Source organism: Pararge aegeria, chromosome 7 (genome assembly GCF_905163445.1).
Source record: "Pararge aegeria chromosome 7, ilParAegt1.1, whole genome shotgun sequence".
NCBI classification, from domain to species: domain Eukaryota; kingdom Metazoa; phylum Arthropoda; class Insecta; order Lepidoptera; family Nymphalidae; genus Pararge; species Pararge aegeria.
In genome coordinates this window covers 15666505-15810683 of record NC_053186.1, presented here as the reverse complement: position 1 = coordinate 15810683, position 144179 = coordinate 15666505, and the positions used below count along the sequence as shown (strand labels likewise).

Genomic DNA, 144179 nt, shown 5'->3' with positions numbered 1-144179 from the left:
CAAACTGTAATATTAATGGCCATAAATGAAAAATAGTTTCATGTTATAATATTAGTGGTAAGCAATTAGAAAGGGCTTTTTAAATTAAAAAAATCATCAAATCAGCAATCGGTCATAGCCTAAATAAAAAGCGTATAGAATAAAATTCAAATCCCCAGCATTGCTATGGACAGACGTCATTTCCGCGTCGATGCTTCCAAAGCCGTCAGCCCCTTGTTTTTACGAGAGCCTCTATAAAATAAACATTGAAACGGTAATCTCGGTACCGGAGCACGCAGATACTTGCTCTAGGACCAACACGAGACTTATATTTTGTAAGTCTGTGTGTATCGTGATATTCATCATCATCATCATATCAACCCATTACCGGCCCACTTCAGGGCAAGGTTCTCCCACAATGACAAGGGGTTAAGGCTGTAGTCCACTACGCTGGCACAGTTTGGATTTGTGGACTTCACACACCTTTGGGAACATTATGGAGAACTCTCGAGTCTCAGGTTTCCTCACGATGTTTTCCTTCACCGTTGAAGTTAAAACGCACATAACTTAGAAAAGTTAGAGGTGCGTGCTGGGGTTCGAACTCGGTCCCCCGACAGTGAAGTCGAGGTCCTACCCACTGGGCTATCACCGTTTCTCGAAAATGCAATTAACATTATATGATAATAACATAAAACTGTGTTTATTAAAATTGGTAAAAAGTACTTGCCCTTCTTCCACTTGGTTCACGTATTTCATAATTTATTAAAAAGTCCCTGAAAGCCATTTGGTTTTCCGGGATAAAATAAAATAAAAATAAATAAATATACTACGACAATACACACATCGCCATCGCCATAGTCCCACAGTAAGCGTAGCTTGTGTTATGGGTACTAAGATAACTGATGAATAATTTTTTTATCAATAATATACAATATACATAAATACTTTTAATACATAGATAAACACCCAGACACTGAAAAACATTCATGTGCATCACACAAATATTGTCCAGTTGTGGGAATCGAACCCACGGCCTTGGACTCAGAAAGCAGGGTCGCTGCCCACTGCGCCAATCGGCCGTCATCATCGTCATCGGTCGTCAAAAGTGTCCTTTGTCAGTATCTAGGATACAAGGTATCTAAATTTCATCGAGATCGGTTTAAGTGTGCAGCCGGGTCTAGCGACAAAAGCTCTTTAGAATCCCCGGCAGGGCCCCGGCAACACTACCCTGGTGTTGTGCAAAATTTCGCAAAGACCATTTAAGCTGTTTATTATAGTATAAAGGACTACGTAATCGATACAAAAGGTTGGGTGTAAATTATTGCTCTAACCAGGTTGCTCTTCTAATAATTTAAAATGACATTGTTAGATGGTGATAACAAAAAAAAACACCCGGCTAAGTTTGTTGTGGGCTTCTTCTTAGACCAGGACGCGTTTGAAACCCTCGTAGCATTAGTTTTAAGTTTACGAATGTGGTTATCGCCATCGTCTCACTACCGTGTAATTCTTATGTATGCATCAAAAGTGCCACCTATGGGCCTACTTGAATAAAGATATTTTTGACTTTGACTTTGCTGAAATGACGTTTATAGGATATACAGGTTATTTTTGTGAATGCCCGGGAATGTTATTCTATTGCCGCTTCGGGATAAAAAGGATCCATCTCGAGGATACAGGCTAAACAAATGCCAATTTTTAATGAAAATCGGTTGAGCTGGACAAATAAATACACAAACAGACGTAAATTCAAATTTACACTATCAGATATTTTATGACGTTATTGATGTTTTTTTTTAAAAAGAAGGTTGTTTAGGAGCATCTGGCGTAGCTGTCATCTTTTAAAATTTAATTATTGATCTTGGAAAGAACAAGCGGTGTAAAATCACTACAAACAGTCAGACTTAAAGTTTTAAAAGCGCTTACAGAGTTATTTTAACCTAAAATTTAAACTAAAATAATTTATTTACGTTAAATGCTATCCTAAAATGTTAGTTACTCCACTTGTTAAATGGTTAATCAAAATTTCCGAACGTCACAGTACAGTTATTTACCGAGCGATCGATCTAACCGTTCGTTGGATAAATGCAGCGGAGGCTTTTAGACGGGTTCCGGTGGGGAGTGCATCCCGTGACGTCACTTCCGGCCCGGCGCGGCCGTTTCGGCATCTACACCGACCGTTTCTCATTACACCCTCCTGATAGCGGGTGGATATCTGGTCAGGTGAATTAAATTATTTGTTAGTAAAGTTTTTTTTTATATCACGCTGAAGGCAGTAATTTTCATAACAAATAAATAAAATCGAAGTAGCTTTTATTGTTAAGCTTGTGTTATTGTTTTTTGAACCTATTGCCTGCCCACTGTGTAAGCGGTGATAGCGCAGTGGGTAGGAGCTCGACTTCACTTTAGGGGGGTGAAGTTCGAATCCCAGCACGCACCTGTAACTTTTCTAAGTTACGTGCGTTTTAAGTAATAAAAAATATTACTTGCTTCGACGGTGAAGGAAAACATCGTGAGATACCCTGCATACCAGAGAGTTCTAAATAATCTACATTGGGCCAGCGTGGTGGACTAACCCCTTCTCATTGTGGGTGGCATGTAGGTTTCCTCACGATGTGTCCCTTCGCCGTTAAAGAAAGTTTTATTTTAAATTCCTAAAATTAAAAACGCAAATAACTCCGGAAAGTAAGATGTGCGTGCCGAGGATCGAACTCGGTCACCCCGAGAGGGAGGCCAAAGCTGTAACCACTAGGCTATCACCGATTTGAATGATAGCATTACTCAAACAATTTTTAAACTTTTTACGCCATAAGTGGCTGAATACATTAATATAATTTAACTAGCTGTTGCCAACGTTTATTGCGGTTAAAGAAGCATATGTTACTCTTCGTCCGTTTAACTAACTATATGCGAAAAATCAAGTTGACTTGTTCCTTAGTTTGGGCGTAAAAGAAGGACACACAAACAAACCCACTTTCGCTTTTACAATATAAGTAAGGATGAAATTAGCTATTGGTAATAATTTTTTAATTTTTTAATAGTGCAGATATTTTTACGCCCTCCCTGTACGGTGAGCGCTGTGAATGTAAATAGGAGGGCCCGAGTTCGGTTCCCGACAGGGGCAATTTGGGAATTTATAATTTAAAAAATAATAAATTTCTCTGGTCTAATCTGGTGGGAGGCATTGGCCGTGGCTAGTTACCACCCTACCAAAAGAGACGTTCCACTCAGCGATATAGTGTTTCGGTGCGAATTCGCGTAGATTTATATACATTATGGGTATGACTACCATAATCCCCAACAGGCCCGCTACCATCTTAAAATGCATCATCACTTCCCACCAGGTGAGATTGCAGTGAAGGTCTAACTTGTAGTGGAACAAAAAAATTTAGTCATCTACGTTTCTTTCTTTTTGTCACCACACTTTCTGTATATTCACTCCTCTAAATAAACCTTAAACGACGCGACGGTGATATATTTAGGAATACCGGGAGAAAAAAATGTCTTTGCCCAGTGAATAACGGCTGCGAAATGAAAAAATATCACCCTCGGGATCCGCAGACTTCCGACATTACTACTTTGAAAGTTTGCTGTTATTAAATCCTACGAAGGTCGTAGTAATTTATTGTGACGAGCATAAATTGCTTTTAAAAATATTGCATATACTATAAACGAAGTGCAAACCATGTTATGCTTGCATCAGTTTCCCTTGACCAAAGGGTGCTTTTCGAAAGAAAATGCAAAATTTACTTTAAAAACTATTCAAATATTAATATATCGATAAAGCGTTCCCTCGATATGTCCAGGATTAATTATTCCTGTTTGAAAACAAAAAATTATAATGACTTTAAAATACTATTATTTTAAATCAATGCTTTGCTTTGTAATAAGAATGTATAAAATAGTTTAAACTCCTTATTACGCACACAAAACAAAACAGTGTTTAAATAAAACTATTATGAAAGCGATGTCAAATATGCCCGAAGATGCTGTTATCGTTTAAAGTGATATTTATCAAAGAAGTGCAATTGGACAATTTTGGTAAAAAAGTAGGTACATTGTCTACTATATTATCTCTATTAGCAAAGAGTTAAGATAGGTAGTCATACATATCCGACGAAGCCGTCTAGACAGAGCAATTTTTTTAGTAGTAAGGGATATATACAGCCTCAAGACGCTTTTTGGATAACGTCGACATTTACCACGAGTTCAAGGACGTCTCTTCTTTATACTGTGGTATTAAGGTAAGTAAGTTTATCGCTGCGACTGTCTTGTCTGATGTATGCGTCCGCACTTAAATATCGTGACTTTCATACGAAAACCTTACAAATTCTCTAGGTCGTTGGATGGATGTAGCGCACTTGGCCCGCGGACTGCGTTATTTGTCATGGCTGATTTTTTGTATTTATAAGGTTCCAACCGAAAAATATAACACCGTATGATAAATATATTTATGTTCGACTACGAATCACAAGTCGCTCAATGAATTACTGGGATTGAAGAGGCAATATGTGGGCACACAGCTCGGAGAAACGATTGACGTTGGGCTCCCAAGGTGCTGAAATAGCGACCCCGCACTGGTAAACGCAATGTTGGTCGAATCAAGGTAGACAGATTACATCTTGTTAGCGAGACTGGGAGCCGCTGGAAACAAGAAGCCCAGGACCGTGATCCATAAGGTCCGGGGTCCGATTTCCGGTTCGCGCTAAGATTTGTAAGGCATGAATTTACCTTGAAAAAATTCTGAGTGGGTACTTATTCTGAGTGGGTGGCCGATAATATTGCCGATATTATTGAAACTTCGCTGTATTGTAAAATAAAACTTATCGTAATTTCATAGATACAGCAAAGTTATCGACATAGCTCAGTGAGTTTTGAAGCTGAAGAGGCGCTAGATGAGGTCCAAGTTCGTAAGACCGATGGATATTGGACTTCGAAGTTGCTGATGGAGACCCCGCACTGGATAGCACAACGTAGTACGGCGTTACAAGGCAGCGTACATTTGATACCCGTATTGTAAAAAATATGTAATGTTCCATTTTGTGAAGGCGGCAATCTTAGACCAATTTTCAACAAACATAGCTAAGAGCACTCTCGGGCGCTTTCAAACATAAAAAAAACTAAATCAAGACCGATCCGTTCGGTGTGTGACATGATGCCATATACACACACAGACACGTCAAACTTATGCACTCCGTCGTTTTTGTCTCGGGGGTTAAAAATACAAATACATATATATGTCCGAATTCCATCGGTTAACATAAATAAATTAATATCAAGTCATTAAAAGTCAACATTTTTGAAATAAGCCGTAATTTGAAATTAATTTTCGCCCATCAATTTTCAGATGTAATCCAGAATTATGTAAAGCCGTATCCACACGTGTGTTGCGGTTTAGATTGGTTTTCAAATTTGTATAAATATCACGCGTCAGTACACGCAGCACAATATGAGTGATTCGGGATAATAATATTGCTATTAATGCGTTTATCAGCACACTGTTATATTAAAACTTGTGTCTGTTTTCAAGCGATGAGCGAGTCGATACCATAATATTTTTTCTGAGAGAACAGAATAGCTATCAATTAATAATATTCATTGGAATTTACAACTTTCAGTTCAAAGGGGTAATGTGGTTATCTCTTTTTCATCACAAAGCCAGTCAGTCTCTTGGAGCGTTGGCATGATATAATTCTGAACCATAATAATAAAATAACAAGGCCGGAGGCCTTATCCGTTATAGTATTTTGTAAACAATTCAATGTCAATTCTTGAAACTGTTCTGGTTCCCCTTATGATGCATAAGCTACGGTATTTAGGGATAGCTACGCTCGTAGCATGCACCGTTTCTTTAAAGGGCTCCATTATTGATTTTGCGTGCATATAATAAATTTTCATCAAAACCAATAATATGATATAGAATGACTTTTGTCAGCTTTCATTTTAATTTAAGTCGTAGGTCTTACAACAAAAAAATGCGTTCGAGCTCCTAATTGATTATCTATCATTCTTTATTTTTCTATAAATTTCTTGGAAGGTTATTGAATAAAGTAGAAACAATCATTAAAATCGTTCGTTTAACTTTTTATTACATTTACAAGTTTTAAAAAATCATCTGGGGTTTTACTACCATCCCTTAAAATAGCATTATATTACAACGATAGTTTATTTGATATATATACGAGTACATTAACAACTTAAAAATAAGGATTTTAATTCTGGAACAGGGCCGGAATATTAAAATTATACTGCCAGATTAGTAATGAGCCCTTGAAATTCTCATTTATTTTCAATAGCTTAAAATCATTTGGTTTTTCGGTCTAGTCACAATTTAGACCATTAATAATATTAATTAATCTTTATTAAATGAAAAGCTTAGTTTTTATAGCTTTTAGTCGGACCGCACCTCTTAATGCTGTCAATCCACAGCTTTATAATTAAAACGTGAAATGAAATCCAAAAACGGTCTAATAATTTTGGAAGTTTATTTTGCTGCGATAATATGTTTTTATTGAAATCATAATATGGGATAAATTAAAACGTAAACATGCCATTTTAACCAACATCCAAAAGAGGTGTATATCTTTAATGTGATGCGTTTTGTGCCTAATAATTGTGTATTATGAAATATGAATGTTGCCAAGTAGTAAAAATCTTTTCTTTAAGAAACCCAAGGAGAGTTAGATTTCCCGAGTTAAAGTATCATATATCCGTTTCAAGCATGCAAGCTATCTCTTAACAAAATGTCACCAAGATGGATTTAGCTGTCCAGCCGTGCATGGGTAACAAAGGTAGTCCGGGAAAAAAAGTATCCTATGTCCTCTTGTATTGTGTGTATCTGTATACCTCTTGGTTATATATGTGCCAAACATCTGATGTTTTCAGGGTTTATGTGTGTATGTTTATATAAGGGTTTTATCGATCCACAATAACTTCAAAATGACTAAACAGATTTGGATGTATTGGGGATATAGAATCCTTATATCATCGGGAGTGACATTGGCTGTAACTTTTTGAAAATACAATCTATACTGCGCTTTTATGGCGCCATTACCAAATTTAAAAAATGTGTGGATTAAACGGCAATGGTGTTTTAAATATTTTTCTTTATTTACGCGCCTACTCGTTTTTGTGAGGAATCTATATTTTAAATTCGGCATAAAAATAAGGTAATACTCAATACCTTCGTTAATTATTTCTATTCCTCATTCTAAATTCGCTTCAAAAAACGTTGCGTTCTGGAGGCACTCGAATTTTAGCTCACAGGAAATAAGAAGTTATGTGAATGACATTTCTGTCTCTTGTTTACAAGTCGTTCGATTTGATGTTAGTGTGAAGTGTGATTTTACTCGGACGGCCTTTTTGCACACAATGCTACGCAAGTTTGCAGTTAGTACCTGTACTGCGCTGGAATATTCGTATTACACTGCACGCTCCGTCTCAAAGGGGATCCTGGAATACGAAATTTAATTATGCATTTCAAACTTGTCTAAGTCTGCGATACCTGTCCTACTGTTGTTACGTATTGCTGATTGTTTGAGTTAGCACTTTGTTCGCTAGAAGATGATATTGGAGTAGTTGCTGAACTACATATAAACGTCTATAATAATAAATTACGAACTAATTCTATAACTAGAACACTGAGCTGTGTTACAACTGAGTACCATCTAGGTGTTTATATAAAACGTAAGCTTACAGAAAAATCCTATTATAATATTAAGGATTACTTAAACGATAAAAAAGCTTGGGTGTGAATTGCTCTAGCTTCATAGCTTAATATAAATTTACTGCGAGATGGTGATAACAAAAAAACCCTCGTAGCTTTAGATTTAAGTTGGCGAACGAAGTTATCACCATCCCCTTACAATTAGGTAAACAAATATGTATTGCTGCTATAAGCTATATGCACTACTGGTTGCTAGATTTTACACGCCTTTGAGAACTTTATGGAGTACTATTAGGCATATATAGCCATCAAAGTAGACCGGCTCAGTTGAAAGAAGAAGGAAAATTTTACAGAATGTACTTCCTCAAAATAAGCTTAAGGTTCACTGTACTCTGTATATACAAAATAAACCTTCCTACAGCCAGAAATGTACAAAGCTTAGGCGGATATCTAAAACGTGATTGTCTAGAACTTTAGTATGTACGTACAGAGCTCCACAAAGACAGACAATAGACAGGGCTAGTGCTCAATGTGTCTAAACGTCTATAGCCCGATGGAGTCCCAGTGTCTTATACATCTACGAAGTTCACTGGGGGAACTTATTGGACTGTTTGCGGAAACGTGCACATTGAGGTCAAAACCGAGTAGAAGTGTCTCCAGAAATTGTATTTATTATCAGTAGATAATAAATAATAATATGCAGTATAAATATTATACATACTACTCTAATCCCTACTATACTACTAATATTATAAATGTGAATGTAAGTTTGTTTGTTACGCTTTCACGCAAAAACTACTAAACTGATCATCATGAAACTGTGTACACAAATTTCTGAAGGTATTAGAATTAATATAGGGTGCTTTTTATCCCGAAATTAAGGTCAGTTATTTTTGGAGAGGGGTAGAAGGTGTTTGACGATTTTACACCATAACGCCGTTTAATGATAACCGATTTAAATAATTACTTTTGTACTATAGAGGTTATAATATGTTTTTAATTATTCCCAAACTTTGTGTAGATCTGATGAATGTGGTTGGAGATAGAGCACAGAACTTCTCAGCGGACAGCAGCAACACCCTCATTTGAGGCTTAGCGATACTGAATACTTTAATTTTTTTTAGAACTCCATCTAAATTGAATGCCACATCAAAAAACAAAATCAAACGCAGATGAAGTCGCGGGCAACAGCTAGTATGATATAAATGTGAAAGTGTTTATGTTTGTTTGTCCATTCTTTACGCTCTAGGAGGCATGTACGAGTATATGTATATATTATTGTATTGATGAGATATCGGTATATATGCAAATATATATATATATATATGAATATTTTCATGCACCACCTCTTACTATTTATTGAGATGTTTTTTACGCCATTGGTTGCCTGGGCACAATACACACATCTAGCCTTGTGGTATGGGTATTAAGATGTCTGATGAATATTTTACCAGACACTGAAAAATATTCATGTTCATCACACCAACAATTTCCAGCTGTGGGAAACGAACCCACTTTTGACTCAGAAAGCAGGGTCGCTACCCACTGCGCCAGTCGGCCGTCTGTATATATATATTGCTAGTAAATGTCTCGACACGGAGAGGGTATCTCCGCGCGTCCCTCCGATGCGGAGCAGAGAGCGAAGCGGATGGATCCAGGGCTTGTATGGTTCCGGGAAGTCGATGGCCCATTAAGGAATTGGACTGACTGTGGCGGGAGTAAAGCGGATGGATGCTAAAGCGTTCCCGTGGTTTTGCCTTCAGGCGGTTAGAAGGAACAGCGTGGGGTGTAGACAGTAAGAGTCTGTAATATGCTATTCAGAGTTTTTAAACAACGACATTCATGACGTTGACACTACGGAGTACCAAATTGTAGAAGGTGCTTGCCAGCGTACACAACTGACACAAGACAATGGAATTTAAAAATACCTACATAAGGTATATTTCCAGCAGAGCACTTCCATCGGTTGATATAATGATAACGAAAAAAACAATTTAACAAAATTATTTTATTCATGTCATCTCTACACTTTCATAGGTTTAAAGGGTCAGGTTTAAAGTTTAATACAGATCTGTGAAACTTTGGAAACCATGTGACAAAAGTTTGTGGGACCTGATCGACGAATTGGGCTATTGTAACTAAAGTAAACTGCAATTATTATAAGCATATCGACCCACTACCGGGCCACCGGTTAAAGCCGTTGTCCACCACGCTGGCCCAGTGCAGATTGGTGGACTTCACATACCTTTGAGAACATTATGTAGAAAACTCAGGCATGCAGGTTTCCTCACGATATTTTCCTTTTACGTCGAAGCAAGTAATATTTTTAAATAAAAAATCACATAACTTCCAAAAGTTAGAGGTGCGTGCTGGGATTCGAACTCAGCAGAAAGTGAAGTCGAGCTAAACCCACTGCGCTATCACCGCTTCAAAAATTATTCTAAAACCCTTAAAATTATTACGTAAACTTTGAGATCCTTACTGTCGTATCCTTACAAAAACCTCTAAACCGCTTTGTGGCACATGTTTTTCGGTATGGTGGTATGGCTGCCACCCTAAACCAACCACGGCAAAGCCTTCCACCAGCAGGAACCAGAGAAAATTCAGAAAGTGTAAAATAAGGATCCGGGGATTGAACCCGGGACTTGCCACTAATAAACCAGTCAGTTTAGTGGCAAGTTTAAAGGTTGCCGAAAGGCGTATTGGGACCGAATAATAACTCTTGCCATGGTCCCCAAATTCCACCAAGGACATTGTGTCCGTAGTCAAAAAAGCCAACTTTTACATCACCGAGGCAGCAGAGTAGACACAAAGTAACATTAAATCAATGAGTACACACTTATCATAAAGCCCATCAAAGTTTCCATCTGGACTTTTTAGTTTACAGCATCTCGAATGACGTTTATTCCCACCTTTGTAAGAGTTCAAGCCAATTCAATTAGACGCCAAGTTGGCCCTACTCCGTGGAAATTAGCTCGTTTCATTTAAAACACTCCCTGGAAATGTTTTTGTTTGCAGCTTTAAAATGCTGCGAACGTTTCAATTATCTGTCTATTAAACATTAGCTTTTTGCCTGAGACTTTGCCGCGTGGATTGTTTTCTCGGGATAAATATTGGCTAAAGATATTATGAAAGATTATAATCAAATATATAGTATAAAATTTATGACATGTAGTTTAGTTATGGAGTTATAAATTTTTATTCCTTATTACAACTACTTTATCTTATCTATTGTGCTTCCTCTTTGTATTTTGTTTTTGTGTGTGCAATAAAGAATTTAATAATATAAATAATACTATTACAATTTACTGCGACGACCAATCTTTCTGCTCAGCGAGGTGATTGTGGGCAAACCCCAAATTGACCTTGTGTGGTGACGGGAAATCATATTACAGTTGTCACCAACCTTTTCCTTCCCGCGGGTGTACGAGGTGACTAAGGCAATATAACAGCCTTTAGCCCAGCAGTGCACTGTTATAGGCTATTGAAGATTACCTAAATAACTAATTCCGTGGGGGCTGGGAAGGTCACTTGTGTGAGATGCAACTTTACATGCGTCGATACCCTAGCTGCATCCCCACCAGGCCACCGCGTCAATGGTAGGTGCAGCTGTTACCTAAATCTTTGAGATGTCTCTCAATAAGTTCAAAGTTTATATCAAACGTAAGCTTACAGGAAAATCCTTTTATAATGAAAAAGATTGGTTATGAATTGCTCTAACTTTATATTAATTAACTTTGAGATACTGATAACCCGCTAAGTTTGTTGTGAAAAGAAGTAGTAAGAAGACCAGGGCGCGTTTTAAACCCTCGTAGCTTTAGTTTTAAGTTGGCAAACGAAGTTATCACCATCCTCTTACAATTATATAAACATATATGTATGAACGCTTTATAAGAGCCTGTGAAAGGGTACATGAAGAAAGTAATTTTGAATTTTGAATTAGATTTTTTTGTGTTTTTTTGGAGTGGAGACTTTGAGATCGCAGGAAACCCAGGAAACGGGAGTCAAGCTCTTTTTAAAGAATTGTCTAAGAGGGTTAACGAGTCTACTGGTGATCCTAGAGCTGGCAGCTAGTTACCTTGGTCAAAGGATTAGGCCAGCATCTTATGATAGATTTAATTCAGTTATATTTGGGACAATAGATGGTTTTTGGTTATTTCTGTTCATGAGTAAAATTGTATAAATTAAACCTAAAATAATGACTTCTATATGTCTATTTGACTTAGCTAGTTTGGATTTGACGTAGAGATTAGTTTAAATTATTTTTTTACATATTTAGTAACTAAATATGTGATAAAGTGTAGATATCACTAGAAATAAATTCCTACCAGGTATTTGCAATTGCTAACCTATGCATAAAATTTTGGGGCTTAAACCCGGTACCTCTTACGAATAAGACCACAGCGCTCACCATTTGGCACGGGAGGTCGTCAAAAACAAGGCACATTTGATTTAATACAAAATTCTAAGAATTAAAAAAAATTGCAAGTGCAAAGATACAAAGAAAAAACCGTCGTTTAAAATGAGTATCTACATGAATAGAGCATTTCTGTAGAACTTGTTATTTTTGAAGAAACGTGCGTATTTTCTCGGTGTACCAAGTTAACATAATTAAATTAGTGGAACTTTTCTAAAGTTATAAGAAAAGTCTTCCGAGGAACTAGAAACGTGAAAATTCTTTTGTGTTTTTGTATTTAACGAAATTTTGGCCAATGCCACGAAGAATTGCAATCTTTAAAGAATAGAATTAACGTTGGTTTGTAGGTGTGTAATGTATCAAATCCTACTGAAACGTTTGCGTATACAAAACTACATTTTTGTTTTTGCTTTTGTGGGATTTGCTAAAAACCATATCTGCCCATTCTAATAAATATGCCCATACATACAATATAAAAAATGTCTGTTTTGCAAGGGAGAATAAGCCCATGGAGATAACAGCATTACAGCATTCATAATAATGGAAAACATTGGTTCATCTATCACCTCTTTTCACAACACAATCATCATATCAACCCACGAGAAGGGGTTAAGGGTCCAACACGCTGGCCCGATGCGGATTGGTGTACACCTTTGAGAACATTTTGCAGGGCCCTCAGGCATGCAGGTTTTCTCACTCAAGCAAGTGATATTTGATAACTTGATACGCACATAACTTAGAAAAGTTAGAGCTGGAATTCTAACTCGGCCCCCGAAAGGTAAACCGAGGTCTTACCCACTGGGCTATCACCGCTTCACCCAATGGCAGACTTAAAATATTATGTATGTAAATGTATGGATGTAAAAGTATTGAGGAAAACAAGACAGTTAAAAATGTGACTACCGAACCACTCGTAAGTATTCCTTTGTAACGACTGTTAATACTAAAAGCAGATGAAAATGACATTCAAATCTCCCAACGAGAGGAAAATACCAACAAGAAAATGCACCATTAATTCCTTGCTTCTTTACGTAGACCATACAACACTTTGCTGCTGAAAAATGAACTTGATAGTTCCAAATTTAAGGTTCAAATTGCATTGGCTGTGGATGGACGAAAACATTTTTTCTTTAATTCGATGAAGTCAGAGTCACCGCATTAACGTTGCCACGTTTTAATCCGCTTTGCGTTTCTGAGAAAACAAACAAGGGGAAGTTTTTTGACTTCATAAACATCAATATTTATTCATTGGTTGTGCTAAACAGAATAAATTAAACACGAAGAATCTTTTAAAATGAAAAGCCTTCAGCGACCTTTCTACAATTTTTGAATTTAAGAAACCGCTTACACGACTAATATTGAAGCATCAAAAACCACTGCACTTTAGTAGTGTTTCTCGAACAGGCGGTTAGTTACTTCATACCCACTTTAGACGACCTATTGGCGCAGTGGGCAGCGACCCTGCTTACTGAGTCCAAGGCTGTGGGTTCGATTCTCGCAACTGGAAATTGAGCGATGAGCATGAATGTTTTTCACTGTCTGGGTGTTTATATGTATTTTATAAGTATTTATACAGACACTGAAAAACATTCATGCTCATCACACAAACATTTTCCAGTTGTGGGAATCGAACCCACGGCCTTGGACTCAGAAAGCAGGGTCGCTGCAAACAGCATCAATCGGCCATGAATTTAAGTAGGTGGTCTCGGGTTCGATTCCCAGCACAAGCAATTTGGGAATTTGGTCATAATTTCTGAATTTCCTCTAGTCTAGCTAGTTACCACTCTACCGACAAAGACGTGCCGCTAAGCAATTTAGTGTTCCAGTGCGATGTCGCGTAGAAAACGATTTAGGGTATGACCAGGTACCATACTCCCTAGCAGGTTAGCCCGCTACCATCTTAGACTGCATGATCACTTACCCTCAGGTGAGATTGCAGTCAAGGGCTATCTTGTAGTGGAATAACAAAAAAAACCTCATAGTTGTCACGCACGACATTTATGCGAAGAGGGGTGGTGACTACTGAATTTAGATCTGCCTACACCAGACGGCACGGAGAGATACAGTGTAAACTCTTTATAACGTTATCCTTTATAACGATAAACTCCCTATAACGTTGGAGTGAGCCCAAGTTGGTTGGTTTGCGTTAAAACTCACATATTGAAACACTCTTTATAGCGATACGCCATTCTCTATTACGAAGAAATATGTTCATATTTGTAGACAGTAAATATTTATTATCGGTATTATTGTTTATGTTATGTTATCAGGTAACAAAAGACTTTGAAGCTCCGAAACATCCGAGGTCGGTCTAGCTTTTGTTATCCTTAATTGCCTTGTACACGTGCAGTATGATGCATTGTTTTCTCGGAAGTGATGGTCTTCGACCAAGCATACTGGGTACCTATCGTATTATCAGTCGTAAACCTACTTTGAAACTGTTAACATGGCCAGTAAACGGAAAGCGATTAGTGTTGACGAAAAAATTTGATACGTGCGATTGAAAAGGGAGAAAAGAAAAGTGACGTTGGAAGGCGTTTTGAACTAAGTCAATCCACTGTTGCTACCATTTGGAAAAACCAAAAAACAATTCAACAGGCGGCGCTGGAAGGAAACTTGTCTAAAAAATTAAGAAAGCCAAAATTCGAAGACTTAGATCAGGCAATGTTGTCGTGGTTTAACAATCAGCGCCAGAATAATGTACCCATCTCGGGGCCAATTGTAAAAGCTAAGGCTGAAAAGTTTGCCAACCAACTTGGCATAATTGACTTTAAAGCATCTGAAGGTTGGCTCGGAAAATTTAAGCACCGTCATCAAATTACGTACGGTAAAATGAACGGAGAGGCGCGGGATGTCGATATGAATGTGACTAACAATTGGATTAGTACAGTGTGGCCTAATTTAAAGATGAAATACTCACCAGAAGACATTTTTAATGCAGATGAAACTGGCCTTTTTTTCAAGTTGACTCCCGACAAAACTTTAAAATTCAAAGGGGAAAAATGTGTTGGAGGAAAACTGTCTAAAGAGCGCATTACAGTTCTAATGGCTGCCAATATGAGTGGCACAGAAAAAAGAAAGCTTTTAGTTATAGGCAAATCGAAAAACCCTCGGTGTTTCAAGAACATAAAACAGTTGCCAGTTACGTACAAAGCAAACAACTCAGCTTGGATGACATCGCAGATTTTTGAAGAGGAAGTGAGAAAATGGGATGCTGAATTAAAATCACGGAAAATCTTGCTTCTAGTAGACAATTGTCCTGCTCACCCAATCATATCTAATCTTCGAAACATAGAGTTAGCATTTTTCCCAGCTAATACAACCAGTATTTTACAACCAATGGATCAGAGTGTAATTAAATCCCTAAAGGGCCACTATAGACGGAAAATGTTGATGGATATGATAGAAACTGACGGCAAGGTCTCGATCAACATGCTACAAGCAGTGAACTTCATATCAAAAGCCTGGCAAGAGGTAACAGCGGCCACTATTCAACATTCTTTTCGACATGCTGGATTATGTAGTAGCCAAGAAACGAACCAATTTAACAGTGAAGACAATCTACCACTGAGTGAATTGATAAGCCAGTTCAACGTACCAAACAATTTTAACGAAGATCTACAATCGTACGAAAATATAGATGAGGATGTAGCCACAACTGGTACACTTACAGATGAACAAATTGTTGATTTAGTGTCAAAAAGTCAGGAAACACCCGATAATCAAGATGAAGAAGACGATCAAGTGGACAAAGCCGAATCACCACCAACAATTCAACAAGCCCTAGATGCCGCTAAGTTGGTAGAAAATTTTTTGTTGTTTAATCAAGACGATTCCACCACATATCTAGATATGAATAGGATACATAAAATAATACAAAACAAGTACTGGCATAGCAAAAAACGTCAGACGAAATTATCAGACTATATGTGTAAACAATAATTTATATGTATAAGCATTTATTATCTAAGACATACATACAATTAAAAATTCTTGTATTAAAAATTCTTATTAATTTGGTTTTTTTTTGTTCACTCCATATAACGATAACTCTCTATAACGACAAAAAATGCTCAGTCCCTCGAGTTTCGTTATAAAGAGTTTACACTGTATATTATATTACACGGGAGAGAAATTGTACCCCCGAAAGACCCGCGCTACTTTTAACCCCAGAGAAGAACAGTCATAGTCCCCGCGCGATTTATGAAACACTGAACTTAACGTCGATGAGCTATAACTATACCAAAAGAGCAAACTTCCTCGAAATCAGATTTATTCTAGCTTGAGCCCGAGGTTTTCCCCACGTAAAGAGATTCTGTAAGCGTAATTGCATTAAAAAAAATACGTGTAGGTACAGATTTATTCTCCGCAGAATAAAACTCTTCGTGGGTAATAATTTCGCAGCTATGATCCATGTTGTACGTTACAGACCCCGTAATGAGCGTGCCGTTTACGAGATGACGAATTGTCCGCGCAATGCTACAACGTCATTATTCACATGTCGCCATTTGTGTGAGACCTCGTGGGTTAAAGCGTTTTCCTTTTAAGCGAGCTTACACAAGAATGGTGTCTTGCTTACCGCAAACTGTTTACGTTTACATGTAACATGTAGGCCACGGGACGTGCGACTCACCGGCGGAGCGTTCAGCGACTTAAACTAGTGCACCCATTAAATCATTCAACACATCGCGTTTAAACTCGCACGACTCGTTTTGTCCCGTGCTTACACAAAACAAGAATTGGCAGGGTTTGCGAAGAAACGTCCTACGGTCGCCCTGTGTCCGTCAACCTAAGGTGCAAAATTTAAGCCAAATTTGCCCGAAACTACACTCGCAACCACGCCCTTTAGACTGGAACACAGCAATCCCGGTACACAACAAATCCCATCATATCAACCCACTACCGACCCACTACAGGGCACGGGTCTCCTCCCACAATGAGAAGAGGTTAAGGCTGGCTCAGTGCGGATTGGTGGACTTCACACACCTTTGAGAAAATTATGGAGAACTCTGAAGTATGCAGGTTTCCTCACGATATTTTCCTTCACCGTTAGCACTTTCAGCGATATTTTAATTGTTTAAACGCACATAACTTAGAAAAGAGAGTGAACTTGCCCACCCGAAAGAGAAGTCGAAGTCCCCTCCACTGGGCTATCACCGCTTCTCAACACACAAAACTTTTCACAGCAAATCTACTTCATTATTAATATGAGACCTTATTTTTATCAGATGCCATAGCGAATAGTAATTGGTTTAGCTAGTACTAAATAAATATTAATATTACGAATAAATGTGAAAACTGCTATCAGTTTCTTTTTAAATTCGGTAAAAAGTGCCCAACGACCTCCTTAGCCTAGTGGTTAATATTTTCGACATAACAAGATTCCAGATTTGGTTCCCAAGCCGGGCCAAGGTCGGAAAATGGCGATGTCCAGGCATGGACTTCGTGATGGCAGAGCATTTTTAATTGTTGGTGAAAGTGATATTTAATTGCTTAAAACGCACATAGCTCCGAATAAATTGAGAGATTGCCGGGGATCATAGTCTTGTCTGGTACCAGAGAATTTCTAGATAGAAAACCCCAACACTATGCATGCCTCGGAGAGCACGTTAAGTAGTCGGTCCGGGACCTGATCTCTTTTCAGTCGCTCCTAAGCAGCAGAATATGAGAATCAGCTCACCTCACTCTCATACTCCGATGGGAAGTCATTGCATTCACTCAGTGCACCTATGGTTCCGCACACACACAAGAGGGAAACTCCCTCCAGATAATAACTATTGTTGCCTTGAGGGGTCAGGTACACTATTACATTTTTTATCACTTTTCAGGGTCGGACATCAAAAGGGCTTTTTAAGGAACAAGGTAACTTATAACCTTATATAAAGAGTTTAAATCTATTTTTGTAACCAACCAAGGCAAAATGACAGTTGAAATGCTTTTGTACGAGCTATCTAGGTATAGCCTACTTTTCCAACTAATCTAGGTCGATATTTGGCCGAGGGAACGAGGTCTTGAAGTTTACTTGGGCGAAATTGCACTTTGTCGGTCTGTCCGTCTATCAGAGCACCAAAACTTCTGAATAAAGGAATGTAGTTACTTGAAATTAACAAGTATTTTGTAAATATCAAATCTCAAATACTTAAACGAGACTCTCATACCAGTGAATGTGAAGTAAATTATTTTAAAATCTAAAACATAACATTTCTATAGCAAATAGAAAATAGGGTAAAACAGATTTTAGACAATTGAAAGGTAGCTATTTTTAAGGTAAAGCTCTGTTTTATAATAATTCCCGTTTACGTAGCAGTTTGGAATTGAAAAAGTATATAACACACTAAATAAAAATAAGAGAGTTAGTCTGACGATATTGTGAGTTTTTCGATCACAGGTTAACGAAAGCTGTACCTGTATGTAAGAAGATTATCACTAGGAGAGATGACATCATACGGGAAGATTTTTACATTATCTAGAATAAAAAACCAAGGAATTTTCAATTCCAGAACAAAAAAAAATTACCAGAAAAATAAACTACTTCTAGGTACATTTTTGTATTAATGGAGCTTGAATACTATGTGCTACAACTAGTTTTTAGTCGCGAAAAAATTTGCAACTACTGCATCTCCCTTTGAAAGAAAATTCGGGTGTATATAATATAATAAACCCGAAAAACTGAAAACGTCTGCGTAACCCTCGCGATTTTACAGGCATTTTGTTATGTTGTGTGATTGCATAAACAATGCATATTTATTCAATACCAACAATAATAGTTGATTTTCTGCCTGTTCTGTTTTTCGAAGAGTTTCGTTGTATGTCTCCAAAACTCTCCAACAGATTCTAGAACAGTCGCAGAAATGTAAATGGAACTATTTCAGAATAAATACCTCGCAAAGAATAATTCTAATCTTATATATAACCGAGTTATGTCCGAACACACATAAAAACCGAAAAGTTAACCTCCTCCGTTTTTTTCGAAGGAAGTCTGTAACTTAACTAACTAATAATAATAACTTGCGTGTTGTGTACTAAACTTTATATCAGAAAGGGGAACGTAAGAGAGAAGTCTGAGGTCAAATTACTCTGGGGCATCTTGGAAGAAATGTGCTGTGGGTAAATAATTTTTAACGAAAATTATACAGCCTCACACGTACTTACGCTTATATCATTTTAACGAGCGAGTTTCAGGTTGAAAAGTATTGATATTTTATGCATCGTTTTAAGGGTACATTGTGTCATTTCAGATCATTTTAGTATCATAAGGACTTAATGCCTCTCTTCTCTCTCTCTTACCATTTGGATTTGAAAATTTTGTTTACAGTAGTTTGTTGAAGTGGGTAAATAATTAAACTTTTGATAACTATAACTTGTCGACTTCACACGCCCTTTAGAACATTACGGATAACTCTCAGGCATGCAGGTTTCCTTCACCGTTAAAGCAAGTAATATTTTAATTGCTTAGATTAAAAACGTATATAGCTCCGAAAAGTTAAAGGTTTGTGCCGGGGATCGAACTTGTACCCTCTCTAAAGGGAGGTCGAAGCTTTAACTCACTAAAAAACATCATCATCATGTCAACCAATCGACGTCCACAGCTGGACATAGGTCTTTTGTAGGGAGTTCCACAATACACGGTCCTGGGCCGCTTGCCTCCAGCGGCTCCCAGCGACTCGCCTGATGTCATCCGTCCACCTCGTTGGGAGCCGACCTACGCTGCGTTTACCGGTGCGGGGTCGCTAATCGGTCCCAATCGCTAATCCCAAAACACAACGTCCATCGGTTCTCCGAGCTATGTGCCCTGCCCATTGCCACTTCAGCTTCACGACTCGCTGAGCTATGTCGGTAACTCTAGTTCCTCTACGGATCTCCTCATTAGCATAGCTTTCTCCATCGCCCGCTGAGTGACTCTGAGCCTTCTTATGAGGCCCATAGTTAGCGGCCATGTCTCAGTTCCGTAAGTCATCACTGGCAACACTTTTATTCAAATATGTCTACTTTGTATGTTTGTATACATTGATAAAACCTACCGATGCTGATTTCTTACAAAAGGTGTAGACAGCGAGAGCAGGTAATAAATGCTGATTATTTAAGTATTTCATGATAGAGAGTTTCATAAGGTTTTTATAGTTGTGTCCAGCTGCCGATTAGTACCTCAAGATATAGAAATAAATTATGTATCATCGACGTCATGCTTGCTAATTATAGACTCAGTAGCTAATGCAAAAAATAATAATATTGTTTGGAACATTAGCATTAAAATTAAAATCTTTACCGAAACGACTGTACCATCTGGCATTCATTCAAAACCCCATTGCTATGATAATTAAATGACAATCAAACCCTCTTAAAATTCACCTCAAACAGAAATTATGCAAACTCAAAATATCTCGTCTCGTTCGTCAATATATTTAGCATTTGGAATGGAGTTGTAACGGAATAAATGGTTAGCGCGGCACGTCCGCCTGCTTCTCACTCTACTCACGAACTGATTTGAATTTGGAATTTGCACGCTTGGGTTGCGCTGCTGGTGTATCTTACTTTTTTCCCCAACTAAGAAATGCAAACACCTAAATTTTGAATCGCAAAGGTAAATAAAATACCAACCTATTTATTAATAGTACTATAATAATACTATTAATTTAACTATCGCCAAAGCAGGATCATTAACTCAATATTTGTAGCTTATCATCATCGTAACCAACGTTATGAATGACCCACTAGGCTAACTGAGGGTAGAGAAATGTAGAGATTAGACCCATTATACTGCTCCAATGGGGGTTGTTGAGTTACGATTAGGTATATCAAAAACAAGGCGTTAAATGTTATTATCCGACCACTGAACCATCAGGAAAAAATGGTATTTATCTGCGAAAAACAAAAACAATTCTATCACATATTATGCTATACTAAAGTATAATCTATTATCAGTGCATATAAATTTCATCTTTATCCGTTCAGCTGGTCTAGCGAATTCAGGTAACAAACATCCATCCAAACTTTTGCGTATTTATGTAACAGATAAATAGATAATTCTTCACAAATAAAAAAAACATAGATATATTTGTTTGACGACCTCCCTTGTGCAAAGGTGAGCGCTGTGAATTTAAGTCGGAGGTTCCGGGTTCGATTGGTAATTTATAATTTCTGAATTTTCTCTGGTCTGGTCTGGTGAGAGGCTTTGGCCGTGGCTAGTTACCACTCAACCACTTCTTACAGAAATACATAGATAGAGGTGAAATATGAAAAGAAAGTGTTTATATATTATTTTAAATATGAAAAAACAAGGTTATGAAGAGAAAACAACGGAAAGGTAAGCTATGTAGTTGATTAAATTGCAATACGCTGGCCGGCGTCTTGAAACTTGATTCCAACTTCCACACAGTCTCTAGTTTTTATTGAGTTACTGTGAAACAAACTGGTAGAGAATTTTTCAAAGTTTTGCGTTCCGCGGGCGACGTTTCCTCCACCTTTAGGGAAGTTCAACTAATTCAATTACTCTAACTTGGCCTTTACTTAGCCTTGCCACAGAATAAGGTTGACTCATTGAAAACAATGGCTTTTTTTATTTATTCGCTCATCGACTGGTGTAGCGCCAAGTTATGTTACTTACTTTTTAAGATTTTAACTATCCATGTGTGGCCTGTATTTTCATTTCATTGGTAGGAGCACGCCGTGCGATGGTTTAACTATACCCCAAGAAGTTTTCTTTTGTCAAACACCTCCACTTATAGTTTTTTGGCAGACACAGTAATAATTATGCTTCTGAAACTTCTAAGGTATTTTATAATATATATATATATAAAAGCCCGCAAACGTCTTAATCGATTGCTTAATTTAAGTGACAGCGCTGCGTTCTAGTATTTTTTTGTGACTGTGGTGTTAAGTGGAAGTTAATAATTTCTGAATTTTCTCAGGTCTGGTCTGGTAGGAGGCTTTGGCCGTCGCTGGTTACCACCCTACTGACAAAGACGTGCCGTTAAGCGATTTAGCTTTGCGGTGCGATTTTGCGTAGAAATCGATTTGGGTTAATTTCACTGGCCTCTTAGGCCGTTACCATCTTAGACTGCATTATCACATACGACCATCAGGTGAAATTTAAATAAATAAAAATCATAGTCTATTTACATCAACTTATTCTATTATACTTTGTCGTGTGGTGACGGCAGATCCGAATACAGCAGTTACGACCCCTCCAATTACTTTGGGCGTCTACAAATTGTGGGATTTCTACAAAGAACGGGCAGCACCATCTGTGTGTGCTAAAGACGTCCGATCAACGTTACAAGTCAAGTTAATTCAATGAAAATTAATGTAAAATGAAAAAAAGTGTATTGCTAATTAATAAAGCAAACATATGAATTATTTAAAAATGAGACAAATTTTAAATTGTTCTTGGTTGTAGGTATTCCTTATAGTATTTTGTTCAAAGCATAATTTCAATACAATAGATTTGCGTAGTATCGCGGCCTAACTTTTCACTTAATACTGACTCCTCGGAGGCTCGTATTAAAACGGCGCTTTTATCTCTTTTTACAGCCTCGAGACAGGATGAATACATCAAAGAGAGCCACGGTTAATCGCTGCAAAACCGCAAAGCTCTTAGTAAGGGTTCTGATAGTTTTCAAGCAACGAAAAACGTGTAAAAGTGAGTGAGGTTATAAAATTAACTAAACTTTATTCGGTTTAAAATCATAAACTAAAGGTCCCTCGCAACTTCGTTCGCGTATAAATCAACCTTGAAAGACAGACAAATGCTTTTGTAGACTTTTTTTAGAAATTTTAAATGGAAACAACTTCGTCATGCATGATTTAAACGAAACTTTAACCGTTTGCGTAGCCAACGCAGCGGAAGCTCTCAAAAGGAAGAAAAACCCGACTTTGGAACAATCTTCATTTGTGCTATGCTCCTATTCACCTAAGCGTGATGATAAATAGTCTATGGCTTGCCTCGATAAATGAACCATCCAACATTAAAAAAAAAATCAAATCGCACCAGTAGTTCCTCAGATCATCACGTTCAAGTAAACAAACAAGTAAACTCTTTATTTATATAAATAAGCATAAATTTACAGACAACGCCTCTATCGAAAATGTGATAAAACTTTTAAGCTAGAGACTAAACTACGTATTTCAAATCTATTTCGATTTAGTAATATTATAGTATCTATCTAAGTTTTTTTAAATATATAGACTAGCCCTTTACTACGACCTCATCTCATATAGTTAAAAGTAGCTAACGACTATCGATGGCGCAGTCTAGGGGGAGGACAATTGCCCAGAAGAAGCTCATTCGCTCTTTATCTAAGGTTCTCATGTTGTAGTTGGAAAATAAACGAATCCAGAGGTTTTTTTTGGTAATTCACACTTAATAATAAGTTTTGGGTGTTATAAAATCTAAGTGATAGCCATATAAGACTGGATACAGCAGCCAATAAAAATACCCATTGCTATTTATTAACTAAAATACTCACCATTGCCGTTTTCGAGCTGTGCAATTTCGCACTAAGGGTATTGAACCCGAGGGAGTTATGAAATACTCCTCCAATACTTCAACTCTAGGCTAAAATGTCGAAAATATCAATGGTAAAATGGTTTTTGATTATTATAATCGAGAGCTATATTAACATTTTGTAGTATACTAAATTTCTGTATAAAAACTATAATATGACTAAGACCTTTTACTAATGAACATTTTATTTAAGCTTAAAATTTAGCTTTCCAACACTCTCTTTATTTACTTATCAAATAATAGTGACTGTAAATACCTAATTTTTTTTTTTGAAATTATACTTCTTTTGGCGCGTTGGGGATAAATAATGACAGTTAATTTTTACATGTCACAGAAAACCGACAACCTGAAGTTAGGTATAAGGTGTGACAGTGTTCACTTTCAGTTGTGAAAGTATTCGGGCTCATTTCGGTGATTTAATTGGTTCAATTGTACAAAAATCACTAATTTTAATGTTGAGCGAAAATTGGTTGTCCGATAATAAATCTATTAGTATTCCAAATTTAATTATGTCCATTTCTTTAAGTATGTAGAAATATTTTTTTTGTGATATTTAAAAAACCTTATTTAACTAGATAATGCGTTATAATAAAACTTTCAATGTATTAAATACTTGTTTCTATTGTTAGTGTAGTTTTTCTACAAACGTAGAATAAGGCGAAAGATTAAATTTTTGAAAAGATTTTTTATCTTGTTACGCCAAAGAAGTTTAACTTCCAACGTTTTTTTAATGTTATATTACCTTTTTGCAAAAATTTATTGAAAAAAAAAAGTACGTGAAATAAGGAGTGGGAAAGTTTAAATCTGAATCTAACTAAGACCAACGTTGCTAAGCAAACGCAATATTTATTACAGATAACACAACTTGGCCGCAACATCCAAACTAGCACCATCAAACTAAAATACAGTGTAGAACCAATTCAAATAAGCGAAGTGTTAATGTTATTTTTTTTCACAGCTTTTACCTTTGCTTTGAGGTACCTTGCATACATCAAAGAGGCTGCCTTTAATCGCTGTGAAACCACAGATCCCAGGAGAGGATAGCGTGAACGGTATTCGGAGTTTAGGTTGATTTTTTTGTGAAAAATATCCTGTACGGTATGGATATAGAATATAGATATCGGAGTTGTATGTAAATTTTATGTAGATAACATTTAATAGTATATAAAAATAAAAGTAAGGAATAGGTTTAGAGCGGTTTAAATTACAATCCCGGGGCTAGCTTTCCTACAGCCATCAATGAAAGCATTATCTTTATTATTCTGTATGTGAGGGCGAGTAAAGCTGAAAAACTACTGAACAGAGTGACACATTTTAGTGCATATTTTATAATGGTTTTCTGTAAATTGGCTGTAATATAACTTGGAGCTTTACTGGCGTATGCCACGAAAATAAAAGATACCACATGTTTAAAGTAAAATGATTACTTTAAACATGTGGTATCTTTTATTTTATCTACGAGTACGAAAAACTACGCGAGGTAACTACTAAAGCTTTAGTATAAGCGACTTAAGGAATAAAAAAATCTGACGAACAATTTAGTAGTAATAAAGTGTAAAAAAAAATTTGGGTACCTTTTTGTTTCTTTTTAATTGCATATTATTTTTAATATGCAAGTTTTTTTTACAAAATAAATATTACAAACAACTAAGAGTATGAAGGAAGTTTGTAATATCTAAAATTAAAAAAAAACTTAAAAGGTAAAAAATTCAACAACTGGTTTAATACAATCGAAGTAGAGCATGAAACAAGTTTATATTGTGGTTATTTTTAGAACCAAATTTAAGCTACAACTGAGAAATATAGTCCCACCTTGGGCGCCAAATTTCTAAACAGCACAAATTGACAGCGTCACCTAGCGTCGTGCGCCTCAATGTGCAACAGCACACTACGTGACTAGACTCCGTGAGCAACGGACGTGCACGTTTATTGTAAAGTATTTTTCTGTCAGCTTTCCAAGGCGCTGAATTTATTTTTACAAGCCAATAAAATCGTTTTGTGAATGGTCTTACCGCATTGCAATATATTTTTTATTTTCAACCATATCCTGACTTAATATTATTGATGTAAAAGTTTATTTGTTTCTTTACAGGCGAGTAGGGTTTGCACATTGCACATGCGAAAATCAAATTCAGGATTTTGCTTTGCCTTTTGTTCAAACAACAACAGGCTAACGGGCGGATTGACGTGATTTTATGCCTAGATATAGTATATGGGTCGGAGAGTGATATAGGAACTGACATTTTTGTCGGGAAATTGCATGCTTTCTATAGTACGGATCAGCAGTTAATTTCTATTAGACTGACCTTGCTTACATCAATGTTTATTGTTTATTGTTGTTTATTGTTATTAGGTACACAAAACAGGTAATAACTAAAAGTAGATCTAAATATAAGTAATAACAAGTTTTGTTCTAAGCTACAACCCAAAGTACATACTTTTAGCTTGTTTGTTTGTTTTATTAAACAGAAAGTAAAGATAAAATTAAAGTTGAAACAAAAAAGAAACACTTAAATAATAATATATATATTATTTCCCTAAAGATTATGTGGAATAGTCCTTAATAATTTGATTGTTATTTATCCTTTTGTTAAAAATGTCAATATTATGATTACTTGATACTAAATCATTATAAAGGCGGCACATGCGAACGATGGGATTGTAAAAGGAAGTATTGTTCTTGTAAACACTTAGGGAAAATGGTTTAAAATATTTTAATCTGGGATTAACGCGAGTATTTATAGTAATGAGCGAGAGCAAGACGGAAGAATCAATTTGGGAGTTAATGAGCTTAAATGAGAAGATCAAATGAAAGTATTTTCGACGAAATTGCAAGCTTTGCATCCCAAAGTGTACTGTGTAGCTGTCATGGTAAGTTGTACGTTTATGGCCGAAGTGATGTCGATATGACAATATTCGTAAAAATTTTTTTTGAACAGCTTCTAAACGATCGCAATGAATGGTATAATACGGTGACCATATTAGTGAGTTATACTCCATTATACTACGGACCATAGTTTGATAAAGTTGTATTGAGCTTGATAGTTTTGTACAATCTCTCGTTGACCTTAAAATAAATCCCACAAGTTTGTTGCATTTAGCAATGATATACTGGTAATGGTCTCTAAAAGATAATTTATCATCAAAAATTACTCCAAGATCATTTACTAATGTTTTTCGCGTTAGTGCTTGATCATTCAAAGAGTAATTAAATTCAATTTTCTTTGAGATTCTTTTAGTAAAAGTAACGACAAAACACTTTTGTATATTGAGGCTCATGAGGTTCTCGGTGCACCAGTCGGCTATAGCATTTAAGTCTTTTTGTAGACAAAGAGAATCATGCATTCAGTCATTATAGATTCTGGATTCTAGAGGTCACCAGACCTTAAAGATGAAATTTGTTGGTTTGTAAAGGGTAATCTCTGTAACAACTCTCGTGATAAAAATGTTTGAGAAGTTTTGACCAAGGTGGACTGGTAAGGAACGCTATAGAATCAGTTCGCCTTTTGTACATAATGCATCTTGTGCAATAAAGTAAAAAAAAACCTCTAGAAAAAATCAACTGACTGTACGTATTATTAAATAGTACAATGCGTAAAATTACAGTTATAAATACATATTTTATCTTTAAAACTATTCTAGCGGTTTTTATGAGACCGTTTCCTCTAAACATGCATACGTGACTTGACTATGTTGACTGCCTTTTGGTGTTCTATAGGATATATTTCGGAGAGTGTGCTCAAGAACTATTCGATCTAGTTCCTCCTCGCCTTTTCACGATCGAACCGCGAGGCACCGTAAGGATCTGCATCCCCAAGTGATCGATATACCGCGGACGCGTACGAAGCGCTTCGCAACTTCGTTTCTGATCCGTACCGCTTGGATCTTAATGCCCTTCCAGCCTCCATTTTCCTATAAATTTAACAATAAGTTTATAAGTTTCTACGGTCAACTTCTGATAATTTCATACCTTCGTACCTACCTTCGACCTACGTCGATCTCTGACAATACACGTAATACCGTCGATTTTAGTTACTTAACAAATTACTTGACCAACTATGGATTAGACGGGCCAAATTTGTTTGATATTCTGTAACGAGTTTTTTTGTCGAAAATATTTTCTTCCAAACTAACGGAGATTTTTTTTTAAGGCTTTTCGAAGCACACTGTTGGAAATTGATCTTCAGGTCAAAGTGTAAATGTCCAGTCAGTGGCGTGCATAGAGGGTACGCACAGGGTATGCAGGTGATATAAAATGAAGAAAATCTCCCGTACGAGTTATTAAAAACTTAAGGATAGGCATTGTAAGAGTTATAAAAAGCCTACTAATAAGTATTTATAACTCGTACTGGAGATTTTCTTCATTTCATATCATCTGCATACCCTGTATGCACGCCACTGTGGCCAGTGATTATTTCCTCGAAATATGGTCGCTAACTATGGCCATCATAGGAAATTACAAAGTAAGAGGAGATCTTTAGGGAATGTGTTATGGACATAGCCCAGCGAACTGCGAAGCTGAAGTAGCAGGTCCGTTGGAAGTTCAGAAGCACAGCGTTGGTAGACCCTCACATGGTGCAGCGATTCGCTGAATACAAGCGACACGAAATCGTTGGGTGTGGAAGTCCCGACTAAACACCTATGTCATTATGATAATGATGGATCCAAGCAATTTTTTATTGTAAGCAAAATATAATATCAGTAATTATAGTATATCCGTAAGTATATCCATCTTACATTCTGGTGGGTGGCTTTGGACGTGGCTAGTTATCACCCTACCGATAAAGACTTGCCGCTAAACGGTCTAGTGTTCCGGTGTAATGTCGCGTTAGGTTTACCATACTCCCACAGGTTATCCCGCTACCATCTTAGACTGCATTATCACTTACCACAAGGTGAGATTGCAGTCAAGGGCTAACTTGTTATGAAATAAAAAAACGTTACTCTAGATTACTCTCTCTACAAAGGATGTTGAACTTTATAGCATATACCTATATCTGAGGTCACATTCTACACATAATGAGTTTGTATGCTTGACTAGAATTCTTTGAGAGGAACACTTTATATCTTATTCTTAAGACTTGTACACGCATGCGTAGTACAAGCCCCGCCTTGCCCGAGGGAGATAAATACTGATTTCGTATTTCATCCGATAACTGGAACATATATCCCGTAAAATAAAATCTTATTTAATAATTTAACGTATATAAAATTACGTTAGTAGGAAGATAAAAAAATTAGGTTCAGCAAAAATGCCGAATTAAACAATGGTACAAATAAAAGACAGTACAAAACCCCACTCCGGTAAACTATTAAAAAAATATATATCTAATGAGTATGTGAAATAATTTTTCATTATAATAATCAACTTTTAAATAATTTCATTTCATAAAATAAAGCAAATATTACTCGACGATTACTATTCTATACAATTTTCGTTAGCTAAAATATAATAAATGAAAGCATATATTAAACGATCCATGTAAATTATTTCATCGAAAATTTACAGTGAATACTCTACCTAGTTGTTACCATAGTTGCACTGAGCTTAAAGTTGTTCGCTATAAGCCAATGAATTCCCGAGTTTCAAACACTATCATAATGTTCACGCAAAATTAATTAAATTAGCCAACAAGCATGCAACCCACTCTATGTTAATTAATTTTCCTCCTTTCACTACCTTTCCAGCATCCTTTGGATTGTTTCCGCTATTTTTCCACACTTTTTCATACCATCAATTCATTACCGCCAAAGTTTCTATTTTAATTAAAGATATTCACTGGAAACCCGCCCCTAGAGCCTTAACTCACTGAGATTTGGTTGGCTTATTTTTTTTCGACACTCATTCCCGCCTCTGTGAACCTCCCAAACAAACAGTTGAGTACTTTGAAAACAAATTTCTTCTTACTCTATATTCAACCCTAAGTGTAATAAATATATGTTTCAAATCCGCTTGAAGTTATGTGTTGGTTCAGTTGTTTTGGAGCTGAGAATTTTCACTTCATTTTGTGAAAACAGGCACAGAATGTCGTGAAATTCTGTCAGTTGACCGCGATCTTTCGCGAGAGAGGACGTCCTTTGGGAGTAGTTTTGTTCGGGTTGTGAAAATTTACGGAAAACTTTTCGCTTACTCAATCAAAGTATTTAATGAGAATTTCAGGTGTGAAATAGCAATTTTTTGTGTGTTGTATGACTAGTTGGGGGGTGTATGAAAATATTTTAACTGGTAAGCTATTATTTTTATACTGCTAGAAAAAAAATATTAAACATTTTCAAACAAAACTTAATTTACGCAATAAATAAGTAAAAGGAATACTTTACTATCCAAACACGTTTTGGAAAACTATAGTAATAATAATTACAAAACGTGTTGTTTTTAAACTTTGATACGCTCTTATCTTTCGTATTTATTATTAACCTCCAGGTCACGATTATGTTATTATAAACAATAGTCGTACCAACGTACTTATTAATATGACCAGCTTTTGACCCTGGCTTCGCTCGCGATAATACGGATTTCGCCAATCAATTCGGGTTGACTTATTCTAAAAGTTATATTCATTATAATTCGGGAACAGTACTTTTTTTTCTGAAGTTGTCTGGACTACGCAATAAGCCCTGCGAGTAACGCTTTTTCAAAAATTTATTATGTACTGTTAAATATTTTAAGGGCATGAAAGTTTGAGAAACAAACACATTGCCCTGTTTTAATACATTACTAATTTTCATAATAAAATTTATATAATAAGTATAATTAATAATGTGGTATAATTATCTCCAACTCTGCGTGCATCTTCGGCTTCATAAAGTTCATAATTTTGTGTAAATTATAACAGTTAGATACCTACTTCTACAATTTTTTTTTTCCATTTTATTGAACTAATAACGTGGTAGTTTAAAGTCACTTTATGATAATTTACTACCTCTAGTATATAATTACAGGATGCAATAATATATTACAATTAGGTACAAGTATAAGTTAGTAAACGTGTCTATTTTGTAGTCGAGCAGTCATAGGAAACTTTTAAAAGGACGATCATCCGACCAGAATATAAGTTAGTAGTAGATAATATATGTTTATTTTTTATCTTGTTATTTTAGCTTCTGAAGCCGGTGTTTTATAAAGTATTATTAACTTCAGCGTTTGTTTTGCACACCTTATACTGTCAGGACTCTGCTAAGACCAAATAAACGTGCTCCAAAAAAATTCCAGTGACCCTTTTGATAAGAGGCAATATGTATGTAAAAAAGTACTTATAAACTAGGCCTACTTAAAATAAATGAATTTTGAATAATACACATTGCAGGATCTGACTGTAGAACCGATTCGAGCACATCTACGAAATTAATATTAACAGCAGTTGGTGTAGCCACATAAATACGTACCAATACGAATTGCAACCATCCCTTTAGTATTCGTATAAAAAAATAATATATTAAAAAGATAAAATAAAAATATTTAAAATTCAACAAAAGAATAAAAAATATCCAGATAATAATTTTATCACTCTCGAGCATGCATTTTATATACCAAGGGTAAAATATAGAGCGATTTTACAGTCTAGATAGTGAGCTATTTAAAAGTGTTTTTTTAATAAACATAATGTAGCTATGTCTACCTCGGTCACTGAATAATCAGGTACACTCATGTGAGTGGCCCTGAACACTCACGTGATAAACATGTGTTTACGTAAGAAACTTTTATTTTGCTAAACAACATTACAGGAACTGTATGTCGGCCTTTTTCTATACTAATATTATAAAGTGAAAGATTTGATTGTTTGTTTGTTTGCATCGAATAGGCTTCAAAACTACTAAACCGATTTGAAAATTTCTTTCACTGTCGGAAAGCTACACTATCCCCGGGTGACATAGGCACTTAAATATAAACATATCATTTAAATATAAATTTACAACTTATGACTTGGCTGGCGTCAACGGTATTTCTTTAATATGCTATGCATATAAAGAATACCTATGAAGTGTTCAAACAATGTTTTATTATCATTAAGAGAAGTGGCGTGCACTTCATACATGCACAAAGCACTGCTTACAATAAAATTGATATATAACTCTTGTAGGAGGAGGTTTTTTGCAATTTATGCAATTTTCTTGCTGTATCCATACCCTGGTAAGAAACTCAGGGCGCGCCACTGATTGTGAGGCTGTGGCGAGCATAGAGGGTATACACAGGGTATTGTTATAAAAAGCCTACCTGCCCTCAGGTCGATTCGATTTTATTCATTTTATATCATCTGCATACCCTGTGCATACCTTCTATGCACGCCACTGTTGTCGTGTGATGATGATATCTATCTATCTATCTATCTATCTATAGAGGATTGAAGTTTTATTTCTTACATTCCTTATTAAGAATAACTGTACATTCATTGACTTGAAACGAAATCAAAGATGGATCCAAAATCGTTTCGTTTCTTGTAAAACATCGTAACACTCAAGCTGATTGTTGGATTAACCGGTATTAATACGGTTCCATTTTAATCGAACGAGTATAAAAAGTTTAATAACAAATTTATTCAGCTGTTTGAGGATTATCACTTCTACTTATCTTGCAAAAAACTATAAATATCAACTTGCACTTTAATCCCAGGTCATACACGTGATGGCGCCGGAGAGCAACCAATGACCTCCGGCCTCCATGAGTTGTAGGCGCGCGGGTGGCGAATTAAAGGGGAAGTTTACCACCCAAATAATGACAGGCCTAAGAAGGTGGCGTGCCGTGTAGTGTACGCCTCTCTGGAGGATTTGGCAGCGATCAGGCCAGTGATGATAGGACCCGCCACGCACTGGGGGGTCAAAACCTTGGCGAGAGTGCGGTGAATACGCAAGTGAACCCCGTGCTCTCACTTATAGGGCTATCGAGGGACACACAGAGTTTTTAGTGGGTGCAAGTCCCACATAACTACTCCGTTTCCCCAATGGAGTGGTATGCGTCAGGCATTTTCTCTGTATAAAAAAAAAAAAAAAAAAAAAAAAAAAAAGGTCATACACGTGATATTTATATAACTTGTAATAAATAAATATACTAATACAATACACACATCGTCATTTAGCCCCAAAGTAAGCGTAGCTTATGTTATGGGCACTAAGATGGCTGATACTTTTATAAATATAAACACACTGATCATTCATGTCCATCACATAAACATTTTCCATTTGTGGGAATCGAACCCACGGCCTTAGACTCAAAAAGCAAGGTCGATGCCCACTGCGGCAATCGGCCGTTAATACCATGGTAATCTTATATCTTTAAACGAGCAATTCTTGTGTATATATAATTGGAAAATCTCGGGTTCCGCTCCAACGATTTTCATGAAGTTTAGTATACAGGGGGTTTCACGGGCGATAAATCGGTCTAGCAAGGATTCATTTGTAGAAAATGTCATTTTATTTATGTTTTCCGGTAATAACCGATTTTGTGCAACGAAGTTGCACGGGTCAGCTAGTATTCATATTTTTTTAAAACTTAATATAATATAAAATAATACTTCATACAAAAATTTAATACAATTATATCAAGTTAAACCTGAAGACGATAATAATTCTATTAGGGTCGATTGCTATCGTCACTTCTCTTCTAAATCTTCTAAACCTTAATACTAAAACATCTAAGAGTCGTTTAAGTCACAGAATCCTCATTCAGCTATTATTGCATTTTCACTGTGTCCAAAAACAGACAAAACGCCCCGAGCTCGTCTCACTTCACACCCGCGGAATATTGCAAGCTCACAAACTTTATCCATTCCCCATTTTATGGTAAACGTTTAGAACATAAGAGATAAAATAATTACTGTCACCTGCTTAATGAATGAAGTGAATCACCTGTTCGAGAAACACTACTAAAGTGGAGTGGTTTTTGATGCTTCGATATTAGTCGCGTACGCGGATTCTGTATGTTCTTAATTCGGTGGTTTGTAAAAAAACACACCCGTATTTAAGCAAAATCCGCAACTACAAAGCGGAGGCTACTTTTAAAATTATTCCAGAATCAAAGTTCTGTAAAAAAAAATGGATCTTAAAAAAATTTAGTTTAAGAACTTTCCTTAACTGTACTTTTAATAAAACCACGTTTCTCTTAATTGGCACAATTATAACTTGTTCAGGCGACTACGAAGGTTCTCCGAAACTGTCTCTTCGGCAACATAGGCGGGATATTAAGTTTAATTAGTAAAATACTATGACAAAAGTCTTTGTATTTTTATATACATACATTAGAAGAGCTGATTGAAAAGTGTACTATTTATTATACTATATACTTTAGAAGAGAAAATAAATGTGTAGTGCAGTTTACTAGGCTGCATAAAATTAGTAATTTAAGGGTAATTTTATATCTTTTTATAACAAATTACTAGAATCTTTGGATCTGAAAATCCTTGAGATGTCTCTCAATAAGTTCAAAGTTTATATAAAACGTAAGCTTATAGAAAAATCCTATTATAATATTAAGGATTACATGTATGATAAAAAGCTTGGGTATGAATTTGCAGTATTTTTAGAAATCTTACATAAGCCCGAGTGACACTGATAATAATAAAAAAAATCCCCTCACCGGTATGGCCGTGTTTATATACCTGATAAGTAAAAGTAGACAACACCAATGAACGCCAAAAAAGTACTGGTTTTTTGTGTTTCTTGCCTTTGGATTTTTAATTTTAATTTTCATGAAGCTAAAAATCAAGTGAAAAGTAAAGAAGTAAAGATTACGGAAAAAAACGTTTCACTAAAAATATACTTTTTTAGTATACTTTTTAAACTGACATAATATTTAATGAAATATTTTTTATGGATGTACTAGCGTACCCAGCCCGCTTCGCCAGGCTAGATTTTGCTTTATTTTATTTAAACAATAAACTTACATCATTAAATTTTTATTTGAAGTCTCATAATATATTAAATCATTTATTTCTCACCGTATTCATTCTCTTCTATTCTCTTCTCGAACGGGTAAAGATCATTATCCACACCCATGTACACCCAACAATAGAATATCATCATAGTAAATAAAAGCAGTCGTTTCGGAGCCTATACGGAACATACCCACACACTTTCTCTTTTATATATATAGATGTATATACGCACCACCTTCCTATTTTCTGTATTTGTTTTATTTTTATATTATATTTGTTTTGCCTGGAAGAAATCGCTATGATACGTTGTATAACTGTATACGTTGTTTTGTTATACTTTTCTTTTTTATGTACTTTTTGTTGTGTGCAATAAAAGTACATTCAACCCACTCTATATGAAAGGCTGTGCTCAACAGTGGGAGGTTAATCGACTGATTATCATTAATTTACAACAATGTTAATCACACTGTATTCGATTTTTATAAATGAGGCAATATCGCGTGATGAATTATTGAGAATTCGTTTTGGTTATAATTATAATTGTGCTATTAAATTTAATATCGACCTAAATCATTTTTCATTATAAACATAGTATTATACACATTTGACTAGCTGTGCCACATGGTTTCAACCGTGTACAGTAAAAAATTACAAAATGCCTCTAACCTTAACAAATAATAATAAGTCCGATTAGCGTCCTTCGGTTTTTGTGATCTTGGAAATCAAAAACCGAAGTAATCGGTGTAAAAAATGGTTAAAACAAACAAACTCTTCACTGAAGAAAGCGACTGCCCCAAAAACGATTTTATGTTATTAGGGTTCATGTGTGTATGTATGTGAATGTATTTACCCCATCGTAACTTCTAAAGGTGGGGTTGAAGAATCGTTAGAAATCTTACATAAGCCCGAGTGATACTAGCCATAGCTATTAAGAAAAAACAAATTCAATTTGTCGCCTGTGTGGCCGTGTATATATTCGTACCAACCGTGTTCGGCTTTGACTTTCATTTTTTTTTAATTACTTATTTTCTAAGACCCGAGTGAAATTTAAGAAAAACAAAATGCCAGTTGTATGGCCGTGTATATATTCGTACCTACAATAATAATAATAAATATACTACGACAATACACACATCGCCACCTAGCCCCAAAGTAAGCGTAGCTTGTGTTATGGGTACTAAGATGACTGATGAATATTTTAATGAATTATATATACATAAATACTTAGAAAATACATATAAACACCCAGACACTGAAAAACACTTAATGCTCATCACACAAACATTTTCCAGTTGTGGGAATCGAACCCACGGCCTTGGACTCAGAAAGCAGGGTCGCTGCCCACTGCGCCAGTCGGCCGTCAAACGTGATGTTATCGAATCAGTAAACGGGATGTTTAACATTAACAAAATAATTTATCGAATCGAAAATCAACGCGAAGCATATCTCCATCATATTATCAATGGACGTCCACAACACAGGGCTTTTTTTTCCACTACAAGTTAGCCCTCAACTGCAATCTTACCTGCTGGTATGATGTAGTCTAAGATGGTAACGGGCTAAGCTGTTATTGGTATGGCAGTTACGAGTATATTGAGTATATTAAACTTTTACCTCTAATCGCTGAATACACGAAGTCGTATTGGAACGCTATATCGCTTAGCGGCACGTCTTTGTCGCAAGGGTGATAACTAGCTTCGGCAGAAGCCTTCCACCAGACCAGACCAGATAATAAATTCTCCTATAATAAATTCTCAGATACCTGCTACTGAAAAACAACAGCGCTCACCTCTGCGCCAGAGAGGGCGTCTTTCGTAGCGATTTCCAAATTCCAAAAACTTCTGTTGCCTGTGATTGACCTCCTTGGGACTCGTTTGACGTATTCTGTCCGCCTTGCCAGGGGTCTATCAACGCCTTGCTTGCCGGGGTCACCAACCAAACTCGTTGACTCGACGTTCCAAAAGTGCTTATAAATTAGGCCTACTTCCTTTTAGAAATTCAAAAAATTCGGATTTTTTGAATTTCTTTTAATTCCAGTTTCAGTCAATAATGCCAGTTTTCACTAAACCTAGGCATGACCTAAACAGTATGCCTTATTACAGAAATAAAAGCGTTTTACCAAATTTTAGGTGATAACTATTGGTGAACGGTTGTGCCTTATTACAGAAATAAAAGCGTTTTACCAAATTTTAGGTGATAACTATTGGCGAACGGTTGATGTTAGCCTAGGAATCTTAGGAATGACGGCCGATTGGCGTAGTGGACAGCGAGCCTGCGTGGGTTCGATTCCCACAACTGGAAAATGTTTGTGTGATGAACATGAATGTTTTTCAGTGTCTGGGTTTTGATCTGCACATTATAAGTATTTATGTATATCATTAATTAAAATATTCATCAGTCATCTTAGGACCCATAACACAAGCTAGGCTTACTTTGGGGCTAGATTGCGATGTGTGTATTGTCGTAGAATATTTATTTATATTTTGAAAAAAAAAAAATTGTCTTATATTTGGTGTTATTTATTTACGCATTGCCTTGTTCGTCGTAAGTGAAAACGGATAAAACTCTAGTTCGTCTTCATATCTCCTCACTTTTGATTTGGTCACCTGGACTATGAACCTGGACTATGAGAAAGATATGAGAGCTCTGCTTATCTTGCTCTATGTAACTCTGAGCTTTCTTCCTAAAATCTCTAAATATTCACAGCTAAATTTTGTTCGAAAAACTTTGAATTCTAAAATCAACCTGACAATCGACTTCTAGTTACCATCAGTAGCAAACATAAAATGATAATGGTATTAAAACACAAATGTTTTGGGTCTTTAACCTGGATAGCTTTTACAACATATTTTTTTAAAATTTTAAATCAAACTCTACAACAGTTTATAATATTTGTAATCCAAAATCGCATATGTTATATTTGATAAACGAAGCTATCAAGAAATGGGCGTCAGTAGCAAAACCTTCTTTTATATCGTCCGCAGTCTGCGCGATGAAAGCAACGAACGTTTGCAATAAAGTTTGTTGCTCTTGTGGATCTGAAAGGTAATAAAATATATATTAGTGTAATGCAATACACACGAGTGAAAAGTTTGTTGCAATCAATCGGATATATCATTTAGGTATAGAGTACGTCTACCGCTCATTGCTCCACAAGCAGTACCTATCCTACAAATACCATTATATACATATTCATCATCATCAAGTCCATCCATTACCAGCCAACTTCATGGCACGGGTCTCCTCCTACAATGAGAAGGGGTTAAGGCTGTAGTCCACTACGCTGGTCCAGTGCGGATTGGTGGACTACACACACCTTTGTGAAAATTATGGAGAACTCTCAGGTATACAGGTTTCCGCATAACGTTTTCCTTCACCGTTTAATCTAGTGATATTTTAATTGCTTAAAACGCACATAACTTAGAACAGTTAAAGGTGCGTACTGGGATTTGAACTCGGACCCCCGAAAGTTAAGTAGAGTTATTAAAATAAAAGTGGCGTAACTACATAAACGTTACACAGTGTTTTGCCACATTTCAAAACACTGCGAAACTACTAAAACCAAGTTCACTAATATGGAGGGTAATTAATAAACTTGTTCTATGGAATTGCTATGAGCACTTATATAAACAGTCTAAGAATCTCACCAGGACTTGAGAAGGCTCTAGGACCGACAACAAATACGGGAGTAAAATCGTTGCTGTAAAGGAACACCTCGCTGTCCTGTAACTGTAGATCCTCTAGCTTCGGTATGATGATTGTGACCACAAGGCTAGCTGTAAGAAATTTATATCTTTGATATAATCAAAGAGGGAACATAGTCGAAGAGGTACCATATGTAATGAGTATGCCTCATACAGTGTGTGTAGTAAATCAACTTGTTTGTATACTCATTGAGATTGCCGGCACGCAAGCAAAGTCGAGTTGGTCTACCGCGAGCGTCTTACTTTATTTTCAATTACTTTCATATGAAAAGCTAAAATATACACCGTTTTTGATATCATAATAATTTATTTTACACGAGTATCAGTAACGGCTAATATAGTATTTAGAATTTCTATTTTGTCAAATCTTAACGCATTTCGATGATTCTTTTTGGGTTCGTTACCACTGTCAGGGGTTCACAACTTCAGGCGTAAATAACACAGATAAACAAAGAAAAATTTAAAAACAAAAAAAAATTTTCTTGCTACCTGTCATCCATAAACCCTGTAAACAGTTAAACATACAAGTTTTAATTTTGATTAGATTCTAATAATTAACTTCAACTAGAAATAATAAAAGCAATAATAAGGGTGACAAAGAGATACGGACCCCTCAACGTGCGTCCATATAACTATCATAATATTGTTATAAAAGCTGAAATATTATATTATAAAGATAACGTTAAATTACTTACTATAACTGACATTAAAAAAGTCCATAGTAACTATGGGTTCTCTGCCTTTGCGGTGGAATCTAAAATAGTTTTCGTTGGAACCAAATACGAAGTTCGTAAATTGTACAGCGAGCAGCAACTTATCGGTTTTTTCGTTAATGCTGAAAATAACGTTTTGAAATATATAAAACTTTTGACTTACGCACAACGCACGTCAATCAGAAATCAATTAATGAATAAATCAATTTATGTCATTACGAACTTTTTTTAACAAGTTATGAAAAATTAATAACATCTTCATATTGAGACGGCCGATTGGCGCAGTGGGCAGCGACCCTGCTATCTGAGTCCAAGGCCATGGATTCCCACAACTGGAAAATGTTTGTGTGATGAACATGAATGTTTTTCAGTGTCTGGGTGTTTATCTGTATTTATGTATACTATTAATTAAAATATTGATCAGTCAATTTAGTACCCATAACACAAGCTACGCTTACTTTGGGGCTGTATTGTCGTAATATATTTATATATTTATTGATAAAAACAAACATGGTACCTAGTGTGAGATTTTCCACCTACTCGATCGATTCGATCGCGTGTAAGTTGACTACGATTTGTATGGAATCGTAATAGCGGCATTTAGTTACTAGGAAACAGCATAGTCACTAAATTTCTAGAATAGGTAGAAAATCTCACACAAACAATTCCGATATTTTTGACAAAAGTTGTTTGTTTCCCAATCAGTAACACTTATTATAAGAGAATTACGGCTGTACTTACAGTGAAGATTTCATGGATCTAGAATATAAAATGTCTCTGACTTCTACAATTTCTGTGCCCAAATCTCAGACCTTTAATGAATCTAATGATAATACAGTCTTGGGACTATATAAAGAGACCTTTGTTGTAGTTTATCGTAAATAATGACATTCATTAATTCGCCAGTTGTTCTATGAAATTTCCCACACTTATATTTTATTTAGAGAAGGAGTGCAGATTGCTAATATTTTTTTAATGCATTAAAAACGTTTAATCAATAAAAAACCTATTACACACACTACCATGAATTGATTTAATTTGTTACTATCGTAACCATGTATTTGACACATACCTACACGTATCATCATCTTTCGGATTATCGTTTGCAAAAAACGGGCAAATTGACAGTGTAGCTTTGCCAACATTTGTGATTAAATTAGAATTAAAGAAGTACAAGTCTGTGAAGGTTAAGGTTATGTTACCTTGATAATGATCAAAGTTATAATTTAAATTATCGTACCGTACAAATAATAGCGTGGTATTATAATTCTGTGAATTCTTTGTTACATCGTAAGTCTAGTCTGTTGCACATAACAGAAACAATGCTTTACGAATTCAAGGTCATAGCGAATATGGCTGATTTAGTAAAAGAATAACATTTGAACTCACTAAAATTCCTCAACTCTTCCATTGATCCCTGTATATTCAACCTTTAGAGAGGTTACACTCATGTTTACTCTCGGTACGTAGAAAGTGGACTGAGCTTTATACAATGGAGTAGGTGCTGGGCCGAAGGTTTCGTTACAATGGGAGTGCTTGACAAAGTGTTGCCTGATGCAAAACATGTCAAACACTCGACATGGTCTTGCGATACCGGAATTTAAATACTCCGCTGAAAAAACGCAATTATGATTAATTATTAAAAACATTGTTAATTTAAAAGGAAGATGGAGCTTTTTATTAAATAATATGGCAGGGAAAATGACAGCTCGAGCCCAAATAGTTAAGTCTGTTATTTTATTAAACATCTTGTTAATTTAAGGTTTATTGAATGGGTTTAAAAGAATTATAAATATAATGTTAAAGGCGTTAACATAATAGAGTTATACCTACGTAGAATTGGAAGAGTTGCACTTTTAATAATAATGATAGAGAATCAAAACATTCTGCTATTATATATATATACTATTCTACATTCTGCTGTTTAATATGTTATTAACAAAACACACAGACAATCATACATATCTTTTTATATAATATTAAATAACAATTTATTCATAGTATTCGAAACTAGAGATAGTTGTAACTATTTAATTAAAGTAAGTTGAATGGAACCTACTGGTTTAGTCCCTGATCCCTAGAGTTATACATTACTTTACCCATCAAAAAACTGCAGATAAATCAAATTAAAAAAAAGCAAAATACTTAGTTTTACAATAATCTTTTTTTATTTACCTGTTGAAATCTCATTTTCATTTTCTTGAATTTCACTTGCCAGACATCTTGAAATGATAAGGCCTAAACACACTAACGCTTTCATAATCATTTTCATTCAAAACGTATTTACAATAACCTCAAGCGTTTTTATAGATTAATAGAATCGCGTGTGCTAGGTCATCTTCTTAATATGCGATTCTTGTTAAATTATTATCGATTTAAAATTAATACCCTAACTGACTGAGATATCAACGCACAGCCTACATCGATCGGGTTAGAAACTTGGAATTTTGACTGTAGGTTTTTATTATGACGTTACCACTCAATAAGAAGGTTTTTTTGAAAATCCACCCCCAAGCGGGTTAAATAGGGGTTTTAAGTTTTAATGAAAGAATATGTCAATTAAGCAATATGTCTATTACAGTTTTTGGAAATTCTAACTCAAAGACGTTAAAAAGTTGTATCCTAACTCACTGGTCCTAGAGACATTAAATTTGGAAAGTTTATTCGTTTTTAATCCACTGAGAAAAGGATATTTGAAAATTACACCCCAAAGATAATGAAGTGGGGTTAAGTACTTATAATAGAAAACCAACGAGACTTTTTAATTTTTGGGTGTCTATCGGTTAGCGCATTATGTGGAAATTTCTAAACGTATATAAGTGTAATTAAGTATACGTATAGCTGATACTCCTGGTTAAAACTTAAGTTATTTTTGTACCAAAACACAAGAGGGTTCCTGCGGGATAAGCAATGAAAGATTTAGACGTTTTTATACCATAACTCTGTCATATTTTAACCGGTTTTAATTAACCTTTTTTTAATTGGAAAGGTTATATTATCAGTTAAGCTGGTGAATATCTTTAGTGACAGAGAACAGAACTCTCCAGCAGACAGCATCCTACTTATAAGTGACCTACTAACTAAGACTTACATTCATGAGGGCGTGACCGCTAACACTTCAAAAAGAAATGGTACCCACTTAGGAAACTTTAATTTGTTAACCTTCTGAATACAAATCAACTGACTATGCTTTTGACTCTTAGTTTAACGACTACTATTTGTCGTAGGTTATACAAGCTGAAACAGAAGTACTTGCACTAAATTCTCCTAAGACTGGCTAATCTGGTAACCCATCCATTTACTGACAATTTATTTACTGTTACGGCTGTAAATTATTTTGTGCTGTGTCTAGGTCCCACATCTCTCGATTATTAGCAGTAGGTAAATTGTCATAAGGTCCTCGGAAAGGTAATTTAAAATAAGCGATGTTGATTTCGAAATCTGTCTGTTCTATCGCAGTTTGAAAGTGTGTGGAAAAAACGCTAATTTTTCCCGTTATGTTGATTAAAATTGGTATTTATGTTAAAAACTAACGTAATATAAATCCTGAAACATTTGTTTTACGCACATGTGGATTGTGGATTTATAAAAATTTCAATTCAATTATATATCCAATAAAAGTTTTTTTGTTACAACCCGCTAAACTCTGTAACTACTAGTCTGATTTAAAGTTTTTCTTTTGAATTAGATTTTGCGGCTACAGGCTATTTACATCACGCTTATAGTCTAGCTACGGGTATAGGATTCAACGCGGTAAAATTATTTCAGAAGTTGAAGATACGCCGATGAACGGAGAACTGTTAGTTAATAATAAATTATTCATAGTGTTTATTGTTTTTGTAAGCATTGTTAAGAATTAAAAAAAAAAAAAAATCAATAAATGATGGAATAAAAAATTATTCATTATTTATCATTGTCATTATCTATTATAAGCTCAATATTAGAAGGCAACTGTCAACTCTAAGAACGAGAAGGATTTAGGCCGTAGTCCACAGATTTTCCGGCAGGATTTGAGAAGATTGGAAGTTTAAAAGCATGCAGGTTTCCTCACGATATCTTCCATTGCTATAGGGCTACATTATCCATCGATAAGTTATCCCAGCTGAACTTTCAAACAATTCAATATTTCTTAATGTACTTATTTAAGGAGTATTTGGTGATTCAAAATTCAGCCCACTTAAAAAACTTTATTAGAACAAAATAATTTTCATTAAAGCCAAATGATGAGCACAAATTAACGTTGGTATACACTATTTATAATATTTGATAACCAAAATCACAAATATTGTATTTGATAAATGATCCTATTAAAAACGTTGATTCAGTTAGCATTGCTTCTTGTAAAAGCGTCGGAATGCTGACAAGGAATTCAGCTAATGTTTCGAGTGTGGTTGGATCTGAAATCACAGGATAAATTATGATAACGTGTGAATTATTTTAACGCTCTAGAATTGTTATCCTATTTGCTCGGCATGGTTCTCGTGTTTGCACTTTAATGTCTAGGGCAGAGTTCAATTTTGTCGTACTATTAAAAAACATAATTAAGAAATACAAACTATAAATTTTTTTAATAATTCTTCTTGAACTAGAACGATTGCATTATTCAAGCGGAAGCGCGCTTCATCATCCATAACATAATTTGGGATTCCAAAGAAGCGCTGGTATAAATTTAATTAGTTACACTTTTAATTCACTATTCAAAGAATAAATAAATTTGAAATTTAAAGAACCCCCTACTTATAATATAGCGTGCATTATTCTACTAGTCAAGCCTTTTAATATGATACACGGAATGATAAAGACGGAGTTGCGAAAAAAATATGTGATCCACCTTTGTGTCAGCGGCACTAATGATTTATACACCATTCAAAAACAAAAAAAAAAACAAAATCGGTTCATCCGTTCGGGAAAAACGATGCCACAGACACACAAACACGTCAAACTTATAACACCCAGTAGAAGCTGTGATTGATGGTGATGTCATTGACAGTTAACAGCGAGCAGTCCCACAATGGTTGCGTTTGAGTAGGAAAATTTGACTCGGAAACATGTTTTAAAGTCAGCGCAAAACCATAAATGTGTACCTAAGAGAGGTATGAATTTTATTAAGAATAAAACCTCCTTTGTTAATTCTTATATCCTGGTAAGTATCTAGAGCATACTAGGCTTTTGACAGCAGACTGCAGTGGGCAGTAACCCTGCTTTCTGAGTCCAAGGACGTGGGTTCGATTCCCACAACTGGAAAATGTTTGTGTGATGAACATGCGTGGTTTTCAGTGCCTGGGTGTTTATCTGTATCTTATAAGTATTTATGTATAATGTATATTATGCCTAAAAATATTCATCAGTCATCTTAGTACCCATAATACAAGATAAGCTAACTTTGGGGCTAGATGACGACGTGTGTATTATCGTAGTATATTTGTATTTATTTACAAGGAAAAACAAAATAGCATACCACTGGATATAAAGGCGGTCGGGCCAACAACTAATCCTCGGGTAGGGTCGTTGTTGTATGTGAAAACTTCTCCATCTTGAATTTGTAAGTCTGATAAATTGGGTATGATGATTGTAGTTACAAAAGATGCTGTAAAACCATATTACTTATAATGAGAATTAAGCTTATTCTATAAATAAACACAATTTATTCCATCTACTCTGAACCGATCCGACCGATGCCCACAAAAAATCGTTTTTTTGATAGGCAAAGATATGCGAAGATGGTTTCACACTTCATTAGACCAATAAATAACATATTGAAAATAATCATTGTCAGACTGTTGACGTACGTACAGGCTCTTTTGCCATAGCAGAGAGGTTGCTAAAGCATATATCCTCGAGGTTTTAAAAGTATTATCATGGTACTATTTTCCCGGAAGAGATCCGTCACAAAAAGCTCCACTACTACCAGAAACTTAGAATAAAACTGTATTCCAGTATCTTACCTTTAGTAACATTGAAAAACGTCATTGTTTCAATAGGTTCTTTGCCCTTGCGGTGGAATCTAAAATAATTTTCATTAGAACCAAATGTAATATCCTTGAATTCCACTGCGAGCAAAAGCGTATCAGTCTTCTTGTTGATGCTAGAAATAAAATTGAATACAAGTTCATCTTGTTAAGATACATCCTTCTTCATATCAACCCATTACCGGCTCATTACAGGGCATGGGTCTCCTCCCACAATGCGAAGGGGTTAAGGCCATTGACCCCACGCTGGACCAGTGCGGATTGGTGTATTTCACACGCCTTTTGAGCACATTATGGAGAACTCTCAGGCATGATAAACCATACGGTGCTGTGAATAAACCGCTACAGATACTTAAGCTAAAAGTAGAATCATAAAGAAATATCTTCAGCCGCACCCCTCGCGATATTTTACATAAATATTAACTAATAATTAGCTACAATAATAAGACTAGATATTAATTATTATGTACTTTGAAATTCTGTTATTATAAGCACAAAGCCTATGTGTTATTGCAACTGTTAACTGGGGACAGCGCTGATAACTATCATACGAGTTACTCAGTTTAGTTATCAGGGCCTTGAGCTTATTTTATAGTTAAGCTTTGATTACCTGTTTAAAAATAAATGATTATTATTATTATTATTAATAATTTGATTTACTATTCTTCTTCAGAAGAAGAAGCGTATTTTTAAACCTATTTTTTTTAGAACAACTTTGCTACAATATCATTTTGTGGTAAGTCTAAGACGGTATCGGGAAATTTTAAATGGACATTTGGAAAATTTTAATATCCGAATTTTCTCTACTCTTACCACCCTTTCGACAAAGCCGTGCTGCCAAGCGTTTTAGCGATCCGGTACGAAGCCGCATATAAAAAACCGATTGGAATGCCATGTCCTACAGGTAAGCCCGTTTCTTAGACTGCATCACTTATCATATGAGATACAGTCAAGGGCTAACTTGAATAAAAAAAACATAATCGCTAAGATTATTATTATCGCTGTGATACTTACTAAAACTCTTCAACTATTCCTCTATAAATCCCAGTATACTCGATCTTAAGTGATGTTATACTCATATTCACTTTCGGTAGAAAAATATTCAGCTGATCCCTATACAGAGGGTTCGGAACTGGACCCAGGGCTTCTCTACATTTTCCATGCTTGACAAAGTACTGCCTTATGCAAAACATATCGAACGATCGGCATGGTCTTTCGATATCCGATGTTCTTTTGTCGTATTCATTTTTGTCTGAAAAAAATAACTCTTGACCGAGCTTCTCACTACTTCCGTGATGGTTAGCAAAACTATCAATGGTTCAGCAAGGTCGTGGGTTCGATTCCCGGAAAATTATTAGGTAAGTTTTCCTTACAATTTAGTGCAAACATTTTTTCCTTTAATTCTCCATATGCCAAAGACAGAACGTTAAGCAATGGACCTGGTGACATTTATGTTATGATAATACATTACTGTTAAAAACTTAAAACCTAACAACCCGCTTTGGATACTAGAGACGATCGATCGTACGCTTGGAGATAAAGTGAGAAGCTGTTCCGGAGTACCACTAGATCTCATAGAGAATGCCACGTTTCTTGCCAGCTGTGTTGAGCGTCGATGGTATGATTAGAACAGTAACACAACAGAACGGAGACACTTGGGAAAGGCGGAGTCAGGAAGGATTGATTCTGTTTTGCGCTGAGTAAACAGGCTTGCGTTTTGGTAGAATTAAATTCGACATGTTTCGGAAGACGTTATCTTCCGAGTCACATATATCACATTTTAGGTCAAATTAATACATTTAAATACCAAAACCTCTAAAAATCTCATCACACGCTTACTGGACAAAGGATAGGATGTTTTTTCTGTATACCCTGAGATACTGGGTTTCAGCAGATACATGACGTACAGAATTATATTATGGATATCAAATACCCACGGCTGGACACAGACCCTCCCTCTCTGATAGGGCAGAGAGGAAATTAGAGCGTAGACTTACCACGCTGCTGTACCCAGCATAAACCATCATTTTCCGTTAAAACCAGCAAATTTTGTTTGATACCTAAAACCGTCAACTTAAGTGCTCTTGGGGGTGGACCCTACCAATTTCCTATCAACTGAATTTTTCTAGAAAGAAAAACTCTACACCCAAAATTAATAATTTATCAGCCAGACCCAGGATTCAAACCTGGCACCTTGTACACCGAAGTGAAAAATAACCACTAGATCAACGAGACACTTAAATACATTTACAATATTAAAAATGATATCACCTGAATAAATATCATAGTCGTTTTTCTCATTATCAGCCAGACAGCCAAAACTGAACAGACCGAAGCAAAAAATTGTTTTCAATATCATAACTAACCAATGTAAAATACATCTAAAACTGTGCTTTAAAACTTATATATACGTACGTGATTAACCAATTATCATAGATCTCAATTAGCTAAGTACGTTATTAAAACGCACAACAAAGTAACGTGTAAATAACGACCTAAATAACTATTCTCACAGGTACTAAATAAAACTTCAATATTGGCTTACTGACAAACAAAACAAAGATCTGCGGAATTGCGGTCGTTTACAAAAATAAATTAAATTAAATAAATAAAATTCAAAATTAAAAATTCATTTCAATTTAAATTTCAAGGCCTAACTTAAGCACTTTTGAAAGTCTGTCTTTGTGTAGTCTCTACCACCGGTTCGGAAGGCAGATTCTACCGAGAAGAAGCCGACAAGAAACTCAGCAGTTGCTCTTTTCCAAAATCAACAATTTACATTTTACATTTTAAAATTCGTTTTTCTGTCTTATGTAATAGGTATTTATTGTAAGTACAGAAAATAAATAAATGTTTTAGCAAAATATTATATTATTGTAATGGCAAATAAAGCGATCTCTAGAGTAGGTTGCCGGAGGACATAAAATAAAGAAAAAGCTTAGGCGTACGCAAAATAAATTCATAGTGAACGCCGCACCGCGCTGCATGCACTCGATATAAGATCCTTCTTATGGGTGGGTAAGTTTCTATACGGTACGGTAGGTTTCTTTAAGTGTTTTACTTTAAGATTGTCGAGGGTAATCTCTGGATATACAGAACCGATTTTGAAAATTCTTTCACCAATATAAAGCCACATTATTTTTTATTGCCATAAGCTGTATATTAACCAAAAAAAAAACTGAAAAGAACTTTTCGTGGTAGTCAGATTTGCAAAGTAAGTCGGTGAAAAAGGGGTCGAAAGAACGTTTCTTACGATCACTGCCTTGAGACATATAAGATTGAGTTCTAAAGAAAAGTTGTACAGCTTGATACTGTCTACAAAAAAGCCTTGGACAGCCTATCTATAACTTTTATATCCAATTAGCAAAAAGTAGTTTTTTATACTTATAAAAAAATATATTAAAACTTTAGGTCATGCCATTATTGGTCATAGTATCAAAAATTATGAATTGTTACCAAAGTAAGTAAACTAATCGTCTTAAGTATTTAACACAAAAGACTTTTCCCTTTTACTGTATATAATTAAAAAAATTATAAATATTTTTTTATAATCTTTATTTGCACACAATTAAAAATACAGAAGAAGAAGTATACAAAAGGCGTATAGGAAGTATATAAATACTCTTCTGAGTAATATTAATTCTATTTGACTTTTTTTTTTAATATGTTAAACAGGTCAAAGTACTTAGAAATAATCTATGTTGGCTCATAACGGGTTGGAACTCCTGTAGGGCCGTATAATATTTTGGTACCCAATAATATCATGTCTAACGTAGCATATATAAGTTTACAACAATAGAAATAAACATTATTCTCCTGAAAAGAATCATAATCATTTCATTCACTCATTTGATACCTGGTAATATAGCCAAATTGGCATGCAAATATATACATTATCAAAATATAACCCTCCTTTTGGAAGTCAGGAGATAAATCATAGCACTCAGTACTGACCGAACCACATTCATAATTTTGTCACAGGTAAAAATGTTTAAAGTCCAATGAAGGTTGCACGGGGCATCAATACTATAATAAAGCTTTTGAGTTTTATTGGTTGAAGGCGCTAATCTCAGGAACTGCTGGTTCGAATTGGATTCTTCGTTTGTTGGATGGACCGTCTATTTATCAGCTTAAGGCTATATAACATCACGCTACGACTAATAGCTACCTCTACCACACTACTCAATGAGAAATGTTAAAAAACAGCAGAAAATATCCTTTTTAAGAGTTTCCGATGCGTACGATGCGTAAAAGGTAAACGTTACGTCAAAACAACCGAAGTAAGTAGTAAGTATGGCGGAATTGTTCATCTTTAAAATCCTAGTAAACATTTATAAATATACTAGCGGACCCCAGCGCCATCTGTCGGGCTGATTTGTGAATCTAAACCATCCAGGGTGCCACCCAAACGCATACCGAAAAATTCATTCAAATCGGTCCGGCCGTTTAGGAGGAGTTCAGTGACACACGCACACAAGAAATATATATATAAAGATGGCATTTTACTCAAAACCCAATTATGAGGTGAAGTGAGGTGAGTGAAATCTTGCTTGTAACTTAAAGCTACCCTCGTCATTTATAGTAATATGATAAAGAAGATAGATTTGTTTATTAGTTTGGAATCGATAAACTTAGGCTAAACAGACTTTACAAAACTATTTGATCCACGAGTAACATAGACTATTTATATAGTCCCGTGAAGAACTAATCATAGGGGTATTAAAGGCTTAATATAGCTACCATACCCTGACTGACTGCATTCACACAAATCCCGTGGGAACCGTTGGTTTTACTACGTTAAAAAGTAGCCTGTGTCAAAAATCTACTTGGTTTGTTTCTTAGTCAGGGCATTAAGCAAGAGCAAACAAACAAACAGACAAACAAACAAACACACTTCTGCAATATTAAGAAGGATCCAAATATTCCATGCAATATTATGAAAATAAGCCTAATTTGCTATACTCCGCGAAGAGCAGGAGAATCTGTATGGTGTAATTTATAATTACTTAAATACGTATTCCACACCAAGCAGATCCTTGGCAATGTACCTTCTAAGCACATTTCGCTCCGAAACCGGAGCATCCTCAGGAGATGTTGACTTTACAATGAATAATTGTTAAGATTACGGAAACGTCATATCAACCAATGGACGTCCACTGCAAGATATAGGTCTTACGTATTTTTATAGGGAGTTCCAAATTCCATGGTTTTGTGCCGCATGCGTCCAACGGCTCCCTGCGACACGCATGATGTCGTCTGTCCACCTCGTTTGGGGTCGACCAACGCTGCGCTTACCAGTGTGGGGCTGCCATTCCAGCACCAGACCCCGAAGTCCATCCGTTCTCCGAGCTATGTGCCCCGCCCATTGCCGGATCGGCCGGATCTCCTCACTTCTGATATATGCATAGTGCTATCTATCGCCGACTGAGTGAGTCTTCAAAAGTTCTTGTAGAGTTAGCCTACTTGAAATATATGAATTTTGAATAAATAAATAAATTACAACAATACACACATCGCAATCTAGCCCCAAAGTAAGCTTAGCTTGTGTTATGGGTACTAATATGACTGATGAATATTTGTATGAATAATATACACAAATAGAAAAAGAAAAAAAGAAATCTTATAATATACAGATAAATATAGGCCTATAAAAGGCACTAGTGATGCTTAAATACAAAATGTGAACATAGTAGTGAGATCAATAGCCTATACGTACAACGGAAGGTTCCGGCCGACCAAGTACGGAGACAAGCCCAGAGAAAGAAGAACCATAAAACTAAAATCACGGGGTTTCCAAACGCGGGCTGTTCTAAGAAGAAGCTTACAACTTAGCGTGTATTAATAAAAAACAAATCCTCTTTTTTTGTTAAAGCTTTAATATCTTTGGATCTTTTAAATATTACAAGAGATTAAGACCAAAATCACAAATACTATGTTGTATATAAGCCGCAGCGTAGAATGGTGCTTCGGTTAAGAAGAACTCCTGGACACCTGTGGGTATGTCCGCTAATAGGGCTGGTAATGTCCCGGTTACACCTGGATCTGAAAACAAAAACAATTTTAATAGAGATTGTATGTTGATATATTAACCATCTTTTTTGACAGATTCGTAGATTATGGTCTATTTTCTAGAAACTTTTTATATTTAAGTCAAAAAAGTAAGGGGATAATGTTACGAAAATGAAATAAATTACAGGATCATCGAATGCTATTTCAATGATTTTTTACTGTTGAAATTTCTGTAATATTTACTTTATAAGAGAAACAAGTTTCTTCATAATGCACCCTTTAAAAAAGTCAACCTGCAAACATATTGTTTCGACGGTATCGTTCCACCCAGCAAACGAAGACGAAACGAATGTTGGTTTCACGTGGCCTAATAATAAAGAATTCATGACATTTTCGATCATCAACTGCTCTTTATAAAGCTAAGATATAGGTATCAGAAAAATCTTTACTCAAATAGACAATTTTACTCTAATTTTTTAACTGTTTACTATATTCACCAATATTTTTTCACTGTTGTAAGTTATTCACCCCTGGTTTTAATGGAATTAATCTACTCAAACTATGTCATTGGGTAAATAGAGTTGTAGGAATAATTTGGTGTACCTGAACTAACGAATGCCTTAGGTCCGATGTTGAATCTAGGGGATGCATCATCAACGTACGCGTATGTTTCGCTTTTATCCAACTGCAGGTCGTTGATGCATGGAATTACTGTGGTGGTTGAGACCGACCCTGTAAAATTTTAAAACTACCTAAGAGAAATTTATTTAAATACATTAATTGTCTATATACATTCATTTTGAAAGTTCAACTTTGCCTTTTTGTAATGTCTCTGCCACCATTCGAGAAACTGTATCTAATGAAAAGAAGGAAAAATTGCAATGCTTAATATTTCCAGATTTCGTACCACCAGATTAGATTGCAGTCGAAGGCTAATTTGTAAAATAAACAAAAATGTCAATACTACTGTTGTTATTATTCTAAGCATATTTTAGGTAATATTTGTTGTCAGAAACCCTATTAAATCAATGGCAGAAACAGTAGCAGAGTCACGACGAATAGACAGACTTGTAATTTAAAAGTGCGAGTATGGAATACAATAAATTTGAATAGACATTCAAAAAAAAATGTTAATTATGAAATTACGGTAGTTGATGAATAAGTAGTCCACGTTAACCACTGGCTCCTTAGCACGGCGATGGAACCTGTAGAAGGTGTCTTTGGAGTAAAAAGTCACGTTTCTGAACTGGATGGTAATCACCAATTTATCTGTGGCTTTGTTGATGCTGAAAATAAAAATACGCTACTGCTAAATACATAAATAAATATAAGACAAATAAGTTTTTAGTTTATTAAAACACAATACTTTCAAAATCTAAAAAGTTAGTACAATGCAAGTTTAATAATATTATAATTTTTACAAATACAAAAAGCAAGTGGCTCGTAGTGTACACATTAACACATGTATAACTGTCTACTTTATTCTTAAATGAATTTAAATGATAGCTTCACCCCAACTTAATACTTTATAAAAGACTTTCCTTGGTATCTGTCTGTCTGTACAGACTGTACTTATATTGCCGAGCATACAAGGTCAAGAAATAAATAGAGAATTTGTGCAGTACGATTAAAGGCTGATGGAAACTGGGAGGGACTGTTTTTGAAAAAAGCTTTCTTGATTAGGTTGTAAAAGCTGTGTAGAACAATATACCAGGCCAATAGAAGACCGATATTCTTCTCAAGCAAATTAAGTACTTACTAAAACTCCTCAATATTTCCATTCAATCCTGAGTATATGACATCAGTAGCACTTAAAGTCAAGTTTAGTCTCGTAAGGAACGTCGTGGAGACAGCTCTGATCAAGGGGTCCGGTACCGAGCCGTACTTTTCTTCACATTTAGCGTGCTGAGAGAAATATTGTTTAATGCACTCCTTAAAAGACACGTGGCAAGGCCTCTCAATATTCATTTCGTCAACTATGAAAAAAACAATAGAAAAATTAATGATCCTCAACCTATTAAAGTTATATATTATCTATATTTAATTGATAATCATTATATAAGTTTTACTTATATATTATCAATTAACTAACTATTACCCTGCCTTATCGGTTTTGTGGTTAGCATGATGTAGGATTCGATTTTTGGGTCTAGCAAAAAATTGTTCGGTATCCATTGCATTTTATATAAGTGTGTGTTATGACCCGTAAATACTCTTTTTTTAAGGTATTTCTCTTTAATAATAGGAAAAGTATCCAACGGAATATTAATTAGTTGAAGATAATAATTATACTTACTATTCGGACCTATACCATTAGGTGTGTTTTGTAAACTACCCTGCTGGCCCAAAATATTGTCTGTGGGAAAAAAAAATGGAAAAATATAGCCCGCGTGCTCGTAAGCATATTATCCTAGTATTTTTCTATTCTAAGTTGGCTTTTATAATGTATTTATGTAAAATAAATTTTGTTACTAGCGTAGTGGTTAGTTTCAAATTGCCTTATTTAAGCTAGGTAAGATATTGACCCAACGATCAAATCCAGAATACAAAACAATACAGATTTTTTTTAAATCCTTAACTAATCCAAAAACTAAGATCTGTGGTAAAAAATGGAACAATCAAATATCAGTTGATTCAATGTAAGAGTAGTGAACTAGTAATGGATTAATAACGATGATAATAATGCTCAGCACTCACTGTTTAGGCCAGTGTTGCCATTATTGACACTTTGGGATCCAGAGTTGCCGTTGTTACCAGTCTGTGTTCCTGAATTTCCATTGTTACCAATCTGCGATCCACTGTTGCCGTTATTACTGTTTTGTGATCCAGAGAAGTCTAAAAATTAAAATAGAATTGTTTTTAAAAAAAATTTCCTCGAATAAAATGCTTGTTATCAATACTTACTGTTTTGGCCGATGTTGCCATTATTGCCACTTTGTGATCCAGTATTTACATTATTACCAGTCTGTGCTCCTAAGTTTCCGTTATTACCAATTTGCGATCCACCGTTGCCATTATTACCGCTTTGAGATCCAAAGAAGTCTAAGAATTTCATTTGTTTAATTAGTTGAAGATATTCCCTCACATATACTACTTCATATCAATACTTACTGTTTTGGCCGTTGTTGCCATTTTGTGATCCACTATTTCCATTATTACCAGTTTGTGATCCAAAGTTACCATTATTACCAATTTGCGATCCACTGTTGCCACTACTGCCACTTTGTGATCCAAAGATGTCTAAAAATTGAAATTGAATAAATATTCGAAGGTTTTTTTACGAATATCTTACTGTATTGATATGAAAATAGTTATTAATACTTACTGTTTTGGCCATTGTTTCCATTATTGCCACTTTGTGCTCCTAAATTGCCATTATTACCTATTTGCGATCCACTGTTGCCATTACTGCCGCTTTGTGATCCAAAGAAGTCTAAAAATTTAAATTGAATAAATATTTGAAGATTTTTTCTAAACATATTGCTTCAAATCAATACTTACTATTTTGGCCACTGTTGCCATCATTGCCACTTTGTGATCCAGTATTTCCATTGTTACCAGTCTGTGATCCTAAGCTGCCGTTATTACCAATTTGCGATCCACTGTTGCCATTATTGCCAGTTTGTGATCCAGTATTGCCATTATTATCAATCTGCGATCCACTGTTGCCATTATTACCGTTTTGTGATCCAAATATGTCTAAAATTTAAAATTGATATATTTTTCGAAGAAGATCTCATACATAACGTTTCATATCAGTACTTACTGGTTTGGTCGGTATTACCATTATTGCCATTCTGTGATCCAGTGTTGCCATTATTACCACTTTGCGATCCAGAGTTAGCATTACTATTCTGGATCATAGTGCTGAGAATATTTATTAACTGTGTCCATGGGTTGTCTGTAAATAAAATCATATTATTGTTTTATTACTTCTTAAGCGAAAAACCAATTTGAATTGCGGTCAAATTTGTATATTAAGTTTAAATAAGCCGCATTTGGTTACGGATAGAAATAAAACTGAGTTAAAAGTTTTTATCCGGAGACTTATCTGCGGCGAATAAGAGAATAATCAATGACATTATAGTAAATTTGCATTAATTTCAGTATTTAGAGAGTTTGATTTAGCAATTCATGTATTACAGTTAATGTTTTGTGTCCTCTTGGACCAAGCTCCGTAAATAAACATTAAAAAAACAAAGTACTTACTAGACATTTGTCCTCCTGATTGCCATCCCCCCATATTGTTCGGATTGTTAGACCATTGTCCTCCTACTGGCCATCCTCCCATATTGTTAGGAGTGTTTGACCATTGTCCTCCGACTGGCCATCCTCCCATATTGTTAGGAGTGTTTGACCACTGTCCTCCTGCTGGCCATACTCCCATATTGTTAGGAGTGTTTGACCACTGTCCTCCAGTTTGCCATCCTCCCGCACTGATGGAATTGCTTGGCGATTGTCCTCCTACTGGTGAGCCTCCAACACTGCTAGGAATATTTGGCGTTTGCCCTCCCGATGGTAATCCTCCAACATTGCTGGGAATGTTCGGCGTTTGCCCTCCCGATGGTAATCCTCCAACACTGCTGGGAATATTTGGCGTTTGCCCTACTGACGGTAACCCTTCTCCAGCACTGCTGGGAATATTTGGCGATTGCACTACCGACGGTAATCCTCCTCCAACACTGCTGGGAATATTTGATATTTGTCCTCCCGCTGCAGCTATACTTTCAACTGTTAATGAATATCCATATTTCAAGACAAGCGTTATAACACAAATGTGAAAGTGTGTCTATTTGTTTGTTAGAAATATTCGGCTCAACAATAGAATGAATCTTTATAAATTTTGCACAAAATATAACTTTCGTTTAAAAGATGGATTCATTCCTCATTTAATACCAAAAAGCACAAGGATTACGTTCCTATACATGGATTTTTTTGACGACCTCCTTGGCGCAACGGTAAGCGCTTTGAATTTAAGGACGTGGTCTGGTCTGGTGGGAGGCTTTGGCCGTGGCTAGTTGCCAACCTACCAATAAAGACGCCCCGATCATAGTGTTCCGGTGCAATGTCGCGTTGAAACCGATTAAGGTTATGACTACCACACTCCCAAAAAGGTTAGCCCGCTACCATCCTTTTCGCTGTTTGAAGAACCCCTAATTTTTACACTGATAGGAATATTTGAATAATTTATCTTTAATGCTGCTGATATTGAAACTAAATGCTCGCAGCAGAAGAGTAGAGACATGCCTACTCAGCTCTTTTGATAGGATACTTGGCAGTTGGCAGTAAATTTGGGAGTTTGACTTTCGAGCTTTTGTTTTTAAAAATGTCTGCAAGCTGAAAATCGTGCAGTTTAACTGAAAGCAGCTCTTTGGCCTGCCAATATAACAACCCCTGTTGGCTGGCTACACAGCTTTTAATTTTAGCCCTTGAGCAAACGCGGATATGCCATTTTTATAACTTTTTGCGAACCGTTCTACCAGGAGTGCAGAAATAGGAAGAGATTGCGCTGTTAGTGTTGTGAGTTCATCATTAGTTTCCGCCAGGTGAGATTTCAGTTAGGGGCTAACTTGTTAACTAAGGATTCATAGCCAATCCGATCCAAGCGAATTTTTTTGTGGAGATGTGTTGCTACCTAGAGATGATAAAGTTACTTTTATGATATGAAACCAAAGACCAATTTGGGACCAATTATATAGGACAAAATATTACAGTGTAACAGTGTAATATAGAAAATTAGGTATTCATTGCTTTTATCTCCAAACTAGTTCATCAAATCTTTGCCAAATAATAATATTCAAAGGGAGTAATAGAGTTAAATAAATAAATAGAGGTAAAAATAAATACAGGTACTTACGTCCTTGAGGGTTGTTGGGTGCACTGGATACTGGAAATCAAACGATTTTATTATATATTTTAAAATTGTATGTAGGTAGAAGACATATTTTACTATATTTTAGTAATTTTTTAATAATTCTGTTCATGCGGTTGACTTTGAGCGTAACATTTGTTGTATTTTTGCTGTCATCAGATCAGGTGGATGGCTTTATCAAGTTACCGCCATCTTGGCAAAAACCTTTAGAGAGTATGGAATTAAACAATAAATGTATAACTTACTATCTGGGATATTGCTCGGGAGATTGAACACACCTGTAAAAATATTTTTTTCCGTTAAAATAAAGAGAAATTCTCATGGATACCTCCACGAAGGAAGTTTAGTTTAGTTTTAGGAAGGGAAGTTTTTTTAAAACTCGCACTGTCTAAAATCCCACGGTGTCCCAACTTGTCACCGGTTTCCCCGTGACCCGGGAATACGATCAAGCCAGAACACCATTATATCTAGATGTGGTTAAGAGAACACATAAAGTTTTGTTCCTGTACACCATAATACAACCTTTCGAAGATAAGTTTTGGAGGGAAATTTCAATTATATATATAAGTTAAATAATTGCATCCACCATTCACCACCATAGCATTCAAACAACTAGATTAAGGTATCTTTCATCGATAGTGTGCTCGCAATCCAAGAGTGTTGGCGATATTTTTCAAGATTATTTTTAAGATGTAAGATATTTCAAAATTCAAATTAAAATAGAACCCCATTGGTTAATACCCTATTGGTTAAGCCGTGCTTTTCCGTTAGATTGTTAACAGGTCTTATAACAAGGCATCGTCGAGCGTGTTGTGTGAAAATTAACTTACCATTTTGAACATCGCTGGGCAATACTGAAGGTAGACCCAATGGTATATCTTAAAATAAAAATAAATTGAAATATTAGTCTAAGGTTGGTAAAAGTATGATTTTTTGCTGAGCTTGTAGTTATTATAAGTGGGGGAGGCCGGGGCTAAAAGTTCCGATTTTTAAATAACTTGAGATTCGGACACTTCACGTGTATTGCTATCTCTTTTCTTTGAAAAGTTATTACTGTCGGAACAACGTGCCCCGGGAACTTCCTGCCCCGGCCTCTCCTAATTTAATACAAACACAATTTATATTATGATTGTAGTACATTAAACTGGACAAAAAAATAACTAAGTAAGTCACTGACCTAATATGATTGTGTCAGTGAAGTAAGCGCTATATTTTTCACTAGTCTCTAAATTTATTTTTAAAGTTGTACTTCTTTAGCGGCGTTAGGAAAATATCATGGGAGTGAAATTATAATATGTAACGAAATGCGCACGCACACGATTTTAACCGTATAAAGGTAGTTGCGCAATCGAGTGAGCGGGGAATACATCGTCCCAGCGCCCCATCTCACTTTTAGCGATGCGCGCACACACCGGCCAAAAAAACTGTCACCCTGAAGTTAGCTATAAGGTTTCACGGTGTACACTTAAATTGTCAAAGTCTGCGGGATAATTCCGGTGATGTAATTGTACAAAAATGTCAAATTTTAATTTTAAGTGAAACTTGGTAGTTCGATAATGAGACAAGTAGATAATGCTTTATAATAAAACTTAAATGTATTAAATACCTTTTTTCTATTGTTAGTGTCGTTTTCTCTACAAACGTAGAATAAGGCGTAAGATAAAAATTTTGAAAAGATATTTATTTTGTTACGCCAAAGAAGTATAACTTCTAACGCGTGTACATAGTACACACAAGTTTTTATTTTACTAACGGAGCATATTATTTTGATTAAGTGAGATAATAGAATAAATAGTTTTTGGTAAGATGTTAAATGCGTGTTGATACAAACAAATATTCTATATTAATTTTTGAGAATATTAATTCCCACGAATAATTTTAAATTAAAAAAATTACAAAAAAAAAACTAATACCTACAGAAAAGAACTTTTAGATGTTTATTGAAAAGTAAATCAAAGAACTCACTGCTTAATTCATTGGATGGTAGATTTGTAATTTGGCCGAATGGCAAACCTGTAAATAAAATCGTATTTGATTCACAATAATTATTATATTGGTTAGAATTTGAGTCTACTTCAGCATTTGAGGAAACCCAAAATGTTTTATGAATTTATAGCAATAAATAGTAGCTTGAAATGAATAGTAGATAAAATTATTTTAGTATACAGTTGTTCTTATTAACTTAAAAGCGGTATTTTTTTTTTGTTTTATTCCTCTAAAACAAGTTAGCTCTTGACTGCAATTTAACCTTTTTGATTTATATCCATCTCATATCCCTGATCGGCTTCTACGCGACATCGTACCGGAACGCTAAGCCAGTAGGATGTGCGAAATTAAATATCATTTGATTTAACGTCATACATAAGCATGCCTGACAGTTCTCCATTACGTTCACAAAGGCGTTTGAAGCCTGCCAAGCCGCGCTTGGCCAGCATGGTGGACTACGGGCTAAACCATTCTCATTCTGAGATTTGGTATTAAATTTATAATGATTATTTTTTGTGTATGTCTATCGGCATTAACACTTTATGATTTTTAAAATATTTATTTTGGCATCGTCGTAATAAGAGCCGTTACTTTGCCTTCAGGTCATTATTGTCAGAGAGTCGCAGATACAAATCCTGTCGCTTTCGAAACTTTTATATGCACTTTAAAATTTATAAGTTTAACACTATGATTTCAACAACTTACTATTTTGAACACCACTGGGAAGATTGCCAAGCTGTCCTAATGGCACACCTGTAAATAAATGTACTATTGTAGTTCACAAAAATACAAATGACAGAAGTTCAGCAAGGGTATGCTGTGACTTAATGATAACAATACGAAGTAGTTCATTCGGTGTCCGTGGTAGTTTATTATCCAATATTCTAAATGAAAGAGGTGATTGATCCTTTGGTCGAATTAGTGAAAAATTTCATGGTAACATTTGATCGGTGTAGTCACTGAATGGCCTGATAGAAGACGGCGTAAACCTTTTTAGTGGTGCCAAGCATGCATATAAGTATTTGAACACTTCCTCTAGATGCTACTAAGCCAGCTTCGTTGTAATGTACACGTCAGTTTACGTCAAAGGACCATGTCTAGTATTACCGAAAAGTACACTGCTGTTCTTTATAGGTGCATTGTTGATTGTATTGAACAAAGGGGGATTCTCGATTCTCTCATTCAATTTAGCAAAATAACTTACCATTTTCGGTATTAGCGGGTGTGTTAGAAAGTTGCCCCTGTCCTATTGGCAGAGCTGTAAACAAAATTACTAAATAAATTTTAAGGCGAATGTCAAATAACAAGATCGAGTCACTATGACACAACGGTCTCGTTGTTCGGAATGATAAGTATCAACTACGTATCACGAGGTCCTGGATTGGAGACTAAATATTATTTTATTTATGTGTTGAATAATTCTTACAACCAGAACGGAGTTGGAAAGTTGGCGGAGTTAGGGAATTAGTGGCTCTGCAATTCGAAGATCACCTTAAGATGTTCATCCCGGTCGTTATCACTAACTTGTGATAAAAGTTATTAAAGCCCACCAACCTGCACTGGAGCAGCATGGTGGACTAATACTTAAGAGTATTTCCTTTAATAGAGGAAGCCTAATACAGTTAATATATAGGCACGCCTAATGTTATAATGCATCACGCCACGGTGAAAATATTCGGGCGGGCTTGATATTGAAAATATTATTTGCCTTATCATTTGAGAATTACCAAATTATTTTGTTGTTTTCACGCAAATAAAAAAAAAAAACACTACAAAATTAAACTTGAAAACCGCAATACTATTTCTTTGTATTTGTAAAATTCAGAATACATACCATTTTGTACATTGTTGGGAAGGTTTGCAGGAACTGTGAACAAGAAAGTTCTTATATAATTCGAATTCAACTTTTTTTTTAATTTGATTGCAGCCTAACTATTTATTTCAAAGCCTAGTTATTTTATTGGAATGGAATTAAAATGATATTTGGTTGGAAAACTTACGAGTTTGTATGTCGGTAGGAAAGTTAGTATTTTGTCCCGACTGCACATCTGTAAAAAAGTTAATTTTCTTTATGATTTTAAACATAAGTACTTGGAGAAATTACTTATCTTTTTAATTCTTAAATGCACCAATGTGTGTGTGCTAGTCATTATTATAACAACAAAATCCATGACTATAATATTATTGACTAAAGTGAAGTTTTTCCCATATTCGAGCCCAAAATTTACTTAAATAAGGAATGTAATTTCAAATTAGCGGGCTAACGTTACAGGTATGGCAGTTATATTAAACCCCCCCCCCCCCCCCCCCCAGTTATATACCCTAATCAGTTTTCGCGACATCGTACCGGAACGGTAAATCGCTTAGCGGCACGTCTTTGTTGCAAGGGTTGTAACTAGCCACGACTGAAGTTTCTCAACAGACACACGCACGGCAATAAGTAATAATATAATATATAAATACATATATAAATAGATTTGAGCGCTTCTTAACCTTACACAGGTTAGTTATGAATTTCGAAAAATTCGTTAGGTCTTTATATAGGCCCGAAATTATATTTAAGAATGATGTTTACAACGCGAGATTTCACTAAGAGGATAATTTTCCACTTACTATTTTGTACAGCGTTGGAATTGATAGTGTTTGGTGCATCTGAAATAAAATGAGAGTTATTTAATCAGGAACTACTCAGTCTTATAGCTACATCATCTAGTACCCAAATTTGTTTTGTTCTACTAAATTTTCAAATGCAAATTGTTCGAAATGTTGATATGCAGATTGCATTATATATGTGTAATGTTTTTTCCAAGTAGGATACGTACAAAAAAAAATCAAAATAACTTACTGTTTTATAATCAATGATAGTATCAATCAAATTACTCACTATTTTGAAAATTTTGGATAATTGTAGCTGGTCCAGCTAAAATATTACCATAATAACAGTCAAAAATGGTCATAAATAAATGTAAATGAATTAATCGTTTATAAGATTATTTATTTAACTTTATCAGTTGCTAAACCAAACAATGAATATTATCAACTTTAAATTAAATTAATCTACTCACTATTTTGCAGATTGTTGGGAAGGTTTGAATTTGTACCAAGTTGCCCATCTGCAAAAATAAAACTATGTGAACTATAGCAATCTTTGTATCTTTTAAATATTTATCTAGGTATCTTCTTTTGTTAAACTGAAATGTCAAAATTGGATGGACCGATTCAATAAATAAAGTCTTATTTATTTTTTTTGCCTCAATATCCCTTGTATGAAGACAAAGAAAACAAAAAAAAAACAGCATCGCACCGGTACACTAAATCGCTTAGCGGCACGTCTTTGTTGATAGGGTGTTAACGACCAAAGCTTCCCACCAGACCAGACTAGGGAAAATTCAGAAATTATAAATTCCCAAATTCCCACTGCCGGTCATCGATCCCGGGACCTCCAACTTAAATTCACAGAACTCGCAGCTACGGTCGCTTGTCGTGGTTTCTGTATGTTCTTAATTCTGTGGATGATGAAACCGGAGCGATGGCAACAATGTTGTGTCTTGAGGCATACGCTGCTAAGCCTACCGGCAAGATGAAGGTTGGCCCGAAAATGCTGCCCACCAAAAGGTTTAAGAATCCCACACCACATAAACCAAGCTTTCCAAGTTGTAATTTAATTTATTGATCAATGAGAGTAATAGAGTTATAGAGTGGAGTAAAATAATTGAGCGAATCGACCTTACAATGCGCAACATTTCTCATCTTAACTTACTGTTTTGATTGGTGTTAGAAGTTTGCGATGATGACCCGCCATCTGTTAATAATAATATGCACATAGAATCTTTGAGTGTGTGTGTGAATAATGATGCATTTTTAATTGTCAAGTTTATCTGTGAAAAATAATCTTAAGAAATCTCAATTTGCTTCAATCTATCTACTTGGGTATCGAAAGGTAGGAGTTATTGGTTAAAGCGCTAAGGCCGCGATCGCCTGATAGGACCCGCCACGCACTGGGGGGTTAAAACCTTGGCGAGAGTGCGGTGCGGTGAATACGCAAGTGAACCCCGTGCTCTCACTTATAGGGCGAGGGACACACAGAGTTTTTAGTGGGTGCAAGTCCCACATAACTACTCCGTTTCCCCAACGGAGTGGTATGCGTCAGGCATTTTCTCTGTATAAAAAAAAAAAAAAAAAAAAAAAGGCCGTGATTGCCGGTTCAAATCCTATCGGTTCCAATAATTTTATATATTGCATATTGATATTGTAAGTAAAAAACCTTTAAAAAAATTATTCAATTGCATTTACCTTATGAATTACAAAAACTTACTATTTTGAGCGTTGTTTAGCATGCTTAAGAATTGATCCCATGTTGTATCTATATATACAATAAAGATTAATTAACGACATAATATTTAACTCTTTCTCTTACTGAATTAGAATGTTAGAATTTAATTATTTGTGTAATAAAATAGAATCTTAACAAGTAAATCGTAATTTATCTCAAAATATATGAAAATGCAATCAAATCAAGTATGGTGAAAACTTACTGTTTGGCATGTTACTTGGAAAGTTTTGTATCTGACCAAACGGTGGAAAACCTGGAATTTATACACAAATTTATTTTTTCTTCAAAATAGGAGTTTGGTATTATAGATACTCATAGGCGAGGGAGACAAAAATTGTACTTGTTAGGAATAAAATGTACTTGTTCACCTGGTAAACACAGCAGTTTATATAAAGTCTGATTATTTTGAAAATAAAAATAAAGAATACTTTGCAACCAAGTTGCCGAAAAATAAATTTCACTAGCAGTAACTTTTATTTTCTAATTTACACCCGTGTGAAGATTTGTCCTTAATGGTCGATAGTAAATAATTAATAAATGAACTATATTAATATTCAATTAATTTATATACCTATATGCGTATTACTATATAAGTCAATTGAGAAACAAATTGAATGTTTTTTCTTTTTGTACAATGCGAGGTCTGTGTTAAGGTTAAAAGAATATATTTAAACTCCATTTTCTGTAACTTGTTTTATGAAGTAAAAAATATTTCCATTATTTTTTAGTATAAAGTATGGTTTAAAAATAAAAATAAACAAATACAATAAAAAGAGATTTTCTTTATGTACGTGTGCTTCTATTATTTTCTTTTTAAAATAAACTTTACTATATAAAAGGTAAAAAAAGACAAAGAACTTTACACTAAAAAATCACTAAAAGATTGTTTACATTATAAGACAAGAAGGTAAATTAAAATAGACCTTCCATACATGAAACGAGTAAAATGTATGATCTTATAAACTTACTATTTTGGATTAAACTAGGAAAGTTTGGTTTCTGGTTTACGGGTACATCTGGAATAGATATATTAATTTAAAACTAGCGGTAGTCAGCCGATTTGTCTGCGTATTGAAAATAGGTATTTGCGTAGATTGCCCATACAAACTTATATCCCCTATTCTGCGCCCCTTAAAGTTGCTTAAAAAAAAACTTTGAACTGAAAGATTTCTTACTTATTCGTTACATCTTACTATTATTACAGCTTTACTCTAAACGGGCCCTGTCAGTCCGATTTTCGTTCAGTTCATTTATTTCATTGCTAAATGTTGCTCGCTACTTTGCCTGCGTTTTTAAACGACCGCGCGGGAACCGTTTCCTTTCATAAAAATTACCCTATGCTGTCTGCAGGATTCAAGTTATCTCTAATTAAAATGTTATCAAAATTGTTTAAGCTGAGAAGCCTTGCATTGGTAACAAATGCTATATTTAAATTCTCCAAGAATGTTATCTTATAGCTGAAAAGTATTCACACCCATCTCCAGGATACAAGCGTTATTTGTACCTAATTTCATATATGCATGCATGCAACAACTAATGCAAAAAAGAACAAAATAAATAATTCAAAAAGACTTACTGTTTTGATCATTGTTGATAAAGTTAGGAATTTGTCCTGATGGTAAATCTGTAAATAAAACCATTGTTATAATATTAAAAGCATCATATATATACTGTCTATTAGTGCTAACAGCACAGAACTACTCATTAATAGGAAAAGTTGAATGAATGTAAATGTTGATTAAGTTTAAAGAATGTGTTAAAACACATTTATTACAGCGAGGTTATTATACAATTGATGAATTTCTTAATGACAAGGTTGCTTGGAAGCATCCGGCTCCGCTTTCATCTCTCACAAGATAGAAAAATGAATGTTAAAATGTAAAATGTAAATTGTTGCTATTGAAAAAGAGAAACTGCTGAGTTTCTTGCCGGCTTCTTCTCGGTAGAATCTGCCTTCCGAACCAGTGGTAGAGTCACTACAAACAGACAGACTTGACGTTTCAAAAGTGCTTATATTAGGCCTACTTGAAATAAATGAATTTTGAATGAATGAATGATTTATTTACTTCTCCACATTACTTAAATAAGTACCCTATAATGTTGCTTACGGGCTATTTTGTTGCACAGTTATAATGTGGGGACTAACTAGGTAAAACTTATGTCTCAAGGCCCTTATGCTGTTATGAGGCTGGCAACCGAGGGGGTTTTAGTGGGTAGAAATCCCACATAACCCAAATTCTCCCACAGAGAATTGGGCATCTTTTGAGAAGATTTCCCCCCCGTCAACAAGAAAAAAAAAGGCCCTTTCTCCAAAGATTTTTTTAGAGCTGAGTATCATCACGCACTGCTCAAATGTGAAATGGCGCATTCTATCTATTATTCTTCCATTTCAATGATAATAAATAAATAAATAATAATAAATATACTACGACAATACACACATCGCAATCTAGCCCCAAAGTAAGCGTAGCTTGTGTTATGGGTACTAAGATGACGGATGAATATTCTTTAATGAATAATATACATACTCACTTATAATATACATATAAACACCCAGACACTGAAAAACAGTCATGTTCATCACACGAACATTTTCCAGTTGTGGGAATCGAACCCACGGCCTTGGACTCAGAAAGCAGAGTCGCTGGCCACTGCGTCAATCGACCATCAAATAATAATCAGAACATCATCAAATAATTCTCTCTGGAGTATATGGATGGGTAATATCAATATCCTAGCTCGGGTGGTGGTAAAAAGAACTTGAATACAGAAAATTCAATATCAAACCATATTTTAGGACCCGAGAATCTAACTCTTGACCATGTACTAAATAATAGATCGACAGTTTCCGTTGACCCAAGTAAATAAGGTAAAATGCACATTGCTGGATCGGACGTATTAAGTGCTGATAGCTTGGTATATGAGTCGATGATTTACTGACTTCAATAAACAGTCTGTCATCCCGCCGCACTGAGTCCACGGATGATAGATTGCAATTACTTCGACCAGTATATCAGCTTCAAAGGGGTTTAAGCTGCCAGCACTCAGACACCTCGCCCAGACCAGTTGTATGATTGATATTTAAACTAAATTAGACTTAGCAGTAATGCTGTCCTTTTTACACTGTATCCCCAGAAAGATACACACTTGGAATATTTTTAGTAGTCATACAGCATGACAGTTCTCGTCCGTAAAAGTGGTACCATGCCATTGTGATTTCAACTGCCAAGAAGTATTCCTGTGTTTCAGTCTGGAAGGCGTGGATGCTGGTGTAATTAGAGGAACATGTGGCTTAACCCCTACACCTCAGGTTGATCAACACAGTGCAATTTTTAGGATGTGTTCCTTGTATACCCTGCGAAGTGTTACTGTGTCTATTATTACTACAAACAAGTTTTAGGATTTGTGTACAACACGTCCAGCGTAAATAGATAAATCAACATTTCCTTAATATAGTTCAAGTGTGTCAGTCGGGTAGTCAGATTCTGCCCGCGATATCCAACTTGACACCTCCGCAGTCCAGTCGTGACCACGTTCCGTGCAACTGGGTCGAAATGTCTATATATTATCGTGGATCCCAAAATATTATCGAGGTATGTACCCGTTGAACTGTATTTAAGAAATGTTGATTAACCACGAAAATCTTTGGTTATATAAATCTTTTTTTAGTTAATTATTATCAATAAAGCAAAATAAAATAATTTCGATTAACTTACTTGTTTGGCCACTGTTGGAAGAGTTAGGAATTTGTCCTGATGGTAGATCTGAAACGAATTTATCGTTATGTTTTGTGGAATTTTCTAAATTTCATCATCTAAATTTAAAGCAGTGATAGCTCTGTAGTTAGGCTTAGCTTCGGCTTTATTTTCGGGGGGGCTCAATTCAAGTCCCGGTACGCACCTCTAACTTCCCTAAGTAATGTGCGCTTTAAGCAATCAAATATTATATGTTTTAATTTTGAAAGAAACATCGTGAGGTAACCTACATGCCTCAGAACTCTCCGGAATCATAATCATTTATTGCAAAATACAAGTCAATAAGGTTTTACATGTTGGTTTAAGGTACAGTGTATTGCCAGTAATTTGGCATGCAATGTTACAAAATAGATAAAATCGCCCTACTAATTGATGTCAAAAGAATATAATAATAACACTTAGATTATTTATTTTATTAATTTTTTTGCATAAATTGTCACATTAATTATTAGATTAAAATTTTATTAGAAACATAAAATTTGAACTATTAGGCAATTGTATATCAGCAGGCTGATCATAAGTAAATTGCAAATAGTCATTTATGCTGTAAAATGTTTTATAGCTAAGCCATTCATATAATTTTCTCTTGAATGGCGCGAATGGTAATGACTTTATGTTATTTGGTATTTTATTATATATGTTGATGCACATCCCAGTAAAGCTTTTCATAAACACCACTGTTCTAGGATGGTGTATTAAGACCAACCTATTTGGATTTCTTGCACTTCCAGCATATACATTTTGAGCTTTAGGAAACAGATGAGGATGCTTTTTAACGAAGACAGAAGTATTAAAAATATAAAGGCACGGAAGCGTTAACAAATTAAGCTTCCTGAACAGCGGTTTACAAGTATCAAGGGGTGCTGCGCCGCACATTGCTAGGACACATTTCTTGTGTTATGAATAATAATAATAAATAAATAAAAATATTTATTTCGTTTCGTACAGCAAAATAATACATTGAAATTGGGGTCATCCTAGTAAGTTTAGTAAGCTAGTATTACTACTAGCACTTGTGGCAGGCGGCCCCGCTCTTCCATAACATCATATACAAATTGAAATAAATAAGTAGATCAAAGTTATATAAATCAAAATTAAGTATAATCCAAAGTTATAAAGGTAAACCAAAGATAATTACAACATGTGTGTCTACTTGAGGTGCGTTAGTGTGTGTGTGTGTGTGTATGTGTGGTCGTGTGTGTGTGTTTGTGTGCGTATGTGTGTAAGTGAGTGTATGTGTAAACGAATGGATGTATAAGTTATAAACGTGTGCTTGTGTGTCTTTTCATGACAATGTATGGGATGCAAAATTCATACGTACATTATTTGTTGCATCAAATCCTCCGTTTCATAATAGTTCAATTTATGCAACCACTCAGTAAGCACTTTTTTGCAATTATGAAGTGCTAATGGATAAATATTTAACTTACTGTTAATTATGTTGTAGAGATAAGTCGATTTCCTGGTAAATTGTTGGGAAGCAAATTTAGTCCTACTTGGAATTGAAAACCATATTTCTTCTCCTCGTTTTAAGTTTGCCAGTATAGTAAGGTAAATTTTTATGTACTCTTAGTAATGATGAAAGTAAATATAATTTTCTAACCGTACTAGTAACTAAACAATGGTTATATAGGTCTACAGTTGAAAATCTGTTCTCGAAAAATGAATGTTCTCGAAGGCGTTTAAAAATCACTAATATGTATTAGGCCAGCGTGGTGGATCTATCTAATGGAGGAAGGAGACCCGTGCCCTGTAGTGGGCCGGTAAAGAGTTGATATGGTGACGTTTTCCACAGTAAGGCATATGCGGCGTTTCAAATGGGGACACAATTTAAGCTGCCATTTGCATAGGGTACGAGTCCAGTGTGTTGATAAGTTAAGTATAATTACAAGAAACTTTGACATAAGCTTAAAGAATGTATAAAAACAAATTTAATACATCGTGGGTACTATACTATTGATGTATTACTTAATGACAAGGTTGCTTTGAAGCAAGCCGCTCCGCTTTCATCTCACACAAGACAGAACAATGTTTTGTAAATTGTAAAATGATGTTGGAAAAGAGCAATTGTGAGTTTTTTGCCGGCTTCTTCGGTAGAATCTCTCTTCCGAACCGGTGGTAGAGTCACCAACAGACATGATTGACGTTTTAAAAGTGGGTTATATTTAGCCTACATTAAATAAATGAATTGATTTTGATGATTTTTTTTTATGTAACTTTATGATAGAATGTAAGTAAGACAAATAAATAATAACTTACTATTTTGATCACTGCTGGGGAGGTTTGAAAATGGTCCTATTTGTATACCTGTAAATAAAATTAAATTAAACCGTTTTATATGACAACGCGATCTGGTGATACCAAAAAATATATACCGGCTAAGTTGTCGATTAACTCACTACTATGTACATATTTGACGGCCGATTGGCAAAGAGGGCAGCCAGCGACCCTGCTTTTGTAGTCCAAGGCTCTGGGTTCGATTCCCACAACTACAAAATGTTTGTGTGAGGAACATGAATGTTTTTCAGTGTCTGGGTGTTATCTGTATATTATCAGTATTTAGATATATTGTTCATCACAAATATTCATCAGTTGCCTTATTGCCTATTAGGTACATAAACTACGCTTACTTATTGGATAGATAGCCATATGTGCATTGTCGTAGTATATTTATTCATTTATTTTTTTATTTCATCATATAAACCCATTAACGGCCAACTACAAAGCACGGGTGTCCCCCTACAATGAGAAGGGTTTAAGGGCTGTAGTCCAGTACGGATGAGTGGACTCCACACACCTTTGAGAACATTCTGTAGAACTGTCAGGTATGCATGTTTCCCCAGTGTTTTAGTAAGGTAAGAATAATTAGTGCAAGAAGATGATTGCGATACTTTGATTATTATCAAAAATTTTTAACAGCAGTAGTCAAATATTTCTTCATTATAATCTAATTCTAATAGGCACATAGATGGCACTTTTGATCTAAATATTAAATATCATTTAAGTAATTAAAATATCACTTGCTTTAAAGGTAACGGAAAAAATCTTGAGGAAACCTGCATGCCTGATAGTTCTCCATAATGTTTTTGAAGTTGTGTGGAATCGACCAATCCGCACCGGGCCAGCTCGATGGACTACGGCTCTAACCCCTTCTAATTGTGGTAGGAACCCCGTGCCCTGTAGTGGTCCGGTAATAATGATGAACAAAAGCAGCTAAGCTAAGTATATTTAGTTTTAAAAACCATGGCTACAGAAAAAGTTAGAATATTCAAAGGCAAGCCAGCATCTTGAGATCCATTCGATTTCATTTAGTGGTTTTGGTAATTACAGTTATTTATAGATAAGTATTACTTTATTTATAAATATTTGAATCAGTTATTTCAATACAAATGCTCTAATAATTATTATCTAATAATAATAAAATTAATTATAATTAATTTATATGTCAACTTAAATAAAGATAATGATAATAATATTTAAAAAAAAAAACAAAAATCAGAATAGACTTACGCCTCATCACAAAGCCCCCCCTGGTTACTCCCGGGTCAAAAGAGCCCAAAGAGTAAAATGGAAGTAAAAATGACTTCATAAATATCCATATAAATCATATTATGCACAGAAAATAAGAATTAAATAAGATATTATCAATTAAATAAGATATTTAATTTTAGGTACTTTATTAAATAATTCTTATTTACTGTATACAATGTATTGCATATCCCTAAGGTACTGTCTTAATTACTGCATACAACGTTAAATAGGAATATTACTTACGGTCTGAACTGTTCCCTGCACCAGGAGGATCGGCGACTAAAAAAAACACAAAAACATTTATCACGTGAATTGAAACACTTTTAAAATCTATTATAATAATTGTAATGGCGTAATAAGTTATACTTTAGAATGAATTTATTTAATTACAGACGTAATTTTTTTGCATAAAGCAAAATAAAAATACACTTAAGATAAATCATAAATCATCATAATATTATTCGTAATATTAATAATTAAATCGGTCATAATTAATTGAAAACTGAATTGAATGAAAAATGATTAATGTTTAAGCTTTAAATTAATTTTATTTTATTCATAGATTAATATATTAATTATAACATTACTGTAAACTATTCTAGAACCATTACATTCGCATGTAGCGAACACCAGGGTGAGGCACACAATTTTCGCGTACATCTCAACTGTTGAACGGAATCGCTATGTATACAAAGGTAATACTAGAAACTGGTAAACAGTTAATTTAGTAATTTCCTTGATTTATATCGATAATGTTTGCGTGTTAAGTTTTTAGATCACAATACAATTTTTGTATAATTTCGATAAAAATATTTACATATTACGCTTGCTAGTATAGCGTTTAAACGTGTACAGGGTGATTCATTTTAAACCACAATACAAACGATTATCAATGGATATTATAAGTCTTGATTTTTGAGATTTTACTTCATAACTCAATAAAGTACGTATTTTTATTATTTATGAGGCAGATTGTCACTCAACATCATCAAGCCTCACACTTGGTCGATTTTTATTTCTCGTCTTGTTGGTTTAGTGATTAGTATATTCGACTACAGGTCTTCAGTTCCCTGGTTTAATTTCCGGTTAATTTTTTTAGTTGTTGGGCATTGGGTTTTTTTCTAAGAAATTCTCACTACAGGTCCAGACTGAGAAAGACGTATGGGAGAGCACGTTAACTCATCCTTTGGTCTAATTGGTTGTTGAATGACCATCACAAATTTGAATTTAATTACAATTTTGTATATTAATATCTTTTTATGTAGTAGGTGATTTCATTGCTTGTTATAGCGATTCGTTTACCTGCTTGAATATCATAGAATATACTTATTCATGCGCATATAAGATATCTTAAACGTCCTTTAGCCTACGTTATCTAGCGACACTTAAAAACCCTTTTTTTAAATAATATTTTCCTTAAGACAAACTTCGGGACAACTCACCAATAAATAGTAGATAGATATTTCACTTGCTTTCCTTTTAAGATGAAAGAGTCACATATATATTATTAACTTGTGTATTTTCCAAGCACCCTGTAGTAAATCTTAGGCGTCTGACTAATAATGCCTGCATATTATGTTTATGTATATTTTTGTGCAATGATACGTGTCCATTTAGTTCAAGGTTGAGATCAGTTATGTATTGAAATTCATCGATATCTTTGTTTGTACATTATTGCAACATTTATAAGCTGTTTCCCTTTTATATGTGTGACGTACTTGAATAATTAATTTTCTTAGTTATAGTTTGCAATAAGTTTTAAGAGTTTTTAGAGTTTTAACATTTTAAGCGTTTTTATAAAACTGCACCATTCAATCTGTTCATACAGATTAGGTAAAATGGACGGTAGGTGATATCCTTGCGTTTAACATGAAGGGCTCATTTGGGAAGACCAAGTTCGATGGCAAGCCTCTCTATCTTTCGGAATGTATTTTTAATGAAAGCAGTAAAATATCACGCTTCAAAGGTTGTGGCGGTGTACACTTTACCTAACTAGATGGCGTCACTAACATACTGCATCGCGCTAATGAAGTTTTCATAAGTAAGGACTATAACCAAACCAACCAAAGGACCAACTTCCAAAGATGAATGTCCCGGAGCCCGACTACCGGTTCGGATAAAGATCTTCTCATAGTTCTCATAGTTATGGTCGAGCGTATCACCAGAGCTCGTACAATGTGAAGTAAAACATCGTGTGGAAACTGCACACCTGAGAGTTTCCTATAATGTTCTTCAAGGTGTGTAAAGTATCAATACGCACACAAAATATCTTAGGTTATGGTCAACTCGATGACAAACATATGCATGAAATTTGCAAAAAAATCAGATGTTGTAGAAAAAAAATTGCATAGTAATAAAAATAAACAAATAGTAAATATACGAAGATAATACACCATCTATCCCCAAAGTAAGCGTAGCTTGTGTTATGCGTACTAAGATAAATGATGAACATTTTTATGAATAAAATTCATAAATTCTTATTAAATACAAATAAACACCCAGGCACTGAAAAACATTTATACAAAAACATTACTGCCCCAATTGGCCGTCAAAACACTGAAATCGAATCATCACATCATGTCAAGAACTTAAGTCCAAAAAACAACATACTGTACGCTCATACCTTGGAGGCTTGGAAGGTCACTTCTGTGGGATGCAACTTGTGTTGATACCCTAGCTGCATCACACATCCAGGCCACTTCGTCAATGGTAGGTGCGGCTGCTTCCAGTGCCGAGCAGGCCAAGAGGCGTAAATATGAAAACCTGGATAGCAGCTTCATTTTTGTGCCTTTTGGTGTAGAGACTTTGGGACCGTGGGGTCCGGAGGCAAGAGCCCTTTTCAAAGAATTATCGAAAAGGGTTATCGAGTCTACCGGTGATCCTAGAGCGGGCAGTTACCTTGGCCAACGAATTAGTTTGGCCATCCAGAGGGGAAATGCTGCCAGCATCTTAGGAACTGTGCCTCGCTGCGGTGGTTTCGAGGACGTTTTAGATTTTATTTAGTTTTTAAATAGTTTATTTTAGGTTATAGTTATGTATTAGTTTGTATAAAAAATAAATATGCTTCATTTAATTAAAACATACTGTAGAATATTTATGATATCTAGGAGTCATCATTACGCTACGCCTTTATTGATCAGTCAATCGGTAACCTTTGTGCTACAACAGCACATTACCTCCAGCTTAAAATAAGAACGACGAAGTTCTTAACAAAATATCAGCAAACAGTATGTCGCGAAAAGATCAAACAACAAAAGTTTGTTTGCTCAATAAAGCTACTCGTACCGCCACAATGAAGTGGTGTTAAAGAAAAGAGAGAATTTAATCCTGAAGCCATAACTTTCGTAAAAAGAGCACTCTTATACAAAGAGCCTCTTTACCATGACTGCGTCGAAAACTTTTTCCTATCTGTTAACTTTGGATGATGAAAATCGCCGTGGATGTGGCGGTTTTTTTCGTCTTTTTTGTTCTCTTTGAAAATGATTTGTTTTTTTCTGATCGTAATAATAAAAAATGAATACATCCAATTTTAGTATCTCAGTCAAATACTCTAAATTTCCCGTCTAGTATATTACAGATCACAAAGTTAGTGACATCATTTAAGTATTTTTTTAATTTGACTGCAAACAATATAAACTTTTATTTTATAAACATTCAATACAAACATAATAATAATAATATTTTTAGATTTTTTTTAATAGTTCACTATGCCCCATCTACACTATTATTTAAGAGAATAATTAAACTTACATGAGATATTATTATTAAATATACAAAACCAGGCAGCCCTACATGGAGTTTAATATGTAGTTTCTAAATTTATATGCAAAATTATGTATGTAAGTAAAAGGTAAGATTGGGCTTTGTATTAAATACCTTTATAATTATATTATATATCTTCAGTTTGAAAAACAGATTTACAAAGTGATGGTTAGGACATTCATACAAATAAAATTAGATTAATAAAATGAAATTTCAATAAATGAAACGAAGTTATAAAATTTTAATACAAATCTATAACTGGGCTACATAATATTATGTAGTCGGTGGCCACCATAGTTCGTTGATTATACGTTGCCTTCTAAGCACTGCCTATTATGACACAACAGCAACACTGTCAAAATGGCAATCAGTAACGCCGTAGGAGCTTAAACGAATATAATTCGATGTAACATAGCGTCGAACACTTGGGTCGCCGCTAGGAAGAAGCACATGATACCCAAAAATATAAAATCAGCGTAATAGGGGCTATACAAAAAAGGAACATCTATAAATAAACACAAAACTATGACATTAAATTTAAATTCTTCAGCTGGATAGTCGGATAAAAAGGGCCGCATCCAAAAGAAATCAGCTTCGTAACTGGAAGTAATTTATAAGTTTTTTTCGTGAAATTGAGTGAGGCGCCCTGCGGTTTAATATAACGGCTCATCCATTCACTCTGAACAATATGCCAAAGTTTCACACGTCAACTTTTTGCATTTCGGGATACATCATTTTTTATTGGCCACCTTTTGGCGGTAATGTGTTTGTATTTCGAACTGAGACGATTAAGGTTTTTTTTTTTATTTTTAAACTTTATCTTATAACTAGGAGTACTCCGCTTCGCCCGCGTGTATAGTAAATTGTAACGAATACCTGTATTACGAAAATTATGCTTAATTTGCTATACCTACTCCGCGAGAATCTGTATGGTGTAATTTATAATTTCTTCAATCCGTATACTCCACACCAAACAGATCCTCGGCAATTTACCCTCTACACACGTTTCGCTCCGAAACCGGACCACCGTCAGGAGATGTTGACTTTACAATGAACAATTGTTCATTACTTAGCTGTTCACGGAGTATAGCAAATTAAGCTTAATTTTCATAATATATTGTGGATTTCCGCAAACTAACGCCTGCTTCTATCAAATACGAATACATGTCTCTACTAATATATTAAAAATGAAAATCGATGTGTGATTAAATAAATAAATAAATAAATATACTACGACAATACACACATCGCCACCTAGCCCCAAAGTAAGCGTAGCTTGTGTTATGGGTACTAAGATGACTGATGAATAATTTTTTATGAATTATATATACATAAATACTTAGAAAATACATATAAACACCCAGACACTGAAAAACACTTATTGCTCATCACACAAACATTTTCCAGTTGTGGGAATCGAACCCACGGCCTTGGACTCAGAAAGCAGGGTCGCTGCCCACTGCGCCAGTCGGCCGTCAATTCGGATTGAAGAAACTTTTGCATTTATAATAATTTTATTTAATTATATATTAAGTAAACTGTTACCCTTGCATAGGAATCAAACTTTCAAATGCTCTATACGTAAAATAATCGATCATTCGCTTAGTTGCTGAAATAAAGACAACCTTGTTTATTTCAGAAAATCTAAATTAAAAAAAAAACCATAAAGAATGACGTTTTTTTTTTATTTCTTAGCAATAATCGACGACCCAAGTTGATGGCAACCTGATAGTAAGAAGATAACAATCACCTATAAACAGATCAGCGCCAAGCTGGGCTTGCAAAGTACCTGCGTGCACTTCACACACGCACAAAAGCAGTGCAAAAACCACTCACAGTTTTGTAGTTTTTACTGAAAGAAATCAGATACAGCCCTATACCTAACCCAATGCAAGCAACAGTAAAATCGAGTGACTCATGTCACTTTATTAGGTACTATGCACGGTCTTTTATCTTCAATAGGGTTGCCAAAAGTAGTAGTACTTTTGAATTAGTTTGCATGGAAAAATGAATATGATTCTTTTGATTTTATATTTCTACAGGGTGATTCCTCATGAAATATACTTATGCAGCCTTCAACAGTATTTCGTAATTCCGTTACAAGTTGTATAAAAAATGCACCACTTTTAGAAGTCAGTTGAAAATTAATGTGTTTCCAAACTTTAGTGTAAAATCGAGTGCAAATCCACCGTGTCCCAAGGGTAGAGTTTTCAGCATTAGCATACTTATTGAAAGTTTCACACCTGCTCCTACTTCCGAGACTCGGAATACCGTTAAATTAGAGAGTTATCTCCCTTTAACTAACTAAGCCTTTGAGTGATACTGATTAACCATAATCTTGTTAAATATTAAATAAAGATAGCAGTTCTATCTTCGTCTCTAACATATGTTGGCTAATGAGTCCGATAAGATCGTTTTGAGATCCTACGATCGGCGTGTCTGTGAAAACAAAAATCCACTCTGTTAACCTGCTTTGAGATGATATTTATGCAATGGAAAAGAGCAATCTGCTGACTTGCCGGCCTCAGTGGAATCTGCCTTCCGAACCGGTGGTAGAGTCACTATAAACAGACTGACTTGACGGTTCAAAAGTGTTTATACACTAGGCCTACATGAAATAAATTAATTTTGAATTTGAAATCCTAATGCAAAAGCCGCCTTTAATCATCCCTGTAGATATTGAAACAAATGGTAACTAAGTTAAAATGATTCCATCTGTAGCCATGTACGAGTACTTTTGGTATTTTTTTTTCCACGATACACACATCGCCACCTAGCCCTAAATTAAGAGTAGCTTGTGTTATGGGTACTAAGATGACTGATGAATATTTTTATGAATAACATACATAAATACTTATAATATACATTACGTATAAACACCCAGACACTAAACAACATTCATGTTCATCACACAAACATTTTCCAGATGTGGGAATCGAACCCACGGCCTTGGACTTGGAAAGCAGGGTCGCTGCCCACTGCGTTAATCGGCCGTCCGGTAAAGTTGTAAGACGTAGTAAATTAGTAAAAAAAAAAATCGTTGACAGATAACATATACAAGAATAAGCCTAAAAGTTATAACTAATAAATACCATCGCTAGCCTTATTTCTGCGGACAAGTAGCAATGCTGTGTTCCGGTCTGAATGGTGTGGTTGGTTTTTACAGACTCATGAATACTGATCAGATTACAATTGTTACCACACCGCCCCTTCCCGCGGGTGTCGTACGAGGCGACTAAGTGAATATAATGTAGAACTGGCTGAAGAGTCATCTGTGCTCCTACGATGTACTGAAATCAGCAAGCCGTTAGCCCAGCGTAGTGATTATGCCTCCTACATGGCCTCCTGCGAAATGGCCTGCCGTTTGAAGAAGACTTTAGTCCAGTAGTGGAATATTTTAGGCTATTTTTGTGAGTGCATATAACTTTATAGACCCAGGGTCGCACTTTGTATGGCGTGTTCCCGGCATGCTTTGCGAAGTGTAGCTGTTTCTAAACGATGGTTCTCTAATGACTGTCAAGTGGCCTATCTGCTTGGTCCTCAATTATTGCTCTAAAATAAAAAAAAAGTAATTCTTTATGGGTTGTTTTAAATGTTGATATTCTCGAATAAACGAGGTTGTCTTTATTTCAGGAACTGAGCTACTGATCGATTATTTCTTGTAAAGAGTTTCTGAAATAGGCTGATTTTTATGCAGGGGTAACTTCGTGGATGCGAAACCCAATCACATGTCACGTTTACATAATATAACATTTTAATAAATTATTATAGATCTTTGTTAATTTTTCTTAAATCACTCTTCGACTTTCGTATTTATAATATTTCGTGTGTAGTGTGTATTATGTTTACATAATAATAAATAAATATACAACGACAATACACACAGCGCCATATAGCCACAAAGTAAGCGTAGCTTGTGTCGTGGGTACATAGATGACTGATGAATATTTTTAATTAATAATATACTTATGTTGGAAAATGTTTGTTACAATTTATTTTAAACAATAAAAAAAAAACTTATAATATACAGATAAACACCCAGACACTGAAAACCAATCATGTTCATCACACAAACATTTTTGGACTTTGGACTCAGAAAGCAGTATCGCTGCCTACTGCGCCAGTCGGCCGTAAATAATATAACATTTTAATAAATAATTATAAATGCTAATATTTCTTAGTTTTTCTTAAACCACACACGAAATATTGAGAATATTTACAATAGTGTGAAGTGTGAATCTGTTTATAGGCAATTGTTTTTCACCTACCATCGTTCTATATCTGCGCAAGTCTAACATGTACCTACCTCATTTTTCAACGGGGCTAAAGAAAATAAAAGACGTAATTGCTTTTTAAAGCTAATTTCCTTTAGTTAATTCCCCAGAATTACCAAGAAAACAACGCGTAAACGGAAAAATTAAAAAGATTTAAATATGCTCATTCTCTTTAACGCCCTTTTTATTACGTGGCTGAGCGAAAAAACGATTAGCTACGTACGGAACCTTTGTTAGGGCCATTACGATATTACGACCGAAAGGTTATGTTTAGCTTTTATTGTAGGGGCTCACTACTATGCTGTAATGTAGTTATATAAAAGTGTTTAAATTAATCCCTATTACGGACCTATTTCTTCCTTTGCACTTCCCGAAAGCACGTATGCCTACATACCGCGCATGAATAAAATAAAATACACCGTGCAATGATTTATGTTCGAAATTCAAAAGATTAAGTTATTGGATTATCTTATTAATTTTCTGGCAAGTTTCTTTTTTTAAATTCAAATTAAGGTTCAGTTCATACCAAGTGCGTCAATGTGCTATAATGCGTATTCTTTTTTTGAATATTTTTTAAATATTTGTGATAAAACATACAGTACCAACCTAACAAAAATCATTCTCTGAATTCTGTATCGCAAGACTTCCTGGTCCTAATACGGGAAAAAATACAAAGTTAAGAATGGTAAAGTCTCACTCTTTACCGGTCGCTTTGTCGTGAATGAAAAAAGACAATAAAAACAATCACGTACGGAACTCGGGCCTTTGTGGACTCCATTATGGTTATTAAGCCGTGGGTTACAGGTAGGTATGCTTAGAATGCGTCATGGAAAATGAGGTGAGAATTTTTCATGTCAAGTTACTTCCGAACGTAAAATTACGAACTACTTTTTATAAAGTAATTCATTTAGTTTTTGCTTTCGGACCTTTTGAGGCTAATTTGGTAATTTATAACTTCTAAAATTGCTGTGGTCTTGTCAAGTTTAATAGTAATTTATAAATGGGTAAAACATCCTCAATTGCCTGGCAGACGAATCTACAAAAAGATAAGGCTGCTTTTTGCATTCTGCTTCTGTCTTTGTTTTTCTATTTATTTAACTATTTGTAGGGCTGTGCAAATAAAGAGGATATTTAACAAAACTATTTGAGAAAAAAGGACCGACTTTTTGGCAAAAAATTTGAATATCGCTTGCTTTAACAGTGAAGGTAATTTGTGAGAAAACCAGCTTACTTGAACGTTCTCAGTTATCTTCTCAAAGGCGTGTCAAGTTCACAGATTTCAAATCTGTGGCCTAAGCCCTTTTCATATCTTTGAGGTGACCCATGCCCAGTAGTGGGTCGAAAGTCATGTTTGATTTGACAGCCTTAATCTGTCTATACAAACGCAAGTGGGCACTAGATATAGCTATAGGGTCAATTACACGGGACAGATGTGATAGCTCACGGCGCGTCGAGGCGAGCCGCAGCGCGTAATTATATTTATTATTTAAGCAACACAACTGTACTAGATTGTTTCGTTGCTTATTCAACAGAATTGTTTTCATGAGCTCTCGGAAAAAAACATGGACTCTCGCACTAGTTCGTTCACCGAATTTAACAGATTAAAAAAAATGTAGGTCAACAAAATAACTCTATGGTAATGCCAGTTCGATTGTTAGTTCGGTTGACCGAACTTGATTTACTTTTCTGCTGCAGTGGTCAGGAACATTTGGTAGCATTTTGACCTCATAAAAGATAACGTCTTCTTTTCAATCAAAACATGAATATAAACTAATTTGGATGACGGAATATACAGAAGGCCTACCTGATAGTATGTGGGAAACCATTGCCTATAAACAGAGCAACATTTTACAGGACATACTAGGAACATATACATACGAAGATGTTTAGCCTCGTTGCACCGGCTACGATGTTCATTCCATGCCCTTATACTTTTTCTGTATAGCCAAAATTCAATTCTGAGTCCAAGAGTTTGATTCCCACCACTTCAAAATGTTTGTGAGTTGAACATGAATGTTTAACAGTGTCTGGGTGTTTATCTGAATATTATTATTTATACTAAGACGACTTATATACTTAATATTTTATATAGTATTTACGTATACAAAATCGCCTCTCGTCTTGAGCACGTCTCGTTGCCTGGAAGAGACCGCTATGTAGCGATAAGACCGCCAAATTTTATATATCGTGGTTTTTTATAATTGTTCCTGTATTTTTATGCGGTGTACAATAAAAGTGTATTCATTCATTCATAAAACCATTAATCAGTCATCTTAGTACTTTGGGGCTAGACGACTATGTGTGTATGTCTTATTGTCTTAGTATATTTATTTATTTTAAACCCTAAATGACTTACTGACTGATAAAACCAAGGCATATTCTTAACTGCTATTCCTAGAGACATGGAATTTGTAGAGTGTTCTTTATAAAGAGTAGATTTCCACTAAGTAATGCTGCTTCAACCCTCAAGGCGGGTATCAGCAACATTTTATCCGAGCAGCAAATAACTAGAGCTGAAACCCATCAAGCTGCTATAAATTGCATGTCGGCAGGTGGGTGTGTATTTTGATTACCGCAACACCTGCGGTCAGCCTAAAGCGAATCGGTATTCAAAACTCATTGTTATATTATTTCGGATAACTTTCTGCTTGAACTAATATTACCTTTTTGATGTGGACGTGTTGTGGATTCCGATGTGGCTTAAAAACTTTTTGGTTTAGTTTGTGAGATTGTTGATGTTTATAATAATACGACTTGACGGCCGGGTGGCGCAGTGGGCAGCGACCCTGCTTTCTGAGTCCAACGCTGTGGGTTCGATTCCCACAACTGGAAAATGTTTGTGTGATGAACATGAATGTTTTTAAGTGTCTGTGTGTTTATCTGTATATTATAAGTATTTATGTGTATTAAATTCATCAGCTATCTCAGTACCCATAACACAAGCTACGCTTACTTTGGGGCTAGATGGCGATGTGTGTATTGTCGTAGTATATTTATTTATTTATTTTTATTTATTTATTTATAATAAAGTTTTTTACTTTAGGCCTTATAAACTCATACATCAGCTTTATAACATTTACTTATAAAAAAAATCTAAAACGAAATGAGCCCATCAAAAGGGGTAGATACCAGTGCACCCACCAGCTTCAGTAGGTGCAAGGGTAATTCAGACAAGTACTTAGTAATTTTCTACAATAAAAAAATATATTCATCAGTCATCTTAGTTACCATAACACAAGCTACACTTACTTTGGGGCTAGATGGCGATGTGTGTGGTGTAGTTAACTTATTTATATTTCTGATTAAATAAATAGTTACAAAGAAAAAATGACACAATAACTCAAATTTGCAGTAAGGGTTTCTTAGTGTCGGTATATATATGGGTCTCAGGGAAAAGAAAAGGCGTCTGCACTGTTCGACTGTCTGCTTTATAATGAATAAATTCAGAGAAATACAAACAAACACACAAGAAACGAACAGAAAACACAGAGAAAGCGAATGACTCAAATGGTTGAGAATGAGCGTTAGAATTACCACCAATTACTTTGGTGCAATAGTCTGTTCTTAAATAGCTGTGGTCTTGTCAAGTTTAATAGTAATATATAAATAGGTAAAACATCCTCAATTGTCCGGCAGATAACTCTACGGAAAGATAAGGCCACCTTTTGCATTCTGCTTCTGTCTTTGTATTGTCTATTTATTTCACTATTTGTAGGGTTGTGTAAAGGATTAAAAAACAACCGACTTTTGACAAAAAAGAACCGACTTTGTAAAAGAATTTTGGAATTAAATAAAAATACATGATATATCTAGGTATTGTATGTTTGAACTATTTCTCGGATTAGAATCGAATGTAGTGCACAAACGGTCTGCGCTCAGCAGAGGTGGTATTGAATTCTACGTAGAACACTGTAGCGAAGTAAATATTGAATGACTTAATTATACGGGATAAGATGCTCCTCTAACGGGAACTTGGATGAGATTACACGTTATTATTGCCGGCCTTGGGATACATCTTAGTAAAAGCTTTTGAATATTGCCTCTTAACAACGTGTACAAATGAAAACAGAAATATAACTTCATAGGTTTTAAGGGTACATTATTTACTGTATCTGAGACTTATCTGTGAAACTGAAACTGAAATAATCTTCCAGTTACAGTTTTATTATACGTATAGATTGATGGATGAACCCAGTGGCGTGCATAGAGGGTATGCACAGGGTATGCAGATGATATAAAATGAAGAAAATCCCCAGTACGAGTTATAAATACTTATGGGTAGGCTTTTTATAACTCTTACAATGCCTATCCTTAAGTTTTTTATAACTCGTACTGGGGATTTTCTTCATTTTATATCATCTGCATACCCTGTGCATACCCTCTATGCACGCCACTTGATGAACCCCACCTGATGATAAGTGGAAAACCATTTCCTATGAACAGAGCAACATTTCATAGGGCATGCAAGGAGCTTGTCCTGCAACATGCCGCCCTGTGTCCATCAATTTGATTCATGTGCCAATTACACCAGCAACTTTCAGACAAGAAAACAGCATTGCAACTATTTTAATTTTTTTGGATCTATTTTTGTAATTTATGTTTATTATTTAAATATAATTTTGTGCACAACCTAAACCTTCTTCCTAACTTCATGTCCGTTGGTAGATTGTCTGAAATAGATCGCTGGTAAGCGATAAGACCGCTCTATGTACCACAACTTTCTTTAAATTGTTTGTTATTTATTTATGTATGGCATACGATAAAGTGTACTTATTTTGATTTGATTTGAATTGATTTCATAAATAAATAAACAAAACCAACCATATTACTATTTTAGCCCAAAAAAGGCGTTCAACTAATATTAATTAATCCAAAATGAGGCTGCAACTCTACTTCATTTTAAAGGCATTAACTAGGTGAAGTAATTAATTCTTATTAACTCGCATAAAACGGTAACGAGAAAGCGTGACTTGTGTGTTTAAGTTAATAATGTTAGATACGCGTTATCATTTTGAGATAAACAATGTAGCATTTTTTTTCGTGGCGAAATCCTCACGGATACCACGACACGGGGAGGCGCGGAGGCTATGTCGGAATCTTATTGACTATAACCCCATGGCGTTCAGACTCGCCGCTTGAAGGTGGAGCCACGGGAACGCTTTCGCCCACAACATTTCTATCCCCATTGACCACTCCAAGGGGAGGCACGGAAGTTATTTAGGTCGGACTTTTACTGACAATGACCGCACGGTGATCCGACTTATCGTTTTGTACATAACCTTTCTTTCATGGGGAAATCTTCATGGGTGCAGAGGTTATGTTCAACTCCTACTGACTATCCCCACGGTGATCCGACTCAAAGTTTGAAGGTGGAAACGCGGGAACGCTTCGCACATAATCTTTCTATCGTGGGGATATGCTCATGGATATCCATATGGAGCATCCTCAGGAGATGTTGACTTTACAATGAATAATTGTTAAGATCCTGAGGATGCTCCGGTTTCGGGGCGAAACGTGCGTAGAGGGTATATTGCCGAAGATCTGTTTGGTGTGGAGTATAAGGATTGAAGAAATTATAAATTACACCACGCAGATTCTCCTGCTTTTCGCGGAGTATAGCAAATTAAGCTAAATTTTGATAATATTTCTTCATGGTTACCTCGCCACTGCGAGGCGCAGAGTTTAGGCCAGACTCGTACTGACTCTAACCTCATGGTGGTGATCTGACTCACCATTTGAAAGCGGAGTCCCGTGACCGCTTTTGCACATAACCTTTCTATTTCGGGGAAATTCTAATGGATACTACGCTACGGGGAGGCTGTGAGTTTATGTCAGACTCTTACTGAATAACCCCAAAGTGCTTAAAGGTGGAGTCACGTGAACAAAAGCGCCACCCAGACGTCAGTCAGATGCGTGCCAGAACAACAGCATGCCAGCCCTATCAAGTATCAACTGTGGGTGATGGACAACACATTTTACTGACTGGTATTAACTTAAGCACATGAGCCGACGGTACTTACCGGTTACTGAAGAGGAGACGAGTTCTCGCAGGGAAATTGTAATGAATAACTGCTCCCACGGGACTGCAATGATGTTATGTCTAATTTTGACCAACTAAATCCTCATGTGATGGTGAGTTTTTACGTGATCAGAAACAAAGAGATCCGTTGAAGAACTAGTGTTATCGCCATAGCTGATCGAGTCGCAAAGATGAAGTAGCAATGGGTGGGGCACGTAGCTCGGAAAGCGATGAACGATCGAACGGTGAACGATGGGGTCTCGAGGTGCTGGAATAGCGACCTCGCACCGGTATATGCAGCGTTCGACCCCGACGAGGTGGGCAGACGACCTGAACTTTGGAAAGACTGACAAAAGACCGATGTCCAACAGTTGACGTCCAACTAGCTCGATTACCATTATTGCGTAAATTGTGCCAAAAAGCCACGGAAAACAAAGATCCTTAACACGGAATTTCGGTCCTCTTTAAACGTTTTTCGCATTTGGTCGGTTTTTGCGAACAACATGTCATCCGGTCGACACCATTTAATTTCCTTATTGTAACAAACAGACGCGCTGTTAATTTTTTGTGTTACATTACTTAATGGACTGTTATGTTTTAATACGGTCGGATTAGGAAACATTTGGTTAAATGAAATATCGGTATGTTTTCTACCGTTTTGTTAAATCTAAGAATATTTTTAAAACTTTTAACGGATGGCTTATGCCCGTTTCTACTAAACTTAGGAATCACCTTAATCATGACCTCTGAGTGATTTGGATCATTCCTAGAGAAATATAACGTTACACGAACTCTTATGTGATATCTGACGACGTTAGGCGCCGTCTTAAATTACGACACCGATTCGGCGGATCGTAAAGTTGACAGATGTAATAAATATAAAGTAGGTTTTTTTAATAACCCTAAATCCATACGAAAAATGAAAAATATGATTATACAAACACTAAATACCACACCATGTGGCAAGAACCATAGACAAGTTAGGTTATATCAGTTGCCTAATGAAAATCGATAAGTGATAGTTAAATTTATGCCTAGAAATGTACTTTGATTAGGCGTTACTTACATAGGCATTGTCTTGTTCCTCGTTAGTGAAAACGGGTATTAGTTTCGTATCGGCTCAAGTTAGTTAGTTTACATACATTATAATTCATTTTAATTGCTTTTTATTCATAAAGAAATTTTAACTTTAGATAACTTCTTGTTTTCTCAATTCCCAATTCCTATGCATTTGTTTAATCGAGATTACTTACTATCACGACGAGCTACTTTTTGTAGCTTATGTTCTATTCCAGAATCAGGCCAGGGATAAGAGAATAATACAGTAACGTATTTCATACTATATGGCGCTACATTCGCTATAAGACTGTTATAAAAGGCATATACTAATTTCGGCATCGGCGATAGGAAATCTGAAGCTTACCTAATTGGTAAAAAGCATTCAGTTCGCAATTGTTAGAGAGTCCCAGATTCTAATCCTGTCGGTTTCAAAAAGTTTTATATGCATTTAAATAATTGATAATTCCTCCACGTTTAGGTAAAAACACTAATAAAAAAATAGGTATTCAAATCCAAATTTCCACGCATACGAAGTCACGGGCACCTGTAACAACTAGTTTAATATAAGTAATTTCGATAAAGGGCTCAAGAAATCGGGCGGTGAATCGAAAAATTCCTGAAAGCCACAGTGTATGGAACACAATAATATCTGAAGTTTAATACCATTAAGTCGGCTGTGACGCTAAACAAGCGATGACAATGCAGGGTAAATCCACTCAACGAAATTAACTCACTACCCACTTGCTACTGCGTTAGACCGCCTGTTACAACGAAGCGTAACCATCACTGCAAGGCTGGCATGGGCAGGAGACAATTTTCTCATCGTGGAAAGGATAAAAACTTGACGGCCAACTGGCGCAGTGGGCAGCGAACCTGCTTTCTGAGTCCAAGGCCGTGGGTTCGATTCCCACTACTAAAAATGTTTGTGTGATGAACGCAAATGTTTTCAGTGTCTGGGTGTTTATATGTATATTATAAGTATTTATGTATATTATTCATAAAAATATTCATCAGTCATCATAGTGCCCGTAACACAAGCTACGCTTACTTTGGGGCTAGATGGCGATGTGTGTAGTATATTTATTATTATTATTATTAAAAAAGTATCTTCTCCAACAGCATTATCAACTCTCCGAGCACTGGCGCACAGTTGGAAATAATATCCATTACATGTGTAATATAATATACTAGCTATGGCCCGTGACTTCGTCTGCGTTTGATTTTGTTTTTTGTTGTGGCATTCAATTTAGTTGTAGTTCTAAAAAAGTTTAAAGTATTCAGTATCGCTAAGCCTTAAATGGGGGGTTTGCTGCTGTCCGCTGAGGAGTTCTGTCCTCAATCTCCAACCACATTGATCAGATCTACACAATGTTTGGGCAAAATTAAACACATATTATAACGTCTATGGTACAAAAATAATTATTAAAATCGGTTATAATTTGTCGGAGTTATTACTGGTGATAATCGTCAAAAACTCATCCTCTCTCCCAAAGGAACCGAGCCTAATGTTGTGATAAAAAGTATCATATATTACTTCTAGCACTTCCAAGAATATGTGTACAAAGTTTCATGAAGATCGTGTGAGCAGTTTTCGCGTGAAAGCGTAACAAACAAACTTACATTCATATTTATAATATTAGTAGGGATAGGGATAGGGATATGTGACGCACAGTTGGAAATAATATCCATTACAATATATGCGACCGTAAAAATAGGATGATCTTCCTCCGAGTGTGATCGTGCTCGGGGACCGAGGTCCGAACATTCATTTTTGGAAGTTGTATATATAGGCATTCTTCGTGAACACTTCGCTAGCGCGATGCAGGATTTTTGTGGTGCCATCTAGTTCTGTAATGTAGAGACCGCTACATATACTTATATATATATATATGTGTGTAATAATAAACAGGGGTAAACTTCTCCTATTACTTTTATTATATCCCTCGTCAGGGGATATAATCGGGGAATATAATTTTTGTCTTCTGTTTGTGATAGCCCTGCCTCCAGCATCTACTACCATATTTTACAAAACAAGGAATAGTCAAAAAATTTAAAATACATTGTAGTATTTTAACAACCTTACAGGCGCAGCGGTGAGCGCCGTCGTTTTAAGGGGGAGGAATTTATAGTTTCTGAATTTTCTCTGGTCTGGTATGGTGAGAGGCTTTGGCCGTGGCTAGTTACAAACCCTACCGACAAAGACGTACCGCAAAGCGATTAAGCATTCCGGTATGATGTCGCGTAGAAACCGATTAGGGGTATGGGTTTAATATAACTCCTATACCCCTAACAACTTGAGTTTAGATTGCAATCAAGGGCTAACTTGTAGGGCAATAAAAAAGAAAAAAAGAAAAAAAAGAAGGAAATAACAAATAAATTTATTTATTTCCACTAAAGTGTTTTATTGACACTTTGAGGATACTTGAAGTTACACACAAATAAATATTTTTTAAATAAAAATATGTTTGGTGCGTTTATATACAACTCTATAACTCTATACACTCGCGAGAGTGTATTTTTCCAAAGGAAACTAAAGTTGCGCACGGAGATTATAGGACTTAATACTGAATAAAGTTTTTAGTAAAACATAGGCCAATCAGCTGTCATAAACGTAACGCAGTACGGTACATGTGTCAGAAGGTATGGCGTATACTCATAGTACAATAATAGTTCATAATCATCACCAAATCCCTGGGTAGACTGCTTTCTTCCATGATCCTCATGTACCTTACATGAGGATTTGGAGATCTTGGAAGAAAGCAGCTCCAAGTTCAGAGTACAACTCCACTTCACGGATCCGTAGGTCGTTATCGGCTTCTCGAATTTGTCAACAGTTCTTAAGATGTTTAATTCTTCTTCTCAGTTGGTTCGCTCTTGTCGGAGCGGTCGTGGTCGTCACTTAAGTGTTGCACACAAGCACGCTTGACTATTCGTCGCCATTCCTCTCTGGCAGCTGCCTTTCTTCCACACTCATGATGTTTAATACGCAACGTAAAACTTATAAAGTATTCTTGAACGGCACAACAAATAAGTGTTAACTATTTATATCCAAGAAATCATAGCTATTATAATTTAGTAAAATAATAAATATTTTCACTTTACATAAACTAGTGGACATGCGCGACTTCGTCCGCGAATGAGTCGACTTAAAAAAATAGTCGTATGTCCAATATAAATGATTCTAATTATATATATTAATATGTTTAATATATATAAATAAATTCATGCGTGTTCGATAAAACACGAATAAAATGACATTTTCTAAAAATGAATCCTAGCTTGATCGATTTATCGCCCTCGAACCCCATGTATACTAAATTTCATGAAAATCGTTGGAGCCGATTCCGAGATTCCATTTATATATAAACAAGAATTGCTCGTTTACAGATATAAGATTCCACGACGGTCTAATAGTCCACCACATTCTTTATTTGTGTTTGGTATAGTGGAATCCTGTGGGGGAAGCGAACGTTACAGCGTTCTAGTATGAAGCGACAAATGTATTGGATCTCTTTGAAAGCCATTTATTTGTATATGAAATGCCGAATCCGTGAATATGGTAACGACGATATACTGCAGACTATTTCAAGAGTTAAAAGTCTTTCGACGTTTTCGACAGCCGATTGGCACAGCGGGCAGCGACCATGCTTTCTGAGTTCAAGGCCGTGGGTTCGATTCCCACAACTGGAAAATGTTTCTGTGATGAACATGAACGTCTTTCAGTGTCTGGGTGGTTATCTGTATTTATAAGTATTTATGTATATTATACATAGAATTATTCATCAGTCATCTTAGTACCCATAACACATGCAACGCTTACTTTGGGGCTAGATGGCAATGTGTGTAAAGTCGTAGTAGGTATATCTATTTATTTATTTATTCCTATTCTGGAAAACATCTACGTAAATGTGTTTTCGACAAACTAAACATCATATGTGTTCTATGTTTCTGACTCATAAGTTTTAGTAGTATTAAAGCTTGTCTTGACAGAGCTGCCGCCTGATGCCGTCAAGCAGCATTGTTGCTGACGTTCCAGTCGGAAGGACGTGGTCGTCGGGGTAATTACAGATACATGAGATAAATGTAATTACAGATGGACATAGAGTGGCATATTCGATTCGATCTGGTTAAAACATCTCCTTTCTACCATCGAACTGCGAGGCACCGAAAGAATCTGCACCGTTACGTTGAAATACCATCAACACGTACTAAGTGTTTTGCTTCCTCCTTTATGATCCGCACCGCTAAGTCCTGGAATGCCCTCCCATCTTCCGTCTTCCCATATACTTACATCTGGGTACCTTCGAATCAATAGCGAATAGGCATCTTCTAGGCAAGCGCGCTCCATCATCAATTACCCCCTGGTGTGATTGCAGTCAAGCACTTAATATTAAAAAAAAATAGTTGGAAAATCCAAAAGTGCACGCAAGTCATCAATTGAGATTATTTGTAAAAAATAATTAAACTACATCTATTTATACCGTGAAAAGTAATAGGCTTCTATTTCTCAAAATACTGAAACCTATAAAAAAATAATAATATATTAAGATATAGAATATATAAGATAAGTGAAGTATTCACTCGTTATCGTGACCACAAGATACGGGATCCGCACATACAGACACACGGACGTCCAAGACAGAACTTTTTTAAACAATTTTTTAATTAGTTTAAATAACAAAAAGAGTTTTAAAAATATCATCAGTATTAAAATAGTGTTTTTCCTCAACATTTGTCTATTTATATTCACTTATAAAAGCAATAAAGAATAAAAAACATGACATTTTAAGTTGGAGAATCACTCGGTGTGCGTAAACTGAAAGTAATACCCACCTCAACGCTTCGCTTATGAGGCGTGCAAAACATAGCTGGCCGTGTTCCTTGCATGTCCTGCGAAGTGTTAGTCTGTTTACAGGCGATCGTTTTCCACGTACTATGGTGGACCATCTACTTGGTCTTTACTTCTTTATTATCATTTCAATTCTACTTCATTACTACTTTAGTAATTTAATAGCAATAACATAGCTCATACGATTAATTAATACTAATATTAAACAAGCAAAAAGTGTGTTTGTTTGTTTGTTTGTTAGACTCAACAGTTGAAGCAATCTTCGTGAAATTTGGCACATGTTTTAGAATTACTATTATAATAGGATAAATTCCGAAATAATTATCCCGGAAAAGCTACTGGTGAAACCGGGATTTATTAACACACATAAACATGGCTTGACTGCTTAACTTATCTTGGATTTTGCATAGAAATGGTTTGCATCAGGGATAAAATGTAGGATACATTTTATCCCGGAAAAAAAAAGGATTAAACATCGCTAAAATTGCCGTTATCATAGATTATGATTTAACATGTATTCCTACAATGTTTTATGCAAACAAAAAAATTGAATTGAATTGTAGGTTATCTTTAAATAATTTTTATTAATACCTTCAACAAGTCCGATAAATTCAGATTTTTTGGAATATTAATTTAATAACAAGTATTTGTATTACGTCACGGTGTGACAGTCAACCATATGTTTTATTTGTATTTCGTAAAGGGGAATCCGATACTGCTCTAGTACTAAGCGACAAATGTATTGGATCGCTATGAAATACATTCGCGTGTATGAAAACTCCATTGTATATATTGCTTATAGTAAGAGATTTGCAGATTATTTTAGTGGCAGATAGGATAAGGCTATCAACAGCAGAGGCGGTCGTTTTTATGATTTACTCTCTAATGTAAAAGTATATGTGTGTATTTTAAGTAAAATGGGGTCACAGATTATCATGGCAACATTGAAAAAGTCATAATTATAGATAATTATAAAATGATAATTTACAAAAACACAAGGTAAACAAAGTACCTACATGCGACTTCAAAGTGAAGCACGATTAGTGAAGGACATAAATTCTTCTTTAGTTACATTATAAGAAAACTGAAATGTCCATTATTTTGAAATAATGATCATATTGCTAAATCAAGTGTACGTAGCGTTAATTTAATGGGTGGTGTAACAAAGGTTTTTCGAACGAGGCCGAAATATAGGTTTAAAAGAGTTAAGCTGGCAACTCTTATAGCAACTCTATAATTCAGGTAAATCTCCTTGTAGTTTACATTTCAAAATAAAACAACATTTGATAAAATTAAACGCATTAAAGCCATGCATTATGCCCTACTTACATGGTTCCAGTTGTTTAATCCATGGATTGTCGTTTATCTAACTTACATGCTAGCTACTGGCTCCAAGCTGAACCACGTTTTTGTTGGTTTTCAATTTATTTTGCTGATGAAACATCATCTACAAGATACAAAAAGTTATATCTATGCAAAATGTTGTCCAGATCGGCTATTTTTATGAAACCGGCTATTTTACATGGGTATTTAAACTGAATATCTCCATCTACGTGTTGCAAGCTATTAAAATCAAGAGCAACATATGAACAGACTACAATGTGATAGGCTTTTGCATTTAAACCGAAATAAGTATGAATCCATAAAGTGTAAACTAGGCATTACTGAGAATTTCGAATGATGTTGAAATTCCGTGAAATTCAATTAAAATGTTTAATGAAAAGTTACTCGATAATTTATTACATTAGCAAACGTTTCAATACATTCGGAACTGCAAATGTTGAATGATTTAACGGCGGCGCTCAGCGGGCGTATTGTTGTAAAACTAACTCTGAAGACATGAGTCATTTTACCCTTTTTTTCTACTTCACCACTTCCTTTATTAATTCAGAATTATAATTTCCGAAACTTTTTTGTCGACCTCCCTTTTTTTCTTTTTTTTAACAGAGCAATGCCCGTGTGCATATGTGGGACTTGCACCCACTAAAAACTCTATCTGTTCCTCGACATATCTTTAACTGAGACTACGATTCACTTGCGTATCCACTGCACTCTCGCCAAGTATTCGAACCCTATTGAATGGCGGGTCCCATCGTCGATGGCCTGGTCACTGCCGAATCCTCCAGGTAGGCGCACGCTTCACGGCACGCCTTCTCAGGCCTGTCAATAGTCGGGTGACAAACTTTTTTCGACCTCCCGAAGGCGTACTTGTCTCATAAATGGGAGGTCTTGGGTTCGACCGCCACTAGAAGCAATTTGGGAATTTCTTAATCCAAATTTTTCTCTGGTCTCGGAGGATTTAACCACCGACGTCCCATCAGTCACGAAATGTCCTACAAAAGGTGAGATTACAGTCAAAGACGAGGCTAAGCAATGGATCAAACGGATCCCGTGGAATTCCTCGACAGAAATATCAATACATAAAACAAATATGATGTTCGCCTACGTCCGAACAAAACAAGTTAATTAAATATAATTTTCATTTGTATCATGGGTTTCCCTGAAACTATAATTTTAACGGAAATAACTAAACTACTATATAATAAGTTTTCTGTCATTATCAAAATTTTAGTTAACCATAAAGACGATAGTACTCCTAATACTAAGAAAATCCTCCTCAAATAAAGGAGTATAAACACATGAGTATGTTTGTGCACACCCTTGTCCGAATGATTCCAACAAGTCTGGCAACAAACTATGCGGCGCCGAGAAGTCGCGACGCCCCGTGCCGTCTTCTCCCATAAAATATTAGACACTGTATTAGTAGGGTTACAATTTCACAACTTTCTGTTTAAAAACTCTTATAACCTAAAAATCGAATTATAAACTTCAAAATGCGCTTATGTTGACATCCTCACTAATATTATAAAGGTGAAAGTCTGTTTGTTTGTTAATTTGTGTCAAACAACCAATCAACCTGATTTTTGGCATAGAGTTAGTTGAACGGTCGGAGTAACATACGCTACTTTTTTTTTTATTCCACTACAAGTTAGCCCTTGACTGCAAGCTCACCTGGCGGTAGGTGATGATGCAGTGTAAGATGGTAGCGAGCTAACCTGTTAAGGAGTATGGTAGTCATACCCCTAATTAGTCTCTACACGACATCGCACCGTACGTAATTAGTCTAATAAATATAATAATAATAAAAAATCATCATCATCATCATCACCATCTCAACCAATTGACGTCCACTGCTGGACATAGGTCTTTTGTAGCGAGTTCCACAATACACGTGATCAAATCAGAAATGAGGAGATCCGTAGAAGAACTAGAGTTACCGACATAGCTCAGCGAGTTGCGAAGCTGAAGTGGCAATGGACGGGGCACATAGCTCGGAGAACCGATGGACGTTGGGGTCTTAAGGTGCTGGAATGGCGTCCCGCACCGGTAAACGCAGCGTAGGTCGGCCCCAAACAAGGTGGACAGATAACATCAGGCGAGTAGCTCGGAGCCGTTGGAGGCAAGCAGCCCAGGACCGTGCATTGTGGAACTCCCTAATAAAAAATTAATAAATAAATATACTACGACAATACACACATCGCCATCTAGTCCCAAAGTAAGCGTAGCTTGTGTTATGGATACTAAGATAACTGATGAATATTTTTTTATGAATAATAAACTTAAATACTTATAATATATAGATAAACACCCTATTGTCAGTTATAGTTAAAAAATTCAAAATACAAATTCATTTATTTCAAGTAGGCCTAATATAAGCACTTTTGAACCGTCAAGTCTGTCTGTGTGTAGTGACTCTACCACCGGTTCGGAAGCCAGTTTCTACCGAGAAGAAGCCGGCAAGAAACTCAGCAGTTGCTCTTTTCCAATATCAACAATTTACATTTTTCCTTTTTTGACATTCATTTTTCTATCTTGTGAGAGATGAAAGTTACACCCTAGTGTTGACAAATATTGTCCAGTTGTGGGAATCGAACCCACGGCCTTGGACTCAGAAAGCAGGGTCGCTGCCCTCTGCGCCAATCGGCCGTCAAAATAATGTAATGACTTGCATGAGTTGCATAAATAGCTATTATCTACTATTCCACTTAAAAAAATTGAGCAACATGCGAATCTTCATAAACTCATGGTAGGAATAGTACAGAAAAAGGATAACGCTTATACAGCTAAATATATGGTATATATGTGGAAGCCTTTTATTGTACAAGTAGTACAATAAAAGGCTGAGGACGATAATTAGATCAAGAAGAAATGAATAACTCTCATAAATTAACCAAAACATCTTATCGAAGTACAAAATAAATAACAATAACGTAACGAGCCTGTTTGCACCATTATACCTACCGAAGTTTACATTCGAAACCATTAATAGTCTGAAAATTACAAGCGAGTTATCAGTACATAGATACACCCACTTCCGGCGAAGAACGAGCTTTGTCTTCGAACCTCTGTTCGCATCCGGTTTGACTGCACGCCTTTAACGACTTCGGCTAGGGCTGCCACCCGTACTCTTTGATAATGTGCATGAATAAATGATTTTAATTTATAAATGTTTTTCTACACGTTACTTACGAGCTATTTATTTATTTGTTACTACCAAATGCTACCTATTAGTGCCATTCCAATTTCATTACCTATTTCACTCGTTTGAGGGTAGATAATCAAAAACTGTATAACACTTCTTTTTTATTCTTTCAACCAAAAGCCCCAAGACCAAAAGCCAAGTTGGATAGATAGTTTTTGAAAAATAACAGATAGTCACTTTTTTAAACCACGAAACCGAATATAAGGAATATTCTCTCGAAGATTAAATTGTCTACGTACAGCTGGTTGCACTAATGGTTCTATATAAGCCAGGCTTAAAGCCTTTTAAGTTAAAGATATTGTTGGGACTGGTGCTTAAACTACGAGGTCAAAACTATTGCAAAGAAAAATAACAGCTTAACTAAAATGTTGTTAACAGCAGAACGATGACCATTTAGCGTTTAACACTGAGTTCGTGCGCTGGTTAATCCTCTTTTCTAAAATACAGGCTACTTACGTCAGTTTTACTGAAGTGTAAATCTTTGAATATGATTAGTAACGATTAGCAGTAAAAAATTTGAAGAAATTGTAAATTTATTTATCTTTTGATAATAACTCCACCTACTTGGATTAAAAAAACGTGTTGTCCTTAAAACAAAACCAGACAGCGTAACTTTTTAGCTCAAACATAAAAGTAGCAACCCTAACTTGACTTGATGGGTGACCATCAAGCAATTTCCAACCGTAAATACCTTAGTACTTAAGAATCACTTTCTAATGCCATAGTGGTGTTAAGATTTATGCCTTTACTAATGTACAATACTTTTCTGTTATGCAAAAGTATTTAATGACCCATTCGTTATGTTGTTATGGTGTTTTTGCTTTTTATTATTCTTTACTCCCATGCTTTCAGCCTATATTATAATCTATTCACATAGATTTTTAAGAGGGGTTCTGCTGAAATAAGCGACGCGTTAAGGCTTTATTAAAGCTGTTACGACAAATCGCAATCTTAATATAGGTTTAGGTTTAAAGACATTTATTCCCATAAAAACACCTAAGTCACTTACATAGGTAACTTAATTTTCTATAATAAATTAATACACTTCGCCATTAGACTAAACTAAATTAAACTTTACTTTGTTTTTTTAATCTTTAAAATTATTGGTATTACTTCATATATATAAGAAGCTAATTTAGCTTTGAATACATTGAACGAGTTTACATTTTTTATAGGTATAGGTATTTATTATAAAATTTGGCGCCTTCAATATGAAGAATTTATTTGTCGTTTATAAACAGAAAAAATGATGAGTTTGTTAAATTATAATCACCATTGTCAACCCATGAAACCATGAACCATGAACCCCTACAGGTCATGGGTCTCCTCTCGGAATAAGAAGGATTTAGCCCACCACGCAGGCCAAGTGCGGATTGGTAGACATCACACCCCTTTAACCACAATACTCTCAAAGGCACGCAGGCTTTTCAACGATGTTGATTGAAATGATGTTGTAGCAAATGATATTTTTTTTTTAATGTTCTTGTACATATAACGATATAGTTTAAATTGTCGTAATTTAAACTTAGCAAGTTTAATTCAATACATAGGACATTACAATTTTCATTATAATTAAAAATTAAATTTTTACAGCAGGAGGTATTAAAGACTAATAGGTATTAAAATATATTGTAATAGTTGTTGCCCGCGTCGTTCTCTGGCCTGAACGAGAAATATGCGAAAAAACGTTTTGATCTCTTGCTCTGTGGTAAACTGTGATATATTGCAAAGTCAAAGTCAAAATCAAATATTTATTTATTGAAATAGGCACATAGATGGCACTTTTGATCCGTACATTACATGTAAAATATGACATAGAAGTGAGTGAGTAAAACGAAAGCTACGATGGTTCCAAACGCGCCCTGGTCTAAAAAGAAGCCCACAAACAAACAAACTTAGCCGGTTGTTATTTTTTTTGTTATCACCATCTCAGATTGTCATTTAAAACTATTAAAAAAGCAACCTGGTTAGAGAAACAATTTACACCCAAGCATTTGACGTAGTCCTTAATACTATAACAGGACTTTCTATAAGAGATATGGCATCAAGAGACGTTCAGCCGTTTTGGAGTAATATAGTAACAAACATCCATCCAAACTTTCGTAGTTAAGTTTAATTTTCTACCATTATGTTGTATTAATATGAAGCAGTGATAGCCTAGTGGTTAGGAGTTCGGCTTCATTTTCGGGGGGCCGAGTTCGAATCCCAGCACATAACAAAGTTATGTGCGTTTTTAAGTTATTAAAATATCACTTGATGATGTGTGTATTGTCGTAGTTTATTATTATATATTAGTATATTAAAATATTGTTTTATAGGTCCTTTTTTAACACGTTACTTAAATATTTTTACGAACGAACCGAAATGTAGCGCTAAGTGTAAATAAGGGTAACTCAGGGGATGCAGAACTGCCAAGTATTGCAGACAGTGAGGCGCCCGCCGGACAGACGCCGTGGGGAGCCAAAATTATTTGTATTGAGGGGTTAGGGATGGCTATTTGAAAGATGCAGTGTCTAGCGTTTATATTAAATGCCAGTGTAGGGTTGTCAGTTGTCTTATATTGACGGGCTTCAAAAAAAGGAAGAGGTTCGCTATCCGATTGTATTTTTTTAATTTTTCACACGAGAACTCCAGTACATACGAACTTTTTTGAAAAATTTGATTGTCTCCTCTAAAAATGTCACAAACTCGTTTTAGTAGTTTGGTTTTAAATAAAAATAAAGGTGTTTTTTTTTCAAAAATAATTAACAAACAAAAATGGAAATATAAACCAATCACATTGTGTATAAGAAGCATCCTATATCAAGTGTCAGCGGCACGGTGCGACGGCTTATCAATTCAATCAATTACGGTCGTTGCATGTAATAGTAACAAATATTTGTTTTAATCAGCCTTTTCTAAATCTCAAAATTCAGACATTAATGTTTTATTTGTTCTCCTGTGTACACAAGTTATTTTGATTATTGCTTAGAATTACTCGAAATCGGCCTGTCAATGTTAAATAAAATATAGCTTTGTATTCAATTCATTTTTATAGGTCTAATACGTGGCTGTAATTTTGAAAAATAAATGACTGGCAGTGGTTGAGCCAGGATTCAAATACTTCTTTAAAATCGGTTCAATGGTTTCGGTCAAGGAACCGTTCTGTCTCGACAGATAAACAAACAGATAAACATTCGCATTTATAATTTCGGTAGGGAGGTAATCGGGTGCAGACAGATCGTCGCCCGCCATTCTGACGCCAGGGGGAGTCTAGGAGGGTGAGAAAATTACACCATTTTGTGCGATACACCAGGGCTAAAAACCATGTCTTGTGATAAAATATATCTTATTATATACTGAATTATGTATAGTTATGTTTTCTGTATTAATCTTTTCTGTCGATCAACTTACAAAACATTTTCAATCGTGGCACAAATTAATCTGATGGATGGCGGATATAAAATATAGTATAATAATATATCTTGCTTTTTTGTGTGTAGTTAAGGTTAGGTATTTTTGCCGCAAAGCAGCGTTCCCTTATTCTACCACATGTCACCACAATAACGAACCACCAGATAAGATTTTCAAGGATAAATTAAAACAAAAAAATAGTAGGTTTAATATCGGAGACGAACGCAAAACACTTTACATTCCCGGAAAAAACTCGGACGAAATCGCGGGTAACATCTTGTATACTATAATATATACTACTACTATACTACGACATCGCCATCCAGCCCCAAAGTAAGGCTAACTTGTGTTAGGGGTAGTAAGATGACTGATGAATACTTTTATCAATAATATACATAAATACTTATAATATACAAATAAACACCCAGACCCTGCAAATTCATGTTCATCACACAAAAGTTTTCCAGTTGTGGGGTTCGAACCCACAGCCTCAACTCAGAAAGGGTCGCTGCCCACTGCGCCAATCGGCCGCAAGGTTTTTTGAAGAATAAAAGAAAAGTACCAAAAAAAGCAAAACAATTGTAATTTATCACAAAGTACAAAAACCTTCCAAAAAGCATTTAAGGCCTAAGTACACAGATAAGCCAACTATCGTTGGCAGCAAGGCTCATAAAGCAGGGACCCTCAGAAGCAAGGCCCTTAAGACAGGGGAAATTACCCCGTTATCTCGAGTACCGCAATCTGCAAGATACCAGAAATGTTAGATAATAATTGCTGTTTGGAACCTTCGAAGAAAAAATAAGGGTTTCTTTTGTCTGTATCTGTTTGTGGCATTGTAGCTACCAAACAAATCGGTCAATTTTAATGCGGTTTAACTATCTTTTGACAGTTTAACTGGTGGAGATGTTTGTTATCTGTAATTTATAAAGTAAAGGTGTTTGAAGGTCACCATCGTTTACCACTTGACCATCCAACTTCTACGGATCCGATTAATTTGAAATTTGGTGAACTGTTACTTTTGGTGGTATCCAAGATGTAATACCCTTGAGCAAATGCTGCAACTTGAAGTAGTCTGCAAAATCCCCATAATAAATAATAGTACGTGCATCAATAAACTTGCTTTGGTAGGTGGCGACGTTAATTTAATCCGTCAGGGGATATAATTTTTATCTCCTGCCTTTGCTAGCCAGGTAGAAACTGTAACTGTATTAGAATGTTTTCATTGAGTAAGTGTTAGATAAATGATAATATAGGTACTAGAAGGAAAACAATTGCTCATTGCGCACGTCATTTTATTAACTCTAGCCGATTTTTTTATAGGTGAATTGTTAGTCCGGACTATTCTAAGCTAAGTTTGGTGCAAATCTGTTCAAGATGGCCGCCGCCACAAAATGGCGGATTACATATTTATTCACAACTCAATCAATATTGGTAACAAATCAAAGGACTTGAAGCAGTATATTCAAAGGGAATGAGGAATATTTGTGTCGGGTGTTTTTACATTTTTATTTTTATCTGAAGCTCATTAATTTAATATTATCTTTAATATTATGCCATTTGCTTTCGCATGTACCTACTAAACTAAATTTTACTAACCTGTCATGTAATGTTAATAAATGTGTTCATTACGATTAAGTCTTAGGCCATTTAACAGTGTTAAATTAATAGTAAGTGTTAAAATAATATTAAAAAAGAGTTAAGATTGGCTTCACGACCATTCATGTTTTGATTATTTTTTAATGTTTTTAAAACTGGCTCATATTTTTATGTGCGTTTAAAACAATTAATATATCACTCGCTTCAACAGTGAAGGAAAACATCGTGAAACTTGCATGCCTGTGAGTTCTCCAAAATGTTCTCAAGGTTGTGTGGAGCCCACCAATCCGCACTGGGCCAGCGTGATGGACTACGGACTTAACCCGACTCACTGAGGGAAGAAACCCGACACGGGTTTCTCTAGTGGGTCGATAATGGGTTGATATGATGATGATGATGTATATATTTACATGTTATATTGACGGACAAAGGGCATAGCGTGTGCAGATATACTTAACCCTAAATCTGTATTAATGCTTCGAAAAAAACTGGGTGCTCCAAATTGATAATAATTCAAGCTGTAGTTAATAAATAATTAAAAGTCAATTAAAAGGCGTAATAAAAATTAGCGATATTTAATATTCATTAAAAATAATTAATACCTCATGCAGGTACAGGGTATTATTATTGTTACATAATTACAGCAGCGCAAATCAACAAGTTGTTATCGGTTAAACTTTTTTATCGATTTCGGCAATTGTTTAACAGTTTACACCCATTTAACACCCATGTGTTAAACTTTCGTAATGAATATTATAGTTCAATATATTTTTTTTATTCCATTATTGATCAAAATAAAGCTTAGTACATAATGGAATACAATGGGCCATCCTTAGAAACGGAACAAATTTCAAATTCATTTACATTGTTGGTAGATAAAATATAGGGACAAACAATCCGCCTTAGATGGCATGTAAAAAATATATATGTTCGTACACTAATTCCTACTTACTATAATAATACTATCCTAAATCAATCGACATTATTAAAATAAGAATAAAATTTAAGACTGATATCAGAATTACAAATATCTAATCTATTATTTTTATTTTATCAGTGTTTTTACCTACACTTGGAGGAATTATCAATTTTATAAATTTAAAATGCATATAAAAATTTTCGGAACCGACAGTATTTGAACCTGCTACTCTCTGGCAATCGCGGCCCGAGCGCTTACTCTAATTTTTATATGCACTTTAAATTTCTAAAATTGATAATTCCTCCAAGTGTAGGTAAAAACACTAATCAAAAATAATAAAATTATAAAACAAGCAATGTGTCATCTCTTGTTTCAAACGTGTCTCATTGTAAGATGAACCTTTGAAAAAGTAGATCGAAACTGCAACGTTTCCTACTAGATGACGCTACAGTCGCCATAAGACTGATGTAAAAGGCATATACTAATTTCGGCATCGACGATAAGAGAGCTGTAGCTTAATAACATGGACTGATTTTTACCGTACATGGACTGATTTTTAACGCTATTCTGATATTGTTCCAGATTTAAGGAGCCAAATGCGGCGAGAAGCGTGACCCAGGCATCACCACGATGCACCAATGTCTGCTTACAGTCACCCTACTGTGTATCGCTGTCAAAGGTTAAATTAATAATATTAACTAATTTCAATCTCTGACCTCCATTTACCAATGGGTTGCTGTCGCTCTGTTTTTGTCTCCAAACGATGAGCCGTCATTTTGTTAACATCCAAGGAGCTAAAATTTAGGTTCAGAATAAAATGTTTGCTTAACATAAGCTTGTCAAACCCAAATAGATTTAAGATTAATGTAGGTAGATGTAGAATAAGCTAGTTTGTAAGGTAGTAATTGTAGACCCACATGAGCTACATAGTCACTTAAGTGACTCAGCTCTTTAAAAGAGATTAAAAAAAAGGAGCTAAAATTTAAATGGTTTTTGTTTAGTAGTAGACCTTTTTGTGACGGAACTCGTCCTGGGACGTGCTATCGCCATTCTTATTTCTGCCGCTAAGCAGCATTGTTGCGATGATGTGGTCGGTCTGAAGGGCGTTGTTGCCGGTGTAATTACAGCAAAATAAGACTTAACACCTACGCTTCAAATTGATGGACACAGGGCGGTATATTGCAAGACGTGCTCCTTGCATGCCCTGTGAAATATTGTCGACTGTCTGTTTCGATCTGTTTATAGGCGACGATTTTCAACTTACCATCAAGTGCTTGTTGTCTAAATTATTACGAACCAAAAAAAGACTATGCCTAATATTAGTTCCGGAGACACTCGTCACTCGTATGTCCCATTTGGCGCTTCAAATGGGGACATAATATATTATGCTGTCATTTGTATACGGAGGGTCAGTCCAAGTAACAGACAGTCCAGTGTGTGAAAATTAAAGTAGTTAACTTCGACATCAAACACGTCTATGTGATGTCGAAGATTGAATGAATTCCTAAAGATAATTAAATTAATAAATAATCATACTACGACACTAAACACATCTCCATCTAGCCCCAAAGAAAGCGTTGCTTGCGTGTTAAAGCTACTAAGATGGCTGATGAATATTTTTATGAATAATATACATAAATACTTAAGATATACAGATAATCGCCCAGACACTGAAAAACATTCAAGTTCATCACGCAAACATTTTCCAGATGTGGGAATTGAACCTTGAACTTAGAAAGCAGGCTGCCCACTGCGCTATTCGTGGGCTGTATTATTTTGTAATTACATAATTATTTTTTGTTTCAGATATATCAGGTAGCTGGGAAGAATGGTGGACCTACGATGGAATATCAGGTGAATTATTTTACTCTATTGATCTCGGACAGAATACTTGTACTGTAGAAATATTTATATGTTTATTAGTTTACAAAAATAGTATTGGAATAGTTAAATATGTTTTTTTTATTTTCTCCAAAGAGTTTGCTTTAGCAGTACGACCTTCTTTGTAAGCAACTCTATGGTTTTTCTTCTTGTTTTCTGCGTTACCTATAAAGTTTGTATTCTACTTCTTTCGATATGTTTCTGTTTTTATTATATTTAATATATGTTAATGTTGTGGTATACAAATAAAGAGTTTAATAAGTTAATAAAAAAGTTATAGGCATGTGCAATTATAGAATACTTAAAATAAATATATACATTAATAATTCCTACTTCTAACTCTTTATATATATTAATAACTAGTATTATATATATTCATAACTAGTATTATATATTTTCATAACTAGTATTAATGAACGTTATTTAAAGCAGCGGTTCTTCTTTCAGCTCTTCTTGACACTATCGCATATTTTGTGACGTCGAAACTACATGGTCTTATGCAATCTTGGTTTTTTATTTTACGACTGACAATCTGTCAAGCGTCTACCCTAGGGTCTGCTTTTGTTTGTAAATATAAAGTCAGTCAGTCTGCCTTATCATCTGAAATTCACAAACTTTTCAAACAAGTTGCCAACTCATTGTCCTTATACAAAACCCATGATTTGACAGCGACAGTGATCATTATGTAAATATTGAATATTTCTCAAACTATCGAGTAAAAAAAAGTCGTTTGTTTTATTTATAAACAAGTACATCCCGAGAGCTTTCCGATATATTTTATTTAACCCTGTATGGCTAATCTTAGAGATGGACAAAGGATAATATTTATCCTGGAAAAACTCCGATCACTTCTTCTTCCCTTGGAAATCTGGATCCCTTTTTATAGAACTAATCTCGGCCACCACTCCTTAATACCTAGGCTAAGTAGATTGTTTAATGAATTTAGTGCTAAAAGTGAGTGTATTGATTTGTTAAACGATACCCTAGGAAAATTTAAAACTTAAATTATTAAAACGTTTGGCACTTCTCTAGAAGGTGACTCGTAATTTGATGATTAGGTACTCCAACTTTGGTTTTTCAGTTCCTTAAATATTAACATTGGTAATGTGAGTTTCTATTTCTGTTTAAATTTTATTATTATGTATATACCTACATATCTTATAATAATGCTTGTATTAAATTGAGTTATCGTACATAGTAACCAGTGCATGCTGTGACTACCTATAAGTGAAATTACGTGTCATTAGTAACCTAAGGCTAGCTTTATTCATAACTCTAATACATGTAATTTTGTTGGTAGTCCTAATAAAAATAAATAAATAAATAAAAGCTGCTGGTAAAACTGAAAAGTTATGGGATTAAAAAAATTGCATTTATTACATGCATTGCTTCATCGCACATCAATATGAAATAGGTTGCAAGATGAAGATGACCATAGAATATACTTTATCCCGGAAAAATAAGAATTTCCTGCGGGATTTATACAAACCCAAATTAACGCGGAAGAAGTCGCGGGCATCAGCTAGTCTAATATTATTCTTAATATCAACTGTAATATCTAAACAAACCAAGTCGTACGCTTCAAATGTAAATAATTTATATGTAATTTATCTATATAAAAAGTCGACCTCTACCATAAAGCGTGGTAATGATACCGAATAATGACCGCGATAGCATCTTAATGATAGTTCGGTCGCCCGTATCATTATATTGAATAGTCTGTGGCTGTATTTTGACGCCGTTCATGTATTATATGCATCCATTGTTACTCTAACTGCCTCGTTGGTCTAGTGGTGTGCATGTTCGACTGCAGTTAACGATCCCTGAATTGGACCATTTGAATAAGTCTTGGGTTTTTCTAACAAGAAATTCTTAGTACAAACCTGAAGTTTGGAAATTGGCAGTGACCCATCTTATATTTTGTTTTTTTTACGTGAGTCATATGGCGGTCTCCACATTGTATAACTAGATGGCGCCACAAAGATCCTGAATCGCGCTTGTCAAGTTCCACATCCTCATCATCATCGCATCAACAAATTACCGGCCCAATACAAAGCACAGGTCTCCCACAATGAGAAGGAGTTAAGGCACGCTGGCCTAGTGCGGATTGGTGGACTCCACACACCTTTGAGAACATTATGTAGAACTCTTAGGCATGCAGGTTTCCTCACGATGTTTTCCTTCACCGTTGAAGCAAGTGATATTTTAATTACTTAAAACGCACATAACTTAGAAAAGTTGGAGGTGCGTGCTGGGATTCGAACTCATTGCCTGATTAGTGTATAGCAATATTTGTAATTTTATCACGCAATCAGTGATTGTTCAGATTTATCCTAAAGGACCGATCTGTTACTTATGTATACATATTCTAATCGACAGTCCAAGGTCTCAGTAATTGATGAATGAGTATTTTGCAACAATTTAGACAATTTGTGCGGTTCTTTGTTCAGTCTGCACGCTGGATAGAAAAACGTTATATACCTATCTTATCTTTTATCTTTAAACGAGCAATTCTTGTATATATATATAATTGGAATCTCGGAATCGGCTCCAACGATTTTCATGGAATTTAGTGTACAGGGGGTTTCGGGGGCGATAAATCGACCTAGCTAGGATACATTTTTAGAAAATGTCATTTTATTCGTGTTTTCCGGTAATAACCGATTTGGTGTAGACGAAGTTGCACGTGTCAGCTAGTAATAGAATAGTTTAAGAATAGCATTAAACGATAAGGTATATTTTTTTATATACAGTAATAATTGTCGGGTCAAAGAGATGGCCCACCTGATGATAAGCGGAAAACTATTATCTACAAAGCAATACTTCGCAGGGGATGCAAGGATTACGTCCTACAATGAGCCGCTCATAAACCTTTAATTAAATCGGCAACCATGCCATTTAGACCGGAACACAACAATGCTGCTTCGAAAGACAGAAATAAGCATCGCGATAGTACTCTCCCGGACGGGCAGAAGAGGGCTGTTCGTGCAATATATACGAGTAAAATGTGCCCAAGGTCATCAAAGGTTAAATTTTAAAAGAGTCAGTACATATTTGAAAATTCAATTTTTCTCCATAAAAATGTAACAAAATTTAAAAGTCAAAGAAGAGAAATGAGATTTTTATTGTTACAGTCTCTGTAAAAATAAAAATCTCGTGAAATAAACTCGTTGTCCAGTTTACTAGGCTACATAAAATTGCTAATTCATTCAAGGGCTATTGTATATTATTTAATAACAAATTACCGAATGAAATATTTTAGATGTCTCTTAATTAAAAGTTAAGAAAGTAAAGAAAGTTTATCTAAAAAGCAAGCTTACAGAAAAATCATATTATAATGTCGAGGATTACTTAAACGATAAAAGAGCTTGGGTGTGAATTGCTCTAACTTCAGAGCTTTAATATCAAGTTACTTTGAGCAAGTTTGTTGTGGGCTCTTCTTAGACCAGGACGCGTTTGGAACCCTCGTAGCTTTTGGTTTAATTTGGCGAACGAAGTTATCACAATCCCCTTACAATCATTTAAACATATATGTATGAACGCTTCATAAGTGCCTGTCCTAAATGAATTAAGAATTTTTGAATTAGAATTTTGAATTTTGCTTTTTGTCACAAAAAGCTCAGCTACTACTATTGGGACGGCCGATTGGCGCAGTGGCCTGAGTCCAAGCCGTGGGTTCGATTCCCACAATTGGAGAATTTTTGTGTGATTAACATAAATGTTTTTCAGTGTCTGGGAGTTTATCTGTTATTATTGGTATTTCTGTATATTATTCATTAAAATGTTCATCAGTCATCTTAGCACCCATAACACAAGCTACGCTTACTTTGGGACTAGATGGCGCTGTTTGTACTGTCGTAGTATATTTATTATTATTTACTATAATTCAATATACGATCTTTATGCTTGTCGAAGTAAGCTAAGAATTCATTCAGATACAATAAACGAATTTCACGCGCGATTAACTTTAAGCCGAAATAGTTTTACGCGATGACGAGTCGGGAATCCTCGTTACTCAAATATAAAAGGCTATTCAGTGCTGTAACAGTGATATCGCGTTCAATGGGAATTTGGGAGACCGCAAAATTTGCCCATCGCAGCGCAGTGAGTCGTGCGTAATGTAATGTAAGTACGCGTGCCCATAACCTTCCGTGACTTGCACTCTGGGTACGAATGAATTATTTGATGAGTACTCTTTTATTACCACCAAACGAATGCAAATACAAAATAGAGCGTTAAGACGTTTGCGAGCGAGTTTGACTACCTACCTGGTGCAACGGTGAGCGCTGGAATTTAAGTAGGAGGTCCCGGGTTCGAATCCCGGCAGGGTGGCAATTTGGGAATATTTATAATTTCTGAATTTCGTCTGGTCTGGTCTGGTCTGGGGGGAGATTCGGCCGTGGCTAGTTACCACCCTTCCGACAAAGACGTGCCGCTAAGCGATTTAGTGTTCGGGTGCGATGTCGCGTAGAAACCTAATAGGGATATGACTACCATACTCACTAACAGGTTAGCCCGCTACCATCTTAGACTGCATCATCACTAACCAAAAAAGGTATGGTACATTTTGGTGGCCTTTTGCGTTTATAGCAATCTCTTCCAGGCAACCAATGGTGTAAAAGACAATGCTATAGATAGGTATTAAGTCGGCCGATGATAGATTTCGAAATGTCACACTTTAAAAAACGTGAAGCGAAGAGAAAGACGAGCAGAATTTTACTTAACTTAACGCCTAAATTTTAATATTAAGGTCGTGACACTTTCACAGGCTTAATAACTAGCAAACAGCAATTAATTGCCTTCTAGCTTTCTAGTGGCATTTAATACGAAAATGTTAATTTTCGAAAGTCAGGGCATGTTGACAGTGAGGACTTACGGCTCTGAAACGCGTTTTTTTCATAAGAAGGTTATACTCGGAGTATCCTACGTCATCAAATCAGGAATGCGAAGATCCGCTGAAGAACTAGAGTTATCGACATAAATAAACTTTTTGTGACGCTGAAGTGGGAATGGGCGGGGCACATAGCTTAACAAACCGTTAGGCAATGTCCCAAGGTGCTGGAGTGGTGAATCTGCACCGCCAAACGCAGCGTTAGTTGAATCCCAACGAGGTGAACAGACGGCACTTAATTAGTCGTTGGAAACCGCGGGAAACAAGCTTCACAAGACCGTGACTTTAGATCTCCCAACAATTAATCTATGTCCAGCTGTGGACATTAATGGGATGTTATAATGACGATGATGATGACGGTATGGGAACTAATATTAATATAGATTTGGATATCTGCCTGTTTGGGTAACTTCTATTCAGTTAGCTTCTTATTTCAGTACAGTAAGCTTCATGAATTATGACGTTAGATGCTTCAGTAGAATGGAAACGTACGGGTAATGTAACGTTAGGGCACCATTGCCGAACACTATCGGATGTGCCGGGCGGTCATTACCGTTACATTAGCTGAATTTTTCCATTTAGCCCGTAATGATTATTGGATGTTGTTATATTGAAACCCGAAAATTACCCTGATTAAACCGTAAATATATATTGGTTTATTGGGTCACTACTTAATGTAACTATTTGTATTGACTATTGTCAGTCAAATAGTGGAACGGTCGCATAATATAAAAATATTCACAGATTCAAATTTTTTTATTGATAACACTTATAAGTGTAAATATAACTACATAAACATAAGCAAATCAGTTCGCGATTATCAGGGAAATTAGTGTTTAATAAGCAAAAAAACGATTGTTTGTACATTCATTGCAAATTTATATAAAAAAAATTGCAACTTAATTAGCAACAAGCAAGTGTAATTCTGGCTAAGTCATTTCCATAAAAAAATTGTAACGACCATACAACGCTGTCAAAGCAGCGCCTGGTAATGAGTATTGAGTAGGTATTGAAATTCGTTATATCGAAAACCAAAATATGCTCTTATTAAACTATAAAGTTTTTATGGTCTATCCATCCAATAAGGATGACAATATTATGTTAAATTTGCACTGGAAAATTAAATAATTTGAAATGGTATGCATTTTATAGTGACCATTAATATTAATTTGTAAAACTGCAGTTTATGTAGATTATAATACTCCATAGAAGCGAATATTCAAGCGTGGTTGTTTAGTTATGGTATAACATGACGCTAAGTCTCTCTTTTCCGATTTTGAATTTATAGCACATTTATATAATCGCCATTTTGCAACTTATTTTTATAATTTATTAATATCTATAATTTATATTATTATTTAAAAAATAAGATACGTAGGTAAGTACAATAGTAATAATATCGTAAATTACCAACTACTATTTTACGCTTACAATACCGACCGAAGTTGACAACATTTTAAGATGGTAGCAATCACAATCGAATACAAAAATAAACTTTGTTCGTGAGATAGGCGATTATTAATCAAAACATTTAATTAAAAAAACTCCTAGTAAGAATTCTCAATTACAGAAAATTTTTAATACACCCATTAAATTATTAAATAGGTTGATAGATGCCAAAAAACCTTCATTTACCTTACAAACTGAGGACTAAGTTCGAAACCATCAACTATTTACTACAAAATAGGTTAATAAAACACTTAAACATGGTCAAATCATAGCAGTCAGGCACGATAATGATACCAAAGAGCCGAGCATATCATTAAGATGCTATCACGCTCATCACTGGGTGTCATTACCGGGTTACTAGTTTGACCCGATTTTTCGAGTGAAGACGATTGGAGAATCATTGTAAAACTGCAAGCAAAGATTTTATTTTTACACTAGAAGAAATGGTAACAGTGTATACTTAATATGAGCTTTGTTTTATAAATTTCATGAATGGGAAATACTTTAATTTATCCAACTTGTAGCGAACGGCATAAAATACTTTGTTCGAGAGATAGGCGATTATTAATCAAAACATTTAATTAAAAAAAACTCCTAGTAAGAATTTTCAATTACAGAAGATTTTTAATATACCCATTTAATTATTAAGTATGTTGATAGATGCCAAAAAACCTTCATTTACCTTACAAACTGAGGACTAAGTTCGAAACCATCAACTAATATTACTACAAAAAAGGTTACTAAACCACTTTAGTAAGGTTGAATCATCGCAGAAAGGTGCTATATTTATACCAAAGAACCGAGTCGAGCATATCATAGTGATGCTATCACGCTGATCACTGGGTGTCATTACCGGGCTACGAGTAAAGATCATCAAAAAATCTTTAAAATGTTAAATCTTTTTTTATCCAAACCATTTCCTTAATAACACTAGATGTGCAGTCAAGGGCTCACATGTAGTTAAATTAATGTCGATTATTATACTTGCAGGCACGGGGTGGACATAACCAATTTCCAAACCCCGGAGTTTAATACAGAAAAAAAAAAATTCTGGACCTTGTGATCCGTAGTGAAACATATATACCGCTAGACCAACGAGCCAGTTAAATTAAAAATAATGATGATGACAAAATCTCTATATCCCCATGATATGTTGTTAAGCCATTTCCACACTGATGGTTTGTAATGACAGCAGTGAAATACTGCGATAGCATCATAACGAACTAACTCGACTCCGCTGTGTAATTAACGAGACAATGTGACACTTCATACGGCGTTTAGGGCGGCTTTGACATCAAACGTACAAACTACATGATAGTTTAGGTTTACGTAATTTATATAATAACACATTCCTCGGTTAGTTGCCCAAGTTTATAAACTATTACTGATATTTTTTAATTGTTTTCATGACAATAGACTGAATGGAAATATCCACCAATCCGCCCTGTTGTGTTAGATTACGGCTGTAACCCTTCTCATTGTGAGGGGACCCATGCCATGTATTGGCTGATAATGGGTTGATAGGATGAGACTGACTGGAAATGTATGTCTTTAAACTTTTTCCTAGCTCATTGATAACATACATCGAGTAATTCTATCTTTGCTTTTTGGGCATTACATCGTGATTTTTCTTTTGCCTTTTGTTTCTTTTTTGTCTTTTGTGCTTCATGATTTGAAGGCACTATCACTTATTCATATTTTGTGAGTAGTACGACAAAAATTTTCGAGAAAAAGAAATAAAAACAATACTCTGCCCACGTATCCTACATACGTTGGGACCCAGGCTCGTCAACAGCACGTACCTGCTGAACTTTATAAAGCCCCGTGTACGATACTTACTCTTTAGCTCTCTGATGGCACAAGGAATACTCCGACTCGCGACTGCATGTCGTTCATAATGACGAAAAAATGACGCAAACATCACTCATGGGAGAGCCTACTCACCCACAAGTGATGTTAAGGGTTAATATTCGATGTGAAGGGGTTCGACGGCCGACTGGCGCAGTGGGCAGCGATCCTGCTTTCTGAGTCCAAGGCCGTGGGTTCGATTCCCACAACTGGAAAATGTTTGTGTGTTGAGCATTAAGTGTTTTTCAGTGTCTGGGTGTTTATATGTATTTTCTAAGTATTTATGTATATATAATTCATAAAAATATTCATCAGTCATCTTAGTACCCATAACACAAGCTACGCTTACTTTGGGGCTAGGTGGCGATGTGTGTATTGTCGTAGTATATTTATTTATTTTATTTTTATTTTATTTAATATCAGAAAAAAAGGCATAGTGAATCGTAACCATGTTAAGCTAGCTAATTAAAATAACACTTTTGGTCCAGGTCCTGGATTTTGGGGGCTCATAAACCCTCAATGGAGCATGTGCAACAAAGGAAGGCGACAGAGTCCTGTCAATATTGAACCTGACAAGTTGCTCTTCGACCCTTGGCTTCGAGACATTCAATTTGACAAACATAAGGTACGTAGAGGTATATATGTATTCTTCGATAAGTATGCGGATATATATTTTATAAGTAGGCCCAAAATATTTTTTGCAATTGCAATTAACATCCTCAAATAATAATAATAAATAATAAATAAATAAATATACTACGACAGTACACACACCGCCATCTAGTCCCAAAGTAAGCGTAGCTTGTGTTACGGGTACTAAGATAACTGATGAATATTTTTATGAATAATATACATAAATACTTATAATATACAGATAAACACCCAGACACTGAAAAACATTCATGTTCTTCACACAAACATTTTCCAGTTGTGGGAATCGAACCCACGGCCTTGGACTCAGAAAGCAGGGTCGCTGCCCACTGCGCCAATCGGCCGTCAAGACAAGCATCTTAGTAAAATCCCATTTTATTAAGTTTGTTTTATTTATATTTTCGCACTTTTTATATTTTTAAAATTTACTTTACAGTAAGAAGTAATGAAGAGATTTTTTACAATTTAAAACAAGTTAGAAAGAGAGTGTAACAATATAAAAATATACCATAATCATTATATATAGCCCCGCAAGAGGAAAAGTGGCTGATTTTTAATAAATTTATATAAATATATTTATTAGGGTTTTTTTTATGTAAATGACTTTATTTTTATACATTGTTAACGAATAAATGATAGACATAATTATACAGAATGTATTTGTATATTACAAGTAGTTATTTATTTTGCACTGATAACTATCAGACGAGTTTATACTCAGTTTAGTTATCGGGGCCTCTAGCTTATTTTATAGTTAAGCTTTGATTACCTGTTTACATTAAAAATATTCATCAGTCATCTTAGTACCCATTACACAAGCTACGCTTAATGCCTAATGGAAATGTGTGTATTATTGTAGCATATTTGAAGTTTTCTTAGTACTTTTAATTCCAAAATAACAAAGACTTTCCGCGGGTTTTTGAAAACTCAAACAAATTCTGTGGCTATAACTAGTAGATAATATTTATACAGATTAATAGCTATTGGCTGACGTACGTGTTTTAATATGATAAACCAATGCATATTTTACATTATGAAAACCCATAAAGTCGGAATGCACTGTATTTTAATCACAATATCTGCCAGCTAACACGGTTTAATCTCAAACCGTTGCGCTAAGCCCACTGAATTGTTTTTGTGCAATATGCTCGTATGCCGAAACATTGTAACTAGAGTAATTTTACAACAATGATGAACTGTGAAACAGAAAAGCAGTGATAGCCTAGTAATTAAGGCTCCGGCTTCTATCTTTTCTTAGTTTTATGAATAAATAAATACACTTTTATTGAAGACAACAGAGAACATTCACAGAGATACAAACACAATAAGTAGAACGTACAATTTGAAAGCCTTTTTGTGAGTTTTAAGCAATTAAAATATCACTTGCTTGAACGGTGATCGAAAAACATGGTAAGGAATAAATAAATAAATATAAAACGACAGTACACACATCGCCATCTAGCCCAAAGTAAGAGTAGCTTGTGTTATGGGTAATAAGATAGCTGATGAATATTTTTATAAATATAATATAGGTACATCCAGACACTGAAAACATTCATGTTCATCACACAAACATTTTCCAGTTGTGGAAATCGAACCCACGGTCTTGGACTCAGAAAGCAGGGTCGCTGTCCACTGCGCCAGTCGGCCGTCCAAAAACCGGTATGCCTGAGAGTGCTCCATAATGTTCTCAAAGGCGCGTGAAGTCCACCAACCCTATCTGTACCAGCCCACTACAGGGTACGAGTCTCCTGTCAGAATAAGAAGTGTTAAGGCCGTAGTCTACCACGGTGGTCAAGTACCGGGTCAAGAAGCCTAGACTTTGCACGCCTTTGAGAACTTTATGGGAACTCTCAGGCATGCAGGTTTCACGATGTTTCCTTCACCGTTAAAGCAAGTTATATTTTAATTGCTTAAATTAAAAACGCACATAGCTCCGAAAAGTTATGTCTTTTCTTGAAGGTTGACTCATTCGCGGACGTAGTCGCGCTATAAAGTATACATAAAGTGTATACATAAAGTCAAAGCCGCAGACGGTGGTAAAGTACACCACCAAACTTTTTTCTGTAACTGTGTGTTTCGCAACCAATGGCGAAGATAAAAAATCTTCGCCATTGGTTGCCTGGAAGAAATCGCTATGTAGCGATAAAGCTGCCAAATGGTATACTTTGTTTTGTAATACTTTTCTTTTTGTTCTATGTACTTTTTGTGGTGTGCAATAAAGTATATTCATTCATAAATACCGACTGATACCCAGACACTGAAAAACATTAATGTTCGTCACACAAAAATTTTCCTGGTGTGGGAATTTAACCCACGACCTTGAACTCGTAAATCAGGGTCGTCAAATTTTACACAACATTAATTTTAAACTTACAAATATGTAATATTTGAATTGCTTAAATGAGGGACCTATTAATAATTAATCCGTCATTGGAGCCCGTACTGAGTAAATATATGAATTTATAAAAAAGGTTTACCTAGTTCAGGTAATTTTCTTACGGTGGCCATAAATACCCAAACTTTAACAACCGCAAGGCAAGCACTGTGCAGCAAAAACTTGTCGGATAGCATATCGCCCGCATACATTAGCATTGGATTTGCGTTACGGGCTAAATGAATGCATGCATGCGCAATACAAAATATTCATATGCTATAAATAACCTGTGATAGTGCCCGGTAATATATGTGTGGGGTAATTTAAATTATGTACTTGGTTGGGCTAATCTTTTGGAAAATATATTTTATAGGATTTGAGTTTAATTTATAACATACGATTTTGAATAAAAATTACACTCTAATCCTTTAAAACATATATTGTAGGAATCAAGAATTGTAATTAAGAAACTTTTTGAGCTATTCACTTTTCTTTAGGTTATGTTTTCTTTTATTAAATCTTTGGTACCAACGCGGTCTAAACCTTTATGTTGCAACTTCGTCCGCTCGTCACAGCTATTCTTATTGATAAAACAGCTGTGACTAACTACTTTAATCGTTCTACATAATGCTAAATTCATAAATGATGACGGCCGTTTGGCGCAGTGGGCTGCGACCCTGCATTCTGAGTCCAAACGCTTGGATTCGATTCCCACATCTGGAAAATGTTTGTGTGATGAACATCAATGTTTTTCTGTGTCTGGGTATTTATCCGTATATAATATACGTATATAAGTATTATATTATGTATTTTAATCATTAAAATATTCATCAGTCATCTTAGTAACCATAACACAAGCTACGTTACCTTGGGGCGGTGTGTGTATAGTCGTAGTACATTTATTTATTTATTATGAAAACAGTTCAAAATGCATTTCTTTTCAAATAAGGAAACATTATATGAAAGAGTATGATTTGCACATAATGAAATGGTCATTATTTTATTTACAGAATTGTTTTTAAATTCGGTTTAATATTATTTTAACTGATAATTAAATTTCCCATACAAACTTTTCTTTGCTATTCTATGAGCCACTGCGCCTGTGTTTTGTTTTTCTGACTGGTTGTGATAATCAACTCCTGAGGATCGTAGAGTGATGTTAAACAGCCTATAACCTTCTTGAAGAATTAGGCTATCAAATGCAAAAAAGATTTTTGAAGCTTTGATATTAAGTATACCCAGCGACCCAAGAATCGGACCCAAGACCTCGTGATCTGCAGTAAAATATGATAACCACTAGACCAACGGGGCAGTTAAACCATAAACCTAACTAGCTAAGCCACAACATTCATGAAAATTTACTCAAGTAGATTAAGGCAAATAGATAGGCTTTAACCCCTTTTTCTTACGCCTGGCTTGTGCTAAGAATTTTCTCAACAGGAAACCCACAATTCATTTTTCTAACTCCAGGCTGGTGCTAAAAATTTTCATATCAGGGAAACCATAAATTATTTTACTAACTCAAAGCTGGTGCTAAGAATTTTCATATCAGGAACTCCATAAAATATTTTCTACCTCTAGGCTGGTGCTACGAATTTTCTTAGCAGGAAACCCATAAATTATTGGTCCGACCCGAGCATCAAACTTGTAGGACCTCCTTGCTGTGTATAAAAACAGGCTCCTATACCAACAAAGCGTCACTGTATTTTAATATATTACGTTTTTATTCATTTATAACCAGCTACAGATAGATAAATCAACAAAGTAGACTACTCGCAGTATCTTTTACATAAATAGTTTCAAAATTACACAACAACACTCCACGCCTAGTTCAACAGCGAATATAGATTCTATAGATATGGCACTCAATAGTACGTAGAATCTACATTCTGTCCGATTGACAAAATGTATTTTTACGTACGATAACTCCTTTATTCAAGTAAGTCATAAAACGCGGAGAGTTAACGATGGTGAAAAAATTACCTACTAAAATCGCGCCAGTGTATTTAGAAACATGTCCAGAGTCATTTGTGCGATGTAACGCGTTGTGCTCACTGGTTAAGCTTCGGTTCATACAAAATTTACTAAAGCGATTGTGGGAGGATTCTAACGTTCTACACAAAACGAGTTATTGCAAAAGTATAATGAAAAACCAGCTAAAGTTCAAGAAAATAGACAACTCCTGGTATCATCTCTTCTAAATAAGTAGTTTCAAAATGACTCAACTAACTTTAGGCTAGTTTTGTAATACAGATTTGATACATTTGGCACGGACCAGTACATGTTTAACAGCGCATTGAAAATTAACTGAAACTATTTGAAGTAAAACTTCTTTAGGCGCGACTAGGGAGTAACTCAAATTTTTTTCGTAACGGAAGTAACGCTTTCGTACACGTCTGTGTATTTTCCGCTATTAAAAAATAATCATTTGGAGCGGTCGTAAATATATGTCATATACTTCACGCTTCTTGACTTATAAGCCAGCTAGTGGCAAATATCATTATTTATTTCCAATATTTTCAAACGGATCAATTGTGAATAGCAAAGTAAATAAAAATTCAACAGTATAAAAAAAAATTAAATTGCAATGTTTTATGAAAATCTCTAAACATACAAACAAAAGTCATAAATAAATTATTTATAAATTTTCTAGCGATTGCGACATTCTATAAAATTCAATGACAAAGTTATATTGACATGTGCTGATCTAAGCTTCAATTTTGTACTCTCAATTATTCTGTTTAAAAATGTAAGTATTCATAAAATGTGATAGTGATATTAATAAATTTAAATGGAATATAAAATGAAATAGCGAATATTAAATAAAATGGCGGAGTCCTAAGAACATTTTATTCTTTCATCAATAAATAATAATAAAAGTTTTACTTCAATCGCACGTAAAGGTTACACGCACAAACTTTTTTTACATGCTAGGTGGTTGTATCCCTTTGAGACTTTATTTTTTAGAGGCTTTAACGTTTGAGTTTTTTTTCTTATTAAGTAAACGTACATATTGTGTCAATGAAAAAAAAAATCTTTTGAGTTTCAATAGCATCGTTATATCGACCCATTACCGAGCCATTACAGGGTCTTCTTCCCCATGAGAATCGGTTAAGGCCGTACTCCACCATGCTGGCACCATGAAGATTAGCAGATCCTTGAGATCATTATGGAGAAATCTGAGGCGTGCAGGTTCACTGTCGAAGAAAGTGATTTGCTTAAAACGCACATAATTTAGAAAAGTTACAGGATGGGGTTTGAACTCGGCTCCCCGAAAGTTAAGTCCCACCCGCTAGGCTTCTACCACCGCGACTAGTTTTGAGTTTATATTATAATTAATAAAGACATAAGTATACTTAATAAATTTTTTCTTAAATTATTAAAAATCTTAAAATTCAATAAGTTAACTAACCTAAATTTGTTCGTTATTTATCCAAAATGTCAGTCGCTTCCAGCGAACGATACATCATAGCGGTCGCGTGCTATCAAGCAATATGTCATCTCAGTTGAAAGCGCAAAAGTTGCCAGGCTCTAATCAAGGCGCGCCCATTGATTGATAGGATCTACCCCACAGCCTTGTGTATAACACGCCCTCGATACAAATTCAATTGGGGCGATAGATAAAAATGTAGCTTAGACACCTTCGTATTTTATGAGACCCTAGTATCTTGCTTCGCACTTCCATACTAATATTATTAATGCGAAAGTGCGTTTGTTTGTTTGTCGTTACTTCACGCCCTAACTAATCAATCGACTTCATTTTTGGCATAGAGCTAGTTGAAAGGAATGAGAGTAGCATAGGCTACTTTTATCCTAGTATAACAAACGGTTCCCACGGGATTTGTAAAAAAACCGTAATAAACGAGGACGAAGAACGCGGGAAGCTAGTAAACTATAAATTTGTAGAAAAAAAGATACATATAAACATTTGAAGATACTGACCTTTTACTAAAGAATATCAGTATAGTATAGTATAAAATAAAATGTATAGTATAAAATAAAATCATTTTCTCCGTCCGTCTGTTAAGCGCTTGAGGAGTGAGCGCAAATGATTTTAATACGGTTTTCACCATCGTTTAGATAATTTTTAAGGTTTCTTACCCAAATGGTAAAACGAAACCCTATTACTAAAACTCCGCTGTCCCTCCGTCTGTTACCAAGCTATATCTCAAGAACCGCAATAAGCAAGTAGAATTTTTCACAAATGGCTTATTTCTGTTGCAACAAATACTAAGAAATAGTAAATATTTAAGGGGCTCCTATACAACAGACATGATTTTATTGCCGTTTTAACAGATATATAGAATACTAGTTGTACCCTGCCACATTTCGCTATGGCACATTGTGATTGAATGGTTGAGAAAAATAGATTAAAAAACAATCCTTGATGCGTATTATATAACATGCTAAAATTTCAGCCCGATCGGTGCAGAACTTTTTGAGTTTTTGAAGCGTACACAAACCAACATAACATTTATATATATATATAGATTCCGCAACCCGATAACCAGGTTATCCATCCAGTTATCAACTTGGATCAGAATTGCTGATCCAGCACTTTCCTTGCACAACCACGCCACACTACCCACGCTTATGTTTACAATGAATAATTCTTAGATTTCTCCCCAGGTCAGCGGAGTACTTCAAAACACAGGTCAGTCACTGGTGTTCCGGGTAGAAAAGGACAGCAAACACCAAGTCAATATCAGCGGGGGTCCACTGTCCTATCGGTATCAGTTCGAAGAGATCTACTTCCACTATGGACTTGATGATAACAAGGGTTCTGAGCATCAGATCGACCATCATACATTCCCGGGAGAAGTAAGTAATAATCATCATCTTCGTTATTACCACATTAGCTGCCTGAAATGGAAAGGAAATTCTTGACCTACCAATGCATACATTTAAAAAAATGTGTAAAAACGCATCTAGTACAGCGAGGTTACTATACATTTGATGAATTCCTCATAGAATGGAAGCAGCCAGCCTCGCTCTCATCTCCCGCAAGATAGCAAAATGATTGTAAATGTTGATGTTGGCAAAGAGCAACTACTGAGTTTCTTGCCGGCTCTTCTCGGTAGAATCTGCTTTCCGAACCGGTGGTAGAGTCACACAAACATGCATACTTGACGTTTCAAAAGTGCTTATAAAGTAGGCCTACTTGAAATAAATGAATTTGAATTTGAATTTGAATTTGAATTCAAGCCTTAATCCAATCCGTTGCAGAATGGGTTTCACAATTTGAGAACATTATGTGGAACTCTCAGGCATACTCTCATACTCTCATCTTCATAGTGTTTTCCTTCACCATTAAAGCAAGTGATATTTAATTACTTAAAATTCACATAACTTAGAAACGTTAGAGGTGCAAGGTGCATGCCGGGGTCCAAATTCGGCCGCTGAAGCCTTCCACCACTAGTCTATCACCACTTCACGTGAATTTATGTTTAGTTAGTAAAACGCTTAGTTCCTAGTATATTCTGAAGGCCTAGTAAATATATAAAGAAGTAGCAAATAATTGTAAAACTATCATTATGCATTATGTAAACATATTGCTTACTAGATGACGTCATGATAACGTGATGACATGATGCATGTATGCAAAGTATTATTTTCACTGGTTACTTGATCGCAACGTTCAATAGCTTCTTAAGTAATTACACATCAACCGAGAAACAGAACCCTAAATAATAATACAGATCGCCAGTGTCATCGACTATCAAGAAAAGTCGTAGCTTAAGGATAACTAAGTCTAGAAGAGAATATCCTTTGTGACAGCCCTATATTCCGCCTTATACACACCTGCCTCTCCTTCCAGCTCACAACGCTCTCTTATCGCCCTTTTCACTAGCAGGGTTGCCACTTTCTTAATATACATATAACATGTTAAATAAAATCTATTACGCTCAGATCAGAAATTATACAAGTTTATAGTTTATTCAAATTTAAGTTTAATCCTACTATGTAAAATATAATATAATAAATAATATTTAAACTATATCTATACTTATAATAAAACTCTTACTGGAAGATTTCTGTACATTTAATATATTTTGATTCTTTATAATCGATACTGAGTCCAAAACAGAGTCTTTGTATGTCTGTCTGTCCGGGCATCACGTGAAAACTACTGAACGGATTTAAATAACATTTGGTATAGTGGTAGCTGATATTACGGGTCAACATATAGGATTCTTTTTATCCCAATAAACAGTAAGTTTCTTCCGGGAAATGGGATGAAAGTTTTTATCAAGTTTACTTCATAGCTCCGTTAAATTTGAACTGATTTTAAAAATTCTTTTTTTATTTCAAAGTGTATACTATCAAGCATGTTTTGTTTTTTTTTTATGAAGATTTGATAAATATTGTCAGAGATAAAGGACATAACTGAACGGACTAAAAACGTCTGAACGGGTTTTGATGAAATTTGGGATACATGTAGCCTTTGACATGGAAAAGAACATAGGCTAACTTTTATCTCGATTCCTTAAGTAGTTCCCGAGGGAAAATGAAAATATTTTTATGAGCTAAGCCGCGGGTAGACAGATTTGAAATTTGGTATGCATGTCACCTTTGCTCTGAGAACATGTACTAAAAAAGGACATGTACTTTCTATAACGATCTCTCAAATTGTTCCCGTGGTAGGATTAAAAATTGTTAACGAGCGAAGCTTTAGACCCAATTCTTAAGTCCACGCAAATCAAGTCGCGGGCAGATGGTAGTTATAAACAATGCTGTCTTGTTTAACTGTTTAATCGCTTAACATGCATTTGTCAGACTATTTTGTAAATTGTTTATTAACAGGGTCGCAGTATATTCATATGTCAAATCAACGCTAAACTAGCGCTGATATCGAAGAACGTAGGTACATAAAATTAGAGAATTATTATCCCGTCTCGAAAACACCTTATATTTCCTGTACAAAGGAATATATGAGAGTTATATCCAGTGTTCTCGCGCATTAACACTTGAAGGTTATTATCGGTTTTAGCGGCGATAAACTCGGAAACTTAACTCAATTGAATGAACTTGTTTGAGCGCGATTGTTCGAGAGAAAACTAATTTTAGATAGAATCTCGTTAATAAAGCAATATGTGGTAAGACTTCGCGTTAAAGATTAACTTTTACTTGTACAACGACATTTAATACGTTCAAATTGCTGTGTGAAAGAAGCTTTGACAAATTATTCGTGACTCGTTAGGTGAGCCCACGTTTTCTGACCGTATCTCTTTTAACGGTTTCGGTTTCTTTACTATATATTTATTTAGTACCAAACTCAAACCTTACTTATTATAATAAGATGATTAAAGGTTTCTGAGGATACCTCATGCATTTAAATCTCAGTTTACCTTACTGTGGAATAAAAAAGTCGCATAGGTATATACATACACGCATGAACCCTAAAAACGTTACACTGTTTTTCGGTTAGTCGTTAAAAAAGGGCATGACGTGTACAATGACAGCTTATCACTAAGGTATTTTCTAGTAGGGCTAATACACATTGGCACGGGAGAATCTCTACCCATTTTCTCGCCTAACCTCAAAAATATAGGATGAGAAAACAGTACCTACACGTCATTATCTAGTGGCGCTCATTTACTTTAACTGATCAATTAACAAACAACTTGAACAATTAACTTTATAATATTCAAAATTCAAAATTCATAATTCATTTATTTCAAGCAGGCCTTATATGATAAGCACTTTTGAAACGTCAAGTCTGTCTGTTTGTAGTGACTCTACCACCGTTTCGAAAGGCAGATTCTACCGAGAAGAAGCCGGCAAAAAACACAGCAGTTGCTCTTTTCCCTCATCATCATAATACATTTTACATTTTTACATTCATTTTTCTATCTTGTGAGAGATGAAAGCGGAGTCGGATGCTCCCAACCTTATCATTAAGAAATTCATCAATTGTATAGTAACCTCGCTGTGTGATAAATGTGTTTTAACATATTCTTTAAACTTATGCATTGGTAGGTCCAAAATCACCTTAGGAATCCTATTATAAAAGCGTATACTCAATCCCACAAATGACTTCTTTTCCTTTCGCACACGATATGACACTAACTTATGACCATTTCTTGTAAGTCGACTGTTTATGTTCACTTTTTGTTTATAAAGACTAATTATGTTGTCTTACAAATACTATATCATTATAAATATATTGTGAAGCTACAATAAGTATGCCTATTTCTTTAAACTTCTCACGGAGGGATTCGCGTGATTTAAGTTCATATATTGATCGTACAGCTCTTTTTCAGTTTAAAAAGTATCCTATATCTTACGACCCGGGAATCGAACGCATCTTATGATCTTTAGTTGAACATGCTTACCACAACAAGGCACTTAATATGTAGGGAATAATAACATTAATTATTCATATTATGAATGCAGATCCAGTTATACGGTTTTAACAAGGAACTATATCACAACATGTCGGAGGCTCAACACAAGTCGCAGGGAGTGGTGGGCATCTCACTAATGGTTCAGGTAAATTACAACCTTCTTATTCTATCCCAAGCAAAGGAATAGCGGTACGGACAGAAACACACTGATGTTTACTAAGAGGCAAATTTGTGTGGCATTAAAACCATATTAGGTAGAGCATTTTGTGACAGAACGCGTCTGGGAAAGAACTATATAGCTAAACAGCTTGCTGAGGTCCAATCTAAAGAGCATGGTTGCTGGTGTGATTACAGGCACATGTTTGCAGCAACCCTGCTTACCGAGTCCAAGGCCGTGGGTTCGATTTCCACAACTGGAAAATGTTTGTGTGATGAGCATGAATGTTTTTCAGTGTCTGGGTGTATATTCTAAGTATTTATGTATATTATACATAAAAATATGTATCAGTCATCTTAGTACCCATAACACAAGCTACGATTACTTTGGGGCTAGCTGGCGTTGTGTGTCATATGTCATAGTATATTTATTTATTATCTACGCCACAGGTTAATGGACACAAAGCGGAACTTTTGCGGAATGTGTTCCTTACGTGCCTCGCGAAGTATTGCTCGGTTTAAGCGACGGTTTTCCCTTACTGGTGAACCAATCACTTGGTCTAATCAATTGTTAAAATTGGCATAATGTTCTAATGATTTTTAACGAGCAAATACTAGTGTCTTTTTAAGAGCTGACTAAGTTTCATGGTATTTAGGAATATTCGTGGATTGACGATAAGCCTGAGAATAATACAAATATACGTTATCAAAATATCTGAACTCTGGCCTGGTACTAAGGACTTTTGGAAGACAACTCAATATCTAAGACCTTTTACCACCACCCGGTAACACATCCAGAACTTTATGAACCGTAGTTCGATATATCAACTACAAAACTATACATTACTGCATCATCACATCCACCCAATACCGGCCCACTATAGAGCACGGTTCTCCTCCCACACTGAGAAGGGGTTAAGGCCGTTGACCACGGTCCACCACGCTGACCCAGTGCGGATTGGTGGACTCCACACACATTTGAGAACATTATCTAGAACTCTCAGGCATGTAGGTTTGAGATGTTGTGTCTTTTACCATTGTAGAAAGTGATATTTGAATTACTTAAAATGTATGTGCAATGAGATAAAATTAGAGGTGCGTGCTGGGATTCAAACTCGGCTCCCAGAAAACGAAGTTGAGCTCCTACCCAATGCGCTATCAACGCTTAACTACACTATACACTGAACACTATTATATAATTACAATATAAATTATTTACATAAGTAACTGCTGTTACACAGTGATATTGATGTTTACACTAAGACCCCTATAGAAAGTTCTCTTTCAGAATATAACATGCAATGCATGTCGACACAATTAAAATTCATGTTTCTTATTTTGCAGATTGGCGAGCCTATTAATAAAGAGTTAAGGCTTATAACGAGTGTTTTTAACAAAGTCACATTTAGAGGTAATTATAAAACAGCTACTTAGTAAAAGTAAATATACAGTTTTGTTTTTAAAAGATTCAAAGAAAAAATCTAAATTAATACTTTATAAGAACTTTTGAAACGTCAAGTATGTCTGGTTGTAGTGACTCTACCACCGATTCGGAAAGCAAGTTTACTACATTTACAAATTTTACTGGTTTCGTCCGTTAACGTAATTATTTAGAAGCTTAAATAATACCTTAAAGACAACTTTGAAATATAAAATCTGTCCATTTTTGTAGAGAATCTACACACGCTTCCAGAAACAGATTTGACCAAGAAAAAAACTAACAGATATAAGTGAACTGCATTAAGTAAATTTCATCTTTTCATGTTGTCCTTTTACTAAAATTATTTTACCTTTCCAGGTAGCTCCTATCCCATCAAGCACTTACCTCTCAGCTCGCTTCTACCCAACACGCAACAATACCTTACCTACGAGGGTTCCACCACGCACCCCGGATGTTGGGAGACAGCAGTATGGATTATCTTCAACAAACCAATATATATATCTAAACAGGAAGTTAGTTATAGTCTTTTAACAAGATTTTCATAATGTTACGAGTAGTAGTAGGATCAAATCTTGCAAGTATTTTTTTCAGTAGGCTTGCTTATTTCTGGTGCTAAGCAGAATTGTAGCAATGCTGTGTTCCCGACCAGAAGGGCATGGTCGCCGATGTGATTACAGGAATATGAGTCTAAATACCTACGCCCCAGGTTAATGGACACAGGGCAGCATGTTGCAGGACGAGCTAATTGTCAACTATATACTGCGTCAACTGTTTCTTTCTCTCTCGGTTGCGGAGACACTTTTAAATTTCTTATGTTATATTATCCTACTAATATAATAAATGCAAAAGTTTGTATGAATGGATGTTTGTTACTCTTTCACGCAAAAACTGCTTAACCAATTTGACTGAAGTTTGGAATGGAGATAGATTATACCCTGGATTAAAACATAGGCTGCTTTTTATCCCGGAAAAATGTACAGTATCCACAGGATTCATGAAAAACCAAAAAAATCGCGAACGAAGGGTAACAGCTGGTAATCGATATAGATTAGATTTGTTATTAAAATATGAACATAAAAATTTAAAAGTTTTTATAGTTATTTAATAGCTCATAATCATTGGTTTCTTCTTCTTCACCAATTAAGATCTTGTTTACAGATGTACGCCATTCGCCGTCTAATGCAGGGGTCTCAGTTGACCCCCAAAGCTCCCCTCGGTAACAACGCTAGGCCAGTTCAGCCGCTACACCATCGAACAGTTCGAACCAATATCAACTTTAATAAGCAAGGAATGCCGGTGAGTATCTTTTTCCTATTACTATAAATATATCTATAATATGTTCTTGAATTTATATCAACAACTGCCAACCACTACATTGGTAGATTATTGCAATTTTATTACTTCTACATTTTTTTTGAATTTTAAAAATAACAGAAATTTAATAATAAAATTCTTAGGAACTCAGAGAGCAAAGAGCGTCTTTTTTATTTATGAAGTCCTATCTATATAGATAAAGATAATTTGTGTATTTAGACTTCACTAAGACCATGATATAATCTGTTGGTTCTAGCCTAACATTGTTATCTTTGGCTATAAATTTTCCTCTACACGTGGCGGAAAGCAGTCATCATAATATCGACCCATTACCGACCCACTACTAATGAGAAGGGTTTAAGGCCGTAGTCCACCGCGCTAGCCATTTGTGTATAGGTGGATTCCACAAACCTCTGAGAACATTATGTAGAACTCTCTAGCATGAAACTAAACCTTACTATGTTTTCCTTCACCGTCGAAGCAAGTGATATTTATAATTACTTAAAAATCAGAAAGTTAGAGGTGCGTGCTGGGATTAGAACTCGGCCCCCGGAAAGTGAAGTCAAGCTCCTACCCACTGCGCTATCACCGCTCCCGTCCCGTCCCGAAAGCAGTGAACCGTAATAATTAATCTGATTTGTTTGGCAGAAATATTGTTATTGTCTCAGTACGCCCCGGGAACCTAAAATGTGCTATGGTCTAGCTAGCAGCATATGTTTGTGCAATTGTTTTTCAGTATCGAATGCAAAAAACATAATTCATTTTTTGAAGTAGGCCTAGTTTATAAGCACTTTTGAAACGTCAAGTCAGCATGTTTGTAGTGACTCTACCACCGGTTCGGAAGGCAGATTCCACTGAGTACAGCCGGCAAGAAACTTAGCAGATTTACAACAAATTTTATAGTTTAACAATCTTTAGAATTTTTCTGTTTTGTGAGAGATGAGAGCAATATGTATGAATTCCTTTTTCTTAAGAATAGTTTTAGAAGCAAGAAATGGATAATATTCTGGAAATCACTAATCTCTCGATCGCCAAACTTTACCAGAAGACATGACGCTAAGATGAAGAAACTAGGAAGGACTTGGAAAAAATTATTATATTTATACTAACAGTAGTAGTAATTTTTCATAAGTTATCCTCATAAGTTAGCTTGAGAGCGTAATAAATATATGAGGGAAAATTTACTATCCACTATAACTTTGAAACACTTTTTGAAACACAATTCGCGAAACCACTGGCTTCGGGAAATTACGTGATCTCAATATATGGCTGAAACGAGGCACAAATAAACACTACTTGGCTTGATTCAGACTCGCATCGCATCGATAACAGGCGACAAGTTTTAGAGTTCGCTAATCTTTTAATACATTAAAACCAGGCAAGCGCTACAGAGGCAGACCTCCATGGGATGTTGATATTAAGGAAATCAAGGGTCAACAGTGGATATAAATAGCTCAGGAAAGAGAAAAATGGCAAGCCTTGGAAGAGGCCTTCATTGGAGAGGAATCCTGATACATAATAATTATGCATAAAGTAATAATATTTAGAATAATAGACTAAGCAATACATAACTAATTGAAGTAAGTTAAGATTAGGAAATTAAAAAAAAAAAAAAACAGAAAGGGTTAAGAACTCAAAAATTGCGTTTGATTGCGTACTGGCATGGGTTCATTTTCGAAAAAATAAACACAATAAAAGTTAAATAAGAAGTAGCATTATTACAGACAGTGTGTTAAATTTGTTAAAGTCGGTATTAGCGCTATAAATACAGTACACTCCACATAATTTCGCGAAACCACTGACTTATCTAGATCCAAATGTATGGCTGAAACGAGGCACAAATAAACACAACGCGGCTAGATTCAAACTCGCTCCATTCAACGCTCTGATAACGGGCGAGAAGTTTTTATAGTCCATCAATCTTTTGAACAAGGAACATCGTATACAATAAATAAACAGAAAGGGGCTAGAACTGGGGAAGCAAACGTGCTGAAAATTGTTAAATACTAGCAAATAACGAAGAATGGTACTGTATTTAATTAATGCCAGTTTCTTTTCGAATACATCCCAATGTTTGCTTTCTATTTTATACTTGTTGATAGTACTCAGATTTTCCCAGGCAACTTACTAACTACATGTTCTTATTTAATTTGATCCCTTACAGTTAACTTAATAGTTTAGGAGGTGGACCAAAATTCAAAATATCTTTTTCTTAAAATCGAGCCGTCAAGGTCCTTTCTATACCTATCACAATCTTATAAAGAGGTTACCATATTTTGTTATTTATAATAACACTAGCAGTTATTATTAATTTCCAAAGAGTAAGTAATTCGAATTCCCATTTTCGGGAAAGCTTCCATATTATATTTTTGGTAATACCATCTAGAATTGGAATTTCAATAAACGAAATTCCAAATTGTTATTTTCGATAATGTGGAATTTCAAGAATCGAAATTTCAAATTGGGATTTTCAATAATGTGGAATAAGCGGGCAAGTTAGAACAAAACAATTAAAAAAAAAAAAAAAATGTTTTGTTCTAACTTGTCCGCTTATGTAGACAATCTTTTTAAGACTTTTTAGTGTTAAGTATTTTTTTGAATATAAGAAAAATATAGAAATATGTGAAACAAATAAAATAAAAACAAATTCATAATGAATGTATGCTTTTATTATTTAAAAAAAAATTAAAATCGATCTTTACAGTAAAAAGTAACTGAAAGATTGTTTGCATAATAAGACTTCTAAGAAAAAACGGAGTGAACTACTAACATTAATATGTACAAAAATTTAGGCCGTCCAACTGTTAACTTACATTTTATTTACAATTCAATTTTATTTATTTGTAATAATAGTTTACGCTCGTACAATTTTCAATACAAGTCACTTTGCGGTCGTAAATTGCTCAGCTCGGAGCTCAGTCGAGCCTTGTTTGCAGTTTGCATCCGGGACACTAAACTAAATATAATTTAGTAGCGTCTCCATTAATTAATGAAAGCGGCAAGCTGCGGTATTGTGGTGTCGTTTTCGAAATCCATAGACAATGGACAGTATTTTATTTACGTTTTATACAAATAATTACTTGCAATTTGTTTAATTATTTTAGTGCATTAAATTGTAGACAGTAAACAGATTTTTCAACATCGAAGCCACTTTACTTTTTTATTACGCTCCTCAATATGTTTATTTCTACTTAAAAAATCCTCTGAAATCCCGGTATAGCTGGACAGAGATACATACATTTTTTTTTTATGAGTAAAATAAATGCAAAATGTATAAGGGTACATATTTTTATTACAGGTATCCAGCAACTGCCCGGATATGTACCGAAACATGCATTATACAGGTTAGTGAAATATTTGCATGTATACAATATAACTGACAATGTGAAATTAGTCGAATGCAATGTTTGCAATGCTGAATGTTACGACTTTAAAAAAAAATAAGAATTTAGTTGTTTAAAAACTTTTTACTTAATTGAATGTTTAATTGAATGTTAACTTAATTGAATGTTTAATTGAATGTAAGGAATGTTTTGATTTAACGTTTAGCACTTTACAACCCTGATTATTTCAGCACGTTATGCCCGCAAATCACGTTCGAAAAAAAGTATTGCATGCAAGCGAAAGGGAAAGAAAACCGTAACACCAAAGAAAGCATGTCACAATAATAGGTATTTTAACTGAACACTTACATCACCTACACAGTATATTCATGATCCAAGCACAGACCTCCCATAGAAGAGAGGAAATAAATGCTCAAACCCACCACACTGTTACAATAAGGTTTTGAGCAGCTTTAACCATTATTGCCTTTTTGCCTCATAAAACCATATTTTATGCCTGATCCGGGAATTGAACCCCGAACCTCGTGATCATAATAATGTATCATCAACATCTTCAGATTTTAAATTTCTCAACGGTGGGCGCTTCCTATCTGATAGCAGGAAAAAGTTGATTTAAAATTTGACACTATGCTTTCACACCGAATTTTAAAAAATAGTATTTAGCATCACTAAACAAAAAAAAAACTAATTTATTAATAGTTTGCTTTAAACCAACCATTAGATAAACTATATGCATGTTAATTTATTATAAATACAATATAGATGTAAGCTTTGTGTTATCGCTTGCGTATTTACGAAATCGCTGGTAGTCATTATTATTTTGTGACTCCTAAAACTAATAGCGCATGTAATAACAAATTTTGATTAATTCGCTTTCACTGTTCAATTACGTACCGATTACGAAAAGCAGATCATGCATGCTAAATTTATTTTATTGTATGTTAATTAAATTTTAATTGCTATTTTAGAGTGTTTTTGTTTGGTGGCTTCGGCCGTGGCTAGCTACTAACAAAAATGGGTCGCTTTTCGGTATAATGACGCGTACCTAATCTTTATAAAGCCTAATATAATAATTGGGGGTATGAGTTTAATATGCCTTATCCCTAGCAGAACAGGCCGCTTCCATTTTAGATTGCATCGTCAAGCGCTTACTTGTAGTAGAATTTAAAAAAAGTTTTTTTCAATCACTTCTAATAGTAGTAATATATACCAAGTATAAAAGGTAGTAGTAATATAGGTTTATTACGATAACAGTACCTTTTTATCAGTATCGGTTGTAGAACCGATTTATTATTAAGGTTATAATTTTTTTGAAAAATAATATTAAAGTGTTATTCGCTTGAAATTTGGTCGAAGTTTTTTTCACGGTATTTTAAGTCTTTTGTTTAACTCAGTTGAAATTTAATCGGTTGCTTAAAAAAATGTATTAGTAATCAACGCCAAAGAATTATTTAACTTTTTACATGCTTTGCGTACAGACGCCTACTAGTTTTACACGTTGTTTATTTGTTTTAATGTGTTTGCAGCTACGCAGTGGCCAAGAGAACACAGCATGAGGTACAGAAGCGCTGAAGATCTGGCAATGCTTTCGCTCAACTGAACAATTTAGCTTCATAGTATAAAATGATAGTTGCATAATATTAGTTACAATAGTTATTAGGTATATATTATTAGTTAAGTTAAAATGTCTGTATAGAGAACGTTGAAAAATTATCGATAAAACCAAAAGAGGCTTAACTTAGATGGCGATATTTTTTCTGTTAAATAATAGCTATACGATATTTTATTGAAAAGTTGCGAGAGGTAAATTGAATAGTGACATTATTGGAACACTTTTTAGATCGCGTGTGACGCGTCAATCACAGCGCATGAGATCGATGCGCCGCGACTGACGCATCTACGTGTGTCATCTGAATTACAATTTGATAGAGTCAGCTTTTTCGTGAAAGTAGCGTCGATGAGTTTTGACGCGTCAGTCGCGGTACAGCATTCGCGATGCCTCAATTGACGTGCGTTTGTCGCATCGGTAACAGTCTACTATTCTATAAAATTTCGTATATCTTACAAAGCAACGCATGCGGTGTTATTGTTAATTATATTTATGAATACAGAAAAAAATCTGTTATCAGGGTTGGAGCGTAACCTAAAACTAATTCGGGAACACTCATCGACAGATTTTGTATTCCACAGCTGTTCAAATACAAAGTTTGCCGACCGGTATTATTTGATTAGTTATATTGTAAAATGAGTTATCCGAACCCAACTATTCTTAATATATAATGCAGTTATGCGACACTTAATCCATGTAAGATGAAGGAAATTTTGGATGCCTGTTTACAAAAAAAAAAACTCATTTGCGTTTTAGGTACCGTCAATTTTATAGACAATATTTTTATCTTCCCTAAGAGTAGAAATTGTTTAAAAAATATGGAATTAAGAATTATTATTAATTGACTTTAGAGAGTATAAAATATAATAATACTGATTGGCATTTACGAATATAGAATTTATATTATAATAAATGAAGCTTCAAAAGTAAAATTAAAAAAATCTTCGCTAAAATTAAAATAAATTAGAATATGTAACGTGTATAAATGTTAACGTTAATAAACAGTGTAAATAAAATGTAAAATATCGATGAAATAGTCAAAAGTTATCGTCATTCGTCCACACCTTCGAGTGTATTTATCGCAAATAGGTTAAAATTTAGCCCTTATAAGCAAAAAAAGAAGCTTCTGATTAAAATTCTTTAAATCATTAATTTTATATGGATTTATTTGTTGACGTGATAATCCTATTAAAAACGTAGAAATAAATGGATACGTAAAAAAATGTAAAAGTACATAAGCACGTAGTTTTCCTATGTTTATATTATGTCAATTGTTCAAACAATTATTAAAATAGGCAAGAAATTATATACAAAAAGAAGCTTATGAATAGATCGGTATGTAAACATAGATTACATAATTTATAGATTGTACCTACCTAATGTAATTATTGTAACTTACATAAATATACTGTTTATATCAAAACTCCGGTTAATTAATGGTAAATGTCGATTGTAATTTTTAATGCCTTAGTATATAATTATGCTTTAGTATCTTATGCCATAATTGAAAGTTATATAACGAGTTGTAGTAAACACTTACTGTAATGTACCTATGGAATTTCAAGATGTAGGACTTAGATGCTGTGTTGTCATCGTATAAAAATGGTTATGATAAAAATGGTAATAAACTATATTATAACAAAATAATTTTACTTTTATTTATTATTTAATGATCATCACTATCAACCTATTAGCGGCCCACTATCGGACACAGGTCCCCACAATGTAAAGGGTTCAGCGGGTAGACGCCGTTCCCCACTTGGCCAGCGTGCGAATTGGGGAATGGCGCCCTCCAACGCCAGCGGCACCCGGTGGATAGAATAGTGGACTTTACACGCCACGGAGAACTCTCAGGTATGCAGATTTCCACACGATGTTTACCTTCACCGTTGAAGCAACATCGTGTGCCATATAATCACCACTCTGAACAGACGCATTGAGAATGGTGACAACTGTATTCCGATCTGCCGTCACCATCATCATCGACTTACAGGGTATTGATCTCCTTTCAGAAAGATAAGGTTTTATGCTGCAGTACAGCACGCTGTCCAAGTGCGGATTGGGAATCGTGCAGATTTCCTCACGATGTTTTCTTTCACCGTTGAAGCAAGTGATATTTAAGTGTATAAATTAAAACGCACATAACTCTGAAAAGTTAGAGGTGCGTGCTGGTGATCGAACTCGGGCCCCGCGGAAGGGGAGCCAAAGTGGTTCCACTAGGCTATCACGGAAATAAAATGAAATTAATTTATTTGTATGAATATGTGATGAAATGTTCTTAACAAAATAAAAAGTCGCAACATATCCAGTCAGGCAACCCCAACATACAATTTTGGTCATTTATATATAAACAATCTAGTTGCGAGGCTTAAATTGCAGAAATTCATCAATTGTATAAAATACATTACTCAATAGCCACTTTTACAATGTACCTATTCTTAATTTTTTGATACGGCTATTGATTTTAGGATTGCATTGAATATTGCACTACAGTTTTTCAAATACAATGGCTGTCGTAGGGCACTTATTGAATATTAATCTTTTCGGCGAACGATTTCATAACGTTTATTAAACTTTAATTAACCGGTGTATGCAAGATGCGCCTAGCCTAATTTGTACGCTGCTAATAACAATAATGGTATAAATTATACATCTTTTTAAATTGATTTGTGTTGATTCTTGTAAATCAAGATGATTAAATAGAAGGAATAAAAATTACACAGGTACCCACATTATTACGACCAAACGTTTACCTTCTAGTTTCAAAGAAAAAGCAAACAATTTAAGAAAAATGTAGTGCATGGGATAACTTGATCATGTATACGTCCTAAAGTAACGCGCGCAGCATATCACAAAAAGAACTAAAATTTAAGTAAGTAAACCGGTTGATTTGAAACGATTGAGTGAAATTAAATGGAACAGGTGCCCAGTTTGACACTTAAAAAAATTCCGGGGTCACTGACTGAAATCGGTTCGGAATTTTTCCGGTTTCTGAGCAAAACTGCCTAGCGATAGAAATAACCATGTTGGTAGTACCATGTTCCTAATTCTTACACTTTACAGACGAAACACCATTATCAATCGCCATAATAATGTTATTTTCTCGACCTGCATTTATTCCTCTAAAAACCGGTCCAAGCAGATAGCATTCAGCATATCAATAGTACCTAGATAAGTCGTAAATCACATAGTATTGACGTCAAAACCGGACGTGTCGGGCCATATTGTCTGCGACCCCCATTTCCTGCGGAACTATGCCTCCAGCGACGACGCTAGATACGTTTATGTCTACTGCTAGATACGAGGGTGATGACGTTTCTTTGCAGTAGGGCGACGAACTCTAACAGACTAGCTTTTTTCTTTATCTTTAAGGGTAAACTTAACATTTTAATTTTTTTTTCATTTCATTTATTCAGAATATTGGTAAGGGTACAAAATTGACACAATAAACATGGTGCCACGATAACGTTTGCAGTAGTATAAACTGTGTCGCAACAGTTAACGCCCGCCTCCAACAATAAATGTATAATACCAATAAAACAAAAGTAGAACATAGTAAATGCCAATAAAAAAAGAGAATAAGAGTCAATTAAACAAAGATAATCAAAACAATGATTAAGTTTCCAATACAAGAAAAGAAAAACAAAAAAAAAACAATAAAAAAAAACAATCGTTTATAAATAGAGCAAAACTTCGCAGGGTATGCGAGGGGCACGTCCTGAAAAGTGCTACTGTGTTGTACCTTACAACCAGCATGCCTTTCAGACCGGAACACAGCAATGCTGATTTGCGGCAAAAAAAAAAGCAGGGCTGACGTACCCCAAATGAACTCTGTCAAGCAAAGTTCTACTACATCTTATGAAAGTTAAGCTTAATTTGGTCTACGCCGCGTTAAGCTTAACAATTTTACACTATAACAGTTGAGTCAATATCTCCTGAGGATGCTGCGGTTTCGGAGCGAAAGTGCGGAGAGGGTACATTGCCGAAGATCTGTTTGGTGTGGATTGTAAGGATTGAAGAAATTATAAATTACACCATACAGATTATCCTGCTTTTCGCGGACTATAGCAAATTAAGCTTAATTTTCATAATATATCATGGATTTCCGCAAAGTAACGTCTGACCTGGCTAGGTAACCAACTGACAGCAACAGATTGGGCAGCTGGAAGCAACATCAACGTGGGATTATGCCCAAATTTACAGAGAAGGATTTGCAACGATATTTTTGAAGGATTCATATTTGATCTTTTCTTTGCATTTTCTGAGAACATTTACCATAGTAACATACATATATTTTTACATTATTAGAACGAAGAGATATAATTAAATAATACTAAATAAAAAATTCTATAATTTTTTCAAAAATTATCGACCCTGGTCTACGGCCAGTAAAGGTATTTACCCGCTCTATACATACCGCATAATTAATCGGTCTAGATTTAATCTTTACCCAAAGTAAATTCAGACGTAATTAATGACAATAAGATAAAAAATCCAATGTTAGAGATCTACTCCAGGTGATTTTCCTTTCTAAAATCATACATCATCTTGTAATCGCTGACATGGGAATTCTTTTTTTTTTTTTTTAATCAATAAATATACTACGACAATACACACATCGCCATCTAGCCCCAAAGTAAGCGTAGCTTGTGTTATGGGTACTGAGATAGCTGTTGAATATTTTTATGAACATCTTTATATATATATTTCTTGTGTGCGTGTGTATGTCACTGAACTCCTCCTAGACGGCTGGACCGATTTGAATGAATTTTTCGGTATGCGTTTGGGTGGTACCCTGGATGGTTTAGATTCACAAATCAGCCCGACAGATGGCGCTGGGGTCAGCTAGTAATACATAAAAACTTATTATATACATATAAACACCCAGACACTGAAAAACATTCATGCTCATCACACAAACATTTTCCAGTTGTGGGAATCGAACCCACGGCCTTGGACTCAGAAAGCAGTGTCGCTGCAAACTGCGCCAATCGGCCGTATTTCATTACCACTAGTTACATATGAATTTGCGTTGGATAAAGCTAACAATACTCTGCCATGCTGTCCTTAGCCATATGCGCGGTCCGGACCACCGGACTACTATTCTTACTCCGTGGTATTACTAAATAGACTAAGCCCTTACTATATAGTGTAGATAGGCTTACCTCTACGGCGAGATCTACTAATGATCTCCTCCAAAGCTTTGCTACGCCGTAGCGATCTTGCATCTATAAACTCTACGAAACTACATGCTGCTACGGGCCATGTTGTAATTGCTAACATGTGATATCGTTGGTACCGATTCGGTTGTTCACAAATCTCTTAACTTAACTAAACTGGCAAGTCTAAAATAATTCTGTCCTTATTCAGTCTTTCCCGAAAAAAAGGACAGCAATTAATATTTTTTTAGACGGTGTTAATTTAGTTTATTATTTAAGATTTATGTCAAACAGAATTTGCACCAAAAATGTATTATACTTTACACAGTAATGTGGGTGTAACGGTAACATACGGTATAATGGACAGCAACCCTTCTTTATATTAAAGGGGGTACAAATGCATTTTGTATTGTATAACAGTGGTGTGCATACAGGATATGCACTAAGCAGTTTGTAAAAAATGGAGAAAATTTACAGTCCGAGGTATTTGATGGCCGATTGACGCAGTGGGCAGTGACCCTGTTCTCTGAGTCCAAGACTGTGGGCTCGAATTCCGCAGTTGGAAAATGTTTGCGTGATGAACATGAATGTTTTCAGTGCCTGGGTGTTTATCTGTATATATTCATAGAAGTATTTATGAATATTATTCATAAAAATATTCATCTGTCATCCTAGTACGCAGAACACAAGCTACGCTTACTTTGGGGCTAGGTGGCGATGTGTGTAATGTCGTAGTATATTTATTTTATTTATTTATTTCGAAAAACTTTCCTATAAGATTACGTTTAATACAAATTTTGAACTTCTTAAGATGATAGTAGCATGATATCAACGCTCTTTGTAGGTACGACAGATATTTATTTAAAGAGCACCATTACAGAAATAATAATGTATACCGCTGCGTCACAGCAGCGGGCGTAGTTCCGAAGGAAACCGGCGTTGCAGACAACACGGCCAAACGCATCCGGCTTGCCTTACGATGCATATGCTTGATGATTTATAGCGCACGATATCGCAAGTTCAAAGTTGCAATAATTCATATTCAGGACATAGCGTGTGAAATTATAAAACGGTCACTGAAAACAACTAGTGCTTTAGACTATTTTTACCTGTGACTTCTTCCTATTCGTTTAGTTATCTTAGGATATAAGTATCTTATGCCCAAATCCAGGATGCAAGCCCATTACCGGCCCACTACAGTGCACGAGAAAGGGCTAAGGCCGTAGTCCACCACGCTGTCCCAGTGTGGATTTGTGGACTTAACACACCTTTGAGAACATTATGGAGAAATGTCAACTGCAGGTTTCTTCACCATCTTTTCCTTTACCGTTGAAACAAGTGATATTTCAAGCGCTAAAGGCTTTGGCATCCCTTTTGTGCAGACTGAGTTCGTTGAGATTGGCGCAATGGGCAGCGACCCGCAACTGTAAAATGTTTATGTGATGAACATGATTGTTTTTCAGTGTCCGAGTGTTCATTTGTATTTTAAATTATTTATGTATATTATTCATAAAAATATTCATCAGTGATCTTAGTACCCATAACGCAAGCTGCGCTTGCTTCGGGGCTAGATGGCGATCTGTGGAATAGAATTTATTTACTTATTTACACTGCGTGTTCAACTGCACTGTTATGATTTTTCTTTATCCCAATACAAGTTAGCCCTTGACTGATACGAGTATATCACGTGATGGTAATAGTGTATGATAGTAACTTACCGTTACTATCATACACTTCGTCATATTTGTTATGATGCATCAAGATGGTGGCGGGATAACCTTCTAGGGGTAGATATGGTAGATATGCTAAACCCGTACCCCTAATCGTTTTATACTGGCCATTGTAGCGGAACTTTTAACCGCTTGGAGGCTATATTAACCGTAGAACTATATTTAGCGACAGCTGAAGCTTCCCATACGACCAGACCAGAGAAAATTCAGCAAATATTTATTCCCAAATCATCCCTGCTGAGTATCGAACCTGGAATCTCCCGCTTATAAAACCACAGTGATTACCACTGCGCCTGGTTATTCTATATGTTCTTATGATATTATTATCTTTAACAGCTGTACAGCAATATGTTATGATGCATTAATATGAGAGTCCGGGCTGCAATACGTGTATTAAAATATCAAAATATGCACATAAATTTCGCCCAGCTGACTTCAGAGTACGCTAATATAGATTTATTTTCTGGTACCAATAAAGGCTTATGGTAACCCAGTTTTCACCTTAACCGTATCATGTCGATTTAATACTCTTTTTACGTACGCCTGGGATTTAATATCATTTGTATTTTTATACAACTAGCAACTGCCAGAAATGTTCTGCTCTCGCTTTCTTGACGCATAAAATATTTAAAAATAGAACGCTTGGCAAAATTCACCTTGCTTCCTACCTGACTGAATAAGTTCCACCGACATCAGTTCAGTGTTAACTGCGGTAAAAAAAGTATTGCAAACTGCTTTATCTATATTCCTACCTGACTACCAATTTCAGTTCAGTCTCACCAGGGTATGGGATGGGATATGAGAGTCTTGCAAAGTGCTTTATCTGTCTGTAAAAATCTCGTAAATAGCCGATGCATAAACGAGTCCAGAGAGACAGCTTACACACGCTTTCAATTGAAACTTTCAATCGACTTAATCTTCAAACAACTATTGACCACGGTACCATACCGTCTGGTCTCTTGCTATCATCCCCGTACAAACCGGAAGGTTCCAATTGTGCAGGAATAGACGCAGAGGCCAGAGCGCGACGGATTATATCATTGATAGCACTGTGAGGATACAAACGGCCAGCACTTCGACTATATTACAGTAGGTATTTGTACATAAATAACTTAAAATAAATAAACTACGACAGTGCACACATCGCCATCTAGCCCCAAAGTAAGCCTAGCGTGTGTTGTGAATACAAAGACGGCTGATGGATATTTTTTTATGAATAATATAAATAAACACTTATAAAATACTGATAAACACCCGAACACTGAAAAACATTCATGTTCATTACACAAACATTTTCCAGTTGTGGTAATCGAACCCACGGCCTTGTATTCAAAAATCAGGGTTGCTGCCCACTGCGCCAATCGGCCGTCAAACATATGGTAAATTCTTTCAATATTTTTTTAGTTTTTTGTTACAAAACAAGTAGCCGTTGACTGATAACTCAGCTGGTGGTAAATGAAGATGTAGTTTAAGATGGCAGCTGGCTTACTTGTTTGGGGTGTGGCAGTTAGAATGAGCCTATAGGTACCATATTCAAGTCCTTATTAGTACCATAACACGGCCAATACCTTCTATCTCTTAACACCTCGCGTTGTACTTAACGCTGAGTTTGGGTTAAAGGTTGGATCTTCATTTTACAAATGTCAGGAAACTCAATTAACTATAAAGAAAATAGAGAACAATTTAAAAAATATATTTAGTTTGCCTTTTTAAACTGTCCACAGCGCCGAACAGGAAATTCCGCGGGCGGAAGTGGCCGGCGGCCATGTTGTCTGCGGGTGAACTTCCGTTTTCTAGCCTTCCTGGAACTTTAGCCTGTATGTTGAACACTTTACACGTACTTTTATGCACATTCTATTAGTTTAACGATGCATTTTAAAGTGCTTATAGGAATTGTTCACTTAAAAAATTATCTTCAAAGGAGCTTCCGTATTTATTAATATTATAATAACTAGCCTTTGCTGGTGAATTTACATTTTTTTTTTATCAATCCGTTCACTTTTCCTTGACAGAAATATCCTACAGAATGCAAGCTATTTTTTCGCTGTTTCAACGAACTTAATCGGCTTCTTTTTGACATCGTACTGGCACGCTAAGTTGCTGGGTACGTCTTAGTCAGTAGGGTGGTAACTAGACAATGCCGAAGCCTATCACCAGACCAGACCAGACCAGAGGAAATACTGAAATCATAAATTCCCAAATTGCTCCTGCCGGGAATCGAACCTTGGACCTCCACCATAAAACCACAGCACTCAACGCAGCGCCGGGGTAAGGCCCGGTCGTCATTCTTCACGATGTTTTCCCTCGCCACTAAAGTAAGTAGTATCTAATGCCTAAAACTCCGCTCAATCACCGCTTATAAAAAAGTGTATTCAATAATAGGTCTAAGTTTAATAAACTGTGTCTGTATTCGAACTTTGGATCTCTGTTTATAAGAAAACAACCGCAACGATGCACGAAGGGATATAACAAAAAAAAATTCGACAGTCTGTAACCTTAAATTAAAGCTACGGTTGAGTTTAAATATCTTTCCATCCTATAAGAGAAGGGGTCTGTGTACCAACTCTCTTTGAGATGTAAATAGTGTTGATCGTGATGTTAAAGAAAATTATTAAGATTTTTTAAATGTACATAGTATATTCACAAATTTTATTGCTTACGGATAGTCGATCAATCAAACAATCAATCAAGTTTTATTTTGCTTGAATATATTACATGCAACATGTTTACATAGGTGTTAATTATTTTTTATAAGTGTCACATATCCTACCAAGATTGGCATGCAAAATTTCCCACATTAAATAACAAGTCACTTTTAATTAATTAAAAGTAAAACATAAAAAACAAAAAAAGAAAATCCTGAAATAAAAATAACAGATTAAAAAAAATCCAATTTTCGGGAAAACGGCCTTATCTGCCAATCAGATGTGATCACGTCACCTTTCAAGAATCTAATTTGCCAATCGAGCGCGTTTAAACTGATAACTGGTTCGATGTCTTAGCAATGATGGTGAACAGTGGTAGTTTTTAAGTGGTGATAAATCAAATTAAGAAGATTTAATTTCACAGCGCCTTGAATCTTGACTTGTACTCGCCGATTCGAAGTCATTGCAGCTGCTGAAACAATAAAAAATATCGCTCTAAATTATTAAGTTATCTCTACGTTAATTAGTATGAAAGTAAGAAATACTATTTCTGTGATTTTGCTTGTAACTAATTTGTCATGTTCGTAAAATTGCATGATCCAGTTAGGTGGGTCCAATTTCGGTGAATCCAACTCGGATGGGCAGTGCTCGGAAAACTTCATGGCAATTTTCGTCCAAAATCCCTCGGTGCCTGAAGACTTGAAGACCGAAGTATCCGAACAGTGCGTGATACCAGGGATGACTTACGGATTTGAAACATGCTAACTATGGGCCTCATAAGTAGCCTCAGAGTCACTCAATGGGGATGACGTTGATCAAAGAACCATGGGCGTTGGGGTCCCAAAGTGTTGGAGTGGCGACCCCGCACCAGTATACGCAGAGTTGGTCGACCCCCAACGAGGTGGACAAAAAACATACTGAGGAAACCGGCTCGCCTGAGAGTTCTCTAATGTTCTCAAGTGCATGTGAACGTCTATGAATCTGCACCGGGCTTGCGTGGTAGAGAAGGGCCTAAACCCTTCTCATTGTGAATGGAGACCCGCTCCATTGAGTGCGCCAGTAATAGGTTCATGATATGATGAAAATACTACCTAAAATACTATAATATTGTGCGTTAGAGTACGTTTTTGAGGCAGACACCGGAACGCGTAGTTATTTCCAATATTGCAGGAAGTGCATTGGTTCGGAAAAAGCTCACCACGCACAACTCGTACGAACGTATGAGTTTGTTTGGTCAAATCAACAAAGTGCAGTTAAATAAAAGCTTTCCAAAATGACAACCTTTTCGTGCCTCTCAGTATGATACCATCGCATGAAAACTACGATACAGGACATAGTAAAGAACCAAACTCAATAAAATGTTGCAAAACGCCGTCGTGTTTTCATGTAATATAATTAATTTTTTAAAGGGCCATAAAAACGAATAAAATCCGAAACAACATTTTGCTACGCGGAATATAAAATATCGATAATTTTATTGTGTCTTGGTGTCTCGCCCAAGTGCCTTCAATCTGAGTACCGTCGGCAAAAAATATAAACTATATTTAAATCCACTAAAGTAACCATTATACAAAACCCACTATCTAAACCTACAAAAATGAGTTATTTATTAGCTGGGGTTTTAACGATTAAGTATCCATTGCCGGGTAATCGTTTAATCGTCAAAAATTAATTTAATCGTTAAATAATTTGTTCAAAAAGTATATTAAAATCACCAAATTAAAAGTTAAACCGAATTATGTTAAATGAATAATTAACGTTTACCAGGTGCCATTGGTAACTGATGAAGTAATATTATTTTAATTTATTGTTCAAATGACAACTTTTAATAGCATTTGTGTACTAAGAAAATATTACGGACATATTTTGACTATGATATTCTCATTATCGCTGGCGATCGCTAAGCGCCATTATTGGTTACCTTCTGTCATAACAACTTATATTGACCGAATTAGAATTAAATACTGTTTTTTTCGTTTGCTGTACGGTTGTTTGTAAATAGTTACAATTATTATTGTTAACATTAACCTTTGTGACAGTGTACTGTTTGTAAATGATTGTGAGGAATATTCTTCTTCTAGTGTAAGAAAGTTCTTATATTCGGCGTGTGATCTGATGGTTCAGTGTGCTTGGAAAATGTAGGTAAGTTTAGAGTTAATTCTTAACTAACGTTTAATTGAGATTATTCGTAAAGGAAGGAATGCACCTACAAAGAGCGGCACGTAAAAAGAGCTCTGACTGACTTACATAAACAGGCGAATAGCAGTGATCAGTTTTTTGTTTCATTATTTATTTATAATAATACCTATGTTTGTTTATTGTTTACACTAAAAACATTATTTAATGTAATTGCCGCAATGGCAGACAATTCTAAAAACTCGCTGGTCGATCGTCTCAGAGCTTACTATACTGGAAATAGGAGATGATGAGAAGATCTACATGGGTATCACAAACTATAACTACGCATCCAGTAAACTACGGGCAATTATTCATTTCACAGAATACTTTGTTAAATTAGTTCACAAGTCGTAGTAAACTGCTAATCACTTTATTAATAGTTAGGAATGTATGCCTGGAAACTATCATGCACTGCGCAATGGAAATACCATTTACGTTAATTATACGTTTCTCCTATTGTCTCCGTAGATAAATTATTATAACATAACATTTTAAAAATGCAGAACAGAAAAATAATAAAACTTTAATCAAGTTTATTTTTTATTCCAATACAAGTTAGCCCATGACTGCAATCTGCTGGTAATTTTTGATGCAGTCTAAGAGAACGGGTTAACCTGTTAAGGGTTATGATATTTATATTAAAACCTTTACCCCTAATTGTCAAAGAAACCCGACTTTGCATTGCTTAACGGCAAGTCTTTGTAACCGACAAAGGTGGTAAGTAGCCACGGCATAAGACTGGGCCAGCCTGGTTGACTATGGCCTCAACATCTTTTCATTGTGGGAGAAGACCATGCATGCCCTGTGGTGGAACGATAATGGGTTGATATGTTGATGATAGAAAATCTACGTTGTCTAACCCCATGTCTCGGGAGGCACGTTAATTATATTTATATATATATATTTTATTTGTATAATTTTAAATCTTATGTATTGCACCACCTACCTCTTTTCTATGTTTTTTCCTTTTACGCCATTGGTTGCCTGGAAGAAATCGCTTTGTAGCGATAAGGCCACCAAATTGTACTCTCTTGATATGTATTTATATCTCTGTAACTACTTTTTTTCTTTGGTGTACAATAAAAGTGTATTCATTCATTCATTCACGTTAAGCTGTTGTTTTCGGTTTTTATCTATAACATGTGTTAAAAACATTAAAGCCCACCAGTTCATATGAGAGAAGATTGGAGGATGGAATCTCTAAATTTTATAAAGGTTTTATATATGAAAAGCCTGTGTTCAGAAGTGGGATATATTTTTTTTGTAGTAATTATTGACGGACTAGGCGGATGATAAGTTGAAAACTATCACCTATAAACAGAGCATCACTTCAAAGGGTTAAGCAAGGACATGTCCTGCAACATGCCGCCCTGCCCATCAATTGCTTACGTGTAGCTGTTAAGCCTCATGCGCCTGTAATTACGTTAGAAGGCTGAGAATCATCATTATCAACTTATTACTGACCCCAGGGTGCAGGTCTCCTCTCAGAACGAGGAGAGTTTAGGCAGTGGTCCACAATGCTGGTTAAGTGCGTTAAGGACTTCACACGCCTTCGAGAAAGTTATGGCACTACTCTCAGGCAAACCGATTTCCCCATGTGATATTTGAATTGCTTAAATTAAAAACGCACATAGCTCCGGAAAGTTACAGCTCCGTGCCAGGGATTTAACTCGGTCCCTGCAAAAGAAGGGCCGAAGCAATAACCAAATAGGCTTTTACCGCACTAAGGGATAATTCCATTTTCAGTAGAGCCTAGAAATAATTATGTTGAAGGAGAAGAAGAAGAAACACTTTATTGCATACAAACATCAAAATTTATTCAAAATAAAGAAGAAACATAAAAAAATTAGGCATCCAAAGGCGGCCTTATTGCTGCAAGCAATCTCTTTCAGCCAACCTCTGGCAGAAGGAACAGCTGCAAGAGATCGGTATAGTGCAATTATATATATGTACACATATATTCGAAAATAAATAGACATACATAACCATAAATATAAAATATATTTAATTTTTTTTGGCAACGGTACTTATCTCAACATAGAGTAGACAAACTTCGTTACCGATCATTGACAGCATAATGCACTCTGCCATACTGTTCATAAAACTCACTTTAACCTAATTCACTGCTAATTCAATAATAAAGATAAACCACTTTTAATACTGTACATGCACAATGTCGCAAAGATATTATGAAATATTTTCTTCTTCATTATGTATTTTAACACATAGTGGTACGAGGGCTGAGACTACTTTTTTCCGTACAGATCCATCCAGAGCTTTAGACATAAGCGTGATGCAAAATAAATAAGAAGCCTTTATTTCGGCTGCCAGACACCGCTTCCACGTGGCCTGTGGCCTGCCAGTCTTTCGTTTGCCGAGGCTGCCATAGAAATCCTTCTTGAATATGTTGTTGTGAAATTTGGAATAGGATTGCACAATTTT

At 35.3% G+C, this 144179-nt stretch overlaps 3 protein-coding genes across 8 annotated transcripts; 2 read left to right on the top strand and 1 right to left on the bottom strand.

Moving 5' to 3' along the window:
• The first annotated feature begins 14723 nt into the window (after window positions 1-14723).
• Window positions 14724-16001, top strand: LOC120625055 (tigger transposable element-derived protein 4). Its single transcript, XM_039891964.1, has one exon. It carries the CDS (start codon window positions 14724-14726, stop codon window positions 15999-16001), a length of 1278 nt encoding a protein of 425 aa, XP_039747898.1.
• Window positions 16002-29617: 13616 nt separating this feature from the next.
• LOC120625169 (carbonic anhydrase-related protein 10) lies at window positions 29618-130792 on the top strand. The gene is made up of 11 exons (XM_039892147.1): window positions 29618-29788; window positions 101299-101395; window positions 102523-102570; window positions 111274-111410; window positions 118443-118634; window positions 122211-122306; window positions 123662-123728; window positions 124116-124270; window positions 124917-125054; window positions 128371-128416; window positions 129943-130792. The coding sequence occupies exons 2-11, from the start codon at window positions 101347-101349 to the stop codon at window positions 130014-130016; spliced, it is 1002 nt and encodes a 333-aa protein (XP_039748081.1). The 5' UTR covers window positions 29618-29788; window positions 101299-101346; the 3' UTR covers window positions 130017-130792.
• On the bottom strand, window positions 50713-70992 carry LOC120625168 (uncharacterized transmembrane protein DDB_G0289901-like). Of its 6 annotated transcripts, none has more exons than XM_039892141.1 (28): window positions 70890-70992; window positions 70546-70581; window positions 69031-69078; window positions 66733-66780; window positions 64593-64640; window positions 61749-61796; window positions 61568-61603; window positions 61297-61335; window positions 60684-60731; window positions 60518-60550; window positions 59888-59941; window positions 59389-59436; window positions 58663-58710; window positions 57528-57575; window positions 56943-56975; window positions 56683-56712; window positions 55035-55556; window positions 54592-54726; window positions 54327-54524; window positions 54151-54258; window positions 53937-54065; window positions 53730-53867; window positions 53523-53660; window positions 53122-53181; window positions 52585-52801; window positions 51972-52111; window positions 51429-51557; window positions 50713-50858 (listed from the first exon to the last, which is right to left on the bottom strand). In XM_039892141.1, the coding sequence occupies exons 1-28, from the start codon at window positions 70960-70962 to the stop codon at window positions 50716-50718; spliced, it is 2775 nt and encodes a 924-aa protein (XP_039748075.1). In that variant the 5' UTR covers window positions 70963-70992; the 3' UTR covers window positions 50713-50715. The 6 variants fall into 6 exon arrangements, with proteins under 6 accessions (XP_039748075.1, XP_039748076.1, XP_039748077.1 ...); XM_039892142.1 differs by having other exon boundaries at window positions 54610-54726; XM_039892143.1 differs by having other exon boundaries at window positions 70914-70992.
• Window positions 130793-144179: the final 13387 nt, after the last annotated feature.

Bases quoted from the DNA above. Each gene is read 5' to 3' on its own strand.
- LOC120625055 (XM_039891964.1), top strand. From the start codon at position 14,724: ATGTTGTCGTGGTTTAACAATCAGCGCCAGAATAATGTACCCATCTCG.
- LOC120625168 (XM_039892141.1), bottom strand. From the start codon at position 70,962: ATGTACGCGAAAATTGTGTGCCTCACCCTGGTGTTCGCTACATGCGAA. The intron at 54,727-55,034 runs GTAAGTACTTTG...TTTTATTTACAG, and splicing joins ATCAGGAGGACAAATGTCTA to ACAACCCATGGACACAGTTA. The intron at 54,066-54,150 runs GTAAGTATTAAT...TTCAATTTTTAG, and splicing joins TGGAAACAATGGCCAAAACA to ACATCTTTGGATCACAAAGT.
- LOC120625169 (XM_039892147.1), top strand. From the start codon at position 101,347: ATGCACCAATGTCTGCTTACAGTCACCCTACTGTGTATCGCTGTCAAA. The intron at 124,271-124,916 runs GTTAGTTATAGT...TCTTGTTTACAG, and splicing joins TATATATATCTAAACAGGAA to ATGTACGCCATTCGCCGTCT. The intron at 128,417-129,942 runs GTTAGTGAAATA...ATGTGTTTGCAG, and splicing joins CCGAAACATGCATTATACAG to CTACGCAGTGGCCAAGAGAA.